This window comes from Ipomoea nil, unplaced genomic scaffold, assembly GCF_001879475.1.
Source record: "Ipomoea nil cultivar Tokyo-kokei standard unplaced genomic scaffold, Asagao_1.1 scaffold0418, whole genome shotgun sequence".
Classification (NCBI taxonomy): domain Eukaryota; kingdom Viridiplantae; phylum Streptophyta; class Magnoliopsida; order Solanales; family Convolvulaceae; genus Ipomoea; species Ipomoea nil.
The window spans coordinates 76,216-214,011 of NW_017616846.1; the positions used below are offsets into that span (position 1 = coordinate 76,216).

General features: G+C 35.7%; 15 protein-coding genes and 1 long non-coding RNA gene across 28 annotated transcripts; 4 read left to right on the top strand and 12 right to left on the bottom strand.

The window, feature by feature from the left end:
- The first annotated feature begins 7,690 nt into the window (after positions 1 to 7,690).
- Positions 7,691 to 21,092, top strand: LOC109172528 (mediator of RNA polymerase II transcription subunit 15a-like). Of its 3 annotated transcripts, XM_019321689.1 has the most exons (12): positions 7,693 to 8,067; positions 8,756 to 8,867; positions 9,002 to 9,122; positions 9,451 to 10,782; positions 11,292 to 11,362; positions 12,493 to 12,567; positions 16,348 to 16,698; positions 17,224 to 17,643; positions 17,717 to 18,052; positions 19,717 to 19,917; positions 20,024 to 20,112; positions 20,600 to 21,092. In XM_019321689.1, exons 1-12 carry the CDS (start codon positions 7,904 to 7,906, stop codon positions 20,805 to 20,807), a joined length of 3,480 nt encoding a protein of 1,159 aa, XP_019177234.1. In that variant the 5' UTR covers positions 7,693 to 7,903; the 3' UTR covers positions 20,808 to 21,092. The 3 variants fall into 3 exon arrangements, with proteins under 3 accessions (XP_019177232.1, XP_019177231.1, XP_019177234.1); XM_019321687.1 differs by having other exon boundaries at positions 7,691 to 8,067; positions 11,301 to 11,362; positions 16,348 to 17,643; XM_019321686.1 differs by having other exon boundaries at positions 7,692 to 8,067; positions 16,348 to 17,643.
- A 2,440-nt stretch (positions 21,093 to 23,532) lies between these two features.
- Positions 23,533 to 24,661, bottom strand: LOC109172533 (nuclear transcription factor Y subunit B-7-like). Its single transcript, XM_019321697.1, has one exon. The coding sequence runs from the start codon at positions 24,357 to 24,359 to the stop codon at positions 23,643 to 23,645; it is 717 nt and encodes a 238-aa protein (XP_019177242.1). The 5' UTR covers positions 24,360 to 24,661; the 3' UTR covers positions 23,533 to 23,642.
- Positions 24,662 to 26,290: 1,629 nt separating this feature from the next.
- Positions 26,291 to 31,186, bottom strand: LOC109172529 (probable methyltransferase PMT26). The gene is made up of 9 exons (XM_019321690.1): positions 30,884 to 31,186; positions 29,061 to 30,143; positions 28,822 to 28,971; positions 28,188 to 28,458; positions 27,945 to 28,055; positions 27,681 to 27,855; positions 27,290 to 27,562; positions 26,918 to 27,112; positions 26,291 to 26,807 (listed from the first exon to the last, which is right to left on the bottom strand). The coding sequence occupies exons 2-9, from the start codon at positions 30,090 to 30,092 to the stop codon at positions 26,579 to 26,581; spliced, it is 2,436 nt and encodes an 811-aa protein (XP_019177235.1). The 5' UTR covers positions 30,093 to 30,143; positions 30,884 to 31,186; the 3' UTR covers positions 26,291 to 26,578.
- Positions 31,187 to 33,548: 2,362 nt separating this feature from the next.
- On the bottom strand, positions 33,549 to 38,636 carry LOC109172530 (probable LRR receptor-like serine/threonine-protein kinase At5g63710). Of its 3 annotated transcripts, none has more exons than XM_019321691.1 (12): positions 38,361 to 38,636; positions 37,080 to 37,211; positions 36,661 to 36,793; positions 36,409 to 36,480; positions 36,188 to 36,331; positions 35,994 to 36,065; positions 35,825 to 35,890; positions 35,464 to 35,534; positions 35,233 to 35,379; positions 34,807 to 35,148; positions 34,321 to 34,715; positions 33,549 to 34,141 (listed from the first exon to the last, which is right to left on the bottom strand). In XM_019321691.1, exons 2-12 carry the CDS (start codon positions 37,207 to 37,209, stop codon positions 33,830 to 33,832), a joined length of 1,884 nt encoding a protein of 627 aa, XP_019177236.1. In that variant the 5' UTR covers positions 37,210 to 37,211; positions 38,361 to 38,636; the 3' UTR covers positions 33,549 to 33,829. The 3 variants fall into 3 exon arrangements, with proteins under 3 accessions (XP_019177236.1, XP_019177237.1, XP_019177238.1); XM_019321692.1 differs by lacking the exon at positions 38,361 to 38,636 and adding an exon at positions 38,277 to 38,349; XM_019321693.1 differs by lacking the exon at positions 38,361 to 38,636 and having other exon boundaries at positions 35,233 to 35,376.
- An 11,728-nt stretch (positions 38,637 to 50,364) lies between these two features.
- LOC109172532 (aspartic proteinase nepenthesin-1) lies at positions 50,365 to 52,228 on the top strand. Its single transcript, XM_019321695.1, has one exon. It carries the CDS (start codon positions 50,669 to 50,671, stop codon positions 52,022 to 52,024), a length of 1,356 nt encoding a protein of 451 aa, XP_019177240.1. The 5' UTR covers positions 50,365 to 50,668; the 3' UTR covers positions 52,025 to 52,228.
- Positions 52,229 to 53,717: 1,489 nt separating this feature from the next.
- Positions 53,718 to 55,528, bottom strand: LOC109172534 (60S ribosomal protein L18a). The gene is made up of 4 exons (XM_019321698.1): positions 55,399 to 55,528; positions 55,180 to 55,295; positions 55,017 to 55,080; positions 53,718 to 54,306 (listed from the first exon to the last, which is right to left on the bottom strand). Exons 1-4 carry the CDS (start codon positions 55,411 to 55,413, stop codon positions 53,965 to 53,967), a joined length of 537 nt encoding a protein of 178 aa, XP_019177243.1. The 5' UTR covers positions 55,414 to 55,528; the 3' UTR covers positions 53,718 to 53,964.
- A 1,993-nt stretch (positions 55,529 to 57,521) lies between these two features.
- Positions 57,522 to 67,696, bottom strand: LOC109172531 (protein disulfide-isomerase-like). Its single transcript, XM_019321694.1, has 12 exons — positions 67,534 to 67,696; positions 61,353 to 61,406; positions 60,271 to 60,301; positions 59,861 to 60,148; positions 59,563 to 59,748; positions 59,339 to 59,464; positions 58,870 to 59,004; positions 58,644 to 58,763; positions 58,364 to 58,481; positions 58,159 to 58,271; positions 57,856 to 58,074; positions 57,522 to 57,653 (listed from the first exon to the last, which is right to left on the bottom strand). The coding sequence occupies exons 1-11, from the start codon at positions 67,659 to 67,661 to the stop codon at positions 57,868 to 57,870; spliced, it is 1,506 nt and encodes a 501-aa protein (XP_019177239.1). The 5' UTR covers positions 67,662 to 67,696; the 3' UTR covers positions 57,522 to 57,653; positions 57,856 to 57,867.
- Positions 67,697 to 69,288: 1,592 nt separating this feature from the next.
- LOC109172724 (histone deacetylase 14) lies at positions 69,289 to 76,969 on the top strand. 3 transcript variants are annotated; one of them, XM_019321960.1, is made up of 10 exons: positions 69,289 to 69,401; positions 69,878 to 70,125; positions 70,243 to 70,317; positions 70,552 to 70,653; positions 70,797 to 70,868; positions 71,355 to 71,411; positions 71,661 to 71,912; positions 72,425 to 72,606; positions 72,925 to 73,236; positions 76,834 to 76,969. In XM_019321960.1, exons 1-9 carry the CDS (start codon positions 69,365 to 69,367, stop codon positions 73,223 to 73,225), a joined length of 1,326 nt encoding a protein of 441 aa, XP_019177505.1. In that variant the 5' UTR covers positions 69,289 to 69,364; the 3' UTR covers positions 73,226 to 73,236; positions 76,834 to 76,969. The 3 variants fall into 3 exon arrangements, with proteins under 3 accessions (XP_019177505.1, XP_019177504.1, XP_019177503.1); XM_019321959.1 differs by lacking the exon at positions 76,834 to 76,969 and adding an exon at positions 73,347 to 74,736; XM_019321958.1 differs by lacking the exon at positions 76,834 to 76,969 and adding an exon at positions 73,536 to 74,736.
- LOC109172467 lies at positions 73,412 to 74,410 on the bottom strand. Its single transcript, XM_019321627.1, has one exon. It carries the CDS (start codon positions 74,408 to 74,410, stop codon positions 73,412 to 73,414), a length of 999 nt encoding a protein of 332 aa, XP_019177172.1.
- On the bottom strand, positions 75,281 to 77,407 carry LOC109172726 (probable gamma-secretase subunit PEN-2). Its single transcript, XM_019321961.1, has 2 exons — positions 77,052 to 77,407; positions 75,281 to 75,681 (listed from the first exon to the last, which is right to left on the bottom strand). The coding sequence occupies exons 1-2, from the start codon at positions 77,311 to 77,313 to the stop codon at positions 75,521 to 75,523; spliced, it is 423 nt and encodes a 140-aa protein (XP_019177506.1). The 5' UTR covers positions 77,314 to 77,407; the 3' UTR covers positions 75,281 to 75,520.
- A 1,448-nt stretch (positions 77,408 to 78,855) lies between these two features.
- Positions 78,856 to 83,250, bottom strand: LOC109172719 (mitogen-activated protein kinase kinase kinase YODA). Of its 2 annotated transcripts, XM_019321951.1 has the most exons (11): positions 82,700 to 83,245; positions 81,808 to 82,119; positions 81,618 to 81,705; positions 81,464 to 81,526; positions 81,174 to 81,334; positions 81,010 to 81,085; positions 80,863 to 80,922; positions 80,667 to 80,774; positions 80,323 to 80,562; positions 79,597 to 79,697; positions 78,856 to 79,478 (listed from the first exon to the last, which is right to left on the bottom strand). In XM_019321951.1, the coding sequence occupies exons 1-11, from the start codon at positions 83,083 to 83,085 to the stop codon at positions 79,211 to 79,213; spliced, it is 1,863 nt and encodes a 620-aa protein (XP_019177496.1). In that variant the 5' UTR covers positions 83,086 to 83,245; the 3' UTR covers positions 78,856 to 79,210. The 2 variants fall into 2 exon arrangements, with proteins under 2 accessions (XP_019177496.1, XP_019177497.1); XM_019321952.1 differs by lacking the exons at positions 78,856 to 79,478; positions 79,597 to 79,697 and adding an exon at positions 80,216 to 80,231 and having other exon boundaries at positions 80,273 to 80,562; positions 82,700 to 83,250.
- A 1,361-nt stretch (positions 83,251 to 84,611) lies between these two features.
- Positions 84,612 to 92,013, top strand: LOC109172539. The gene is made up of 3 exons (XR_002052757.1): positions 84,612 to 84,623; positions 85,860 to 85,876; positions 91,944 to 92,013. It is a non-coding gene; the product is annotated as an uncharacterized LOC109172539 (long non-coding RNA).
- LOC109172538 (BTB/POZ domain-containing protein At2g13690-like) lies at positions 91,957 to 95,410 on the bottom strand. Its single transcript, XM_019321706.1, has 2 exons — positions 94,560 to 95,410; positions 91,957 to 93,110 (listed from the first exon to the last, which is right to left on the bottom strand). Exons 1-2 carry the CDS (start codon positions 95,238 to 95,240, stop codon positions 92,175 to 92,177), a joined length of 1,617 nt encoding a protein of 538 aa, XP_019177251.1. The 5' UTR covers positions 95,241 to 95,410; the 3' UTR covers positions 91,957 to 92,174.
- A 2,089-nt stretch (positions 95,411 to 97,499) lies between these two features.
- Positions 97,500 to 101,355, bottom strand: LOC109172536 (NAC domain-containing protein 82-like). 5 transcript variants are annotated; one of them, XM_019321703.1, is made up of 7 exons: positions 101,251 to 101,355; positions 100,589 to 100,724; positions 100,260 to 100,358; positions 99,814 to 100,076; positions 99,064 to 99,627; positions 98,089 to 98,484; positions 97,500 to 97,971 (listed from the first exon to the last, which is right to left on the bottom strand). In XM_019321703.1, the coding sequence occupies exons 3-7, from the start codon at positions 100,333 to 100,335 to the stop codon at positions 97,711 to 97,713; spliced, it is 1,560 nt and encodes a 519-aa protein (XP_019177248.1). In that variant the 5' UTR covers positions 100,336 to 100,358; positions 100,589 to 100,724; positions 101,251 to 101,355; the 3' UTR covers positions 97,500 to 97,710. The 5 variants fall into 5 exon arrangements, with proteins under 5 accessions (XP_019177248.1, XP_019177247.1, XP_019177249.1 ...); XM_019321702.1 differs by having other exon boundaries at positions 97,500 to 97,794; positions 97,831 to 97,971; positions 100,260 to 100,724; XM_019321704.1 differs by having other exon boundaries at positions 97,500 to 97,790; positions 97,829 to 97,971; positions 100,260 to 100,724.
- Positions 101,356 to 105,064: 3,709 nt separating this feature from the next.
- On the bottom strand, positions 105,065 to 117,753 carry LOC109172535 (phosphatidylinositol 4-kinase beta 1-like). 2 transcript variants are annotated; one of them, XM_019321699.1, is made up of 17 exons: positions 117,561 to 117,753; positions 115,642 to 117,297; positions 114,939 to 115,127; positions 114,801 to 114,849; positions 113,982 to 114,114; positions 113,402 to 113,849; positions 112,540 to 112,617; positions 112,332 to 112,454; positions 110,179 to 110,248; positions 109,626 to 109,723; positions 109,418 to 109,522; positions 107,613 to 107,666; positions 107,230 to 107,373; positions 107,073 to 107,126; positions 106,893 to 106,967; positions 106,101 to 106,184; positions 105,065 to 106,013 (listed from the first exon to the last, which is right to left on the bottom strand). In XM_019321699.1, exons 2-17 carry the CDS (start codon positions 117,223 to 117,225, stop codon positions 105,912 to 105,914), a joined length of 3,390 nt encoding a protein of 1,129 aa, XP_019177244.1. In that variant the 5' UTR covers positions 117,226 to 117,297; positions 117,561 to 117,753; the 3' UTR covers positions 105,065 to 105,911. The 2 variants fall into 2 exon arrangements, with proteins under 2 accessions (XP_019177244.1, XP_019177245.1); XM_019321700.1 differs by lacking the exon at positions 117,561 to 117,753 and adding an exon at positions 117,450 to 117,506.
- A 10,727-nt stretch (positions 117,754 to 128,480) lies between these two features.
- LOC109172468 (probable indole-3-pyruvate monooxygenase YUCCA10) lies at positions 128,481 to 130,793 on the bottom strand. Its single transcript, XM_019321628.1, has 4 exons — positions 130,182 to 130,793; positions 128,970 to 129,203; positions 128,713 to 128,856; positions 128,481 to 128,633 (listed from the first exon to the last, which is right to left on the bottom strand). Exons 1-4 carry the CDS (start codon positions 130,791 to 130,793, stop codon positions 128,481 to 128,483), a joined length of 1,143 nt encoding a protein of 380 aa, XP_019177173.1.
- Between the last annotated feature and the right edge of the window lie 7,003 nt (positions 130,794 to 137,796).

The following is a 137,796-nucleotide window of genomic DNA, read 5'->3' on the forward strand; positions in this document are numbered from 1 at the left end:
TTGATGACGTGACGGTTATCATATTATTTAAAAATGTTTTAAATTTATTTTAATAATTTATATAAAATTAAATTTTTAAAAAAAATAAAAATTGCCCCTTCCCCTTTGTCTCCGCCCGAAGACAAATAACATCTCTTTGTCTTCCTGCTGGAGAAAACGGGACTATTTGTCTCCGGTGGAGACGAAGACTGGGGAGAGGTGGTGGGTTTTCATTTAAAAAAATAATTATTTTATTTAAGATTATTAAAATAAAAGTTAAAAATTTTATTTTTTATTTTGTTAACTGTCACGTCAACAATTATTATTTAAATAGGTTATTGGGATTCAATTGCATGAATTTGTGTTGTTTAGGGATCCTGTTATAAATTTCTTTCTTTCTTTTTTAGTTCTATGACTCGATTACAATTTTGTGTATAGTTCAATGACATATTTGACCATTATTTCTATTATATATTATTATGATCCACGGAGTAATTCAATTTGAAAAAAAAAAAAAAAAAAAAAAAAAACAAACAAGAGCATAAATTTGAAAGAAAAATAAAATAAATTTACGGTATAATAAACCATACAGAACACAATTCAAAAATTAGATACAAGTTAAAAGATCACAAACACAAAACTACACTCAATTCTCAAATATTAAAAAAAAAAATTACATATTTTCAATTTTATCTACAAGGAAGGTTATGTACCAAAATTTAGTGTATGTTTGAAAAATAATATCCAATTAAAAGTATAGAGAAATATATTTGTAAGATAAACAAATAGGATATGAACAAATCTTAGAATTAATGAGAACAATCAATCGTTCACAAAAAGCATGTTAGAGTCCATGATAAGAGAAAAGATTAGAGACTAGCGTGATAGGACAAAAGACAAAATTAAAATGAAATTTGAAAACAAAAAAGGAATTCAATGATGTATAAACACATCTGCCAATCGTGTTTTAATTCTTAACATTTTAGTAGTGAAAAATAAAAAATAGAAATTAATCAAACATTTTTTTTTGTAGCAATTTGACTTTGTCTATCAAATAAAGATGATCACATTAGTAAAAGATTGACGGATTAGTTGTTAACCAAACAAAGCCCTAGTCCATATTTGGAAATTGACATTATGACCAAATTTAGCCACGTTCTAAAATTTGTAATTTTATGTTTAAAAAAATTGTTATTTTAGACCTTACATATATGGAAAATATTAATTGTATTCCTAATTTTTTTTTATTTTTACTTTATTTCACCATTTTTGGACTAACCAAATGATTTGCTCCATTCACATTTTTGAAGATCAAACCCCCAACCTCATACTTAAGGGATGAGGTGCTGAACCACCACGCTAACCATATTAGTTTTGAACCCACAATATAAGAATGTCGTATTCATACTTATCATATCATTGAATATAATTAATGGAGTCGAATTTTGGAATCCCCAACTCCCCATAGTAGAACTCTGCATCTATACATGTGCAAATGTGAGTGATATCTGCCTTAGCTTCTCAAAAAGTTGGTTTGACTAATTTTTTTTTTTTTTTTTTTTGGTCCCACTTAATAATGGAATAAAGGTCATTATTTTTTGAAAATAAAAGGTCATTATTATATTCCATAATGTGATTGAAATAGCTTATTGTATATTAGACAGAAAAAAAAACATTATTTTAAAACATCTATAATTTAGTGTTGGCGCATTATTTTTTTTAAAAAAAAATCAATTCCTATTTTAAAGAATTGTCACGCATGAATGCATGATCTCACATTCTCACTCTCACTATTGAATATTAATTACTCTATTCTTTGACAATGGTAGAAATTATAATATACTAATCTAACCAATAACTCTAGTATGTTATCTTTATCCATATAATTCTTTATCATTTTTAAAAGTATATTTTTTTGTCATACCATAATATTTACAATACAACACTATACTATTTTTTTCTACATCATTACTATTTCAACTTATATTCAAAAACGAATATTATAATATTATTGTTATTAATATTTAAAATTAATATATAAAACTATAAATGTCAAAAAAAATAGGCCACAACAAGTCAAGAGGTGATCGATAATAATGCAAAAAACATGCATAACACTTTTACAAGTCTTTCAATTATTAGGTTGAATTTATCCTGCATTAGTTTTTCACTTTTAAAAATTGGTCATACTTCCACATAACTAAATTTATAATTTTGTTTACTGTTTTATCTACTCTCTCACTTTCAAAATAGACCCCACTTTCACATCACATAAAAACAAAATAAATAGAAGGAAGAAAAAAACAAACATAACAAATTAAACAACAAAAATTAAAAAGTACAAACATGGTTGCAAGCTTGCAACCTATGTCATATATACAATAATAATAATAATAATAATAATAATAATAATAATAAATTTATCTCTCTATCTTAGCTTTGCAGTGGAAGAAAGTGCAAGGATAATTATATCCTTAAGGAATAAGGGTCAAATAGGTCATTGAACTACACACAAAACTGCAATTAGGCCATCAAACTAAAAAAAAAAAAAAAAAAAAAAAAAAAAAAAAAAAAAAAAACTACAATTAAGTCCCTGAACAGCGCAAATTCGAGTAATCAAACCTAAAGTGACCTGTTGACCAAGTAATTAGGTTACCAAATTAATTTTTATTTTTTAAAAATTATTTTAATAAATTTTAAATAAAAAACTTTTAAAAAATAAAAAATTGCCGGCCAGTCAGCCACCCCCTTCACCTTCCATCTCCGTCCGGGAGACAAAGAATGGTGATCGGAAAGGCAACACGAAATTTTATTTGTTGACAATTTCAATTCAGAAAAGCAACACAAAATTCCTCGATCACCTGGATTATTATTACTGCCTCTCTCCCTTTTTATTCATTTCCACTCCAAACTGTACTGTTTATTCACCGTCAACTTCACGTCCCTAACTGGTTCTTGCCCATCTACTAAAACAAAAAACTTCTCTCAAGTGAAGGTGAATGGGTGTCGGGTTCAGGCGCCGGTGCAACCGGCATCATCGGGTGGTGAAGGCGTTGGTGGTGATGGGGATGACAGAGAGTTTGAAGGTGGCAGCAGAAACGGTGGCAAAGACGATGTCAATAGCTTCTCCGACGGGTTTTTCCTTTAAAAATTATTAAAATATTTTTTTAAAATAAAAATCAATTTAGTAACCGCCACGTCATCTTATTACCTGGTCAACAAGTTATTTTAGACCCAGTTGCTTGAATTGGAGTTGTTCAAGGACCCAGATGTAGTTTTTTTGAGTTGAATGACCTAATTGTAGTTTAGTGTGTAGTTTGATGGCCTATTTGACCCTTATTCCTATCCTTAAAAGATGTTAAATACACTTACAGGGCGTTTGGTTGAATGGGGGAATTACGTGAGAAAGGAATTGTAATTCCATGGGAGATGAATTACTGGAAATAAAGTGAAAATTTAAATTTCAGTGTTTGGTTTACATGAATAGAATTACTGAGAATTTCAATTCTAATGTTTGGTATACATGGGATTATGGGAATTGAAATGGAATAAGTAGTATAAAGTCTAAAATGCCCATTGTTGTTGTGGTATTAATTTTAGGTTAAAAATGGAGGGGTAATTTTGCCTCATCACTAGCTTTTTTTCTTCCTAAAATTCCAGGGGGGGACATGTGATTTTAATTCCATGAAAATGTGGGAATTGCAATTCCAATTCCTTCCAACCAAACTAAGGAATTTTATGGCATTTGGAATTAGGTGGGAATTAAGTGGGAAGATAATTTAAATTTCCTCCTACCAAACACCCTGTTATGGTGTGTTTGGTAGGATGGAATTGCAATTTCATTCCTACCAAATTCCATGGTTTGGTTGGAGGGAATTACAATTTCATGCTTTGCTGAATTGCAATTTCATGGTAAACCACCACTTTACCTTCATTATCATTATTATATTACTATTATATAAGAACATTTTAGTATTTATTCACTTATTCCCTCTCAATTCTTCATCAATGTATTCCTTCATACCAAACAATGTAATTTAAATTTTCACTTTATTCTTTTCTCACCGAATTACAATTCCTTTCTTCCCTAATTCCCTCATTCCAACCAAACGTCCTGATAAGACAAAATGCTTAATTAATTAATTTCTGACGAGACAATTGTCATACTAGATTAGAGTAGCCCTAAGAGAGAGATTTTTTTTTCTTGATTTTGGTACGCTACGTATGATTAGGGATGACAATAGGTCGAGAAGGGCTACATCCATCACTCGACTCACCTTATATTTTCTCCACCCACCCCAACCTCCAACTCGCATCGGGTGGACATTTTCAAAATTCACCTCCAACCCACCGGATGCCAGTGCCCACTACGGGTACCCACCACTTATCATCTTATTATTTTTTTCAAAAAATAATATTTAAATTACTTACCCATAATAAAATTATAAAATTATGATATTAAAACATAAAATAATAGAAATATTTAAATATAATAACTAAATTGTTATTTTTAAAAATAAACATAGTAGTTTAGATATAAAAAACAGTAAAAAGATACACAAAGTTATATAAATTTTTATAAATAACTACATACTAGTACTTATTTTACTATTATATATATAAACACACACACATGGTGGGTCGGGTGAGGTTGATAATAGGGCTCGCACCCGACCCGGATCATAAGTGGGCATCTGACCCGGCACCATATTTGACGCGGCACCACATGGAAACCCAACGGACAGAATTCCAACAGGTGTCACCTTTATTGCCATTGAAGCCACCATTGATGAGAGAGAATTAATGGCTTAGCTGCCCATTTATGTCCCATGTTGTTACCGTTAGCACCCTGGTATAAGTAGATGGTCCCCTCAGTTTGGGAGGAGAGGCTGACTATTTTGTACTAAAACACTTGGCAATACAACTATTATCACTCTTTTACATTGCGTTACTCTAATATTATTACTACCGGTAACATTTTTACCGTCAGTGGGTTTTGTACATAGAACCCGAATTCAAACCAACCCACCGCAGGTTTACTTTTTTAAGACCCACCTGACTCCGAGAGTCCCATAAACGATTAATAAATTCTTCTAATGGCAACGCCTTGAGCGTCCCTTTGGAGGATAGTTTGTACCCCATCCGGATGGAGATCAAGAATCATGGTCCCCCATTGTCAATTTGACCCAAGTTGGCAAAAGCATACGCACATCGATTCCCTTCCCGGAGGGTATGCATGAGCTCGCAGGCTTCGAACATATTCATGAACGCTTTAGATTCGCCTATGCTAGGCTAATCTTAAACGACCATAATCCATGCCTAAAAGTCATTAGAAGAGGTAAATCATGAATCGCCCAATAAGTCTCTCAGTTAGTCAGTGTATTTGACTTTGCGCATAAGAGATCCATATCCACACTTCCACCAACTTGGAAAGCCCAATAATCCAAACTCATTGAGGAGCTCTAGTTTTAAGGTGTTTATCATAAGTTTAATCTCCAATTTAAGGAGCCTAAGAGCCAAAACTCCAACTTGGGGAACGCTAACTCCAAGATGTTGTTGGTGGAAGTCGAATCTCTATCTTGCCATTGGAGTAAGTGGCTACCTTGTACACGAATTTTATTTTATTCAGTCCTTATTAATTGGATAACTAGCTAGATGGTAAATTAGTAAGACGAGAAAGAGTTCCAATTAGTTAGTAATCTAAAGTTATTGTCAAATGTCTTAATTTGTACGGAATAATTAGTTATTGTGTCGGACTGTCAGGTACAAACTTAATGCATTTTAAAAATTATACATCAAGTATAAAAGGTATGATGTAAATTAACATAATAATATTTCTAAAAAAACTATATTAAGCACACAAATTATATAAAAAAAAAGTTCAGTTATGAATAACAAATAAGAAATGAGACATGACAAATAGTTAAAATATGGATAAACTTTGTTTTGAGATAAACATTACAAATATCAGTAAATAAAATCCACATTAAATAATTAAACAATAATACAAAATTAAGATATTGGGAGAACATTCTTGCAATATCTTAAAAGGGGCAATTTTGTCAGAGAAGCGCGCTTGCAGAGCTTTATGTCATTGACCGAACTAATTGCGTAGCAAATACTAATACGTAGTATTAATTTCATTAATCATAGTAAAATGATGATAACCACAGTAATTAATGGGAGTTAAAAGGTAATTACTGAGTTCTACACTTCTACTGCCTAAGAGGGCGTTTGGTAATTTACATCAATTAACTGGAAAAGTATTTCTCGTATTTGATGGAAATAATTCTACAAAAAAATTAATTAACATATTTAGTGCTAATCTGAAATATAAAATTTAAATCATAAAAAAAAATAATTAAGATATTTGATTTGTTCACTCTTTTTTAGAAAATTTTAATTTTTAAATATTTAAAATATTATTGTTATATAAAAATATTTTAAAAATCACATGTAAAAAAAAAAACCAGTCTACAACAAGAATATTTAAAATACTAAGCAATATATATGTAAAAACGTGTTAAAAGAGACAAATTTATTCGACAAATAGTGCTATTATATTTCGAATGATAAAAGAGACAAATTCCTCAAAGAAAAAATAAAAGAGACAAATTTCTTATATTTATAAGAGATTTTTAATTTGATACAACAAGAATACGTAATTAAATAATTTTGATAGATTCTTAATCATTTGAAAAAAAAAACGTATCAAATCTCTTCTAAGTGAGATTTACTTTTCTATATCATAGAATTGATTTCTCTTGACCCGAATAAGCAAATAATATATATATATATATATATATATATATATATATATATATATATATATATATATATATATATATATATATATATATATATATAAACGTGTTAAAATAGACAAATTTATTTGACAAATAGTGCTATTATATTTCGAATGATAAAAGAGACAAATTCCCCCAAAGAAAAAATAAAAGAGACAAATTTCTTATATTTATAAGAGATTTTTAATTTGATACAACAAGAATACGTAATTAAATAATTTTGATAGATTCTTAATCATTTGAAAAAAAAAAACGTATCAAATCTCTTCTAAGTGAGATTTACTTTTCTATATCATAGAATTGATTTCCCTTGACCCGAATAAGTAAATAATATATATATATATATATATATATATATATATATATATATATATATATATATATATACATAAATGTGCAATTTAACTATCAATTTAACTTTATAATGAGATAGAATACATGCTTCAATTTGATATCAGAGCTAACTTATATGAATTTGAAGAGTAAAAAATTACAACAAATGTGAAATTATGGTCCGTTTGGAAAACAGGAAAATGACTTCTGGAAAATGTTTTCTGGAAAATGACTCATTTTCCAGAAAACATTTTCATTTCCGATGTTTGATTGCATTTTAGAATACTTGGTGTGTTTAGTTTATTTTCAAAAAAAAAATGAGTAGAATTATATGTTTAAACATTTTGACGGAAATGACTTCTCCAAAATTGTAACAGAAGTTATTTTTCACCAAAATAACTTCATTTTCTCCAATCAACAAAAACCATTTTCCAATGACTAAATTTTTATGTTACATCCAAATACTGAAAACTCAAAAAACATTTTTCAAATTTCCAAAGCATCCTTAAACATTTTCTCCATTCCCCAATTACCACTCCCCAATTACCAAACGCTCTCTAATATAGTAATATTATTATCTTGCCGTAAGTAAACGGTATTTAATGTTCGGTGCCCACATAGAATCTTCTCATCTCTGTTGAATTTCCAGTTCTCTCTCTAAAATTTTTTCTAAAAAATATTTCTTCCAATTCTGGAGTCAGTCTCTTTGACCACTAGTCTGGGAATTTTGGCTTTCATTTATCTATTCGGCTGTAATTGAAGCTGTAGAAGGAAGTTGATATAGCATGGACGGGAATAATTGGAGGGCGGCGCAACCTCTGGCCCAGCCTCAGGGTGGTGACCCCACCGCCATTGCTGCGGCGGCGGCACCGGCTCCCGGAGCTATGGAGACGGGCGATTGGCGGACTCAATTGCAACCGGAGTCCAGGCAGAGGATTGTCAACAAGATGTAAATTTTCCGCACTCTTATAACATTTCTGTGCAAACTTGGCCGTCATACGTTTGCGAATTGGAAGCCAATTCTAGAATTTGAATATTTGAAAACCCTAAATTTGCTGGTTCTCGCTATTCGTAGGCTTCTTCTTAGTATTTTAATGGATGCTATCTGTTTGATGGAACTAGCAGTAAATGCTAAATTTTAGAGTTCGGGGATTGATTTATTTCACTTTTAAGCTGCATACATATATATAAGCCTGATGGAAGTTTACTCTGGTAATTTCAAGATTTTTTTAGGCCGCAAAAAAGTATACAGTCATATTTTACATTGCCATGGCATAGCATGTTCCAAATACTAATTCAGCAAACTACATGTTTGGGCTTTAGGGAGTCCATATTTGTTGTGTTTATTCTTGGCAATCATATACACTATAAAATTTTTTAGAAGCAGTGAAGCACTATATTCTATGCTTATTTGGAAGAGCCCCAAAACTTCAATATTTGGTTCTTGTACTATCATATTTGAGAAGCTATGCACACAAGAAGAATTCTTTTCTTCATTCTAGGTGGGGAAGGGGTGGGTAATATATAATCAGTATTGATCTCTTTGTGATGGATTTTAGATGTATTTCTCTTGTAATGTTGGATGGTATCTTTATCAACTTTTGTCATAACTGATATATGAAATATGATGGCTATAGAATGGAGACTTTAAAGAGACATCTTCCCTTCTCTGGACCAGAGGGACTGCAGGAACTTAAGAAAATTGCAGTGAGGTTTGAGGAAAAAATTTATACTGCTGCAACAAATCAGGTATGCATAATGTTTGTCATTTTAAATTTATAGCCTTTATCTACTCAATTATTTATTTAACTGTCAAAATGTTTACTACTAAGATTATTTATACATGGCATGACTTTTAACCATCAACTTAATTTCTCTTGCAGTCAGATTATTTGCGGAAGATATCCTTGAAGATGTTATCTATGGAGACAAAATCACAAAATCCCATGGCTAACCCTCTGCAGGCTAATGTTGCCAATAGTAGTCAAAATCCCCAAGGAACAGGTAATATAACAGGATTTCATGTTCATTTAATTTGTGACCAAATTAATTGTTCCAATGGAAGTGGTATTGGTTACTCATGCTCAACCATTGGGTAGAGAAGATTACTATTCTTGCAGATGTTATTTTACTATGACAACTCTTGTAGAGAAAGATTCTTGTTTCCTATTTCCGGTTGTTCTTTTAGGACTATAAATTTTTATATCTTACTGGGTTCTAAAGTAGGGTTGCTTTGTTTTATGGCTGCTGTGTTTGTTTCACTATTAAAATTGCTATGAGCCTGAGGCCTCGACTCATATCTCTGGACATGTCTCTTGATGCCTTTCTGTAGGTTCACATCCAATGCAACCCCAAGTTAATAACCAAGTGCAGCAACTTTCTGTTCCTATGGTAACCAATCAATCTCAAGCCCGGCAGCAACTACTTTCCCAAAATATTCAGAACAATATTACATCATCTGGAATGCAGAATTCTGCTAGTCTGATGCCTGCACTTCCTAGCGTTGGCAATTTGACTCAGCCTAACATTCCAAGTGTAGTAAGCCAAAATTCTAATTCACAGAATGTACAAGGAATTCCCAATGTTGCTCAAAATTCAGTAGGAAACAGCATGGGTCATTCGAATATGGTACCCAATTCTCAGAGACAGATGCAAGGGAGGCAACAACAAGTTGTTTCCCAACAGCAACAGCAACAACAACAGTCTCAGACCCCTCATCCACATCTTTACCAACAGCAGCTACGCCATCACATGATGAAACAGAAATTTCAATCTCAAGTGCAGCAGCAACAGGAGCAGCAGCAACAACAGAACCTACTACAACCAACTCAGATCCAATCTTCTCAGCAAGCGGTCATGCAGCCCTCTACCACACAACAAACTTCTCTGTCAAACCTTCAGCAGAATCAACAATCTTCTGTTCAACAACCAAGTCAATCCATGCTCCAGCAACGGTCACAAACGGTCCTCAGGCAGCAGCAGCAACAACAGACTCCTATGATTCATCAACAGCAGGGATCAATGTTGCAACAGCCAATGTTGCAAAGCCAACAGCAACAACCTCAACAGCAGCAACAGCAGCTGATTGGGCAGCAGCAACAGCAGCTAATTGGGCAGCAGCAGAGCATTGCAAATATCCAGCAGAACCAGCTAATTGGCCAGCAAAACAACATCCCTGATGTGCAGCACCAGCAGAATAGGCTGATGGCCCAACAGAATAACTATTCTAGTGTACAACAGCAGCAGTTAATTAATCAGCAAAATAATGTTCCAAGTATACATCAGCAGCAAATGGGCCCTCAAGGTAATGTTGCTGGTCTACAACAGCAACAGCTGGCTGGAAATCAATCTAGTAACTCTGGATTGATAACTAATCAACATATCCAGATGTTACCACAATCAAAGGTTGCAGGTCAACAACAAATGCTTCCAAGTGCTACACTTTTGCCAACTCAAGGTCTTCAATCTCAACCACAACAGCAAATGATGCAACAGAATCAATCACAACCTGGGCCATTGGGTTTGCAGCAGCAAGCAAATCCTTTACAACGAGAAATGCAGCAGAGGCTTCAAACTCCAAGTCCTTTACTTCAACAGCAGAACTTGATTGATCAGCAGAAGCAAAATTTTCAGCCACAAAGGGCTGCTCCAGAAGCATCATCTAGTATGTCTTTATCTATGTTGAGCAGCTTCAAAAGTTTGCATCATGTTACTTTCCTTTTTCCTAATAACATTGTTGCTTTATGCCATTGAATCTGGAGTTGCTTATGTTTTCAAATTGTTTGAAGCATCTTTATGATATCGTCATATCTACCAGCATTTGACAAACTGGACTTGTCCTCGCTGCCCTCCCCTTCCCCCCTCCTGTCCTTGTAGTAAGAAATCGTTTCAGGTTGTTTTAAGGTTAACTTATTGTTATCCTAGTAAGAAACTTATACACTGTTAAGCATCATTTCTAGTACATTTTATAGATGTATAGGTCAAGTTTCCCTGAGTTGCATTGCTCTTAGTGTTTCCGTTTAAAAAATATAAAATTTACCTCTGTGTGTTGTTTATTTGCCATTGTAATGGATTATACTCTCTCTATTTATGTGGCTATATGTTCATTAAATTTTTGTCTATAGCTGGTAAAAGCTTGTTAATTCATATCTACATTTGAAAATTTTAATGTAGCATCTTTAGATTCAACAGCTCAAACTGGAAACGCAAATGTCGCTGATTGGCAGGAAGACGCTTACCAAAAGGTACTGCATCAGTTTAACTTAACATAAGACTTTATGGATCTCAAACTTAAAAATGATTTCTTTCTTTCAACAGAAAAAAGTAGATTTTGCCAAATTGTCTGGTTAAGTGAAAGATATAAATAAGAACCACTTGAAAAGTGAATTCTGAGGTGTTTTTTTAGGTGCTGCATTTCACTTTTTTGTTTGTATTGATTGGGTCATCTGCAGCAATGCAGTCAAGTTTATCTAAATCAAGGACTATTCATGAAGTTTAAGTATGAAATTTGGATAAAATGTTAACATGCGATGGGTTCAGAAACTAAACTATGCTAATAATAAAATCTAATGGTTGTTGTATGTCATGTGTCATTCTCATATGGTTCAGAGGTAACTAAAATGATCTTAGTATCTCATCTTGGCATCTTGGGATAAGATATTATAATTTTGGAGTTGAGATTATCTTATCCCTTGAGGTGGTTGTCACATTTAGTGATTTAGATGAGATTATTGAGTTTATTCTACTTTTGGTCCTCTGACTATAGTTTCATTTCCTCTTTTGGTCCTCAACTTTAATTTGTTCCACTTTTAGTCCAAAATGCCCTTAATACAGCAGGGTAAAGTTTTCACAGAATGATGGCAAATTTTGGATTAAAAGTGGAATGTTTTTTTGAAGTCAAAAGAACTAAAAATCAAATTCAAGGACCCAAATTGAGAATGGCATTATAGTTGAGGACCAAAAGCGGAATAAACTCTGAGATTACCTATTGTCTTTAGTACACTTAATGCTTTTCTATCAAATGTATTTTCCTCTAGTTTTCTCTTGCTCGGCTGATGATTTTAGATTTTGGATAAAGTTGTTTGCTTTTCTTTTTCACAATTTAAATTGGAATGCATACAAGTTAACTGATGAATACTCCCTTGTTTTAGTAAACTCATTTTGGGTTGGCACCTTCAATATTTTAGCCTTTGCATGTTTCTGTGGCATTTTTATTTTTTGTTCTTTGCATTTTAATTTCTTCTTTTGTTTTACTTCTTTACCTCATTTTGGGTCCCTAAGTTGGTCTAGTTGTAATTTAGTATTACATGAACTATCTCTTTTTGTGTTTGTGGACTTATAAACCAAGTAACTTAAGCAATAAGATTTTTTGCAGATCAAGGCCATGAAAGAGACATATTATATGGATCTAAATGAATTGTTCCAGAAGATTGCTGGCAAATTGGCTCAGGTGAGATGCAGGATAAATGAATCTATTCTTTGCATCTGTTCTGACTTCTAAACCTATTTTAGACATTTCTATATAGGTTGTGCCACTATTAAGTTCTGAACAAGTTTTTGCATGATATTCATTCACGGTAATTTATTTGAGCAAAATTTCAAAAACTGGATCATTTGGTTTTAGCTTCTGTACATAACTTATCCCTAAAAGTGAGAAAAAAAGACTGGAGTTAAGGAAACTCGTTCTGGTTTACCTCAATTTCTTTAGCTTTGGCCATTTTAGGGTGCATTTGGAAACCCGGAAAGTGTTTTCCGAGTTTCCAATGTTTGGTAATAGGGGGGAAAATGAGGTCAATGGAAAATGATGCATTAGTCAAAGGAAAATAGGTATGTTTTCGGAGAAAATGACTTCCTTTTTTTTTTTTTTGGGAAGTCATTTTCCAAGAGATGCACATGCAAAAATTTTCGGGCTTAATTTTTTACGGGCTTTTGCATGTCGGCCCACCAAGCCCATGGACTAGGGTTCATGCAACCATAGCCCGCCCCATGCAAGTTGGCGGGCCCCGTGGCCCGGTCCGCGAACTTTTTTTTTTTTTTTTTGAATTCAAAATTTTAAAAAACAAGTAAAGTCTATAAATAATATTATTTTTTTTTTAATTTAAATTTTTTTTAAAAATTTACATTTTTAATTACAACCGTGTAGTTTATATATATATATATATATATATATATATATATATATATATATATATATATATATATATATATATATATATATATATCAAAAGAGTGCTATTCATAGAATGATTTTATCAAAAGTATCAAATAATTAAAATTTTGAAGTATTCAATTCTTTACATTTTCGTGCACATTTTCTAGAAAATGAACCAAACAAACAAAGACAGTTTTCCGTTGTGTAGCCAAACACCGGAAAGGGAAATGTTTTATGGAAAATGACTCATTTTCCAGAAGTCATTTTCCGAGTTTCCAAATGCACCCTTAGGTGAAATCCTATGCACATGACAGAAATAGTCGGTGAAAAAACTGCACTTGGAAATCTTCTTCTACTTCTGGAGATGGAAGATAGTCTCAGTTGTGAGATTGAACTACTTCATGTAGAAACCTGGAGTTCTGTTTCCTTATAAAAGCATAAATAGGCAAACACACGCACAATGACCGTGTGAAGAAAGGTTTGAGTAATATGCAAACATTAAATGAGCAGCTCAAGGAATTTGGTGAATGTTAACATAAGTAACTTTCAGAATGGAAGAATATCTATCTTCTCGTCACAATTAAAACCTAAGTTGTAATGTTCAGTAAGCAGCTCCTTGAATTTTATCATCTTATTAAAAAACAAATCTATAAATGAAATGTATTGAAAAATTCAGGGTCTATTTAGTACAAAAACCTTTTTTCATTTTATATATCTCTAGTTCTCCAAATTCTTCGTTTTCCAATTGGAAAACTAGAAAACATGTTTGTAATAATCTAAGATTGGGCCAAGGTCACTCAATTGGGCTATAGTGCACATGGGCCAAACCACACTATAGGATTGAATCCAATCAATTAGCTAGTTTAATCTATGACCTTATAAACCCATATGTTCTCTCTTATATTTTCAATGTGAGACTCTTAACAATGTTTAAATTCAACTATTTTCCAATTTATATATACAATTTTTTTTTTTTTTTGAAATTTACTTGATTTCATTGTATTGAAATATAAATATTAGTGACAATAGTGTGGGTGCGGTCATGTGTGGGCATCTAGTGGGGTCGGGTGATAATTTAGATATTCAAAATTTCAAGTGATATTTTTTAGATAAGATATTCTAATTGTTTCAAATATGTTTGTGTTAGAATCTAAGATTTGGCCGAGGTCACTTAATTGGGCTATAATGCTCATGGTCCAAATCACACTAAAATATTGAATCTAACCAATTAGCTAGTTTAACTTATGGCCTTATTAAGCCCATATGTTGGTTGTCAATTTTGAATCTAACCGGTTGATCACTTGCAATTGTATTGGTGAGTGGGTGGAAGGAAGCAGTGATTATAAGGGAGGTAGTGGCGGCTGTGGTGGTGGGTAGATATGTCGGTGAGTAGGTAGGTGAAGGTAAGGTGCATAAATAGATGAATTAGGAGTTCATAAGTAATGATAATAGGTGATTCTAAATGAAGTTAACGCAGAAAATTTGAAAATAAATTTAAATGTGTTTCCCAAATTCTTTAGTTATTTTGGAAACTTGGAGAATTCTCTAATTTTCCGTTCTCTATTTTGGAAAATACGTCCAGAAAATTGTAAAATTCTCCATTTACTAAACAGGTCCTCAAAATATTAATTGTAAAAAAAATTTCCAAACAGCTCAAAACATTTCCGTCTAGAATATGAGACCTAGTGTGTCATACTGTCATTTAGGACTGGAGAATTCTATAATTTCCGTTCTCTACTTTGGAAAATAGGTCCAGAAAATTGGAAAGTTCTCCATTTACTAAACAGGGTCAAAATATTAATTGAAAAAAAATCCTAAACAGCTCAAAACAATCTCCACTTTCTAGAATATGAGACCTAGTGTGCCATTTAAGAAGCACGCCGCTTTTACGAAATGTGTTTTCGTGCCCTATTTAACAAGAACGCGCAGCATCTGTGAAAGTACCCTTTGCTTCATTTAGCTCTCCGAGAACTTAACTCTGGACCAGAGGTCTCCTCACAGGCAACTTTCGTTCATTCCTCTCATAAAATCTTCCCAGGTTCTCTTATTTACCCCATTCCTAAACACCGAATAATCGAATCCTCTTGCTTTCTAATTGCACACAAGGATCTACAAGATATCTGTCAATAGGAACAAAAGAGGAGATTTAGGGGAGAGGAGGATAGGAAACGGAACAGAAACCATATAAAGGTGAGAATAGAGGTATGCCTAGAAGATTGCTGTCTTTGCCTTCACTTCCCCACCATTTATTTTTGCTGCCCTCTTTAACACAAGTCACGCTTCTGAAATGTGAAATAGTCTCATTTCCTAAATGAGACATTGGTAGCTTTTAATAGCCAGAAGCTTGGTCTCATGAGTAAATGCATTCACAAAGTTTTGGGAAGTTATTGTTACAATTTTTAAAGTTAACATCAGAATGCCTAGGTGTGTGTGCCCTTAGGCAGAAGGATGAATGGGAAAATCGCCCTTCTATGCAGTCAGTTGACTAGGCGTCCATTGTTATTCTTTTTTTTTTTTTTTTTTTTTGTTTTCATTTTGTTTGTTTCGTTTGTATCTGTTATGTCTAGAGTATTATGTGCTATTGAACATTTATATTTTATGGGAGAAATACTTATCAAGTTTTTTTTAGTTGTGCACCTAGGCGGCCTAGGTGCTAGGCGCCCATCTAGGCGGCCTAGGTGCTAGGCGCCCATCGGTGGTGCCTAGCAACTTTTACGACATTGAATAACATGCTCCGGATTCATAAATATGTGTACCGCAATTTGGAGCTCAATTGAAGTCAACCACATTTGGTTAGCAGTTCTTAAAATTTATTTGTTTTGGATTCATAAATTTGTTTACCACACTTTGGGGAAGATTTAAAATCAACAACATTGTGCCAACTAGTCTTTAAATTTAGTGTATTCTGGAATTTCCTCCTGCACTTTGACTCTTTTAGATTCTGACAAAACAATTTTAGAGAAGAAAGAAAAAGGAATGAGTCACAGACTTAGATGGAGGAAATTATTACTCATTTTTACATTATATGAATGAATTTCCCGTGTCATTTTCTCATAACAGAATTTGTTTCTTTTGCAGCATGATTCTGTTCCTCAGCAACCCAAAAATGAACAAATTGAAAAGCTCAAGATGTTTAAGGTTATGGTAGAACGCCTTCTTCACATGTTGAGGCTTAATAAAAATGAAATTCAACCACAGCACAAGGAAAAAATGGCTTATATTGAGAAGCAGATAGTTTATTTTCTTAATTCCAACAGGACCCGGAAACCTACTTCATCGATGCAGCAAGGGCAACCTCCTCAGCCTCCACAAAATCATGATGGCCAAATTAATCTTCAGATGCAATCTGTAAATGTGCAAGGCACTATGGCAGCAATGCAACAGAATAATTTGACCAACATGCAGCATAATTCTCTGTCTTCTGTATCTGCAGTCTCAAACTCTCAGCAAAACATGTTATCGACAATACAGCCTGGTGCTAGTTTGGATATTGGGCAGGGTAGTTCATTAAATTCACTGCAGCAGGTGTCTACTGGTGCTTTACAACAAAATCCTGGTTCCCAGCAGATGAACATAAACTCATTTTCATCACAAGGTGGAGCAAATTCACTGCAGACTAACCTTCAGCCAAATCCTAATATGCTTCAGCCAAATTCTAATATGCTTCAGCACCAGCATCCTAAGCAACATGAACAGCAAATGTTGCAGAACCCACAACTGAGACAACAGATACAGCAGCGGCAGATGCAGCAGCAAATTTTGCAAAAGCAACAGCTAATGCAACAACAGCAGCAAATAAAGCAACCACAGGCTCCTCTGGCAGCACAGTCAATGTCACAGCTTCACCAAATGGTTGATACAAATGATATAAAGATGAGGCAGCAGATAGGTATTAAACCACCAGGTGTGCTCCAGCAGCCTCAGTCACTTGGCCAGCGTGTTGTATCACATCACCAACAGCTCAAGTCAAGTATCACCTCACCTCAAGTTCATCAGACACTTTCTCCTCAGCTTGCCCAGCATCCTTCACCACAAATTGACCAGCAAAATATGTTGGCATCTCTTACAAGAACAGGAACACCTCTCCCATCTGCAAATTCACCTTTTGCCCCATCTCCTTCAACTCCCTTGCCAGGGGAGTCAGAAAAAGTTAGCATGGGCATTCCATCACTTCTTGGTGCTGGGAATGTAGGGCATCAGCATACAAATGCTGCATCTGCATCAGCTCAATCTCTAGCAATTGATACTCCCGGGATATCAGCATCACCGTTGCTTCCAGAAATTAACAGTCTAGATGGCACACATGCAAATGTACCAACCACCATTTCTGGGAAGTCAAGTGTTGAACAACCTCTGGAACGCTTGGTTAATGCGGTTAGTATAGTTCCACTTTTTATCCTGGGGTGTTTGTTGTTAAATCTTGCTTTAACCTATTTATTTTATTCAGGTAAGAAGAATGTCAGCTAAAGCATTGAGTTCCTCTGTTAGTGATATCAGCTCTGTTGTCAGTATGATGGATAGAATAGCTGGGTCTGCACCTGGAAATGGCTCAAGAGCAGCTGTTGGTGAAGATTTGGTTGCCATGACAAAATGCCGTATGCAGGCAAGAAGTTTCTTGACACAGGATGGACCTACTGGAACAAAGAGAATGAAATGCTATACAACCTCAAATGTAGTGTCATCTAGTGGAAGTGTAAATGATAGTTTTGTACCATGGAATGGCTCTGAAGCATCTGATTTGGAGTCAACAGCAACATCCAGCATAAAAAGACGCAAGATTAAGGTATACTGTCTGTCTAGCGTTCTCTTTCACTTATAAAAGTAGATCATTTATCTTGCTCATTGGTATATACTTTTCTACCTTAAATTAGGTATTCATGGGTGATAATTTTCTTTTAATAGAACAAAGAAACGAAAATTGTTGTATATGGAGGGGATATACTCGATACATGTATGGAGTATTGCAAAATTTGGCTAATCCCATACTAACTAGGAAAGGTTTTGAAAGTAAAGAAGTGTCAAAGAGACTAGAGTGCTTTCCCTTTCTTAAAGAAATGCCATCGAGGAGGTTTCTTCAATCTTCACATTACTCCTATTTGAAGCATGATCACTTATCCCTGAACGCTCTGTTGAAAATTCCCAACCCCTCTTTTTCTTACCTTTCCATTTGGTTGCTGATGGTGCTTTTCAATCTAATATCCTTGGTCTTCTTTTCAAGATTCCACTGGAGGTTCTTTCTTTGACAGCCTTGAGCTTTTCCAGTTGTTCCCATTTTCTTTGTTATGGTCTGCTAATACTTCTGTTTCCACCATCAGTCTTCATACTTTCTCCTCATAAAGATGGTTAGGCTATCCTAATATTATTGTGAAATTCCGCCTCTTATTTGAATTCATACTGTATATTACTTAAACTGCATCTTTGCAATCTACTGGACTACTGTCTACTGGTGCTTACTATCTCTTTCAGTTCTTTTTCTGTTTACTGCTGGTATGATGGTTTTCTTGATCAAATGGGAATTGAACTAGTCAACAGTGTAAAGCACTCTGTTTTTTGGACCGCCTTACACTTTGGATGAAATTGTTTGGCAAAGGCAATCAACATGATCATACTTTGTGCATGATTTTTTCTTTAGCTTTTCTGCTGTATTTTAATGGATAATTAATTCTTGCTGTTAGGATGTTTGTGCAAGTTGTATGAGGCACTACTAATTGCTTCTCAGTTATCATTTGGTTATAATCTTAATGTGTACATATTTTTCTCTTTGATGTTGTATGCCTGAATTTTGTTCTTGTGCAAGTGTTGTAGTTTCCATGTAAATTTCCTGCCAGGCACTACCTTATTGCTTCTCAGTTTCTATTTGGTTATTATTGAAAAATATTGAATTTGAAGTCTGGTGGGTGGCAAGGAGCCACCACCCACAGACAAGGTGGAAATCTGATGATAGGAGAGACAGAGAAGATATGAAACTAGATAGATTGCATGATGAAATAGTTAGAAAAGAGCTAGTATATTTATAGGCTATGAGAGTCTCCACACATTACGACGTGTTACTTAAAGGGATTGGCTCTTTAACTAACTAAATAACTCTTGAATACACAAAATATGATACTAAGGAAATCTGACAACTCTTCAATTTCTAGCACTCCTGCTCAAGTTGGAACATATGCAATATGTCCCACTTGTATAGAAAACACTAAAAGAGCCAATGTATTTAACTATTTATAGGCTATGATGTTATGAGAGTTTGTGTTACATATGAAGCTTGGCTCTTCAACTAACCTAATGACTCTTGCATTAACAATGTGTGATAACTATGGAATCTGGCATCTCTTCATTTTCCAACCATTATAACCTCAATTTGCTCATTTTTCTCTTTGATAATAACATGTGCCTAAATGTTGCCTTTAAGTTACTTACCTAATAAAAATGGTTTCTTTCCCTTTGTAGGTTAACCATGCACTCATTGAAGAGATAAGGGAAATCAATCGACGACTGATTGATACTGTGTTAGAAATCAGCGATGAAGGTGTTGATGCAAGTGTTCTAGCTGCTACAACTGACGGAAGTGGAGGTACCACTGTTAAGTGTTCTTTTAGGGCTGTGTCTCTCAGTCCAAATTTAAAAAAACAGTATGCTTCAGCTCAAATGGTAAGTTTGCCTGCCCCCACAGATCAGGTTGCAATCTTCAATCAACTCTTATTAGTTTCTTCTGATATGTTTTTTCTTTTTTATGGTTTTCTATTTTATTGGGCAGTCACCAATTCAGCCTTTAAGATTGCTTGTTCCTGCAAATTATCCAAATTGCTCTCCAATTATCATGGATAAGTTTCCAGTTGAAGTCAGGTCAGTAGTTATCATCGCTGTCTATAATAATTTGTTTCCTTATCTATGTATGTGTGCTTGTATGTAGTATTTCATGTGCTCCATAATACTCAATATTCATGTATGTTTAGATGGCTCTAAGCCAAGCCGTGCTGTCTTGTGCAGTGTAAATATGTGATTCTCCCTTTTGCCCTTTTGCCCTTTTGGTAGTATTAAACTTTGTGATATTCTTTACAAGGGCTGTTTCAATTATATCATGATAAACAGAAAGTAGGGAGTGGGGGGCTCTTTCACATGAAAACAAATTCAAAGACGAATAACATGGTGATGTTATACATGATAAAAGAAGAAAACCAGAGGGAGAAAATAAAATTTCTGCTAATCGCTTCTTACACTAGAAAACTTATGGTTTTTAAAACTCTCGAGATTTTGATGTGTGATGTGCCTGCATTTTCAAGCGTTATGTTCACCTTCCACTGATTATAATTTTTAATCATCTGTCACACAGTAAAGAGTACGAGGATCTATCAACGAAGGCCAGGTCAAAGTTTTCCGCCTCCCTCCGAAGTCTATCCGAGCCGATGTCACTGAGGGACATTGCGAGAACTTGGGATTCCTGTGCTCGAGCAGTTATTTTGGAGTATGCCCAGAAAAGGGGTGGGGGAAGTTTCAGCTCAAAGTATGGTACCTGGGAAGACTGTATGACTGCAGCATGACCGCTGCTCACCTCACTCACAAATTTTGTTTTTCCTAAAAGTCCCAACACCTTCATCTCATCCTTATGATGAAGTATTTATAGGAATTTTTTATGCTTACTTTGTAAGCTGCAGCTTATCTTCTTTATATTATGAGACATTTAGACACAGGCTCTCAAAGTTTGAACTGTATGTTTGTACTTGTAGCATCCTGTCCTGTGGCGTTGCCCTGTTTAACTTTATTCGGATTTTCTTTGTTGTTTTGAAGGGAACTGTGAGGAAAAAATATATTTATTTATTTTATTAGTCTACCATTCTTTAAATTTGAAACAGAGGTATGTAGGAATGCCTCGTTATTATGCTGGCAGGGGAATCACCGAATCAGATTCCAAATCTTATGGGGGTGTTTGGTTGGTTGTAATTCAAGAAAAGTATATTATTTTGTTGGACGGGATTGTAATTCTCTTATTTTGTTGAATTGCAATTCATGAGCAAATAGAAATTGTTCGTGTTCGTTTGTTAAGATTTTTGGAATATCATGTTCGTTTGTTAAGCGTTTATTAGTGTTCGTTAACGTTTGTGAAAACGTTCATGAACGTTAAATAAACAAACATATGTTCATGTTCATGATTATAATTTGTTCGTGCACAATGAATAATTTTATTATATTTTCCTTTCGAAGCTCCTCTCGGACAGAGTCTACGACTCCTGGAAGGTGCTCCTTACGGATGGAACACAAACTGTACATAATTAGCACGTGTGGTGAGAATTATCAAATGAGTTTACTCACTGTACATAATTAGCACTTGTGGTGAGAATTATCAAATGAGTTTACTCTGGTTAGAGTAGGATCGTAAAAAAAATAAGGTTGCAAAACTCGGCCGCCTAGGCGCTAGGCGGCACCCATCCTTGCTGTTTTGGCCTATAGTTGGGCAAAACTCGGCCAGCCGCCTAGGCGACCTACTCAGCCAAAGTCGGCCAAAATCGGCCAACTCGGCTGAGTCAGCCGATTTCGTCCGAGTTTGACCGATTTCGTCTTTCATTAATTATTAATTTTAATATTATTATGATGTTATGACTTATAAATTATCATTATTTCATTTATTTGGACATGTTATTTGATTGAATGTTGAGAGCAAGCACATTAAAATTGTCAAACTACAAGTCTGTCACTACTTTTTTTAATTTTTTTGGTGCCCGCCTAGGCGCTAGGCGCTGCCCGGACGCCCGATTAGGAAAAAAGACTAGAATGTGTAGAAAGGCCTTCGAAATTCCCAAAATGTGTGCTGACTTTTTTTTATTACAGAAATATGCAAAACTCTATTGCGAGTTGCGTTTTTGAGTGTATAGTTTCCGTATTTTTTTTTTCTTTAAATATTGAAAACGCAACTGGTAGTTACGTTTTTCATATTGAATACGTAAAACGCATCTCCCAGTTGCGTTTTCAGAATACGTATTGAATACGTTTAAACGCAATTGAGAGTTGCGTTTTACGTATTTACAGACAGTGTCACCACAAACGCAGCAGAATGCAAAACAGCACCACCAAATAAAAATATTGCGCACCAAATACAAACACAGTTAAGGCGCTATTCCAGCCCGCCAGAAAAGATGCCAACGTTGACTTTATCGTCGGATTCAACGTCTCCGATATCATATTCGCGCGCCTCAGGATCCTTAAGCTGCTGCTCGCGTACCTCGTAGATTCCGCCAGTACTTCTTCGCCGACCGAAAGCTTTCGATTCCAGTTTCGGTTGGCCAATATTCTAAACTTCGTTTTGCGTTTTACGTATAATACGTAAAACGCAAACGGAAGTTGCGTTTTACGGGATACAGTATGAGCTGTAAAACGCAAGAGGCACTTGCGTTTTACGTATCGTATTCGTAAAACGCAACTGCCTCTTGCGTTTTACAGAAATACAAAAAAAAATGCGAAATACTACAAAAATGCAACTCCGAAAGGAGTTTTGCATATTGTTGTCAAAAAAAAAAAAAATACGACACATTTTGAGAATTTCTCCTCTTTGCCTAGCGCCTACTGCAACTTTAAAAAAAAATAAAAGTAATTCTTTTTTTTTTTTTAAGTATAGGCTTAACGCCTAAACTAAAGTAATAAGTAATATACTTGGTATATTAAAACTAAATAAAATAAAACAAAATAAATTGTATTTAAATTAATTTGTTCGTGAACAATCATGAACACTAAACGAACACTAACGAGCATTATTAAACCACTCCGGAGGCCCAATGAACATTCTACTCCGTACTATTAATATGTCGGGTCGGATGCACAATTCGGGTCGGTATAGGCGCCAACTGCTATCGATTTGAAATGTCTTGAGTTTTCCCTCCCTCCCTCCCATGGAGATTCAGAGCCACTCTTGTTTCTTCAGCTTCAAGCACCAAAGCTCAGTCGCAGAATCATCCTCTGGAACATTCAAATTCTCTGCTGGTAAGTATAATGATTTCCAGTTCGCCGTTCCAAATTGTTTTGCTGATTTTTCATTCGAATCATGCAGCTAGGGCATTATATTCCGTTCCTATTATTGCTCTATCTTATGCACGAATAATCCGCAATATTGCAGATCTTTTCTAACAGTTTTAGCCGTACCTACCTGTGGATTTTCTTTGAAAGCTCAAGGTGGTTTCTTTCGCATGGAGTATTGTGATTTGTGAAGCCTAATTTGGAATTAACGTTTTTTCTGAAACTTCTCTACTGATGCATTTATATTACATAGTGGCTTCAAAAAATGATCTCACTATATACTTACATTATATGTGAAAAGAAAAACAATAAAAAAAAATATATTGGGGAAAGGAAAAATACACCAAAAATTAGAGCAGTAATGTTTATCATTACCAATGCCCCACTGAATCAATATGTTCCTGTGGAGTTAACTGAGATTGAACAGAGTTCTGTGGTGAGAAAGGCAAATTAGGGAACTGTTGGTGAAGAAGATGGTGATGATGATCTGAGGGAGACATGTAGGAAGGTTGATGATGGTGAGAGAGGAGAGTCGCCGGAGAAGGAGAATATACATTAGTAGCGGTGGCGTTGTAAGCCAAGTTGGCGGCGGCGGTGGGCGGCAACAACTGGTCGTGGACGTGGTGTTGCTGCTGCAGCTGCTGCTGCGGTGGTGGTGGCTGTTTTGGAAGGTTAAGCTTCTCTCCTTCAAGCTCCCTGTACTTGTTGAGGTAGAGTTTGAGGGGATTGACGTAGTCCTCGAAGCCGAGGGTGGTGATGGCCCAGAGGATATCGTCGCCGTTAATCGTCTTCCGCTTCTCGCGCTGGCACTTGTCGGAGGCTTCTCCGGTGACGAAGCTGATGAACTCCGACACGCATTCCTGGACGGTCTCCTTGGCTTCCTTGGAGATCTTGCCGTTGCCGGGGATCACCTTTTTCATGATCCTTCCCACGTTGGCGATCGGCAGGAATCTGTCTTGTTCTTTGCTATTGTTATTGTTGTTTGCAGAGTTTGTGGGTTTGGATTCGGGGCTTGCTCGGACGACGGCCAAGTTGGGGATGTTTCCGGTTTTCCGTTCGTCGTTTTCCGCCGTGGTGGTCGTCATCATGGGATGGGCGTGTGTGTAGCTAAGCTTAAGGAGGTGTGGTTGTGGCTTTTAAATGGGAGAAGTTGCAAATGGCACGAGAGGCTTAAAAGGAGGCATGGAAGTGGGAATACCAAAGGCAATTGGAAGAATTCCCATTTCAGACCCTGCCCCCTGGGACTCGCTCTCTATATGTTATTATGTAACCATCATTACATAATTATGTCACTCCTATTTCCACACTTAATACGGTGTATCTAGTTTACAAATAAAATAAAATGTAATGCAAAAATCACAAACACCAAGAATTGGACTCAATTAGACCTCCAAATGAGAACATTAACACATAGTATGAAAATAGAACAAGTGCACAAATTATACCGTGGTCCAAAACGACGTTGTTTGTTTTGTTTTTTTGTTTTTATGTTTTTTTTTTTGGTGAAAATTTCGTTTCCTGTGTCTGCTGTTAACTTTTTTTTTTTAAAAAATCACATGTTTCAAATGTACATAATTGTATAACAAAATACACATAAACTTTTTTGAAAAGATAATACGCATAATCTAACATAATACATAATACACATAAACTCTTAACTCTTAAAAAAAAAACCATTATTTCGAATGTACATCATTATATAATAGAATGTACATAATTGTATAACAAAATACACATAAACTCTGTCGCTTCAACTCCCCACACAACTTAACAAAACGACGTTGTTGGGCAGGATGGGGCGCACAATGCATTGTGCGCCCTGCCGCCCTGGTGCACGATATAACGATTGTCCTAAGGGGACATTTGGTTCAGGTTATATAACATTATAACATACCCAAGGGAATGCAACATTCCAAAAGTTACATTATTATGTTTGGTTCATATTATCTTAGGGAATATAACATTCTCAAGAAATGGAACATTCCCTCTACATAAGATTTTGAAAGGAATGAGATTCCTTTCCCTTTTCTTAGGTTATGTAAGATAATCTTATATATATATATATATATATATATATATATATATATATATATATATATATATATAAAAGATAACCTTAAACCACACATAATTATATTATATATTTCAATTTTAACTAAACACATGAATTGTGTGCCACTTCGACCCTAACTCACCGTGCAGATCACGCTATAATACTGCCGCCGACGCAGGAGAATCAACGAGTTGTGTGCCACTTCGACGCAAGCTATCATCATGCAACGAACAAGGCAACTGTCGGGGCGGTAATACTCAATGGAGAATGCACTTATATCTCGGCCTTCGTTGCTATGCTGCCCGAGTGTTTCTCACCACTCATGGCCAAAGCCGTAGCGTGCAGGGAGGTTCTGTCATGGCTACGAGACCGTGTCGAACAGTCTATAGAGGTGTTCACGGATTGTTTAACGCTACAGCAGTACTTAACATCGACAGCTATCTCAGTGCGTTCGTATAGTGGCTATGCTATTGATAGCTGCATGACTTATATATCTACGTTTAATTACTGTCGTATTAATTTTATTTCTAGATCAGATAATTATTTAGCTCATACCTTAGCAAGTCGCTTCGAATTATGCTACTTCTATGTACTGGGACTCTGTCCCACCTGACACTATTTCAGCTTATTTTGAGTAAAATGCCACACCGGCTCTTAAAAAAAAAAAAAAAAAAAAAAAAAAAAAAAACACATGAATTAATGTTAAAGTAATGATTGCAAGTTTCACCAAGACTATGTAGTCTAGTGGTACCCGGATTGAACTTCTAATTGGAAGGTTGTGAGTTTGAGTCTCAATGGTGGCGGCAAGCAGCAAGTTTCTAATCACTCGAAAAAAAAAAAAGAAAAAAAAAAACATTGAATGATGGCAAAATCGTCAGTCCACTACTATTTCGTGTTTTATTCTTTAGTCACCTTCGCATTGCATTTCGCACTCGCTCAACTAAAATGACAACAAACAATGAGGTGTTGAAGTAGTGCAAGGAAGATGAATTTGATTGTAATGAAGTTCACCATTGTATTCTAATCCAATGGCTCTTTTTACAGGTGAATAATTTGTTGACTACCCCTCATCAGTCGGTGATATATAATGATACAGACAGAAAACAAAACCGTGACAGCTCCGCTTAAGCAACCTAAACCCGATCAATCAAAAGCACTCTAAGGTCGCTAACAAATGATACATTTATCAAATGATATAAAAGAATACCTACTCTTAGGGGGCATCAAATGCGTCCTGAATGGATGAATCTAGCATTAGGCAATAGCATAGGCGAGTGTCTGGACCTCCTTGGGGCGCCACATTGTCTTCTGTACGCAAAGCAAACCTTCATCGCCATTAGAATATGTCATTCGGATGTCATAATGCATAGACTTCAATATGTTTTCCAGTTCAGTTAAAGTCTCCGTGTGGTCACGGACTATGAGCTTCCCTTCGGGTCTCAGAATCCGATCCACCTCCACAACCAACCCCATTAAGTTGCACCTGCAAGTTTTGAAGATGTAAAAATATTAGATCACAGCTCAGAGACAGCAGGGCACCTATAGCAATGTAAAGACTCCATCTAGCAAGGAAAAAGTGTATAAGATACGTACTTTCTTTTGATCTTGGAGAAGAGGTGATCCGCATGGAGAAGATCATAAGATCTAGGGTAAGTGCTGAATGATTCACACCAGTCATGGTACATTCCAAAAAGACCTCTCTCATATATTATAGGAAGTGTATCGGGAGAATCAATTGCAACAATGTTCATAACCCACACTTTCAAATCTTTCAGTGCAGCTGCAAATCTGCAAGGCAGCAATTAAATTTAATATTAAAAAAAAAAAAAGGTGTTTGAGGGAGGGAGACTCAACTAAGAGATCTTTTAGTGAAGAAAATAATATTTACTGGATATAATATACTGCTAAGAAATTCGCACCAAACAAGTAACATAAAATGTAGCAGTTGAAATTGTCTGTGCTTACCCTCCATAGACAGCATTCATGTCCATGACATTCCGCACAGTAGACCAGTTAATTCCCATTCCGTTCAAATATGACTTGGTCACAACTCGTGACCAATGTTTATAATCTGCAGCAAAATCTTCAGGAGCTGGCTTCCCATACACACCTGTCTCGGTACTTAGTAACCAATAAGGTGATTTCTCCAGCCTAGCAGGCCATGATTCTGGCCATTGAGAACCCCTCTCTGATTCAGAAGTTGGAACTTTGTGCATGCAAGCTTGCAAAGGCACATTCCTGAACAAATCATAGATATAACATCATTGTGATGGTAGCCAACTAGCCATAACACTTTGGACACTTTTCCAAAATAAAAAATAAAAGAATAATCCAAATCTCACTAAAAATATAGTACCAGGCTGCATTAGGATCATCAGACTCTTGGCAGAGTGGAGGATCATCTTTTGATCTTTGCTCATAGCACTCATTGGTAGTAGGTTTGCGGAAAAAGGCAACACCTACTCCATTCACTCTATCCTTGTTAACTTGAACCAATTCCCAGCACATTGACTTGGTTAACTTCTTCATTGCTGCCAATAATTCCCAAAATCGTATACGTTTAGTTATTTTTAATTTGACAATGTAACATAGGATCACTAGTAAACAGGTTGTCAGCTACCTTCCCAAATTTCAACATCTTCCTGAAGCTTCTGGTAGACAGGAGTGGCAGACCATACAAAGAAACCACCAGGTCGGAGAAGACGATTCAGCTCAAGGAGAAGCTTACCACCTAGAACGTAGCAACAAATTGTCAACTGTTTCTAGGAAATGGAATAAGAGATTAATGGTGAAGAATACATGTTGACAGAATATGTGTACAAGTTCAAACGTAAAGTGGAATAAATAGAATAAACTCAAATACCTTCAATATGCCAGGGCACCCTACACCTTGCACAGTGGACAACATCAAAAACTCTACCAGGGTAAGGAAGTCTCTTTGTACCCATGACAGCAGATATAGCAGGAATACCCCTTTCAAGTGCAAACTGAACCTGGGCTTCATGTTCATCTTTGGGAGCAAATGACATAGCCAATACATTTCTTTCAAAAAGATAGCCTCCGAAACTTGCAACCCCACAGCCAACATCTAATATAACACGTGTACGTTTTCCCCAGGCAATATCAGGTAGAGACTGCAGAAACAATGCAAACATTCAGGTAAGGATTAAACTTTTGAAAGGACACATCTGGCAATTAAAATTTTAACTATATATCTTTTGGCAACAGCAAAAATGTTTCTTCACTGAGATTCAGAGTCTAGCTTCGGAGAAACATTCCCTTCGCAATCCATTTCATTCTCCAAGAATCAAATTAAATTTGATTTTACTACACCTTTAAACCATACCACTCATGAAATAAAATTATTTTGGTGTTTCCAATGTAAATGACCATTTACCCTTCCCTTATATTTGCCTCTTCAGATAAATCACATAAGATATTAACCGAAAATTAGTATGATTTAATTCTAGAGTAATGAATGATTTCTAGATGCTAACCTGCTGTATAAAATCAATATAGTGAAGAGCACCATGCTTAAACTGGGTCCCACCACCAGGGAAGGTAAGGTATTCACCACTAACTTTAACCCAGTTTTGATGTCCCTTAACCTCTGCAAGCTTGGTGTGTGGAACATTATGGTACCAGATCTGCATCAAGAAAATATTCAAACATTCTAGATAAGCAATAAATACTAAGAGAAAATTGGAAATATGTTTTAGGAAAGTCATTGCATTACCTTTTCCCGACTTGTAGGCCATTCAATTGAGCGTTGATATCCTTCAGGAAGTGGAACAAGGCAAGTTGGAGGATCATCAGGACAGTGTCTCTCCCTGTGCTCATAATGCTTGGTGCTTCTGAGGTGCCTAATTGCATCCAGATTATCAAGGCAAGGGATGTAATCAGGACCAGCAGTGACATTGCAGAGCTTCCAACTGTACCCTTTTTCTGTATCTGAGTCAGAAGACTTTTGAGCTTCCTTTTCATTCTTCGATTCAGTTGCCTGAGTCGGAAATGCCCCATTCTGAGTAGTAGTTTCATTCAAAAGCTCAGACTGAGCCCCTGAAGGAAACACTTCATTTGAAGACTCCTTTTTCTCATCTTTTTTGTCCTCCTTCTCCTCTATGTGACCGTCTTCTTTATCGCCTTCTTTTGTCTCAGCATCCCCTGTGTCAGATTTATTTTCATCCGAGCCTTCTCCATTCTCTCCTTCTCCACCAGACTTGCTTTCAGTTTTCTCCTCCTCTTCAGAATTGTTATCATCAGCCTTCAACCCGCCATTTTCTTTCTTCTCTTCTTCATTGTCCTTCTCACCCTTGGATTCATCTTCAGACTTAGGCTCATCTTTGTTTTCTTCTTCAGATTTCTCTTCTGTCTTTTCTTTTTTGTTTTCTTCTGCAGTTTTCCCTGTCTCTTTATTCTTTTCCTCTGGAGTTGCAATATCCCCTTTAGTTGCATCATCAGGTAGATCCCCAGGAGTATCCTCAAACTGTTTTGCTTTTCCCCCATCAGATGTATTACTTTCATCACTAGCATTGTTGCTTTCATTGCTGCCAGTGTCACTCTCATTGCTCTCATTCACCTGTGTCTTCAAGTCAGTCTTGCTCTCCTGTGAAGAAACCTCTGAATTTTGTACCGGTACAACGGATGATGATGTCATCATCCACACCCCAACCAAGCATACTGCTACAAAAACAATTATAGTCACAGTTGAACAATAATTCGGTGACGCTTTCCTACCATCAACCCTAGAATACTTCCCTAGGGCCATTCTTCTTCCCGGAAAATATAAATCAGCCTTTCAACAATTCCCTAGTTTCACCTGAAGTATAGAATATAATCAGTAAATCAGAAAGATCTTTTCAATCTATTTAAACGAGCAAGTCTGCAACTAAACCAATTAATGTTAAACTGTAATACAAACACCACACACTGACACACACACACACATGTAAGCATCTAGCAGGTCCGGTGACTGCAACTACTTAGAAACAGACATGTTACAAACAGCAGAGAGTATAGTAAAATGATGCAACCAGAACACTGAATCAGCAGCGCATCTCTTTTAGCTTATCAGACACAAAACGCAACTACACAAGCATACCGTTCTGACAAAACATCAGATCAGAATGTGTATCACTCGGATCAAACAAACAACTTAATGATGACGGAAATAAGTTAAAGGATTCCCGCTGGAAACAGCAGCAATGAATAAAAAACGGTCACAAGCAATCTTTCAAGCAGGATTGCCACCACAGCACAGAGCAAAACCCGACAAATGAAGAAATGAGAGAGAAACCAGCCGGATCTGTATTAACCAATCACAGTTGAAACAAAATAAAAGATAAACCACTAGCACAGGACCATCCCCGAGTCCCAACAACAGATCTGAGAAGAAAAACAGCAATCACCTACTACGACTCCACTTCATAACTAAAACTAAAACAAATTAACAAAAACAAAATCATCATTTCAGATTCATCACTCCAACCAAACAAAACGCAAGTTAAACTCAGTTGAAAATTAGAATGGAGATCGAACGCTTCACGAGCTGGTGATTACCTGGCGTGTAACGACTAACGACGGCGGATCTGCAACGCGAGAGAGCTTCAGAATCAGAAAACTGCCGCCATTCCTCAAACTCAGATCATGCTTTTTGCTCACTGTGATACCAGCAAAGAGAAGCAAAGCAGTCCGTCGCTCTTTAAAGGAAGAAGATGAACCCAGCTAGTACTCTAGTAAATAATTATTCCTTTTTATTACTAAATAAATAAATAAATATTTAGACCAGTATGGAGGAGGGAGATAGATCTCCTTGCAATTATTTTATTTTATTTTTAATATATAAATATATTTTAAAAATTATATGAGTGGCGGTGTTGCTTGTAGTTTGAGACAATGAGCTATTTACAGTGCGAAATTACCAAATTTGCTGAAATTATTATTATTATTAGTATTGTTTAGGAGCGGAGATCTACCGCGTAGAAAGATACAAAGAACACGGCAGCAGCGACTACGGTGTGGCGTCGTGCAGATAAACACGGTGCACGTCTGGCGCTGATGGAGGGAAGAATGGACGCATCTTGACTTCCCTTGCCGACAAATCCCATTTAATTATATATTAATAGATCTCTTTTTAGAGTCTTTCTACCGCAACTTTTAGCCGGAGAAATTGGTTTTGTTTGACTTATTAGGATTATTTAATAGAGAAAATCACGTTTTAATTTATTACTCCGTATTTATTTTTGAATTACTCGTTCCGTTTGATTTGACTGGAGATATTTTTAATTCAATTTTTCATCATGTTAATTTAATATTAGTATATAAAATTTATATATTAAAAAACTGCATTAAAAGTATTATTAAATAAACAATAAAATTTATAAATAAGTAAAATAATAAATAGTTTGTTTGACCAATGAATAATAAATCTGACAAGTAAAATGGGACAGAGAGAGTATAAATTTAGTTATTTCTTTTATTTTTATATATTTTTTTGTGCAACAAGAGAAATCTATTATTAGTGTCTAATTATGTGCACGGGATAAACTCGTTCATGTAAATAATTCGTAAATCATAAATTACATCAAGAAGATCCTGATGGGGTTGACCAAGAGAATGTTGACAATATTATTTTTACAAATCTGATTATTAGTAAATTTAGTACATCGACTAATATGAAATTTCAACACAACTATTTGGACAAACATGCTTTTGCAAAAGAACAAGTGACAAGAGTGCCAAGAGAACTTAACGCAATAAATTTTACATAAATTGCTTTAAGCTCGTAAATTTTTTGTCTTTTACACGCAATTGAATGAATATTTATTGTTTTATACATGATACTCGCCCTAAAAAGGGAATAAATCCAATGTGGATCTGGACCAAGAATTCCCTCGGATCTGTTCCAAATTGCCTTTATAAACATGGATTACATTCTTAAAACACAATTGGAAAGTAACTAGAATTAGGTAATAAATTTCATAAAATCGTTTAGACACAGATTTCCATATCTCGTTGGTCCTATCTCCTTTTATACGCCATACCTTCCAACATTGCCATCCTCTAGTCCAAGCTGGGGGCCAGTGGTTCGAGCGGTCTCCCATAGCTCAAAAGTCAAACCGCTCGGGCACTAGTAGCCTAGTACCACTTCTTATATGTTTAACTTCTAATCTATGTTTTATTTTCTCATAAAACTCATGTAAATGCAATTTGACGTCTCCACTCGGTAAGGATTGAATTTACATATTGTTTGACAATTAAATACCAATATTTGTAAAAATGAAGAAAAAAAAAAAACAAATTTACAACTCATAAATAATTGAATAACAAAAAATGTCACTTTTCCAGTTTTCCTACCCATGATAGTGTAAATATAAGGGATAAAGTACAAATAAGCCACTGAAATATTTGGGAAACAGCAATTAAACCATCGAACTCAAATAACCCTCAAATAAGCCATTGAACCCGGAAAAAAGAGCAAATAAGCCATTGGACTTTGAAAAAAAGATCAATTAACATTTTTTACAGGTTAACTCCAGGTTTTTGCTGATTGAATTGCCAAATGTTTATTTTATTTACGTTTATTATTTTTTTTTATTAATATTATCCACTTGGATAGTATTATATTTTAAAATAATTATAATCAAAATAGTTTTGTCTTGTCGAGATTTGACTTGTTTATTTATTATTATTTTTTCACTAGATCTTTTGTTTAAAAAAAATAATAAATAAATAAATAAATTAGATCTAGACAATACAAACTACTTTGATTATAATTACTTTAAAATATATTACTATGTAGATGAATTATAATAATAAAAAATGTAAATAAAATAAACATTTGGCAATACAGTCAACAAAAACCTGAAGTTAACCTGTTAAAAATGTTAATTGCTCTTTTTTTCCGGGTTCAATGGCTTATTTGTGAGTTATTTGAATTCGATGGCTTAATTGCTTTTTCCCAAATAGTTCAGTGACTTATTTGTATTTATCCCTAAATATAATGACGTAAGTCTCTTTCAACTTAGCTAGAGGTTTCGGGTGAGGGAGTGCAATAATCTGACTAATTCAAATCTGTCTCGACTCGGATAGTACCTATAAAATTGCACTCCTTTAACATGGTACACTCCTTACAAGAGTACGTGCTTTTGCGTTGTAATGTAACATTTATTTAAGATAGATCTCTATATGCCGTTGCTAACTGACTTCATTCACCAGGCTTAAATTCAAAAACTTTTGAATGACCAAAACCAACTAATTTACCATCAAATAAATATGTACAATAATGGGCCACTCAATCATGATGAAAAGCAGAGAAGGCAAATGCACGATTGTTTGCTGAGTGCTGTCTCTAAAGTGTATTACATAGCAGAATAATAATAGTCTGTACAATACGGCAAGCAAGCAAGCTCAGTTTCCAGCTAAAAAGTTACAATAATAATCTCAAATGTACAATTTTGTCACCAAGGCCTCAGTTGGATTGGTACTTACAAATCTCTTGGCTCCCTACCTGGCTTGAGACAACTGAATGGCTTCTTGGTCATATGTAGAGTCTTCAGCCCACAGAAACTCGCGTGGCACGAGAGAAAACTCGCGATTCCTAGCCTCCTCGAGCTGTTCCCACTCCGCCCATCTCTCCGCCAGACCCACGCCCTGAAGCATGTTGATGACTTCACTCATTCTTGGACGATCCTCGGGTGTTGTTTGGGTGCAAAGCATCGCGACTTGAAGGACTGTCTCGACTTCTTTTGCATCATACGTTTTCAGGTTCGGATCCATGATGTCCTTCAGCTGTTTCTCTCTCAGTAGTTTCTTCACCTGCAGGAATTACAGGGATCACTCAACTAGACTATAATGCACATCGGCCAAACCACAGTAAAAGATAGAATCATGACTCATAGCCTTATAAACTCATATGTTCTCTCTTATTTTATCAATGTGGGACTCTTAACAATATGGAACTATGGAAGCACGCATGTTATGGAAACACAACTTACGTGATCCAGCAGCAGAACGTCTTCCTCCTCTTCTAGCCGAGAGAAATCAATGGCGCGCTGTCCAGTTACGAGCTCTAGAAGCGTTATGCCATATCCAAATACGTCTGTTTTCTCCGAAGATTTTCCGGTGGACAAGTATTCTGGGGCGATGTGTCCCATGGTTCCGCGAACTTGAGTAGTAATATGTGTCAGCTTTGTGTCGACCAGTTTTGCTAATCCAAAATCACCAAGAACAGGCTCAAAATCATCATCTAGGAGGATGTTTGCCGCCTTTAGATCTCTATGTATAATCTTGGGACTGCAATGCTCGTGTAGGTACTCTAGCCCGCGTGCTGCTCCAAAAGCTATGCGTTTTCTAGTTGGCCAGTCCAGGCCTCTCTCCCCCGGTTTCAGCTCTACTTGCAGTCAACAGACGAAAAAGACGAATCAGTGCAGAGAATCATGGCAATGCAATTAAGGCACAAACTGGATGAATCGAAACGATACCTCTTAAGCGATATGCAACACTCAGGTTCTGCATGAAAGGGTAAACGAGAATCCTCTCGGATGTGGTTGTACAGAAACCGATTAAGCGGAGGAGATTCCGATGAACTGCAACACTTATTAACTGAACTTCCCTTATAAATGCTGCCTCTCCACCAGGACTATGGTAATCCGCCATCCGTTTCACAGCAACCTTTGTGTTGTCCGAGAGAAAACCTTTGTACACTTTACCAAATCCCCCTTGTCCTAGGATGTTACTTTCATTGAAACCCTCGGTTGCAATTAGGATTTCACGCCACGAAAACTTTCTTATTTGTCCAAAGGCAATTTTGCACTCATCTTCACCTAAAAATGTTACCGAACTGTTGGCTAAACAAGGTTCTAAGTAATAAATTTGCATAAAATACCAGTTGGAAGATACAAACATACCTTCCACATCAACAAACACGTCACTTTTGAGTTTATGAAGGCGATTGGATCGGTGTACAAAGATAGCCCCGAGTAAGAGAAGAACAAAAGCGCCACAGCTTGCACCAGTAATAGCAATCTCAAGTTTTGATTTTCCGTGGGAAACTGCTATAACAACCACAACTAAGTCTCGTTTTGTACAACTGTTATTATATCGAGTAGAATGAAAGACATGCACCTATGAACACAGACCTGGGACAGAGGAGCTCGAGATACAAGGTTGCTGGAAATGATTGCCACATCTAAGATGAGTCCTTGAAAAACTGGTGTCACAACACATTAGATAAGAGAACACAATGACTTAATAGTTTAAGCATTAATGTAAAACGAAAGCCAGACAAAAAGAAACACTATCACACTCCTTTGGTCTGGCTCTGATACCAAATTGAAGCATGTGCTCCATCTCAACTAAAAGCTTAAGCTGATAGTGGGATTGCACGTTAATGGCTATATGCTCAACAAGCAAGACTGCAGTAAATCTTGACGATAAATTTGGAGAAGTGGGGATTGAAGTTCAAGGACCATATAAAAGATAGATGAACACTGAAATTACTTGTATATTGGTAGTGAAAACAACTGCACAGGAACACCTCCAGCGAGGTCGTTGGATGAGACATCCCTGCGATCATAAACTTGCAGAGATTAAGAGCATGGAAGAAGAAGAGAAGAATACAAGTTTCCTATCAAATTTTTAACAAAAACTGGTGATTACATAGACTTACAGTTCTTTTAGGCCGGTGATATTTACAAGTGAATTCGGAATAGGTCCGCTTAAGTGGTTTCCTCTCAAAACCCTGTTACAGAGGTTACATTTGCTTCAGTACATGCCAGATTTAACTAAGAAATCCAACGGTAAGAATATTTTGGCCAGGCAACAAAAAACGAAAGTACTGTGCGAGCAAGATAAACGCCTTACAGATGCTTAAGATTTGAAAGCTGACTCAAAGCTGCTGGAACAGAGCCGCTGAATTTATTGTTTCCAAGGTTCAGGTTCTGTAGGCTCAACATGCCACTGAGGTAGTCGGGTATGACACCTGATAGATTATTATCGTGCAAATCCCTGTATAGAACGGGTGCGATTATTTACAATCATACAGTTCTTCCTTCCTCAAGGACATAAAAGAATAGCACACTTACAGGCTTTCCAAATACTTCAATTTGGTTATTGATGGTGAAAGCGTTCCCGAAAATCCATTAGAGGCTAAGCTCCTGCAAATTGAGGCATTACAGATTAATGGGATTAGGATTTCCTTTATGCAATAGAATGTTTAATTTGAACGAACTGGTAATTGAAGCATGTGCTCCATCTCAACTAAAAGCCTAAGCTGATTGTTGGATTGCACATTAATGGTTATATGCTCAACACTGGTAATGTGGAAAGGCACTTACAGGGATGTAACATTTCCATTTTTGCATGTGACATGAGACCAACTGTAACAAGGGCTCACGAAATCATTATTCCAATCAACGACTTTACCATTGGTATCATTAAGAGCCTTGAGGAGATCTATTAGAGCTTCACCTGACATCAGACAAACAAACATAATCGTATTCAAAACTTCTTGCATATCATGGCTGCGAATTCATTCATAAATTCATGGAAACCAAGAAAGACATTGTCTGATGATTTCCGATCCCCAAGTTCAATAACCAAATGGGCACATATTAGCTTTGATTATAATCAGATAGATATGAGGCTTGAAGGACTAAGTTAGCAAAAGGTTGATGTTTTAGAAGAGCTATCCGTACCATTTTATGTAGCTACACAAAGTTCGACAGACATTAATAAAATAAACGAAGCCAGGTACCTTCAACTTTAGGCTTATTGAAGGAATAACAACTCTTTGAGAGAACCAGCAGCATAAGCAAGTGAACTGCTAGTTTCAATAACATGGTATACTCTCGACCACCGGGTGATATACCTTCTCTCATAGGCATTTCTATGCAAAAAGAAATCACCAAAAATAAGAATAGTTAAAGCACATGTTTCCTGTATGTACTATGAATTTCCATACTATATAAACATATGCTTCGCATGCAATGAGATAATTTAATCAATGGCTTTATTAGTATCTGGTAGATACTACTATGTATTTTATGTATAAATCATTACTGCATAGAGTTGTGAATGATACCGATTATGCAATACTTGAGCCTGCGCTTGTAGGATATTGATTATTGGGTATCTGGTTCTAGCTTATCAGCATATAAAGTTGGTAATCACAAGAAGCAAAAAAGCATAAAATAGATCCATGATCTTTAGGTGAATATTAATATATAGTATATAGATAGATGGGTATTTCACAGTAAATCAACTTGGGGGCAACCCCAGCCAAGTTGATCAACTGTTGACTCGATAACCACAAGGTTACAAGTTCAACTCCAAGCGAGAGCGGCCTATTGGCCTTCTTGGTTTGAGATGGTCAACTATGGGTAACCTAGACTGGTTTACCTTATTGTGATCCTTTGCCAGCTAGGGTCACAAGATGGGGTTTATTCAATGCACACCTTCAAGGCTACAGGTTTCCCTCATCACCCAAAAAAGGTAGTTTGGCTTATTTGCCCATTGTATTGCACCATTATCCTCCCATGGGCTAAACTTATGAATAATCATTGAAAAAGTTGTTTCAAAACATTCAATTGCTTAAACTCACATACCAATAAGGGAAGTGTTTACTCAGTGCTCTCAATCATCAAATATGAAGCAATCCTCAAATGTACCAAAAAGTAAAACAAAAAGGGGTCTTGTTTGATCAAAAACCCACTTTGATCCTAACATGATAAATTTTTGTTAAGGTAATTGTTCGAAGTTATATCTCTATCTTACACTTAAAACCACTGCATAAACACCCACTTTGGCAATTGAGAAACTAGACAGTTTAATCATATCACCAGATCCTCCAGAGCTACATATATATAATATATGCATGCATTTCCTCATGAAAATAATCATAAAAACAAAAAGCTAAAAGAGCATGATAATTAAGGGTTCATGCAGTAATAACCATTATCAGACCAAATCCATGCACAAATACAAATACCCACAACACATATACAGAAATAAGAGATATAAAGGGAAGAGAGCTCACCTGGTTTGGGCAAGCTAGCTAGAAGGATGAAGGCTGAAATTGCAATTATGAATTATTAAGAAGCATAATAAAAGGGAATAAAAGGGGGTGTTGTCATGATAATTGACATCAACTTCCACATTCCACATAATAATTTTATTTATATATAAAACAATGTGATCAAATGGCCGGAGGGTTGGGAAAGCTAGGGACCCACAAAGCATTGAGGGGCAAGAAAAGAAAATGGAAGAAAAGGGAATTCTATTCTGAGAAGTGGGAGGGAAGGGCAATGGAGTAGAACTAGAGTGAGTGGAGAATAGGGTCTACTAGGAATTGGAATTGGAATGAATGAATGCTTTGGGGGTGGTGGATGGTGGGGTGAATGAGGAAGATAGAATCCCACTACTGATTACTGACTAATCACTCTATAAATTTCACTTTATGCTGGATGAAAGTTGGTCATTTTTACCACAGTAATTAATTACTGTGTTACTGTGTATGTATTTTATGCAAAATTGTTGGTAAGCACAACGTGATTTTTTTTTTTTAATGGTATGGATTCTTGTGTAAATAATGTTTGTACAATTAAATATATTTTATTTCCTTTCAAAAAATATATATATTTTACTTTTTTTTTTTTACTTCATGTTAATGATTTGTGTTGAAGATCTTGTATTGAATTTATTAGTCTTTTCAATAATTATTGTTTCACATCTTTGTGCCTTCCCGTGCACTTTTTTGAAGATCGTAGGTGTCGAATTTTTTTTTTAAAGAAGAGTTGATCTTGAATGAATAAATGATGACTGATATTTATTCGCATTTTTCACCTATACCTCATTCGCACCTAATCCTAAGCCCACTAGGTATTATCTATATCAATATTGATGGTCATGTTGATAAATCTCAACATTTTATACTTTCAAGCATTGTAGTATCTCTTATTTCACCGGTACGGTTAAATTCTCACTATTTTGCCCTATAAGGGGGTTGAGTTGGTAGAACATCATCCTCGTACTCGGAAAGTCACAAATTTGATTCATGCCAACACCTTTTCAGTTGAGTCCGTCGCACAAGATCTTCCTATTGCAGGTTATATTACTTGTAGAGCATGACTCTTGTACCTAAAGGTCACGAATTCAATTCCTATCAACAACCTCTCGATTGAACCTGACGCACAGGGTCTTCTTAGTTCGATTTATTTCTTATGTATGGTTATTTCCTACTACACAATAATATAGTTTATCCCGTGCACACACTCAGATTGTGACTATATAGTTGGATAATGCATGGGTTGAAAGTAGTTCATTGTTTACAATATTTAATCATATTCATCACAATAATCAATTGTTGCATATGTCATTTTATGCAAAAGTGTTTGTAAGGACAACATTTTAGAGATTTTTTATAGTGTCAACTAACACTAGTGTAAATAATATCTAGTATAAAGCGCACCCTTAAGGTTGGGGTTCAACCTTTGGAAGAATAATATCTAGTACAATTAAATTAATCATATTTAATTGTATTGGGTACTATCAACATTGATACTAATAATATCGATGCAAATAGATCTACCATATTTAGTTACACTATATAGTATTGTCACTAACGTCAATAATCACTATTTATAAAAAAATCCCAACATTTTATACTCTATACATTATATCTCTTATTTTACCAACACAGTTAAAATTCTCAGAGTTTTATAGTTGATGGAATAAATCAATTTATTATACTTTAAAGTTCTGATATGATGACAGTACGTATTGACAATCAATATATTCTTAATTAAGTAATTAGACATGGCAAATAATATTATACACTAATGTTCAAAGTTGTTATAATCATAAACATTATTATGAATAAATGGAACTACTGTTTTCAAAAAAAATGGAACTACTATTTGCCGCATAAATATTATTGCACTCTTGTTGGAATATTATCGAATTATTATAATATGAACACCACTAATTGGATATACATTTATTATTGATTTTGGCCCCTCCATTCAAATTGATTGGATAGTTTGATTTAGTAATTACAATATTCTAATTTTGACTTCAGAGGGAGTTGTTTATTGACCTTTTCGATTTGAATTGATCAGTTATGGATAATTTAGGTGATCTTCCAATCTAAATCTTCGAGCATTCATGTACCTTTTCCTCATACATATTTATAGTGGAATTCGAACCCCCACACTAACGTCTTTAGTCATGATCTTTAAATTAGGTGACGAACCAACTATGCTAAGTCTCGTGACTTTATTTATTTATTTTGAATTAGCAGGAGCTAAGGGGAGACACTCCACACACACACACAAACCTAGCTCTCCACTATTGGAACTTCCCTAATCCAAAGAGACAAATTATTGTGTGGACCACGGTCCAAAACGACATCGTTGAATTTTATGGGTTAGAATAATGTATATTATGAGTTGAAAAAAAAAATGCAAATTTCCTCTAGTATTACACACCCTAAAATTTCTTTTTTTTTTTTAGTGATCGAGTTGTAATTAATAACTTAAATTGAATAAGTTTAATTAATTAAAGTGATATTATATAGTATATTGTATTGATGTATTACGAATCTCGATCATTTCACAGTTTTAGCAAATAGGATGAATATTGCACCCAAAAAGAAAAAAAAAAAAAAACAATAATATATAAAGAACACAAGTAGTGGTAGTCAATCAAGTAACAAAGATTATGTCCAAAAATGAGATTCCCCTAAATCAGTAATCAACTATTCACTGCCCACTTTAATTTGTTGCTTTCTCAGCAATGGAAAAACACTATACTTGAAAAAAGAGGTTCTCTCAGGTTGCTATGTTTTGTGTCATTTTTTGGTTGATTTGTTGTGAATTTTGACCAAATGGGAAGATGCTTAATTGGGCACAATCACAAAGGCAAGAACCTTCTTTAGCATCATGAGTCATGAGCCCAACATGCAATGTGCTAATAAAAAAATCATTTTTTTTTAGTGTATGCATTGTATGTGTTAGAGAAATATATAATGATATGTTTCTATGACATTATTTGAACAGTATCTGTTATGTGGGTTTGTACACCTCTATCCATTATGATTATGATCAGTTCTATGGAGACAGGAAAGCAAGCTTAGTATGGTGAAGAGTAATACAATTGTCTAGACTATATTATCAAATATTGTACACTTAATACACAAATAATGTATTTTTAATATATTAAAAATATACATAATTCAAGAAAAATATATTATTTGAGTACTAAAAGTACATTATTTTGTATAATGTACATTCAGTACACAAATATTATAGTGTACTTTTAGTATATATATTAAAAATGTACTTTTTGTTATGGTTCACATAGCATTGTGTGGATCATTCTTTCAAAAGGTTGAACCCCAACCCTAAGGGCCCCACACCCCGACTCGACAGAGCATTGTGTGGACCATGATTTGCCGTGGAGAGGTAAGAGCATGATTTGTGTTGGGGTTGTAGGATATGGATTGGAGTTCATGATCACACAATCATTACCTGAAAGTGCACTCTAAAAAAAGACCACAATAAGGTAAACCAGCTTAGATTTGTCATAGTTGAGTAACTGAAATTAAAAAAGTTAATAGAGGAATCTGACTTTTTTGAAAGTTACTGGCTCTATTACATTGTAGTATCTGTTCATATACTTTCTCAACCTACTGAAACACAAAGAACCAATAACGCCTCCACTGAGGCTCAAACTCATAATCTTCCAAATGAAAATCCAACCCGGGTACCATTAGACCACATAGTCCTGATACAAGGAATCTGACTTGAAACATTGTGATTATCAAATTAATTGTTGGACCAACTCATCCAATAACTTAACTATATAGCCATATATTAGATGCGCCATTCAAATAATAGAGAATCTGAATATTAGTAACTTAACCTTGTAAACACTCCTTGGTTGATAGAAAGGGGCAGGAGCTAATTTACTATTTTCCCCTAAGAAAAAATGACTGAAATGTGGATAAGGAAAGGCAAGAAGAAAAGCTTATAGTGAGAGAAGTCAAAAAGGAAGCAAATAGCGATCCAGACAAGTTTCTTTGTGGTGTTTGACGTTACCTAAAAGACATTATGGGATATGGCATTGGTACCAAATGTGTGTCACAAGGAACATAAACATTGCCATAGTGGGTATAATTAATTGAAAATTGCTTCTCCTTTTTTCCTTTTCTTTTCTCTGTGCTTTGATGGAATAGTTCCATCAAACTTGTAATGCTTCTTATCCCTTAACAAAAGCATAAATTGACTTCAATTAAAGTGGGCAAAATAGAAAGTCTAAAGAAGCTGTTTTGCCATCAATTACTAGATTATTATATATATAAAAGTGTGAAACTCAAATTTAAATACTCTTCACCGATACTATTCTAAGATTAGTGGAGGAGGTAAATCACATGATGTGTTTTAACTAGTCTAATTCTGTATCATAAAATTGCTAGCAAAGTAAAACTTATGAATTTATTTTGAATTGATTGATTAATTGAATTGAGTCGGTCTACCTTGATAATGTATGCACCAAATTTGGCTAACTCTATATTTTCCCAATAGCCACCTAATGTTAATGAGGGGTGGCTATCGTGTCTGTTTAATATATAGGATTCGATTCAGGATTACTGATTCAATCCTATAAAGCACAATTGATGATATTTTATATTCTTTCATTTCAACATATAAAGGGGTAGTTGCGTTTGACAGGGTTTTAAATAAACAAATAAAATGTGATTTATATTCAAAATTTTTCATCCATTTTTGTGCTTGTAATAATTAAGCAAATGGGATCTACATTAATCTCAAATCATTTTAAAGGATAAATAGAAGAAAAAAAATTAAACATAATGATTTTTAAATTATGAAGTTAGATACTATTATAAGACTGGATGGTTAAAAAGAAAGATAAAAATCAAATAAAATGAGACAAAGAGAGTATTTCTTCATTAAAAATGTTATTTTTTTTCATGAAGTTATCTACTAATACAATCAATTAAATTGTTTATATTTATTAAATATTCATGAATTGATTGGTCTTAAATGATGGAGTTAAAAGAATATTCTACTTTTTAATCAAATAATACAAAAAAAAAAACACTAATTAAATAGTGCTACATTAAAAGGTAATTAAATAATATTTTAATGTAGATATTTTGGTGATTGAGATCCACATCGTTAGATTGTTAGGGTTTAATTAAGTTATATTATTGAACACATTCATGTGGCATTAATTAGTTAATTTTTTTAAGGAGATTAATAGTGAGTTGTTAAACATTATTTATATATTGATGTATAGTATTTACAATTTTAAGAGAACGTTACGATATTATATTTGTTGTATTAAGAATTATAAATAAATAAATAAAAGTAGCAATGTTTTTTTAAGCCAATCTTTTTTTTTTTTTTTATAAAGAAAGGAATACCCTACATATATACACTATTTACTTCAATTAAGGTTCAAACCTTTCACCTCCCACTCAGGGGAGCAACCCGATACCAGTGGATTACAAGCCATTTGGTTTTTAAGCCAATCTTTGATACACTCAAAACATTATGCAAAGAATCATGCATCTAGTATATACTTTTGGATAATAATAGACTAACGGTAAAGACTATTACAATCTCAAATCTCAAAGTATTGAAACATCTGCCTCTGAGATTCAAACTCAGAACCTCCCATATGAAAATCCAACCTTGATGTCATTTGAGCATGAGGTGCTTGGCACACACCCTAACTATATATTTATACTTCAACTTGATAAATTATATGTGGATGAACATACACTTGCAATAAAACAAACTAAAGATAATATAATTACATAACAGAAAATATATGAGTCAAAAGAGAGCAAAGTGCAAATATAAAATGATTCAAAAAGCTAGCTTTATATAGATTTAATATGCCACACATTACTTTACACAATAATACAATTTGTTTGCACAAAATATAAAGTTGATATGTACAAGAGATGTGACAAGGTTTAATTCTTTTCATTTGCATCATATCATTACATACAACATTGCAACTCAAAAACCCTTCTATAGATGAACAATATAAAACAAGAGGAAATTTTGAAATATATTTTAGATGAAAATAAACTATTCAAAAGAAGTGGATGGTTCCCGAGCTCGTAGAAGTGGATTCGCTTGCTTTAGTTCATCTCGTTTCCCAGCCAGCGGCCAAGACACCATGGAAATTTAGAACTGCAGTCTTAGACACACGAGCACTCCTCTCTTCATGGGGCTCCTCAATTCGACATATTTATAGGGAGGCAAATCAAGTTGCAGATGCTCTTGCGGCGACCGGTCTTCACTCCCGCTTTGCGAGTATCTTTGGTACCATTAACTCTTTGCCAGAAAATGCTAAGCTAGCCCTATTGTATGACCTTCCCGGATTTGTGTCTTTTCGGGCTATTGGCCAGCAATAAAATTTACACTTCTATTTAAAAGAAAAAATAAAAAATACGAAGCAAATAAAATGATTCAAAACATAGGAAAACGAAAAGGGGACTCTATGAATTCTCATTATATTATTGTCTCAGTTAAATATTAAGCATATACTAGTGCAAGTTGTGCTCCTTCCTTTGAAATTTCCGATCGAAGGCTAATTTGAAATTGGTAATTTTGCAAGTTATCTGTATATATCGGATCTTCGAGAATGTTGACGTTAGCATGTGCGTGTGCGATTGAATTAAAAGCTGTTTTATTGCTTCAATCGAGTAAGCAACAATCGAAATTGAAGCAAATTAAAGTTAGAATATGTTGTCGTATTGGCAGTATGTATGTGGTTGGTTGAACAAACCACCACCACTGCCTTCACTTTTTCTAGTTTTCTTTGCTTGTAGGTAAGAGGTGATGTTGGATGGGGGTCATAGATTTGCAATCATTTACTAAAGTATTTGGATAATATCAACCTCTTCTTAGTCTTGATGTGAATTAGAAATCTCTAGAACTATTCGCACGGGTTTAGCTCAATGGTTTAGTGGACACTATTTAGGAGAAAAGACCAAAGTTCAAATTTCGGTGTTGGCAGTGTGAGACTGCAGTCTGTGAAAACGTGTTTGTTGCGTGATAATGAGTCCCCAGCCTTTATCAAATCTTTTTCTTTTTTGGATGGCGAGGGAAAAGACCACAAAGAAGTAAACCAGCCTAGATTATTCATAGCGGCTCAAACCAAGGGGACAAGAATTCGAAGTGTGAATCTCTTGTCTTCTTGACTGGGTTTACGCGATTTTTTTTTTTTTTTAAATTTTGATCATGGAATGTTGTCCACTAGTGTTCCTACTTTGAAGGTTGGGCCTCATATCTCATCCATCCACTGATGTATAGTGGATCTTGTTAAGGAATTGGAACTTCATATACACTTTTGTGTAGGTGCTTGAAATGATTAAGGCCCTGTTTGGTAAAATGGCTGTTAGCTGATAGCTGTTAGTTGTTAGCTGATTGTGTTAATTAAAGGATATAAATAGTTGATAATATTAGCTGATTGTAGAAAAGTGTTTGGTAAGTTAGTTGTTAGCTGTTTGGTATAATTTCTTTTCTCAAAAAGCTAATTGAAAAAGTTGTTTGGGGTAGCTTTTTCAATTTTAGTCTTTTGGAGTTGCAAATAGCTAATTAACCAAACAGTTATATTGATATTTTAACTAAATCAAACAATTAATAGTGGTCAAATAAGCCAAAATTGGTCTATAGGCCAATTTTTTTACCAAACAGGGCCTAAATCATTATTTGTGTTGCTTTCCTATGATTACATTTATTACAAGCTATATAAGATCAGTGAATACAAAACATTATATTCTTTGTGGTTGGTTTATAAGTCTCTGGGATGCAGAGGTCTCACATTTGATTCCTAGTTGGAAGTTGGAACATTCTTTCATGCCTTAATTTGCTTACACAATGATGCAAGGTTCAAGGTTGGACTTGAAAAATGTTATTTTCTTGGACTTTTTTTTTTATCTCTATTCTATTACCTAGGGGACTTTAATGTGCTAAATATTGGCAAAAAAAAAAAAAAATCAAATCATTTATTGTGGTTAATTACATGGTGACTATCCTGCAAGGACCATAAATCATTCCACTAATCAAACTATCATCCCTGCATTATCTCTTCATGCCTACATTATATCATCAATGGTCAAGACAATAGGAACATCTTCACTTAGTTTCAGCTCATTCGGGCCATTGTGTTAATTTTCTTATCAAATTTATTTAGCTCATTTGGGCCATTGGGTTAATTTTCTTATCATTTTTTTACAATGTAGTACATGTTTTATACTTTCTTAATTTTTTCAGTCCAGAGAATCAATGCCTACACTATCGGAACTTGATCCTATGAATAACTATTTGGAATGGTAATTATACAATAAAATAATTATTAATATTTGTATCATCGAATCACTCTAAATATTACTGTATATTCCAACAATTAGGATTCTTAAGGTTGAATTTGGGCCCTATTAGGTCCCTTAATTTGGAATCTTCGGTTTCCAGTCAAGATGAGTGTGAAAAGGATGGGCTCTTAAAATTTTATTAAATTCACACTGTGAAACTATGTATGGCATGAATTAAACAGTTGATGTTTGCTTGAAAATGATAAAATTCAGTCCAAGTCAAAATATGGTTAAGAGTCAAATTAAGTCCCCTCTGCGGCTCTGCCTCTATGTATAGGACTTACAAAATGGGTAATACTTTTCAGCCTTATATATAATTATATTAGAGAATTCCGAAACTTCGAACTCTCTCTCGTATAGAAAAATCAATATGGTCAGCACTTTGTCCCTTAATTAGACTGATTCGATATAAATGTAGATTAGTCTGAGTATGGTGCAGTTTTAAAGGTGTCTCCTACAGTTAGGGCCTGGTGAGAACACCTCATGGCTTGACAAAAAAAAAAAAAACAAAAAACAAAAAATAAAAACAAAAACAAAAACAAAAAGTTCTACAGGACTCCCAAATTCTACTCCATCAATTATACTTCTTGATGTGACAAGCATGTATATGCCATTTTCATCTTGTGGATCCAGAAAAAGTTGTCTACATCCAAGATTTGTGAGAGGAAGTAAAAATTGAGAGTATAAATAGTATTTTCCATATAATGATCACTTCTTATTACTCACCCAATGATTTTTTATTTTTATTTTTTGTTACTGGCCTGGACCACACCATAAGTTAATAAAAAATTTACGTAGTGATTAATAGAGAGTGACTTATATAGGGATGTTTAGCACGATTCTTACAAAATATAGGAGACTTTTATATAATATATATAATATACGGATTATTTTATCAATCTTGGTCTAATTCAATCATACTTTTATTTATTGGTAACAATAATTAGTCATTAAATTAAGGAATATGGATCAAATACATCATCAAGTTGTTTTGAAAATGCAATTAGACGTACTATTAAATTAAAAATATAAATCAAATACATATAAATAAAGTGTAATTTGACTCAGTTTACCTTTTATCGTGGGTAAACAAAAGACATAAACTCATAATTTTGTTGTTGAGTTGGACATCCCTTATTAATATTATTATTTCAAAGAAACTTTTTTTTTTTGGTATAATTATATATGAATAATGAGAATATCATCAAAATAGTGATACATACAAACCTGTGGTGAGGGTGGATCACTTATGATTAAAGGGAAGTTAAAACTTGATTGTGCAATCCAATATATTTGGTATTGAATTGCAGCCACCTAAACAGATTCTGTTTGATTTCCAATAAGTTTAATTTAGACATCTTTAATTTATCTTGCAATAAACATGAACGTGCTATATCTATATGTCTACTCACTGTTTTCTTCATTTAGCATCATAACCGGCCTATTTTAAGCTAGATTGATCAAATTTTGGGTATCTCTTTGTCCAACTGAAAATACTAATAACAATTAATCTAACCGTATTAATTAATAACATTAGGATGTTCATTTTGCATCAGACATGCTTTCATATGTGTACAACTTGCAAAACACAAAGTATAACTTTATAAAATGCGTAATATTATAAAAATTTCAAAACAATTTAAATTCATCCACCATATTATTTTGTTTATGATTGTGAAAGTGCTATATCTATATATATCTTCAAGTCTTGGGAAGCTAGCAATAATTGTTCCCAAATAGTAAAAGGAAAGGTGTCATATCATATGCATGTGTACAAGTCGCAGGCAACTTTCTTTCATCGGAATGAATATAATGGCCTAATGGGAGTGATTGAGTAAAGAGGATGGCTATTGGCCTATTGTCAGCTTTGCAATCTTAGACAAAGCAAAGTATGAGAATTTTTATTTTTTAAAAAAAAATTAAAATTAAAATTAAAATTATTAATCATTTCATTTCGAGGAAATATGGAAAAACCAGACATGCTTTTTGGAGGTCGTACGTTTGGTATATTACATTTGCTTGCGTGGGTGGAACCAAGAAATCAACTCTTCTGGAAATGGGTTTGATGTTTTTAGGTTACCCTCCTCGGAGAGACATATGTTATGCTAGCTTCTCCATAAACTAACACTGCCTATATGGCTATATATTATATTCCTAAACTTTTTAAGGCACAAAATATCATTAATAATGTTGACATAATGTGATATATATAAAATTGTCAAAGTTTAGTAAATGACAAACTTCAGTATAAAGCATTGTAATAAGATCGACATTTTATCTATATAAAGTAGTTGAAATTTAAGAGAAAAATGGTTTTTTTTCAAAGTTATATATCTATTTCCTTTTCATACCAATTCATGTAATGATAGTTCAATATATTTGTGGGGGACAACCCTAGCCTACTTGGTCAGATAATTAGTTTGATAATTACAAAATTCTAAGTTTGAGGTTTTCTTATTTTGAACTGGTCAACTATGGACAATCTAGGGTGATTTATCTCATTGTAGTCTTTTGTCTGATAAGGTCACAAAGAACGAACCTTCAAATAGCGAATATGGACTTATTTATTATAAACATTGTCGAGATTAGTCAATAAATTATTAAACAAAAGAATTCTAACTAGCCTTGAAGACTAAGAACAACTAACATAATAATGTTTATGCACTAATGTTTCATTATCACAATTCACACCAAACCTCAAATAATCCTAGTATATACCATCAAACACACTCTATGTACATCAATTCAAGGATTGCGTGGATCACAAACCAAACATGTCTTTGTTCTTTTTCATCCTTCCAATCTTCCATCATCATTAGTAGATGAGTTAGACCACCAACCTCTTCTCATCTTAACTTCTATTATGTATCTAATTTATTTCTCTTTTTTGTTTTTTGTTTTTTGTTTTTTGTTTTTTTTTTTGGTTATTACCCATTATAATAACATAATCCAAGGACACAAGGACAAATCCAAGGTAAATACAATGTTGATAGTCTTACGTTTTTCGTGTGATTGGGTCTAGACTATAGTTGAGATTCCTCAACCATCTTGTTGAAGCAAATGGAATATTTTTAATGGTTTAACTTAGATAACGTAACATTGCTTGATTTAAATTTTAATTTTGGTGTCAAATTTTGTATATTTTTATGTGATTTTATTTGATAACTACATAAATTTAGTAGTTTGCAAATAATCCATGGACGTGCATGAAAGACTACGACATTTGTAACTGATGACACCTTACCATTTGATATATATAAACTATTTGACACAATAATATTTTCTTTAATTTATTTGGAAACACTATTGAGAATAAAATGTTTAAAGTTTGATCAAAATGGTAAGAAAACTCGGAGTAAAGTGCACTTTGGGTGAAGCTCACCATGTGACGACCCTAATCAGCAAAGGACCACAATGATTTAAATCATTCTAGATTGTCCATAACTTACCGACTCAATCCAAAAAAATCAATAAACAGCTCCCATAGGAGAACACATACAATTGCGTAGGTGGTAAAAGTGGAAAAATAACATTATTCGAAATTAAATTCTACTAATAGTTTTGAAGATGAGCCCTTGTTTTCTCCAACAACCTTCCATATGACTCACAAAGATGACATATCACCTTCCTTTGACGTTTAGATGAACTTGATAATTGAAATGCCTAATTAGCTACGTACTATATACTATATAGTATATACCATTTTCTCTCCTCTTTATATATTCCTATTTCATCTCATTCTTCTAAGTCGTTCGCCTTCCATTTATTCCGTTCGATCCGATCAGATCCATCTTTTTTTCAGAGAAGTTTTGTCTTTCTTCAGACCATTTCTTCCCCTAAACGCTATATATAGAGACGAAAGTTGCTGAGTCTGATATAATTTGGTGACGATTGAGTTGTGTTAGAGGATTGGGATAAAGGAAAAAAAAATAATGGGGTTTTCATTTCCGTTAAAGTTCTTGATCGTCATTGTTTCCGTTTCGATCTTGTTAGTGTTGCCGGTGAATTCCACGTCCAGGAATAATGGGATCAAACGGAGTAGAGGGTTTCAGGTGAGTCTCCGGCACGTGGACTCCGGCGGGAACTTCACGAAACTCGAGCGTTTGCAGCGTGCCATGAAGCGCGGGAGGCACAGGCTCAACAGGCTGAGTGTGTTGGCGGCGGTGGGGCCGTTGGCGGAGGACGCCGACGTGAAGTCCCAGATACACTCCGGCTCCGGCGAGTTTTTAATGGAGCTGTCCATCGGGACTCCGCCGTCGCCGTTCGAGGCTATTCTGGACACCGGAAGCGACTTGGTTTGGACGCAGTGTAAGCCTTGCCGGCAGTGTTTCACACAGAAATCGCCGATTTTCGACCCGAAGAAATCGTCTTCCTTCTCCAAACTCCCCTGCGGCCACAAGCTCTGCGCGGCGCTGCCGATGTCGTCGTGCGACGAAGGCTGCGAGTACACGTACGCCTACGGCGATTATTCCACGACTCAGGGAACTATGGGGTCGGAAACGTTCACGTTCGACGATAAAGTTTCAATCCCAAACGTCGCGTTCGGTTGCGGCGACGATAATGAAGGGACCGGATTCAGTCAAGGCGCCGGCCTCGTCGGCCTCGGCCGGGGACCATTATCGCTGGTCTCTCAGCTCACCGAGCCAAAATTCTCCTATTGCTTAACCGCCATCGGCGGCGGCGACGGCATCGACGACACCAGCGCAAAGAGCACGCTCCTAATGGGATCTCTCGCGGGAATCAAACCCGGGAAATCCGGAAAGGTTGTTACAACCGCTTTGGCGAAAAACCCGTTACAGCCCTCCTTCTACTACATCACCCTCAAAGGAATCACCGTCGGCGGCACGCGCCTCCCGATCCCGGAGTCTTCCTTCAACCTCGCCTCCGACGGGAGCGGCGGGATGATAATCGACTCCGGCACCACCATCACGTACCTGGAGGGGAAAGCATTCGAGGCGGTGAAGAAGGAGTTCGTTAAGCAAATGGATCTCCCGGCGGACACTTCCGGATCAACGGGGCTGGAGCTGTGCTTCACGCTCCCGGCCGACGCCGATGACATCACCGTCCCGAAAATGATCTTCCACTTCGACGGCGAAGACGCGGATCTAGACCTCCCCGGCGAGAACTACATAATCGCCGACAAGAGCTCCGGGATGGCGTGCTTGGCCATGGGAAGCTCCGGTTCAATGTCCATATTTGGCAACGTGCAACAGCAGAATATGCTGGTGGTTCATGATCTTACCAAGGAGACTCTCTCTTTTGTACCAACACAATGTGATCAATTGTGATGATTCACAATAACTTGCAACTCGATCATGGTGTCATGCATATATATGTTGGGAGATTTTAAAAATCTCGACCTAAATTATCAGGTTATACTTTGTGGTTTGTTAAATTATTGTACTTTATATTTAAAGTACAATATTTGAGACACAAAATATAACTCACTGGTGCAAGTTAAAATGCAGCAATCGCATTTTAAAAAGTTTGTTATATACATATTGCATTTGATTGTATTTCTCTCAATTTGGAATTTGCATTGGATACTTACATAATGAGGGATGGTATTGTTATGGCAATTATATTCTTTGGGTGTGTATACTTAGTTGTGTGTGTTTTTAAAGCATTCTTTCCAAAAGGTTGAACCCCAACCTAAAGGCCCCACATCCCGACTCAACAAAACATCTGGGAGGATGTAAATCATGGTAACTCAATTGAACATGAACTACACATTTGCTTACTGCGCACAAAGAGCACCCTCACTTTGAGAGGTTGTTCCCACATTGTGGCTGGTGAGACTCTATCTCTGACCATTCTTTTCAACTTTCACCTCTATGACCAGTTGATTATTTATGGTTTGAAAATGGTTGTTATATATCGGCACCAACAACCCAAGGGTATGCACATGGTATAATGAAAGTTCTAAGCCAAACACCTTATGTTCAGATAATATCTATGTGCTTCCCTGTGACTTCCCTTGAAAGAAGGTTACAAGATCGAATCACGGTGGTGAGGTATTGACTCTTTAATTTACAACAAATAAAGAAAATATAAAATAGATACTACATGATATCATCTCACGGGATCCTGCCTCCAAGAAGCCAAACACTCTCTAGTTTAGTTCTCTAAGTAGTTTTTGGAACGAGCTAAGCTAAGTTTGCAGTGGGCGGCCGGAAAGATCTCTGCCCGACAAAACTCGACTCGATCACATGATAATTATCGCGATGCTGTTGGCGTGTTGTCTGTGGTGGGTCTATTGCGCAATGCAAAATAGGCAGGCAGGGTGGGATCAGAGAGACAGAAAAAGCTTCAGCAGAAGGAAAGAGAAAGTTAGAGAGAGAAGAATCTTAGCTTAATTGAAGAATGGAGATGACAAGACGACGGAGGAGAGAAATAGGCAGCCACTGAATGCCCAATCCAGACTTTGGTTAAGCTAGTGCGGAATGCAGATATCAACGTATAGTAGTATGCAAAAAAAAAAAAAAAAACATTAGCTGCACAGAAGAATTTTAGTGTCCATTCTTGCTTAATGCTTGAATAGTGATATGATGGAGCCTGATGCTTGATCGAATTGAATAACAATGCTGACCAAGATTCATGTAATTCTTATAATTTTAATACCCAAAGTTGTCCAGACTTTGGTGACCTATAGTCCCAGACTTTTGTGTTTCTCAATTTCAACTTTGGATACAAAGCTCATTTTCCTATCATGATGATAAAAGAGAGGAATATAGAAAAACTCATGGATGATGTGGAGTACCATAAATTCAGTTATCAAATAAAATTAAAATTTCAGAAAATTCTCAATGTTTTAGTACCTAATAATTGAAACCTCAATTATGGCACTCAAATTTCTACAGCAATTCTCAGGGATAACCTGTTGCATTGTGAAAAACCAATCAGCTGATAAATGATACTTGCTGTATGACAAGAGTGCAAGACAAGCTCGCAAGCATATATGACAATAATAAATAAGACTCATTTTAGAACTCAAGAAAATATAATTCTCAAAATATGAAGCATAAGCAATTCATAGTTGTGATTATCAAACACATGTAGAAAGTAGCTAAATATAGGTACCTTCATAGTAAAACTAGAAAATTTGATCAAAATAATGATAGAAGTTAATCTCCCTTTTTCTTCTCCAGATAACAATCTTTCACTTAAACAGGTCTAAAATTGCAGAACAAGGAAACTGGTAATGAGACACAGTATTAGACCAAACAAGTTACACAAAGATGTTGGGCCTAGATGCCTTGTATGTGGTCTTGAGCTTCCTGGATGGTGGCCTCACCTTCTTGAACACCAACGGGAACTTGATCTTGGAGTTGTGGAATTGCTTGGTGCTCTCCCTCTTGCAGAGTTTTGCTGGGATGGTGGCTGTCTTGATGATTTGGATGCAGTGGTGGCGCACCCTGTGACGAGAAGCCATCTCAGTGTACATCTGTTCAACAGCGCCATTCAAGGTTGTGTCACGGAACTCCTTGTACATATTGTGATACCCGGTTCTGCTCTGGTACCTCAACCATATCCCGTAATTCTTAACCTTGGTAGGGCACTTCTCAAATATCTAGAGATACCCAAACCAAAAACATTTCAATTTCAATAACAATAATTTGACTGGATATTGAAATACTAATTCTTAAAAATTAGATACATTGAAAGAAAGCACGGGATACTTGAATAGTTGAATGCATCTAATGCATGAGACATATATGCATTCAGAAAAAAGGCTGTTTTAAGAACTTCATTCATGCAACTGAATTGGATATAAAGTATGAAACTAGAAATTAGACTACCATAATAGAAACACTTGCACAAGGGGGGAGTCTGGGGAACTCATCAACAGTCAAACCATTTAGCATTCGACATTGTTATGAATTTACTCCATAAAGAAAAGGCCAAATTAAAATCTTCCTCCATGAGTCCATGACAATGAACAAAGAACAATAACAAAAATGTAGTAAACAAAATGAAAGTCTAATTGAATAATAGGAGCAACTAGTAAAGCATATATCCAGAGAATGATCCTATAATTCCTAGTCATTTATAAAGGAAACACATAGAAATGATAATAGCCAACAATTATTGAAGCCATGGGACATTTTTGCTTATTAATGAGATACTAAACCACACTATTGCAAGAACAACTACTTAGATCAGATGTATGAGACTTAGTTCATACATGATCTACAAATAACAAAGGTAGCAACTTTAAGCATATATAATCAATTAAACCAAAACCATTTAATAAATTGATCAGCTCAGAAATTCAAATACCTCATTGATAGCGAGGACCTGGCCATTGCTTTTCTTAACTTTCTTCAGCTTCCTCAAAAAATACCTTTTCACACCAAAAAAACAGACGATATAAAACCATTCGAATACTGCTATACCGCGTACAGATATATGTGTCTAAACCGATAGAAGAAGAGAGCATTACCAGAACTTGGACTTGGCACGGACCTCATTGGTTGCCCAGAGCTTCATGCGGTAGATCTTGGGGTGCTCATCGGTCTCCGACGGGAGCGCTCTTCCGACAACCTGGTACTGATGGAACTGCACCGGCAAACACAACCCCTCAAATTATTGTTGCTCAGACATACGTGTATGAATCTTCTTCGGTCGAATTGAAAGTAGATAGAGAATAGATAGTACTTACTCTGTAGGTCACCATTTTCGCAACGACGGAGCCGTCTTCCTGAGATCCTCTCTCCCTCCCTCTCTCTCTCTCTCTCTGTGCAGCTAAGCTAGGTCGTCGTTAATGATAGATAGACGAGGGGGTTTTGTAAATGGCCACTCTACGAAAACCCTAATTCTCTGGGCCTTAGCAGGCCGTTGATGTTTAATCCAAGTTCCGTTGAAGATGGTTAGAAAGTTTTCAGATTTGGCCCAATAAAATTGGGCCTTAATGCAATAATAACCTTCTCTACAAATTCAATAGTTATGCCATGGACCCGGGTCCATCTTGAGTTAAAATACACAATTTATATATTGAATATTCACAATTTACAAAACGGAATGTTTACAATTTGATATACCAAAAGTTCACAATGTATATATTGTGCAATCATTATTGTGTGGACCATGGTCCACACAAGTTGTATGGACCATAGTCCACACAAGTTGTATGGACCATATTTTGTATACTGTAAAATAATGTACATTCAGTACAAATATAATGTACATTCAATACAAAAATAATATATATTTAGTATATTAAAAATGTATTTTTTGTTATGGTCCACATAACATTGTGTAGACCATGGTCCATACAATAATTTGCCCATATTGTGGGCCCAGGTCAATATAATAATTTGCCCTACAAATTAGACTAGTGTCGATGGCAAATTATTGTGTGGACCATGGTCCACATAGTGTTTTATGTACTATAAAAATAGGTATATTTTTAATATACTAAAAGTACATTATTCATTTATGGTTTTTGGGTTTTCGGGCCCAATGAGGTCCAACACAACCTTTAGCTGGTGGATTCACCTTTCGCAAAAGTGATCGTGGGAGAGTAGTCGAATAACTAGGAAGTGTGTCTCTTATTCTCTAGGCCTCGACCCCCCCCCCCCCCCCCCCCCCGTTACAAGTGTGGAGGGGCCTTTATATAGTAGGCTCCTCCCCAGCCGAATTGAAGCACATTAAACATCGCCTTCAAGGCTAATTACACTATAAGACCGTTCGGTCGCCGTTACTGAGTCGGCCAACGGCTCTTTGGCCCTCCAACGGCCCGTTTGATCGAGTCCTCTTGAATGCCGCATTGAGTGCTCCCTCAACGGCTCTTAGACCGACTTGAACGCCTCTTACTGGCTCCTGGGCCGAGTCTCCTTTCGCACTTGGGCCTGGCCCGACTCCTGGACTCGGCCCAAGCCACCATCGGGCTTCTTCTTTTCTAACCCTTATCTCCTGTCTTGGGCTCCTTCTCTCTTGGGCCCTTCTTCTTGGGCCGGGGTCCTCACCCCATCATTCATGTTTTTTTTTTTTTTAAAGTACATTATTCATGTATTGAATGTACATTATACAAAATAATATACTTTTCTTGATATAATACACTTTTAATATACTAAAAGTACATTATTTGATAGTATGATTCACGCAATAATAATTGAGTGTCGACGAATTGAAAAAATTTGTGGTCAAACAAAAAGAATTAGACTTGTGTTGCTGCAAAATAATATTAAAAAGATGAGGCATTCTCAAAATTAATTAACAACTTTGAAATTATATTCAATTATAAAGTTCATATGTTAGAAATTAGAATGGTCATTGGCCTCAGACTAAACGGGAAACCAACTCCCAACTCTGCAGAGGACCCGGAAAGTATGCAAGTTTGAGAGAGAACGATGGGATTGGTTTTGGGGTGTAAATAATAAAGTTAAATGTAGGAGTGAAATGCTTGGGTAGAGGTTTGAGTAAGAGAATTGTTTAGGCATAGGTTTGAGAAAGGGAATTGGTTAGGCATAGTTTGAGCAAAAGGAAAAAATTTGGGTAAATGTTTTCTTTAAGGGAATTGCTTTGGTTAAAGGTTTCTCCTAAAGAAAAAAGGAGGACTAAAATTTTAAACAAGGAAAATTACTTACAAGAGAAGAATTGCATTTAATGTTGCATTAAATGTTTTGCAATTCTTTGAACAGATACTACAATGCAATGTAGTCAATAACATTTTTTTTTTTAAAAAAAATCTCATATATTAATTTAAATAAATTGCGTCTTATGATTTATGATATTGTTGGAGTTATAATATTTGAGTTATACATGGTGCTAAGATTGCAAATCCTCCAAAAACCTTATAGTAAATTACACAATATGTTGTTTTTAACTCCAAACTATTACAAATGAAAAACAAAAAATAACTTGAACGAATCCTCCCATCAGTCCCATGCTATTGTAAAAACTAAAGACTCAAACCTGCACATAAAAATTAGAATAAAAAGTGAATTAATTTCCTCACCAGATGATCCAAATAATAGCTTAGTTGTTATTTACTTTAAAGAAATTAAAACAAAACTTTGTCGAATCGATTTAAGGTAGGAATGAATTTACAACGATGAAATTAAATACCAAAATAAAACATTTATAAAACCATGCTTTAAGAGAAACACCTAATTACCTCCTCCTCAGATCAGAGCTCATCCTTGGCTGGTTCTTTTGATGCAGCAGAGTCTGTATTGCTACGTATATCCCTATTTTCCTGGATAAAGTCAATAAAGTCCTCTTTTGATCTATCCCCTTCATATTTGACCAAGTTACCACTTGCAGATACGAAGTATAGGGTTGGGAACCCTTCAACTTCAAATCTATTACTCGTGATATCATTTGCAGTTGCATCCTAGGAATATGACAAATGGAAATAACAAATTTAGCTTCCACATTCTGTAACAATCACTTAGATGCAACAACACAATTTTCTTACCATTTTTGCAATCGTGACATCGGGGTCGTTCTCGAATGAAACTGCAACTTCATCCAAGATTGGAGCCAGTTTCTTACAGTGGCCACACCAGGGTGCATAGAATTCTATCAGAACTGTAACAGAACAAAACATATAAGTCTTTTCTGATCCTTACTAAAGGCAACAAAGCATATCCTCGAACTGAACTAGTAGTCTAGATACACACCATTCTTCCCCGAGTTAAACACGAAATCTTCCAGGTTATCAGCAACAACCACCTTAACTGGTTCATTGTTGACTTCGGGAATAGGCTCGGATTTTATATATGGCTTCAATTTCCCCTCCTGCAACCATATTTCAAGAAAAATATATCTACAGACATGGAAGCTGATTGTATAAGCAAAGTCAACTAAAAGTCTAAACTGATAGTTAGACTATACTATACACTTATATTTTATATTATATTAAGCTCGAGCACCAAGCAATAGAATCACGAGAGCATTTACCTTGTAGTCCTTAACCCAAGATGCAATATCATCGGGTTTCACATTTGGCTTCAAATAATTTTTTCCATCAGTGGACTGTATTAAGATTACAGGTGCTTGATCCGCTTTCAGTCCAAAGTGCTACAATCCAGATCAAATAATAATCTTTAGCAAATCACAACAGCTGATAAGTAGCATACTAGCTAGATTAGTTTTTAGTAGAAAAATTAGAAAAAGAATGAACAACCGTAAGGACACCAGCAGCGGCCTCTGTATCTCCCAAAAGAAATCTTATTTCCTTTCTCTCATAACCTGATGCAACCTCATGGTATTTTGATTTGAAAGCATCAAAGTCACGGCTGAAGTTTACAAACAACAGAGCCTACAGATAAAAATATATCTCATTAAAATTAAAATTTCAACAGTTTTCAAGGGTGACCAATCATCATAGAGCTCCATAAAGCTTTTGAGCGATTGAGCATCTTGTATGCAGGTAAAGCTCTAAAATTCAAAAGAAAGAGCAAGGAAAACATATATTAAACTGACAGGACTAAGCTATGAAGAAAACATATATTAAATTGACAGGGCTGAGCTAGAAAACATACAGATCAAAACAATAGAGATATATGAGCAATACATCTAAGAAGTTACATTTACAAATACAGGCTCACATAAGGGAGCATTTCCAAGATAATAGAGTTTAGTAATCCAAGTACCTTAGTGTCGGGACTGTAGATCAACTTTTTAACAAAACGAATATTTTCTTCATTTTTGTCATAAATAGTCACAGTAGGGATACTAGCTTCTTCAATGAATTTCTCCAATTGATCAACATGGAAGTCCTGCAACGATGTCACGATATTGCAACGGTTAGCAACAAAAACAAACCAAAAAAGGATAATCATGTGGATCAATCCTAAAAAACAATAGTATATAATACCTGGAAGTCTGCAAACAGCTCATCAAATGGCTTAAGTAGCCGGAGTGTTGGCTTGTCAACTGGTCCACCGTGTGGGAGGAGTTTGCCATCAAGGGTGTGACCAAAATCATAGTCACCTCGTAGTTTTTCAGCTAGAATTGAGAAGTTCTGGAAACTTTCCCCAGAGAATACTGGAAACACACCAACCTAGAAGTAGAATACACAATTCAGATCAGCGAACTCTTGAGTGGAAACTATGAAAGAAACTCCATCGCTTTAATTAAGGATGCAAGACAGAAGTGTCAACTACAGAACTTACAACAAAGAGTCTTTTCTCATCTATAAGCTTTGCAGAATCTTCCCTTGACTTGATTTCAGCTGACGAGGGACCAGTTTGTTTTTTCAAATAAGTAACTATACCATCTGCCTCACGAGGACCTTTGTATTCTTGAATAGCATTTCCTCCACTGCGTAAGATCTTAATGGTTGGGAAACCCTGGATCTTAAATTTGGTAGCAATTTCGCTGTTTACTTTATCACTCACATCAATTTTTGCAAGTGTTATGGGAGGGTCATGACTGCTCAACAAGGAGGCTGCTTTTTCATACTACATGCAAAATATAAATAATAAGTTTGTTTTACATTTGAAAGACAGGATAAGCTAAAGAAGTAACGAAAGCAAAGATTAAGTCCTCTTCTCTTTATGGACTGAGTTAACACAATAATCACCTCTGGAGCAAGTCTCTGGCAGTGTCCACACCTATTACAAGAGCAGGGTATCATATCTTTAGACAAGGAAAAGAAACACAGAGATTATTTTCTAATAACTCTGTGGAGTAATATCCAGAGAGGCACTAAACAAATTTTGGCAATCCATACATTATACATAAACCTTAAGGTTTAGGCAAGTTTTATCAAACAAACACAAACATATATGTAAATATACTCCACATAGTAATCAACTACCAGTCACTCTGTAACATTGCTTACATTCATGTTATTATGGCTTAATCAATTAACTTTCAGGAAATGCCTATATAATATTGAGCATGTATTCAATATTGTTACTTGTGTGGGCAGGCTTTTAAGTTTGAGCTCATATAGAATTGATAGGAACATGCGAAACATCAAGCAAAAAATATTTGGTTTTAATGAGTAAATTTAGTAGCTAGGTGTATGGGATTTAATCAACATGATATTGATTTAAAAGAATGGGATTTAAAATTATATTTTTACTATGATCAATCTCCCAAGTTATCATATTTTCATAATCATCAATAGAAAGTATATAATCAAAATTAAATATGTTAGTTACATAACCTTTTTTTTTTAAAAAATTTGTACTTAATTATGGTACGCAACTACGCATATAGAATGAAGTAAATGCCACATTAAATTTAGTAACCGCCACTGTTTTTACGTTTAGAATCACCTTGATGCAATGCCCGCCATATCTCTCATGAGATAGATACACACAAAGATCGACATACACTGATACACGAGTATCTATACGTACACGCACATTTCATTTTACATATAAACTGATCTCCAATATTTTTATTTACTATGAAAAACAAAAAATCAGTCTATGATTCAGACGTCAAATCAAAACGACCTGAACCCCCCATCCCATTATACCAATAAAATCCAATTTCTTAACACAAACAAAGAACAAGCGAGCAGAGATCGATCAAAATCAAGTCAAAAGGAAAAACAAATAGCATCGATTCTAGAGAAATAAAAATCAAAGATGCAAAGCCAGAGCAATGACTGTAAGTAAAGGTGTATGGAAGATATATATATATATATACCAGGGAGCATAGAATTCGACGACGATGAATTTGTGCTTAGACACAGTTTCGGTGTGTTGGGGACATTTAAAGAGTAGGTTTTGTCCCACATTGCTTATCTACCTTTCTATCTCCCACTATTTAAATTACCACTTATTTTAAAAAGCTTGAAGTATTATGAAGAGGGAACAAGGGGAGATCCCGCGCTGCCCGCACGGTGTGGTGGGGTCAAATTTTGGTCCGCACTTTTATTTTAACTCCTAATTTTAAGGAATTTTGACCACCTTGTCCGCACACCATGCACTGAGAAGTGAACATGTGATAGACAATGTGTGGAGTTCCTTCCCTTGCTCTCCCTCTTTGTAGGAAGTTTTTGGCTTGTAATGGAGGAGTGGTTTCATACAACTAGTATATAAACCCACTGTTTCATTACATCAAAGATGAACTGAACCTTCATGTTACCTGAGATATTTCGGAACCACATGTTCCAAGCGATTCTGTGTTTCCTGTCGAAAGCAGCGATATCCTGGTCGCAAATGCTTTTAAGGAAGTGTATAACATACACGACACAGATATAATCCAAATAATACACACTACATCCATCAGTGTTCGAAATTAACTTGTTCAAAGCAGAAGCAGTTTTGTTCGAATTAGTAGCAGAGCTTGCGTCATCCACCATCAATTGAGTCCAGTAGCTTTTGGTTGGCTTTCCCACGTCACAAACAAAGCATCATTGCATCATCATTGCATCATCATTGCATCATCATTTGTGTCCAGTGACTTTGATTGCTTTTCGCACATCACAAGCGAATCAAGAAGTGCAGCAACGTTTCAGTCCACTGGTTTGGCTGGCAATCGCACATCACTAACGACACAACAGTTAAAAGCGCTTGTTCAGGTATGTCGCAATCCACGAACAACAACTCTGATGTTGCTCCCATTGAAACTCTCACGGGGGGTTTAAACTACAAGAGATGGGCTGGTAAGGTATTGATGCTTCTGGAGTCCAAAGATGTGGACTATGTACTTTTAGAAGATCCAGAGAAGCCTGCTGAGGTTACTGTGCAGTCCACTGAGAAAACTGTTACAACCACGGAAACGCAGGCCACTTCAGCAGACTCAACTGCTGCAAAGTCGACTCCAGTGCAGTCGTCCACGACCCTACAAGCGTCTCGTACAAAATACGAGAAGGACAACAAAACTGCACGCGCATTAATTCTCCAACGGGTGAGTAATCCTCTTTTTGATATGTTTTCAGTGCATAAATCTGCAAAACTGATCTGGGGGATGATGAAAGAAAAATATGGCGTTGATGACGTTGGAAGACGAAAGTATGCGGTAAATCGCTGGCTACACTTCAGAATGACGGATGCCAAGCCGATTACAGAACAGGTACACGACTTTGAAAACTTGGTGGCTGATATGACATCAGAAGGGGCTTTGGTTAATGATGCATTTTTGACCGACGCTTTGGTTGATAAGCTACCTGACTCATGGCTGGACTTCAAGAACAAGTCGAAACATGAGCTCAAGAATCACACCCTGCAGCAGCTAATCCACACTATTAATATAGAGGAAGAAAATCGCCTGGTTCAAAAATCTGGTAATTTTTCTGACAATATTAATGCTAATGTAGTTGAAATGGGTGGAAGTTCTAACAGGTCAAAGCCTGGGGAAGGTTCCAGAAACCAAAAGAAAGGCTCAAAACCAAACAATAATAACCGTGTCAAAAACGGTAAAATTCAGAAAAAAGGGAAGAACAACCCAGAATGTTACGTTTGTGGAAAACGTGGGCACAAAGCCAAATACTGCTATCATAGGAAAGGCTCAACAAACCAAACTGGTCAAAAGCCAAGTAATGAAGGACAACAACACCAAGCTAACATGGTGGAAAATCCAGAAGGTACCGAAATGGTAGCAGCTGTAATAACTGAAGCAAACATGGTAGGAGATCCAGATGAGTGGGTTGTGGACACGGGAGCATCTCGTCATTTCTGCAACAACAAGGATCTGTTCAAGGTACTCGAGATCAACACCGGAGATGAACAAGTCTTTATGGGGAACTCCAGTATCGCTAAGGTAAGTGGTAGAGGGAAAATTGAGTTAATGCTTTATTCTGGAAAGCTTCTGTTATTGCAAAATGTGCTATATGTCCCTTCCCTGCGTAGAAACCTTATTTCCGGAGGCCTATTGAATAAGGCTGGAATAAAAATGGTTTTCGAGTCTGACCGTTTGGTTCTGACTCACTGTGGGAAATACCTGGGAAAGGGATATTTTCGTGCTGGCCTTTTTGTGTTAGATGCTTCTGTAGCTAAAAATCAAGTTGCTAGAGTAGGCTCTACTAAATGTGATTTCATTTCAGACAATGTTGCCAATAATAAAGCTTCTTCTTCTGCTTATATAGTTGTTTCTTTAAATCTTTGGCATGATAGATTAGGACACGTTGGCACCAAATGTTTAAACAGGCTAAAAAGCATGAATTTGTTGCCAAAATTGTCAAGTGAAGCATGCACACAATGTGAAATTTGCGTTGAATCAAAATTTGCTAGAAGTTCATTCTCAACAGTATGTAACAGAAAAACATCAATTTTAGAACTGATTCACTCGGATTTAGCCGATTTCAAAACCACTGAAAGTAAAGGTGGAAAACGTTACTACATTACGTTCATTGATGATTTTTCGCGTTTCACAAAACTTTATCTATTAAGATCAAAAGACGAAGCTGAACAGAAATTTGTGGTTTTTAAAAATGAAGTAGAAAACCAATTAGACAAAAAGATAAAAAGGCTTCGTTCTGATAGAGGGGGAGAATATGAATCAAATTCTCTTAAAACACTATGTGAAAGTTCTGGCATTATACATGAAGTTACTGCACCGTACACTCCCCAACAAAATGGCATTGCTGAGAGAAAAAACCGAACTCTCAAAGAGATGATTAATGCAATGCTAATCAGTTCAGGTGCTCCGGACTCTTTGTGGGGGGAAGCTGCTATAACAGCAAACCACATTCTAAATAGAGTACCGCACAAAGGGTTTGATAAAACACCCTATGAACTTTGGAAGGGGCATGCCCCAAACCTTAGTTACCTAAGAGTATGGGGCTGCTTAGCAAAAGTAGGACTACCGTCCTTCAAAAGGCCCAACTTGGGACCTAAAACGACGGATGCCATCTTTGTTGGGTATGCTGAGAACAGTGCTGCATATAGATTCATGTACTTAGAAAATCGTACAATGTGTGAAGCTAGAGATGCTATTTTCTTTGAATCTGTTTTTCCTATGAAAACACCTTATCCCTCATCTGATGTTAGCCTTCAACAGAATTCTACGGACTCTTTTCCGAGTTTCTCAAACACTACTGAGGAACCAAGAAGGAGTAAAAGAACTAGAATAGAGAAAAATTTTGGTTCTGAGTTCATAACATACTTAACAGAATTGAAAGACATAAATGAGATTTGTGATCAGTTCATATGTCAATTGGTCCTAGAGGAAGAACCAAAAACCTTTCAAGAAGCTATGCGCTCAGTAGATTCCACATTATGGAAAGAGGCTGTCAAAAATGAATTAGACTCCATACAGTCTAATCACACTTGGGAGTTAGTGAATCTACCAAGAGGTTGCAAACCTATCGGTTGCAAATGGATCTTTAAAAGGAAATTGAGACCAGATGGCCCAATTGAAAGGTTTAAAGCCAGACTAGTGGCAAAAGGCTACACACAGAAATTCGGTGAGGACTATTTCTTTACTTACTCACCGGTAACTAAAATAGCAACTATTCGTGTTCTATTTGCTTTGGCATCTCTACACAGGTTGTTGGTTCACCAGATGGATGTGAAAACTGCGTTTCTCAATGGTGAACTCGAAGAAGAAATTTATATGGAACAACCTCCCGGATGCGTAGATCCTGGTCAAGAGGGGAAAGTATGCAGACTCAAGAGATCTCTGTATGGCTTGAAACAAGCCCCCAAGTAGTGGTATGAAAAATTTCATAAAACCTTATTAGACCTGGGTTATACTACTAACCGGTCAGATGCCTGCTTATATACTAAAGAGAGCAAGTCTAGCATTGTGATCATATGTCTCTATGTAGATGACATGTTAATCTTTAGTCCTAACATTGAGACTATAAAAGACACGAAAAGGAATCTATGTGAAAAGTTTGACATGAAAGATCTAGGGGAGGCAGATGTGATACTTGGGATAAAAGTCACAAAAACCAAGGAGGGTTACCTCTTATCTCAAGGTCATTATACGGAGAAACTTCTAAAGAAGTTTGGGAGTTATGATGTAACTCCAGCCAAGACCCCCTACGATCCCAGTGTAAAATTGTCAAAAAACATAGAGAATAGTGTGTCGCAAGAAGAGTATGCAAAAATAATCGGTAGTCTGATGTTCCTCATGAACTACACTAGACCCGACATTGCATACACAGTAAATAAACTCAGTCGCTATACCCACAACCCGAGTAACTTACATTGGGATGCACTAAAACGGGTACTGAGATACCTAAGAGGCACAGTAGACTGGGGTCTAGACTATAAAGGGTCTCCAGCTGTGTTAGAGGGGTATTGCGATGCGAACTGGGTAAATGGTGGCGATGATGCAAGCTCAACAAGTGGATATGTATTCACTATGTGTGGAGCCGCTGTCTCATGGAAGTCATCAAAACAATCGTGCATTGCCAGATCAACGATGGAAGCTGAATTTATAGCTTTAGATCTGGCAAGCCAGGAAGCAGAGTGGCTGAGAAACCTACTGGCAGACGTGCCACTGTGGGGGTGTCCGGCACCTGCAGTTCCAATACACTGTGACTCACAAACTGCCATCTGTGTTGCGCAAAACAGTGTCTATAATGGCAAAAGAAGACACATACGAGTCAGACATGAGTCTGTGAGGCAGTTAATGTTGAATGGGGTAATCACAATGGAATTTGTGAGATCTGAAAAGAATATAGCAGACCCCTTCACGAAAGGTTTAAATCGTAAGACCGTCCTTGATACGTCAAGGGAAATGGGTTTGAAACCCAATGTGGTAAGAAATTCGTGATGCACCACATATGATGGGCATATGAGATCACGGAAAGACTTACAAAGCTGGGAAAAAACCAGTGACAAATCTGTAGCCTGTTACAGGTAGTCTATGCAGAGATAGACTTGACAGATTAAAATGTCTACATGTAGAAATAGACGAGACAGGGACTGGTACAAAGTTAATGAGTGCAACTAAGTTCAAATCTCGACTGACCGATGAGTTCAAGATCTTATTCACTCTCGGGAAAAGAGTTACTTGGCTCCACTACATGTCAGTTCAAGTCTTATACACTGATATGGAAATTAACTCGGATGTACACTCAGGTTGGTACGGTGTTGAATTACCACTTTAAATGTGTGGGGGATTGTTGGGGACATTTAAAGAGTAGGTTTTGTCCCACATTGCTTATCTACCTTTCTATCTCCCACTATTTAAATTACCACTTATTTTAAAAAGCTTGAAGTATTATGAAGAGGGAACAAGGGGAGATCCCGCGCTGCCCGCACGGTGTGGTGGGGTCAAATTTTGGTCCGCACTTTTATTTTAACTCCTAATTTTAAGGAATTTTGACCACCTTGTCCGCACACCATGCACTGAGAAGTGAACATGTGATAGACAATGTGTGGAGTTCCTTCCCTTGCTCTCCCTCTTTGTAGGAAGTTTTTGGCTTGTAATGGAGGAGTGGTTTCATACAACTAGTATATAAACCCACTGTTTCATTACATCAAAGATGAACTGAACCTTCATGTTACCTGAGATATTTCGGAACCACATGTTCCAAGCGATTCTGTGTTTCCTGTCGAAAGCAGCGATATCCTGGTCGCAAATGCTTTTAAGGAAGTGTATAACATACACGACACAGATATAATCCAAATAATACACACTACATCCATCAGTGTTCGAAATTAACTTGTTCAAAGCAGAAGCAGTTTTGTTCGAATTAGTAGCAGAGCTTGCGTCATCCACCATCAATTGAGTCCAGTAGCTTTTGGTTGGCTTTCCCACGTCACAAACAAAGCATCATTGCATCATCATTGCATCATCATTGCATCATCATTTGTGTCCAGTGACTTTGATTGCTTTTCGCACATCACAAGCGAATCAAGAAGTGCAGCAACGTTTCAGTCCACTGGTTTGGCTGGCAATCGCACATCACTAACGACACAACACGGTGAAGTTCGTGTGGTCCAACGTCAAGACGTGCTCCTTCTGTTCGTCCTCCCCCTGAGCGCTCGCTGCGGATACGGCGAGGAGAAGAAATGTTAGAATTACGGAAATGCCACTGAAAGCGCTCATCGCCATGGTCAAACAGTCAAGGTTTTTTTTGTCTGAAAACGAACACGGGACAGGAGCGAGAGAAATGCATGCAACGAAATCTCCATATATATAGGGTCGTGGAGATGGTGGCCACGTTGGTTTCTACAGACACGTGTCTGGATACGAGTGGTGGGTGCAGTGTGGAAATAGAAGCGGGTAAAAGGAAATATTTGGAGCATAATTTTTTTTACGCTTTCATTGAATTTATTATTTATTACTATATACTCGATAGTCTATACTTGCAAATTAGGAAAACATTACGAATGCAATGTCCCCTCATTCAAATCATTTATACGTTACATGTCAATTTGTCATTCTTAGGGATTTGTTTGTACGTTTTGTGTTGACTGTAATAACGTTATCGGAGTATATTTAGAAATTAATATTTCATATTGTTATATTTATAGTATAATATTTTAAGCGTGTCTCTCCTCATTATTATATATAGTTAGTTTTTATACTTGTAGTAATGGTTACAATATTAATTGACACAACGGCCTCCAAATAAGTGCAACAGCTTTTCCTCACTAAGTGTCGCGACTCCTTACTAATTGATGTGCGCTCCTATTCATACATTCTGCTTCTTTATGGGTCGAATGCCCTAATAAGTGTGTTGAACTCTACCTTAATTAAGTGCACCATTCCACCTCCTATTTACTCTTCACCATTACTAATTGATATGATTGTCTTTTGACTCATTCATGTTAAACTTCGGTCTAATCCAATACCACGCTCATTTATTCTGTCACTAGCCCATACTCTCGAGCTGCAAGCACAATAGAGTCATCTAGCTTAGGGAGTAAAAAGTGTTGGACTCACAAAACATCCCGTCATAGCCCCTACTCCCAAGCAAGATCGATCGGATCGAACTGGCCTCGACGCTAGTCCGATGATGGTCTTAGACGTTGTTTTTGTTTTTGTGAGAGACGCTTATGACATGAGGGAGGACTATGTAGCCTTGCCACTAGGACTGCTTACCCTACTACTTAGTCATTATAAATATGGCTTATTTTTCCATAACACAAGATCGGACGAACGCAACCATGGCTGCCTCAACTTTCTTCTAATTTTTTTAAAACTACTTCTTTATATATATATATATATATATATATATATATATATATATATATATATATATTAATTTTTAAAAATAATAATTTTAAAACAGTCATATATAATTTGACATTATGACATCATATTAAGAGAAACATGTAAGTAATTTGTAAAAATGTTATTTGCATAGTTTTTGAATTTTTAATGGTCGAATTGCCAACTTTTTTGTTCGATGGTTCAATTGCACAATGTGTACAAGTTTAGTGGCACATTTGCTACAATAACATATATTGTCAAATGAACGTGTAGTGTAATTAAAATAATACTTTAACATTAAACTAGTATGTGTAAAAAATGAAACTAGTGTGTCAAATGAAATTGTAATAAAATTAAAATAATACTTTAATATTACTCTAATGAAATTAGTGTGTGTAAAAAATAAAATCAAAAAACAAAACAATATTGTTAAATGAGCCCTAAAATATAATTAGAATGATAATTACGACCACACTACTTACAATTTGCCCCATGACCCGATATGGGCCATTTTCACAGCAGAAAATATCTAAGCAATTATCTACTCAAAAGAGTTCGCTGCGTATATAGACAACAGCGTCGAAAACGAGCTCGCAGTTATGGAGCTCCACGTTATATGTTCTGCTTCGTCTGCTTGTACAGACTAATCTCTCCCTCTCTTTAGCTCTCAATCAGTCTCACTCTGCTTGTGTGTTTGTGTTTATATATGTTTGTATTACATTTTATTTTCCTGTTTATTTATCATGTGGTGGACAGTTATGGATATGTAAGTTTGGTATATATCGATTATCTGCGGCTTTTTCTGTTTTCGTTGTCAAAACCTGGTTGCTGAAATGTTTGAATTTATTGTTTGATTCAAATTACAGAGCAAGGGAGCATTTGCAGTAGAATTTATACACCTATGTTAGCATTTTAATTCATTATTCACTTATCCGATGAAGAGTCCTTTTCATTTGTTAGTGTTTTGATTTCGATTTCGTAGTTTTTCCTAATGATGTTGAAGTTAAGAAGACAAGTGGAGAACTTGTTTAATTGGTATAGCCGGGTGTTCAATAATCTTGTATGACAAATCAAATGCAAAACTTATTTGGCCTGTTAATTTCTTTTGCCAGGTAATGTGCTTTCTTGGGTACATCGTCGTGTTTACCTTTGGGAGAAAAACTATAGATATAGGTCTGGTATTAGGAACATAAGTATCCTACTGAATGCCAAACTGGAAAAAGGATATACCTTAGGGAGTGTGAGAGGCCGCATTAATTGTTTGAATAAACCGGAGAGTGATGGCAGCTCTCCACCCCAAACTATTGGAAGCGGTGCAAAGGTGATTTATGCTGCTGCTCCTGCCTTGGGTCACAATAAGGTATAACATGAAGACCAGAATCCCAGAATTGAAACGAACTAATATTTACCTTCCCCTAGAATCTAGGTATATGATATTAAAATGTTTCTCAATCTAGATCCAAATCTATTTGATCAGGAATCGCATCCAGAATGCAACTCCAGAGTTCCTGCAATTCTGAATGCTCTGGAGAAGATGGAGTTGACTTCAAAGGTATGATACAAATGATGAAGTTTTATTTCTGACTCTCAAATATTGTGTCTATTTGCTTTTTCATTTCCTATTTGTGCTTGCTTTTCTCTTAAAATTATGCACTCTTCAAAATTTGTATCCATGTCTTAAAAACAGATGCTCCTTGTTTGGTTTGATGTCTATGCAAATGCATGTTTAATATCAAGTATTACTTTTTAAGGTTTCATGTAATCAAACTACTACATTGTGCTTCAGCACCGAGGTTCTGATATCATTGAACTGCAAACATTTAGACCTGCTACAATAGATGACATAACAAGTGTTCATGCCAAAGCCTATGTCTCAGGCCTTGAGAAGGTAACTTTTATCCACCATTGGTATTTATCATTTCAACTATGAATCATAAGCTCTTTGTCAATTCTTAGTTTACCATGCTAGATATGGCATTATGGCCTCTACTACCTTTACTCTCAATTTTCTCATTTATATATATTTTTCAGGCTATGGATCAAGCTTCAGAGGAAGGTCTAATTTTTATTGATGGATCTGGACCAACTTATGCCACTTCAACAGTAACAATTTGCTTATTTTATATATATATCTATATATCTCCATTTTCCTAATTATAACATGTGGCATCCCCTCTTAGTGTATGGTGGCATGCTAATACTTGTGCTTATAATCTTATATATACACTTGCTTTTGCGGGTGGGGTAGAGGTTTAGATTATAAGTTATTCTTCGTATTTTTAAATAATGGATGCATTTAACAAATTCATTGATAATTGATCTAGCAGCTGGTTGCTTCTACATGGACTCTCTTTCTCTCTAAATGATCCATATGATAAAACTTCACATAGGCTGTCAGCTTATCAGAACTCCTTCTACCAAACCTACTAAATCAAGAGCAACTTCGATTGAGTTATTTATGAATAAGTGAATGGTTGAATTAACTCTTTTTTTTTTTTTTTTTTTTTTTTTTTTTTTCCTTTGCTGTTATTTCTAGCAATATTGTCAAATAAAGTATTATCTTACTTTTTCTCTTTGATTCGGATGCAGACATTCCAAGAGTCCTTAATGGCAGCTGGAGCTGGTATTTCTGTGCTTGATTCAGTGGTAATGTCTAAATATAAGATGGCGATGTTACTTGCCTTACTGATGAATGCTCACTCCTTTCCTATTTTAAGCTGCTCAAAGGACTATTTAAAGTGATTGGAAGCTCTGTTACTTAGTTGTTTCTAATTTTAGGATGCTTTTGTATGGTTTGATTTTTAGCATGGAGTAATTTGTAACTCCTACCTCTTTCAATATTTTGATGGCACAATCCTCCAGGAACTTTTTTCATAACCTCCTCTGAAATTTCAGGTAGCTGCATCGAGAGTCAGTCAGGACCCTCCCATCGGTTTTGCACTCATACGGCCCCCAGGGCATCATGCTATTCCCAAGGGGGCCATGGGATTTTGCGTGTTTGGAAATATTGCCATTGCAGCACGCTATGCTCAGCGTGTGCATGGGCTCAAGCGTGTTTTTATCATTGACTTCGATGTTCATCATGGAAATGGAACCAATGATGCCTTCTATGAGGATCCAGATGTATTTTTTCTTTCAACTCACCAGGTAAGTAACAACTAACAAACAAACATTTTTGTAACTTACCTACCTCTAAATCTTTATAGTTAAACATCCAAAAGCATTTTTCTCTAATTTGCTGCCTCTTTGGATCTCATGCTTTCCTCATTGCTTTAAATTCATTTACAATTATATGTCCCACTCCCCAAGGTCAGTCTGCAACCTTTTCCCTCTCTCACTTTTGTTTGAGTCTGATTTTGCTCTGTATATTTTATTTTCATGTATAGGTAACACAAGAAACAGTTGAAACTCATCCAGCTTGAAAATTGAAATTGTGGAAGGAAATCAAATGATTCACAGTTTCTAAACCATAGAAATTCATTCAGTTTTTCGAATAAAGTTTTACTTGTTGAACCTCAGGTTTCTTAAACATTTAGACATACCCAGGGAGTCATCCTATGATTCACAAATTCTAAACAGGCTCAAACAGAGATGTAATTGAACTTTGTGGTTCCCTATGGATTTACTAAATTATCCACTTCCTTTTTATTGGTATATAGGATGGAAGTTACCCTGGTACAGGAAAGATAGAGCAGATTGGTGCTGGGCAAGGTGAAGGATCAACATTAAATCTACCTTTACCGGGAGGATCGGGTGATACAGCCATGCGAAAGGTGTTTGATGATGTTATTGCACCATGTGCACAAAGGTTCAAACCAGACATAATCCTTGTCTCAGCAGGGTAATGCTCTTCCCTGTTAAACTATACATTATTATTATTATTATGCCTATCTGCAAAGAGACTGACTCATGAAAACTGTGGATTATGATCTTCATATTTTGTTGATTTTTTTTTTTGAACTGTCATTAAGCTAATATATATATATATATATATATATATATATATATATATATATATATATATATATATATATATATATATATATATATATATATATATTTCTTGTCTTTTAAGCAAAAACTGGTTATTCACAATAGTAGAATAATTTTATAATAATAATAATAATACTAATACTAATCATATATATGTTACATACAGATATGATGCACACATGTTGGATCCCCTAGCCCATCTGCAATTTACAACAGGAACATATTACATGCTCGCTTCCAACATTAAGCAACTTGCGAAAGATCTGTGTGGGGGACGTTGCGTTTTTTTCTTGGAAGGAGGATACAATCTCGACTCTCTTTCCCATTCGGTGGCAGACTCATTTCGTGCTTTTCTTGGGGAACCAAGCTTGGCTACAATGTTGGATGATCTTTCTTTCTTATATGAAGAACCATCTACCAAAATAAAGCAAGCAATAGAGAAAATCAAGCACATACATTCTCTCTGAACAGAGTTCAGGTTAGATTGTATAACACTATACTACTACTCTCCTCCATTAATCATATATTTCTGCAAATATTTTATATATCTATATCTATATAATATATATATCCTCCTTATATATGAAGGTACATGAGTAATTTCTTTGACATTTGACTAAAATAGCAAGAAAGAGCCACAGAGAAATTGCATGTTAAACATCAAATGCCTCAAGTTGTACATCCTTAGACTTCAAAGGAACATATTCTCCATCGTAATCTTCTAGATGATCTGCCAATGAGGACTTGTCAATATTCTCATGGTGATATGACTTGCAGATGAGGTAGATGATAGTCTGGATGGTGAGTCCATAGAGCATCAAAATTGCCAACAACAACACAAACAAAATTGCATACCATACACTCCCTGTAAATCCACCTCCATAGCCAAGCACCACAAAGTACTCAAACCCTGTCTGAATTCCAATGAAAATCGTGTTCAAAAGCAGGAAAATGAGGGCGGATATACCCAGTTTACCCTTGATGAGGCCCTTGCTCTTGATGATGGCGTCCAGGCCATGCACATCTTCAAGCACAGACACCACACTGGCCAGATGATATATAACCGTGATATACACAAACCCGGCCATGTACATTAGCATTAGAAGTACAGCACCAAACAATCCAAATCCTCTAGGCCCCATCATTATGAGCCAGAGAATTAGAATGGTAATAGTGAGGATGTTGTAAGCAAAAAGAATGAGAAAACTCCAGAGGAAAGTTACCATGAGGCGTTTCCAGACCTTAGGGACAACAGACATGATCTTCTTGAAGGAAATTTCCTTGGAGGTGTAGATGCAGGCAATGGTGTAGACAACCGCGGAGGTGGAGAGGAGGGCAAGGACGAGGAAGAAGATGAAGTAGGCTATCTTGAAGAACCAGAAGGCGGTCCATTCAGAGGTAAGGACATCAGAGATCTTGTCGTACGTCTGGGTGCCCTCTTGGATCCTGTCCAGAATATATTCATCACGGAGGATGTCGGTGAAGATGATATCAGAGATCTCAATATGTGCTAGGTAAATGAAGGAGAGAGGGATGATCATGACCACTGTTATCTGAAAGAAAATCTTCTTCATTGCTGAAACCACGCCCAATGATTCTTTGAATATGTCCAAGAACCCAAGAAACTGAATCTCGTCTTGTTCCTTGTCCATTATGAGTAATCTCAGATATCAGATGAACGAACAAAGGAATAATCAAGAAAGATAAAAAAAAAAGGTTTTTTCTTTCTCGATAATCTATTTCTATTGAGGAAGGAAGATGAAATGATCTATCTATAATTGGTTAGGTCATATGCAAAAGCTGGATTTGGAATTTATTTATTTATTTTAGAATTATGGGATGGGATGGTGTAAAATGGGGTGATTCGATGCGGCAAAGCCGAAAATTTTAGCCCCAAGAAACAAATGGAAAATCATGAGCAGACAAAGATGTGTTAGTTACAAAGGTGACATCAGGTTCATCTTATTCTTTAGTCTAATTGAACTCTTTACCGCCGCGTATTGAGGAACACAAGTGCCATTCATGCAAATTAGGCTGAATTTCATACCTAATCCACTTTCCACCTTCACCATTGTCCATTTCTATAAAGCATCCAATATTCAACTCCAATATTATTAATATTTTTATCTCCCATCACATTACAACTCCAAAACATCATCATCATAGTATATAACAACAACGTTTATTAATTTTATTTTATGTAAAACTATTTCATATAAGACATGATTAGTGGTAGATATTTTTCGAGATTGGAAAAAGAAAGGTAGATTTCCCTTTATTTTTACTTAGGGTGTGTTTGGAAACCCGAAAAATAATTTTGAAGTCAACAGAAAATGCAACCAAACACGAAAAATGAAAATATTTTATGAAAAATGACACATTTTCTAGAAGTTATTTTTCTGGTTTCCAAACACACCCTTAATTACATTATTTCCTCACTTGAGGGAATGGGATCCAGAGAGGTTGAAATCACAATCATCCTCCCATAATTATTTGCTTTCTTTGTTCTTAGTAGAGAACAATGAGTATAATGATAAACTATTTATAGCAAAACACAAGAGAATGAGAATTCATCTGAAGCTTAAACAAAAACTGAGGCAAGTGGGTAGGGATCATGATTCATGAATACAGCCGATGAACACAATTTTCCCATGTTGAAAAAAGCAAAATTAAGCAGATGCCAAAACAACTAAACAGTTATAGTCTCGATCTGGGAAAGTAAGCGAGACTCCAATCACGTAGTTTAGACGCAAGTGCAGTATTTACATCCAGCCCGTCAATCCATATTTTTCAGCGACATTGTACATTACCAGCTCATTCCAAACATTCCCGAATAGATGCTCTCCTCCGACAGCAAAGGTAATAGCCCATGAACCAAGAATAGCGGTGAACACTGTGAATCCGATAGCTGATCCAACTACATCTGGAGAAGGAAGATTCGAAATCAACATATGAAACAACAAAAATGTAAATTACTAGACGATTCTATTCCTTTCTTTAAATACAAGAAACGTTTATCAGTAAGCAGCACAAACACAGAAAGTGTAATTGCAGAAATTCCTAAATAGCGAAAACAGTTCTAAACTATCCCTGAGTCAGCACTTTGCACGCACTTCAAAATATTGGGCAAACACTCCAAACAGGATAGCTTTACAAGAGGGTAATAATCAAAAGCAGAGGACAAATAAGCGTTTCAGTGCCTCTAGTAATCCTAATGCTAATACTTGGGCATAGTCATAACTCATTTCTGAAGCATTGTGGAGACAAGATCTATCTTTGAATATCAAACTAGTTTATTCCCTGATGTATATAAGATCCTTGATATCTTGGCACTTTGTTCAGCTTACTAGGAATTCATGCCTGTAGGCCAGTAAAGGATGCTCATCTTGCATGTTCCCCATCAAAATTTCAGACTTTTGATACCATCTTATAAGCTAGAATTCTGAGAATGGCTCGATGTGCACAACTTGGTAACTATTTCATAACATGATAATGTGGAATGAGGAAATTCATTGTTATGTGCATCACTAAACAAGCCTTCCTCTGATTCGTGCCAAGTGCTAACAGCCTAACAGAAATGCACATCGAAAATCTGAAATACAGATTCTTATGTTATACATCCAAAACAGGAGCTATAAGGGGCCACCCCAGCCAAGTTGGTCAGGCTACAGGCTTGGTAACCACATATGGTTCCAAGCTCGACTCCCAGTGGGAGTGACCTATTAGCTGTTTTGGTCCAAAGCTAGTTTACCTCCTTGTGGTTCTTTGCCAGCTATGGTCACAATGACGGGTTTACCCAATGCTCACTCTCGGGTAATGGCTGCGGGTTTCCTGTCACCCAAAAAGCAGTTCTCAACTTCCACCACTTAGTTTCCTCAATCTATACCTTCTTACAGTCATAGTAATCCAGTTATCAATATTTCTATGGGTTTGTAATTTTGTATTTCACATGGTGAAACCCCTTAAAATCCTCCATATCAATATTCAATACCTCATATGCATCATACAATGTATACCAGTCCCAGATTATTGGCACTGATAACTAACTAAATTTCATTATTTTGCTCATTTGAAGGATCAAATGACCCATTGCTATCCAGGATTGAACAGCAGGAGAAGCACTTGTTCAGTTACTCACAAATCTCCCCCACAATATGAACAATTAAAAATTGAAAAATCAGAAAGCATGCTTCAGAGATTGATCGAAAAAATTCTTCAAATTTCTAAATTATATGCATACGAATGAGTACACCAACAAAATTAGAGATTACTGTATGGTTTCCGGGAACTCACAGCGACGGAGATCTGGATTGAAGTGAGAAGTGGGGCGGCGAAGGACAGGCCAGAAGTAGAAGCAATTGACGGCCCAAAGCCATGGGAGTAGCAAAAATCCGAACTTGAAGAACCTACGGGCGTATCCAATTGAGTCCTGCTCCGACAGCCCCAGCGGGCCGTCAACGGTAGGCCAGTCGACTCTCAGCGGAGACCCGCGGTGGCTGCCGGAGGAGTCGCCAGCGGTGGTGGCGCTAGAAACAGTATGATCCTGGGTTTCCATCCTCTGTGGGCTGCACGCCTCAAACCCCAAATTACTCTTTTATCCCCGTAGAAAATTTCTCCTCTTTTTGTTTTCAGTTCATTTCACTTTTTTTTTTTTTTTTTTTTCGAAATAGTCTGCCAGTATATGAGACTATGGACTAATTTTAATATATTTAGCATTTTACGATTATTAAATATCTTAAAATATTACTCCGTATAATATATATAAAATTATACAAATCGATAATAGTAGTTGACTAGTTTCTAATAAAACTTTTAAAAAATGTGTTGATCAGTTATTTGGGAGAAGATTGTCCATTATTTTAACTTTTTTGTTTATATATATATATATATATATATATAATTTTAAAAATTTGATCCTTCTCTTTTTTTTCCATCCGAACTCATTAATTAATATCCTCAAATGTAACAATTTTACTTTTTCTTTATATACTTAAAATGATTTAGTTTATGTCAAGGACGTTATGGTCTAGTGGCACGAAATGACTCTCCTATTAGGGAGGTCATGGGTTTGAGCACATTACATTGTAACAAAGTCTATAGTACTAACAAAAATGATTTAATTTATTGGTGTATTAATTATTTCTATTATTTCATCTTTTTATAATGATAGATTGTCCATTATTTTAACTTTTTTGTTTATATATATAATTTTAAAAATTTGATCCTTCTCTTTTCTTTTCCATCCGAGCTCATTAATTAATATCCTTAAATGTAATAATTTGACTTTTTTATATACTTAAAATGATTTAGTTTATGCCAAGGATTTTGTGGTCTAGTGACACGAAGTGTATCACCTATTTGGGAGGTCATGGGTTTGAACCCACTACATTGTAACATAGTCCGTAGTACTAAAAAAAATTATTTAATTTATTGTTGGTGTATTAATTATTTCTATTATTTCATCTCTTTATAATTGTATAATATTTTCTCATTAGACATTTATTTCTTTACACAATACGTGATATTTGACTAGTCTAATTTAAAATATCTAAAAATATTTTATCCTTCTATATTTGAGAAGATGAAACTACCACCATTAGGGAAAAAAAGTCATCGGAAAAGCCACAAAACGAATAGTCGAAGCCTCAAAACGAATAATCGAGTAAGTGGAGTATGACTCTCGTACTAGAATGTCATGAGTTTCAATCTCTCGATCGAACCCTTCGCACCAAGTTACTACACATGAGCAAAGAATTAACTGATGGGAAAATTTGTAATTAGACAAAAGACCATAAAAAAAAAAAAAAAAAAAGATTATTGCGAAATAGAATACACAAAAAAATCACCGGAGAAGAAGAGTATTACCAAACAGAACACAAAGAAATTTAATTAGAAGTCTCTTGTTTAATCCTTCTTGAATTCTACTAATAAAAAGGGATCCGAGGTTGTTTGGTTGGCATGCTCTTTTCAGTCAAACCAAACGCCTACCAAGGCAAAGACCATACATAATTTGAAGAAAAACCAAGAACCGGTCGTCCGACATTCCAACGGCGGCGGGTAGCCGCCACAGAATGAGTGATAATGTCGTGCACAACAGAACACACAAAATTTAGGTATCAAATGCGTATGACAACCTGAATCTGGATTACAGGAAATGTTTTTCCAAGTCTGTATATATCGCTATATATGCATGACTTGTGGCTTGTGAGTACACCAAATCTCACCCACTCCTACTACATTTACCAACTCCCAAGATTACACATTTTATTTACATTTAGCAACAAAAAAGATGTGATCTTTACAGATTACAGCCACCGGGACCGGGGAACGAATGCCGCATGATCACCCAAAAAACGAATTCCCATTTTTCTTGAATTTCTTCACCGGCTAGCAGTTCATCTCCCTCGGAGAAGGGCAAAACCCATTGCATGCTCGTGTTTCTGGGGTCGTGTCTAAAGAATGGGTCTTGTTTTCGAGGATCTACCCGCTGTTTGGCCTCGATATTGAGCCATCTCGAGCCATGGATCTAGCGTGCTTCTGGTATTCGGCCTTGCTGTTGTTAGCGTTGAGTAGTCGTTCACATTGTACCCGCTTTGGCCCATGAGGGGATACGATGGGTGTTGTGGGGAGAGATAGCAGCTTCTGCGTGCAGGCTCGTACTGTCTTAGAGGGCTCGAACAGGGAGATACCGGCAACGAAGTTATGGTTCTTGCGCTTTCCCTGTAGGTTACGAGAACGTGAGAATAACGTTTATGTTTCAGAGACGATATGATTGTAGGACTAACTATAGTCTATAGACAGTAGTAAAACCGAAGTTTCTTTTTATCATTTCCAGTACCTCGAGCTGATCATGGGTCTAGATATAGTAACGGGTTTTGTAGAATTGTCTGCCTCGAGAGACCCCATATAACCCCGGCAGGGGTGTAGATCCAGAGCTGGCTGTTAAAACAAAAAGCAAACGCCACAAAAAACATCTCAGAAGGCTAAAGTCTTGAAGGTAATGATAAAGCAACGAAGATTTTGTTCAAACAGAGCTTATTTAGGAGCTTATAGCTTATTTTAAGTTACTAATAAGCTATAAGCTCTGTTTGGTAATGTTTCCAAAATAAGCTCCTAGCTTAAAATAAGAGCTTATTTTGTCTTTTTACATTTATCAGCTTATCAAAAAGCTAATTTTACCAAACACTTTCAAGCATAACAGCTAGCTTAACAGCTCTTCAGTTTTCAGCTCCTAGCTTATAGCTTTTCAGCTTTCAGCTCCTTTTAAGCTTTCAGTTACCTTTTCAGCTAGGTTTGCCAAACAGCCTATGTTTAAATCACATTTCCTAATTGTTATCGGAAAGCAAATAAGTACTTGAAATTTTGCAAATATTCAAGATAATAATAATCACCCCCGACTATTAGGTCATGGGATTTAGGCATTGAAATTTGAAACTACTCTAAAGTACGGATAAAATTGCATAAATCTTCCTTCTCGAGTCTAACCTTTACAATCCCCCACACATATGTGAAACTATAAACACTTTGGTAGAAATGAAATGATGTCCCAAGATAAGACAATTACCGGGGTACGGCTTCCATCAAAGGAGGAAGGATTTGGTTCCTTAATAATAATGTTAGCGTGGGCAACTTTTGCCGTCTTTTGGTCTTTAGTAAAAGGATGTTCGAGAAGCTGTGCCGCTGTAGGTCGTGCAGACGGGTCCCGCTGCAAACATAGCCTTATAAAATTTTTGGCATCGTTAGATAGGTGATCGGGTATTTCAGGCATATCTTTGCTGTTTCCAATTTTAAATATGGCGGCAACCTGCCATTTACAAGAAAACCGACAGAATTTGGCATAAATTCTCCGATGCTGGCCAGCAAAATACGAGTATATCGGTCCGAATGAATTTCAAATATCTATCTTACCCCTTCGTATTGGCTCCAAGGTGGTTTAGATGTTGCCATTTCAAGAATCGTACATCCTAAGCTCCATATATCTACTGCAAGGCTGTAGCCATTTGTATTCATAACTACCTGAAAGTAGATACAGTTAAGTTGTCGGTCCAAAATTCAAAACGGAACTTACGAAAACAAATTAAGTTCAAAGGCTTGGTAGGTATACCTCGGGTGCCATCCAATAGGGGCTTCCTTTGAAAGATAGCATTGACGAGGCCGAGTTAATCTGGTAGGAAATAAATCAAGTATTATAAGAATCGAATCGAGACAACCGATGACATTGGGACCCACACAAAGCTTAGCTGATACCTACATGTTTAGCCATGCCAAAATCTGCAACCTTGATTTCACCATTGGGGCCGACCAAAATATTTGCTCCTTTGATATCCCTGTAGAAAAGCACCGCCTTTTAAAAAACCCGTGATTTGGAAGACTAGTTTTGACTTGCTGAACATGACTTCATTGACAAATAATTACCTATGCACCGTATTTCTTGCGTGTAAGTACGCAAGGCCAGATAGAATTTGCCTGGCATAATTTTGGATAACGGGCTCCTTGAACGGACCATATTCTTGCAACAACTTATGGATAGATCCCCCCGACACAAACTCCAAGTAAACTGAGAGCGTTTCGTCGCCCTAAAGAAAACAAATTACCAAAAGGTGCTATGTGACAACTTTCTATTCATCGGGTTTGATTATCATACAACAAGACAAGTGAACGTGCAAATTTCAACAGTCAACTCTCGGGGTAATTGCGGGGCATACCAGTTCACTTCCATAGTATTGAACAATGTTTGGGTGTGAAAATTGACTGAGCAAGCTGATTTCCTGTAGACAAGAGTTAATATGTCAGAAACACAAAAAAACGTGTGTAAAAGGTAATAAGACTTCAAAATGATACACAAGAAATAGGGAAAACCTGGTTTAATTGTTTGAGGCATTCTCTGGATGTCTGATCATCTGCAACGACTTTGACTTCTTTTATCGCACACATTTGCCCATTCTCACTGTAAATATTGATAACGCATTAATTGCTATTATTACATTCCAGAAAAGTATCAAAATCGAGTAAAAGTGCTATCATGAAATGAAGACAAAAGGATCATCACCTGTTAAATCCGAGATAGACATGGCCAAACGTGCCTCGGCCCAGAAGCTTTCCCCTCTTCCATTTTGACAAATTACCACTCAAGCTTTCAGTGACACAAGTTCTTGGATTTGGCAGAGCGGGAGGGCTGGTCGGAGAGCTAGGTGGAAGAGGCAACCGATGACACTCACTCTTGGCATCATCCAACTTCCCCGTTGGAGAATCCAAACTACCACCCACAAATCGAGGATGTAGAGGTGACGGTGTGGTAGTAGGTGCTCTCGATCTAACAGGGCTTCGAGATAGCGGGCTCATCCTGTTGTCCCCAGCTCCTCTGCCACAAAACACGAGTTTTCTCACTACTAAGGTTTTAGACTAGTTGCAGTCCAGCATAGAAGCAAGCAACCATTACTCACAACAGATTCATGCTACTTACTGTGAACACTTTAGTTTTATCTACAACTCAATCCAGAAATTCATGGAAATTTCAAGATAATCCTCCAAACAGGACAAGAAGTCAAGAACTGAACTAGTATACACACATAGAAGTGGGCAACTAAAATCAAGGAAAAATAAAAACTTTTAGCACCTAAAAATAAAACCTTTTAGCACCTGAAATCACAATCAAGAAAAAAGTTCACCCAACAGAGCTGATGAAATTACTAATTGCTAGGAAATCGATAGGCAAGATGAAAAAGCTGTGGCATCAAACCAGACCAAACCAAACCTCTCTCCAATCTTGTAAGTTAAAAAGAAGAAATAAGAAAGAAAATAAGATAAAATCCTAGGTGATTATAACGTTTCAATTCTGGTCATACCAAGTCAACCACCATGAATTATCACCAAATTAACCACAAAATAGGGAAACCCTGTTCAAAGATCGAAGCTTTATCAACAATCAAACAAAACCCAACCTGAAAGAAGACGGTTGAGCATGATCGGGGTGGGGATGATCATCATAGGAGCCAGTAGAGCTAACGCTGGATCCCGACTCCGACCCAGATCCCAATCCAATCCCATGTTCATTCGACGGCGTCGGCAGTGGAAGCGGTTTATCAGACGAAGCCGAATCGAAACCCGAGAACCCCGAAGACCCTCTACCACTAGAGAATTCTCTGCTACTTCTGGGCGAATTCCTCGCTATAACTGTTCCGAACGACTCATCGAAGCTCTTGGGCCTGTCGCTCCTATCAACGGCGGCGGCGGCTCTCCGGCTTTCATTCTTGACGCTGGCCGGAGAATTGGGCTGTGGGTCTTTGGAGCTACTCTTGGTGGATTTCCTTCCCCACCAAGCGGGCATTTTTTATGAACTAACTGAGAGAAGAATGAGTGAAAAACTTATCAGTTTCTGAGAGAGAGAGAGGAGGAGGAGGAGAAATTTTATATTATGAACGGAAATGAGGTAAAGGGGGATGTACCAGAAGGACCTGAAGACGAAGAAGTGAAGAAGAAAAGTTCAAGAAGAAAACAACCCAACCCAACCCAACCCAAGGTAGAGATAGACGACAAGTACGTATAGAGAGAGAAAGAGAGAGAGAGGGGCCAAGGCGAAAGCCAATGGCAAGTGCACAGTGAGGAACAGCTCATCTAGTTGGGGACGGCAGGCGGTGGTTGGATTAAACCGGGATGGTGACGTGGCGGCTATCGTTTTCTTTGTAACGGAGCCTTAATTATACATATATATTACTCCCTATTAATAAATTGCCAAATAGGGAGTATTATAAGGTAAGGGCATATGATCGAGCCTTGATCGTTAAAATGTGAAAGTATATGGATAAGGGTATATGATCGAGTCTTGATTTTCAGAGTGTGAAAGTTACATCAGATATACTATTTTGTCAGGTTGAGGTGTGGGACTTTGGAGACAAGAGAGTTTTACCTTTTGCGGGCATGAGTATTAAAAATGTTAAGGTGTCAACCATTACCATAACGATGTGTATCGAATATAATAAAAGAGGTAAGAGTTAATTTGATTTACTAGTGAACAAAGTGAACACTTTATAAATTTTTTCGACCCAACAGAATATGTGAGGGAGTAGTGGCTCAACTACTCAACATTTCTTCTCTCAAATATTCAACCAGGTGAGTTAAGCCCGTGTGGGCTATTATCTTGTATATTTATAAAAACTAACTATAGTACTACTCCTTGGTATTATCTTCACCTCCAAGTTCAATCTAGTAATATTGTCTTCACATCTTTAGTAAACAACATTATATGATATATATATTGTTATATTAAATATATAAGAATTGGAGAGGTAAAATGATATATATTAAATAAAGAACTGACAATACGTCATTTTGCTTTTCTTTTAAGATTGTGCAGTCTTAAACAAACACTAAATGAAGATGTTCGTAAATCATGTATTAAACAAACAATAAACAAGCATGTTTATGAACATTATTAAACGAAAACTAATGAATGCGTTTACGAGCTCTTAACAAACGAGCATACAAATGTTCAAACTATTTGTACATACATGCAAAATGACTTTCTCAAAAACCTGATCGAAAATACTGCTTTGAATATCTTTTTGAATTTAGTCTTTTGGAGCAATAAGCTGTTACAGAAAAAACTAATTAATCAAACACTTATATTAGTTTTTTAACTAAGTCAAACAGCTAATAATGGTAAAAAAAAAAAAAAAAAAAAAAAAAACTAATCAGGTAGCTCATGTGCTTGCACGGGCGACTGTTCCTGGGTTGGTGTTTGGGACCCTGTTCGGCCGAGATGTATATCGAATTTGATGATGAATTAATATGATGCTTTAAAACAGCTAATAGTAGTCAAATAAGCCAAAATTGACTGATAAGCTAACTATGTTACCAAACAAGAACGTAGTCATTGTATATATTAAGTAAACTTTATTTTTGTAAAACAAATTACATTAAGAAGACTTTATGCGACAAACTTAACATAGAATGTGTTGACAATAATCAAACGCCTAATTTTCTGATACGAAATTCATGATGAACTCATTTAGCCACTCATTTGACTAGTGTTTTCTCGTGATTTACATCTTCTGTCGGAATATTAAGGCTCAGCAGCAAAGTCATTAGTCATCCCAAGAATTATAATTCCATATCACATGTCCACATGCAATTGACACTTTAATTTCTTCAACTTAAATTTATATGCCCTTTAAAAAAGAAAAAAAATTATTTGCCCTTTAAATTTTAAAAAGAAATGAAGATACTCGTGTGTGTCAGTGTGTGTACATGTTGAAATAAAGATTCAGAGACATTGACAAAAATACAAGGTGTTACGTTGGATTGAAACTAACCTGAATCAGGTGGGAAATAAATTTTGGCTGTATTTTTATTTATTTATTTATTTTTGCGATGAACTTGACAACAACAAAAAGAAGAAGATATAATGTTGACAAAATTTAAATTTGTAATTTTCAAGTATAAGAATTATATTCCATTCATTTAATCAATTCTTTAAAATATTATTGAAAGTAAAAGGGTGTCAAATAATACGAGATATGATATATATTTTATATTATGTATATTTTGCAATTTTGTCCTTAATTGCTATTAATGTATGAAAAATGGTGTTTTCTAAAGTCTATAAATTCTTATAGAGTGAGATTTATGTGAGACTGTTTCATGAATTTTAATCCGTAATCTGTGAGACATGTCGAATCTAGGATAATTGCTTGTTACTTATCATAGAAATTAAATCATAATACTTATTATAAAAAAAATTAATACAAAATTAAAATAGATAAATTGTTACTTAATTATAATATATATTGTAATATTTATTTATATGTGAAGTTGTGATATTATTTAGGGTAAAATGGTTGTTACTAATGATAAATATTGTAATATTTATAACTGAAATTGTACGTGATACTTACAAATTAAAGTGCAATTCTTTTTTTTTTTGAAGTGCAATTCATTTATAACTGAAATTGTAAGTGATACTTACAAATTAAATTAAAGTGCAATTCTAATGTAAATATTGTAATGCTTATATGTGAAATATTAGTTATGAAAGGAATTGCAATACTTATTGTAGAAAATTTAATTCCAATTTGAATTAAAAATGATCATTACTTATGATAGATATGTAATACTTATATGTGAAATTGTGATATTATTTAGGGTAAAATTGATTGTTATTAATAATAAATATTATAATACTTATAAAAGAAATTGCGATACTTACACATTCAATTGTCTATAATATGACCCACCTCATGGATCATCTCACACAAATTTTTGTCATTTTTAAAAGCCATTAAGTCAACTATGTATTATGTATATCTTCACTAGTACAATATAATGGTCCAGACATATGTATAGTAGAATGTATACCTATAACGAATATGAGTGGCAGCCAAACGAATCAACTAGTTCAATGACATGCCTATTCATTAATTATAGTGTGTTACATTATGAATTTAGAAAAATATTTAAGTCTTGTCAATAAATTCAATGAATGAAATTAAAGAGTAATATAGCTAATGTACAAATTAGCTTATATATAAGTTAATATTTGGTATCCCCACCCCACTCCACCCCCTTCCCCACAAAGTAAGGCTTAATATATACTTTGTTTTGCCCTGAAATGTAGAAGCCACGTTTGGCACTAGCTTAGCAGGGCAATCTAACAATGAGGAGAATATGTAGAACTAGTGACCCCGATTAGTATGAGTGGTCGATTACCTGATCTCAAGTCATGATTGGAAGCAATATGGTGACACAGTAAGGCGTTGATTGATTGAAATACTATTCATGCAATTCACGATTTACCTTCTCCAGTGACTATATGGGCAAGGAATCGGGCTCCCCTCAAACATCATCATTAGGGTTGGGCACCTTTTGCTCAAATTAATAAGGCAAGCATTAACTGTGCTCGCCTCCTCCAGTGACTATAGGAGCGAGGACCTAGAGATTAGAATTAGTTTGGCATAACATGGGAAGCCTATCTTAGCTTATTGCATTGATGAGTTAATATTGATCAAACTTTATATTAATTTAATTTCGAACAAATCCTGTCAAATTGTTATTGTCATTTACATTTAAATGTGTTGCACTTTATTGAAAAATAAATAGTACTTAGATTTAATATTATTGTATTTATCTATTTAACATGATAATACATTAAGATCCATATATATATATATATATATATATATATATATATATATATATATATATATATATTTGATCGATTTAATTAGTTTCAGACATGATTGAAACATCAAATCAAAATAAACTTGAGATTAATTAGTTTTTGTCACGGTATAAAAGATAATACAAATAACACAGTGAAACTAATTTTATTAGCATGAGGTCTAACCAACGACGACTTCAACATGAAAATTTCTTAAACTTAATTATAACTTACAAATTAAACTACATGTTATATATACACACACACATTTATATATAAAAGCTAGTCGTGCAAGTTTCAGCATCAACCTTTCAATTCACACACACACACATGCACTATCACTCGGAATATGTTACCTACCTATATTTTCAACTATTATGTTTTTATGATTCAACAGTGACGATAATATATAGCATGAGTAATAATGTAATATTTGACAATTTTACCAAGACCTTGTTAAACACACATATGACCTATATATATCACTCACAAATCGACACTTTCTGATGTGTCAGTTATATATTTGGGTAATTATTGCATGATGTGATATTTTGTCATATAGGAAGTGACTATTTTTCTTAAATAGAAGAAGTATTCATTATTATTTTTTTATTAAAAAATTATCTTTAGTTAGAGCAATTTTAGAGGTTAGAATAGGCAAAAATGCACGCAATATTTTTTTAAAAAAAAAAAACATGTAAGTGGTCATTTTGAAATATTATTTTGAGTCAGGTCTACAATCAAATTAAGCCAAGTCAAGATGGATTTGAATTCCCTTTGTGAGGAGATGAATTTTGTATATTTATATATTCAAAACAAATAATAAGTAAATGAAAAATTCACTACTGAAAATTCTGAAATTTTCGACCACCTGAAAGTGATCTTAAATCGAGTCAAAAGTCTTGTTCCGACCACTTTTGGCATCCGAAAAAACTCTTGTTGCTATTTCCGACCACTTTTTACTTTCAACTTAATTTAAGATCACTTTCAGGTGGTCGAAAATTCAATAATTTCTAGTAGTGATTAATTCTCAAATGTACTCATAACATTAAGAAAAAGATAGCTCAGAAAGTCCTTCAAGTTACCTTTGTTCCTATATTGAAAAAAATATACCGAGTATTTTTCAGAGTAGTATAAATATATTTTTACTTTTAAAAGCTGTAAAATATATTTTCAATTTTTTCCCATCTACTGTCGATTCATAAAACGATTGATATGACCAGGGATCGAGTCTCACCAGCGGTAGTGTGGGAGCTACCTCTCAAAGTGAGGGGGGTTTCTTGTGCGCAGTGAGCAAAGGTCTAGCCTCTGTGGTTCATGTTCAGTTATGTTACCATGATTTACGTCCTCCCAAATGCTCTGTTGGGTGGGTTGGGGTTCAACTTTTGGAAGAATAAAACGGTTGATATTTAAAAAAAATATTTAGCATTTTCTAAATTTTTAGAATATATACGTGTGAAAAATGCAGAAATAGTGACATGGATATCTACAAAACTTTGTGGTATAGTTAGTAATGGACAAAAATGTATAAAAGCTACGTGAACGGATGATGCCTAGGCCGCCGGGCAGGTAGAAATCTACACAACCACCAAACTATTAAATAATAATAATATAAAATCATTTAATATTAAAAATTCTAAGATTAAAATTTGAAAATTTGGAATTTTTAATTTGTATTTTTTAATTTATTTTGGAATCTAACAACAAATTTCATTTTTAAACAAAAAATAAAAATAAAAATGTATTGTAATGATAGCGACCGGTGGATCCTCCAGAAAACTAAATGATTAGTATGGATGCAAATATAAGAGATAGATAGTAATTAATTAATTTAATACAAGTGTCAACCAAATTAAATAAAAGTTATTATTTGATGCATAATTTTTTTTAAAGGATTGAATTATTAGCCCTATTAGATCTTACTTGAAAAGCATTCCTAATAATACACTTTATCACTGTATTTATTATATTTAAATTCAAAATTTTACTTAAAATGATAACAGAACACATTCCACTTAAATCATGAGGCATTAGTAATCAAATAAAATTTATATATATATATATATATATATATATATATATATATATATATATATATATATATACACACACATACATACACGAGATGTGAATGAAATAGCACGATTGCACGAATCCCGTTTAATTTACTTAATCAAATGTCTATCTGACACGAACATAATAGATAGATGATGGGATGGTAATAACAAAAAGAATTGTTTATAGTATTAAGACATATCAACCAACTTAATCAATCATAGGTGAAGAGGACCATGGCTCATACATACATAAGGATGATATATATGCATAGACCAAAAATCAATAATTATTTTTGAATTCTATAGCTTTTGTCATTATGCATTCAAATCTCACAAAAAATTTATATTGTATAGTGCATCTTTATAAAGGTTGTCTTTTTTTCTTTTTTTCTTTTTGGGTGGGGGGGGGGGGGGGGGGGGTTATAGGTTATTAGATGTTGTAATTGGTTATAATGGATATACAACTCATCAATTGTAATAGAAATATTTACTACTCGATTGGTCACATATATAGGTGAAATTTGTCACAAGAGGTTAAGAATTGAATCTCATTGTATGAGCAGCCTCTCAAATGAGGGGGGGGGGGGGGGGGGGGGGACTATTTGTGTGCAAGTGAGCAAAAAAATCTTGTATATATTGATCAGTTGAGTATTGTAGGGATGCCTGGGGTAGACGATTCCATCTTTTTGTAACAAAAAATATTTACTAAGCTACTTATTTAATTTTAAAATATAATTTGTTGTATATTCACCCTTTTAAAAGAAAAAAAAAACAATATAATGAAATGTATTACTTTTGTGTTTTTATTGATATGGATAAATTTAATGCTTACTTCAGCTCAAAGTCAATAAAATTTATGTTTTAAATTTAAATTTATTACATAGTTAGTCTAATTATAATTCACATTTCCAAACATTAATATTATAGTAATTGAAGTATATACATGTTTTGTCTTTGTTGATTATTGACTCAGGCACCTGTAAAAAGAGCTTAGATTGAGCTTTTAATCTAATAACAACAATAATTAAAATGCAATAAAAACAGAAAATATAGATGTCATTGTAGTTATATTATCTTTGTGACAATAATACATACCCAAAGATTTTAATTACTAAACATGAATTTTTACAGAGTTTCATTATTTCCAATCTAGATTGCTTGCTTAAAAAAATACAATGAAATTGAATTCCTATTTATATGGAGAGAAAGTCTTATATACTTTTCACAACCAATAATAATGAAGAAGGAAGAATTTTATTTGGTGCAAACTCTACCCGTACTATTGAAAGGGGCATGCATGCATTATATGGCAAATTATGCTGTGAGCACGTGTAAGGTGGGCACGGTTCTATATCCATAATTTTTATAATGTAGATTTATAATTTATATATTGTAGATTCATAATTTCTATATTGTAGATTCATAAAATTTATACTTTAGATTCCAATTGTTGAATTCTGTTTTCACAAATCAGAGAACTATATGTTCATAATTTGATAACTATACAGTTTAGAAATTATAAATTTACAGGCTTACAGTGCAGAAATTATGAATTTGCAATACAAATATTATGAATCTGCAGTATAGAAATTATGAATCTACTGTATTTAAATTATGAATCTATGATTTAGAAATTATGAATCTAAAGTATAAAGTTTATGAATCTACAGTATAGAAATTATGAATATGAAATCGTGGACGTTGTGTCGTTGTCCTTGTTAATCTTGGACGTTGATATTGGCAAAACCAATAGCTCTCATCTTACCCACATTCGCACCTTAGCACACCATTCACATTTAAGCATTTGATCTGTATTATATATATATATATATATATATATATATATATATATATATATATATATATATATATAAGTTGATGTTCTAGAAACATTCTGGTCTAGAAGTAAGGAGGGAAGGATGGTTCTAAGTTGAAACGTCGCTGCTTAGTGCATACCTTTTCAAACATTGTTTTTCTGGGGTGCTGTGCTTTGATATTATAAAATAAAATAAAATGGTGAAGTCAGTTTCCACGTGATTTTACGTACATACATATATACTACATGTTTTCTGCACTTCTGATCTATGCTGACTATAGAATCAACTTGGGGAGGAAATTAATTAGGAAAACTTCAAATTTTGTGACAACATCATATGTAGTGTTTAGCCCCCGACAATACCATTTTATTTTTCAGCAGACAGATGTATTGACGGTTTCTTTCATACCGTGTGCGCTTTTCCGGATATTGTAAAATATTTAACAAAAATCATAGTCAATATTTTCACCGACCCGATGTGTAATCATTAGTTGTAAAACTTTTAAGTTAGTTGTGATTACAAGGACCAAAATAAAGTTATTGTTTATCTTGTAAGTTTCTTTACTCGGTATAATTGGATTTAAGTGTGCCATGCTTATAGTGTAACCCTGAGGTCCAATGTCCCTATGGCTTATCGTGTTGTTTTTGAATTGTAGATTTGTAAATAGTGTTTTTTTTTATGATAAAAAATAAAAATAAAAATTAAAGCCACAATTATTATATTGGATTTAATACATTCATTATATAGACTCATCATCCATGAAAAAATGTAATAGTGCTTGATGGATTTGCTAGAAATAAATTTCTCAAAAGTTTGAGTTCTTAAAATTTGAGAGAAACAAAGTTTTACCATAATTCCTTGAAATTTTAAAATTTTAGAATTTAAAGTTGAGATTCCATGCAATTGTGTTAAACATATCATATATAGACTCTCTTTTGGTATTTTAAATTTCATGCAATTGTGTTAAACATATCATCATATATAAATAATATACGGGTAGTTACCCAGCCGTTACCTTTCTATCTCACAGCCACTACCATTTGAAAGTACACATTAGATAAAACCTGTCTTGAGATTCTAATCGGCAAAGAACTATAAGGAGATAAATCAGCATAAGTTGTTCATAATTTGTCAGTTCAAACCAAATGGGGAATAGTAGCCATGGCCTATGCACAGGAACAGGAATTGCAGTTATGGCATCAAAATGTTATTCTAACATGGAACTACTTTCTAGATGAGAGAGTGCATTGAATCTGGGTGAAATAGCATTGCCACCCTGAGTTGATTTACATTATTCACCACCAACATATCTATCACATATGTTCCAGATTCAATTGACTACAAGATTATAGTAAAATCAAATGGGGAATAGTAGGCAGGCAGAGTTTTACCTAGATTCAGCAGCATGAGTCTCGGAGCCTTTAAGGAATGATCTCCTCCACCAAATCTGGAAGGCTTTGCTGAGGTTGGGGCAATCTGTACCGTTCTTGGAGAAGCACCTGAACCAATCCATAAACAGCATGTATTGTTCCTTTAAAGGAAGAGTTAGGAGAACTACACCCATGGCTTCCTCCAAAACCTTCACATCTAGGCCCTTTCTGCACCTTCGTAACCAACTGAAATCCGATACCATTGGTCTGAACCACGCTTGAAGAAGCCCCGACCTTGCTTCTGAGCGACAATGCACTTTTCTAGTGCCCATTGCAATGAACAGCATTGCCGACACTCGGCTCAGCTCATACCTAAGCATAGGAGAAGCACGCTCATGCATGCTCAGTAACTCAGCTTGATCTGTCCACATGTCAACCAAATCCTCTGCCATTTGGTGCTCCAGCAAAATGTCTAGCAGCCAATTGATGTTGTCAACCTGATATGATATTCTCTCGATTAATGGCTTTTCTTTTGCTTTTTCAGCCAAGTTTGCACATGGATTAGGGGTAGTGGCCTCCTCAAACAGAGAAATCAGTGAGCCAAGGCAAGCTCTGCAAACACCAAAGATGTCCTCTTTGTTTAATTCACCGCACTTTTCATACACAGAGCTTTTGCACAGGAGACCTTTGACTAAATACTTGAGCTCGTTTCTGACATTCGCATCATTACAGGTGGTTATAGACGAAACAATATTCTTAGTCAAAGTTTGAGAATTTGATGAGTTGTCTTCAGTATACAGCCTGCCCAAGATGTCTCTGGTGGTTACATCATCAAACTTGACCCTACCAAATAAGCTCCTCAGTTTCTCCTCTTCCTCTTCAGTCCAAGGCATGGCTTCTATGTACTTTAAACATGACAAAATTCCCCTCACAAATTTAATGCCAGCTGAAACCTAATGATTAAAAGCAAAGGTCAATATTTTGTGTTTAACAATTAATGACAGTATGGCACTGACACACTGCAAGAGAAAGTGGTACGAAATGGTACTGAAAAGCCAGATAATCTATCATGGGATGTCATATAACACCCCCCACCCCCCACCCCCCCTCCCGCCAGGTAAGCCATACATAAAACTTGACAAGTAATCTATTATGAAAACTTTTACAGCTGATGATCATAAAAAGAAATTTACCAAAAGCATATAGCTTAACATCCCTAATCCCCCCTTCTTAGGCATACAAAAAGAAGTAAAGGAGAATCCTTAATTGGGAATATGTTTGCATCAAAGCAACACAGTGATGAAATTTCCATTACCATGTTATCATCTGGTGTTTGGACTCTAGAGATATCTAAATTGCAAGAATTGGAAGTACGGTAACAAGAAGGTTCGAATTCCTCTCAATTTCAGTGACGCTAATCTGATATAGTAACAATAGACTAACCAGACATTTTACATTAGTTTACAAACAGGGGAAATCACAATGCAGAAATCAGGGTTAAAGGATTACAGACTCCAAGAAGATCAAGGAAGTGTTTCACTAACAAGGATAGATATGAAAGGTGCCGCTGATCTGGTAAAATCTGAGTTTGAAGGAATTTAAAAAAAAAAAAAAAAAAAAAAAGCTAGAATATAAATGGATAATTTCAAAGGACAATTAATTAGTTAGTTCAATCAATAGTTCCTTAAATGGGAATGAGTTCAATTTTACCATGCAGAGTTGATATGAGCCACCAATATCCCCATGCTTCAAAATCAGAGCTTTGCAAAAAAATTTGTTTCCTTGTACAAGTAAGCAGTTTTCAGAAAGAGACCTCTAGACTTCTAATAAGAGTTCACTTAATTTCAATACTCGATATTTAAAAATAATAATAATAATAAATAAATAAATAAATAAAAAGTTAAAGAAGAACACTATATTGTTCCCACTGCCAGAATAATACAATCACTATATGTTGACACTCCTAAAACCAAGATAAAAAAAAAAAAAAAACAAATTGGTACAATCCCAACTAAGTTGATCAAACTGTTGACTTGGTATTACAAGTTCGATTCCTAGAGGGATCGGCCCATTGGCCTTCTTGGTATCCTATGAACAACAGAGGCTGGTTTACTTTCTTGTGCTTGGAAACAGGGTTCACTAGTGCACACTCTCGGATAGTGGATGCGAGCTTCTCATCACCCAAAAGATAAAAAGCAAGCTTAGGGCAAGGAACTAAAAGCATTTTCTGTACTTCATGCAATTGATAACTAATGTATACTTGAACCGACTAATGAAATGAAAATTTCATGCCTGCAAACATGAATGCCAATGCACTCTTTTTCCTAAACAATAAGAATGAGGGAAATCCACAAAAATGAACAATATAATGCGGAGTAGTAATTAAACCTCCAAATGATTACCTCCAGCACATCAATGGCGCGGCAAACCCCCATTCTGAGGAGTGCTCTAGGGATATCTTCCTCGAACATAAGCTCAATTGTCTGACGGAAAACGCCCAAATTATCCACATCCGGGACCTCAATCCGGCACAAACCCCTAGACTTTTTCCGATAATCCGCAATCAAGTCGGCAAATACCAAGCTATTAGCAGCGAGAGCCTCGGCGGAGAGCTCCAGCACCAAGGCACCCCCATTACTCCCCTTGAGACTCAACCTCGCGTCGAAGATTCCCTCGGGACCGCACTCCTCCTCCGTCACGGCGCTAGCATTAGAGCCCTCGCGGCGGAGCGGCGAGGGCGACGCAGGAAGCTCAGCAGCGGAGCGGGAGGAATGCAGGTGGAGCGGCAGAGGATTGGGGGGAGCTAGGGTTTCGTCGATAGGAGACACCCGGCCCGGGGAAAGGATCCGGCGAGTAGTCCGAGTAACAAGAGTGTTAGTGTTGGATTTGCAAGAGAGAGGGGAGGCGGGGAAGGAATGGGAAATGGAAGATGGGGATTTGGTCTTCTGAGAAAAAGCAGCTGAAGTAGTAGTGGGATTGTCGGGGCTGTGAGGCGGCTCGGCGAAGCAGCACCAGGAGCGGCGGGGCTTGGGCGGCGGCGGGTCACGGCGGCGGTTGGGTTTGAGGCGCGTGGAGTGAGACATTTGTACAAAGAAGCTAAAGCTATGGCGAAAGAGACAACAAACGGAAGAAAGAAGAGAGAGCGAGGAGGAAGAAGAGGGAGAAACGTTAAGCAATTAGCAGAGAATTATATACTGAAAAATTGGCAGTTATCAGTTGATAGGAAGCACGTGAAAAGATGGGCTAAGGAAACAAAGGTATAATGGGCGAAGAATAATATAACTAAGAATGCCAATTAGCTGGATATTACTATATTTAGTATATTAAAAAGAAGGGAAGATTGCATTTTTAGTCATTCAGTTATATTCGTGCTACAAATTTAGTCTCTGAGTTATATGCGTCACCATTGTTAACCTCTAAATTATGTATGACGTGACGATTTTAATCCATCGAGGTCTATTTCTACCACCAATTTGTAATTTAATAAAGTGGCTGATTTGGTCATTAAAGGACTAAATCGTCACTTTGTGCATAACTTAGGAGTTAAAATGGTTACGCATATAACTAAGGGACTAAGTCTGTACCACGGATATAACTAGAGGAACACGCTTAATTACTAAATTGAAACATGTGCTTCATCCTAACTAAAAGTCTAAACTGATAGTTGGATTGCACATTAATGACTATATGCTCAAATGAGATAAGTCCAACACCTCCCATCACATTTCTATCATGTCATCCATTTCCATCTACTCTCCCTCTTTTTTGTCATATTGCCAACATTACAAGCCAAGCAATCCTTCAATTTATCTTTAAGTTCCTTTCTTTGACAGAGCCTTTTTTTTTTAATCTTAAATATCATTTAATTAGTTTTATTATATGTTACCTCATTTATTTTTTTCACATATCAATCTGATAAAGAGAGCTCTCAATCTAATATTGATGTTTGGTCAAAGTGCCTTGATCTCCAAAAACTTTGTAGGGCTGTCATCACATTGTGCATGTAGTGAATTGGTAGAGAGTATATGATGATATTTCCTGAATTCTAGAAAAATATTTTCAAAAGATTTTAAAAGGATAATAATTAATTATTAATTATTGTTAATAATAACAAATTACATAAAAGACTTTGTTTGGCAATAAGCGATTAGCGGATAGCAGATAGCAGATTGGTATCAACTGTTTTAACTACAAATTATATTAACGATTTAAAAAATATACGGAGTATTTGATAAAATCAACAACGATATAATACAATCCAAAGGAGAGGCAAATTGAATGTTTGTATTTATGTTTTGTCCCTCAACGCCCCTCAGTATTATACTCTCCAATCAATGTTGTCCCATGCATATTGAATGGAGCCTCTAGTTTCCTCAATAAATGAGGAGACTTGAAGTAAAGAAAATATAGTTCAAATTTATTTTTTAGTTATTAAGGGTATTTTGGAAAAATACATCTTTTTTTTCCGTAAAACACTAAACCCTAAGGGGGCGTTTTGTTCACAAAATGTTAGATTCATGTGTTTAATTTAAAACTAAGATATGTAAATAAGACAACGATAATAAGATAAATTGATTAAAAAATACAAAATTCAAAATTAATAATAAGACAAGGGAATGTGAGATTACATAATAAATTGAATTGTATCTCACGTTACCTAATAAATTATGGTATCTCACATTCCCTTACATAACGTGAACCAAACATGAGAATCTTATACTACCAAGCAAATATAAACCAAACACCCCTAAATGTCGTTCGCATTGATGATACTAAAATTTATGATTAAAAATTTATGAAGCAAATTCAAAATTTTAAAAGATTTTAAAACTTTATAGAATTTTCTTCCTTAACCAGAAGACTAATAAACAAATTAAATTAATCCATTGCCCACACTAAAATATAAATATAAATATAAATTTTCTAAAATCTAAATATATCAAATTTATAAAAATAGTTTACATTATTATTATTATTATTATTATTATTATTATACAATAATATAAATATCTAAAGTCTAGCAAGAAAATAAAAATATCTCTAAGAAATTTCCAACAAAGTCAGAACCCCAAGGACAGAAGTAACAGAAAAAATAGAAAACCATTTGAAACATTTTGTTGGGGTATAATGACCAGCACTGGAGCTAACATGAAGATAAAATATTTCATAATACCAACAAAATGTTACAAAATCCAAAATCAACTGAACCATCCAAAAGACAAAGAAAAGCAAAAGAAAATAGTCCTAACTCCTGAGATATTGCAAACTCTAATATATGGGATTGACTACTCCAAGAAAACATGCCTCTAGATGCCAGTAAACCAAACATGAGAAATGAGAACTGAGAACACTGTATAAAAGAGCATTCAAAAAAAATTTATTGTTAAAATCCAACAATCCAGTGCAACAAAAATTAAAAGGGATACACCATGTCCATAGAATAAAAAGTTTTATTTCCCAAACTTAGAAAATCATACTAGTCTACAACAGCAGAGTGTAGACCAATAAATTTGGCAATTGTTTAGTTCCACAGCTAGAACTGTAGGCAATTCTTCAACCTCTATGCTGGTCTCGATCAGCAGCAGGTGATGTGATCATCCCGTGTTCATGCATCATGGTATCAAAACCATAATCGAATCCCTGACTTGCATTAAACTCGATACCAGATACCTGCATGGCATTGTATCCCTGACTTGCATTAAACTCGATACCAGATACCTGCATGGCATTGTATCCCTGACTTGCATTAAACTCCATACCAGTTACCGGCATGGTATTGTATCCCTGACTTGCATTAAAGCCGATACCAGTTACCTGCATAGCGAATTAGCAACGCATCAAATCAATAATATGCTAAAAACACACAATTAAATAGTATTGACAATCCACCAGAGCCATTAATAGTATAGGCACGCCATTAAAATAACTCACTTGTTGGGTATAATGTTGAGGAAGCACTTGGAGTTGGCTTTGAGTTGGAATGAACTGATTACCCCCAGAAAAATTGCCTCCATAATTGAAATGCTCCATTCTAAGGAAAGAGGCATTCGATGAATATAAGTTCTCTTCCACTAATGGGTCAGCTTCACTGGTTCGAGTACAGTGATCTACTGGTATTACAAGATCATTGAGCTCCAAAAAGGGAGCATCATCTTGTGGGAATAGCAAATTAGGAGGGTGGTCACCAACCAGACTTCCAGAGGGATAAGATCTGCCTCCACTCAGGTCTGCAAAGTTATCACGGCCACCAAACGCAGTGTATACATCATTTCCATCCATGCACGGCATCATGTCCACGTTCAAACCTTGATTGCAACAGTTAACATTCTGTACACAGATGCAATGGATAAGTGTTTGAGGAAAAATAAATGAATTACCAGTGAAATCACCTACATTTTCACAGAAACGTCTAACACATTGAAACAATTCTACAATTTTAATGCCAATACAGATTTACATTGACAGCCCATATAAAAGAAGGCCTTTTAAAAATCAGTCAAAGGATAATTTATTTAAATTTCTGCTGCAATGAAAAATTAAAATGTACCTAAAGTCATGGCATAAATTTCAAGTAGATATTGTTCAACAATTCTAAGAATTACACCAAAAACATTTATACACACACCTAGTGAGCATGATGATTGATGAGATAAACAATGTTGTTATACAAGTCAAATTAGCCAACATAGATCTAGCTGAGGTCCTACCAATAAAAGAGAGATTTGTTATCAAAATGCTCAACTATGCTGGCCTTCTAGGACATTAAGAAAAGGAAAAACCAAGCTATATATGCTAACCCCTAACCTTCATCAACCAAAAAAAAACTCATCAAATCTTCTTTGGCCTATGAAATTTCAATTTGATACTAAACAAGAATGAGAATATAGCACAGCATGAAATACAAACCTCATTATTCTCAATTGGGAGTAAGTCAGTATCTTCCAGAAATGAGGCAAAGAACTGACTGATATCATCATCATCTGGTGGCACCTCACTAGAATGAGGCACAGCTAAAGATGGACCTGGATTGGCCAAAGACCGACTGCAAGTGTTCCCTGGGTCAATAGTACCCGTAAAAACTGAGCAGTTTTGGTTATTTGGCCGCACCTCATCTGCATGAAGCCTGGATAAAGATGGACCTGGTTCATTTGAAGGCTGACGAGATGAACATCCTGGGTCAATCATGTCAGCCACATACGTGCAGTTTTGGTTAATAGGATCCGGCAGTTTGGCAGGTGGAATGGCAGATGAACCTGGTTCAGATGAAGGCTGACGAGATGAACACTCTGGGTCAATCATGCCGGTCACAGACGAGCAATTTTGGTTACTAGGATGCATAGGAATGGCAAATGGAATATCACAATTTTCACAATCTTCCCAGTCTTCCTCATTGAATGGTGCACCATATTGTGCACCATTTTTTGGGCCTGGTCCACTCTTCTTGAATACTTTACATAACACATATGAATCCTGCAGAGTAGAGAGACAATAATTACTAAAGATACAAATTTATAATGTGGCACATCCCCTTGAAACAAAATCCACAGCTAAGCAAATCAAACAGCAATCTGAAAAGGTTTACAGGAATAAATAAAAACACCTCATACCATCTTAGTTATCTGATTTAGAATAGTAAAGAATAGCAGAGACAGTCACCTGAAGAGTTTCTTCGTCCTCAATTCTATATTCATGTATAACCCAATCAGTTCTTTTCCCCTTTGGTGCATGGCCTTCATGGAAAACCAAGGTTTTAACCATTCCAACCGTCCGCTCATTGTAAACTACAGGTCTATCCCTTCCAGTAGTTTTCCAGTACCCAGTTTCAGTTGCTCGATTCATTCTACCACCACTATTATACTTCCTCTCCCTCGGACAGAAGAAATACCACTCAAGATCTTTACTTTTCAAAGATGATTTATCTAAAACAAAGAAACAACATTAAAAAATAAAATCAAATCAATTAAAATCAGAGTGTTTCAAACATTTACAATCAAATAAGAACAGACAAAAATGTATCTCTCTCCACACCAAAGATGGGATACTTTCAGTTAGAATAGATAAATAAAAAATACAAACAATGCTTATAAAGACATCAAAATTACCTGGAAGATCCCACGGGGAGAACCTGTAAATGTTGATCTCTGATATAGCTTCAAAAAAATGAAGTTTCTTTCCCATGATCTTCCTCTTGAGATAGTACACTATAATTTCAACATCAGTTGGATGAAAGCGGAATCCAGGAGGAAGGAATGTCCTCCCCATGTAAACTTATGACTAAAGACCTACAGCTAATTAGCTAAATCAACTAAAAGAATTTCCCCGATCAGTATTGAGCAATACTAATCACAGCTGGAGACTTAAAGGTTGACCAAAAAACAAACAATAGACAGAGTAAACTAGGAAAAGAGCACAAGACCCAAACTCCCCTCACCTTGTTGCAAAGATCGCAATTGTCAAGTCCAATGTCGAAACAGGATCTTCCCAGCACACCACAACCTTCCCCGATTCATGAAAAAGAAATCACCCCAGAAGAAAGACAGATGTATCTTGAAGGAACCAAAAGACATCTGGCACAGAACATACCAACATCAGTATCCAATAGCACATTAGCACTAGACAACAAAACTTCTTCATAGCATCCAATAAAACAGAACTCAGGAAAAGTATTAAAACAAAGCAAATGAAACCACAAAATTGACAAAACAAGCATCACAAATTAGACCCAAACATTATCAACTCTCCAGTTCATTTAAACACTAACGAAATCATTCATGCGTTAACAACACAAAAACACAATTTTTTAAATAATTACGCGTGAAATATATCTAGTCTAGTATAAAAGCAGGACCCTTTATGAAACACAGGAAAAAGATACCGCATTCGAAGCCGGAAGTGCAAGCAAACAAGAAAATAAGCAATCTGGAATGAGAATTTATGAAGGTACAAATATAGAAACACAAAGCCTATGGGAACGTAGGATAATAATAACCATCGTCGCCGGCGAAAAGTCGTAGAAGGTGGAACCGATGAGTACGAAATAAAGCCAATATATATATATCAAAGAAACATTATAATCAGATACAAGAAACTCACCGGAATGGGGGTGAAATTGTGCGGGGAGGGCGGAGAGCTCCGAGAGGGTGACGGAAGGCGGAGGAGTGAGGAGTAAAGCGAAGCAAAGCGTATGGAAAGTGAGGGGCTTGGATGGGTGTAGGGTTTTATATATACAGATAGAGGGTTTTAGTGGAGGCTTCAGGCTTGACTAATTGACTTGACTGAGCTGGGCCAGCTGGCGAAGCTTCCCTCCTAAGTTGCAAATTTGCTAATTTCATATGCAATTAATAGAGTTAATTCCAGCAATGGTCCTCCGATTATATTAATTTTTCAAAATTAGTCTTTGACTTTTAATTTGGACACTTTAGGTCTCTTGACTTTCAATTTCTTTTCAATTGAGGTCCTTTCGTCAGAATACGGTTAATTGAATTTTAAATGAAGGGGTAAACTCATCATTTCACCTGCATATGTATTATTCTTAGTATTTTTTCATTGTATACGCGATATATATGAAGATAATCTTAGTCGAAACCCTAAAATGTTCCTCGCCGTTCCCCATTTGCTGACTACTCGTGTGTGCGTTCCTCTATTATTGAGATGTTTACAAGGTATAACAGCGAAATACGAAGGGAGAAATACGAAGAATAATACATAGGTAGGTGAAAGGACGAGTTTACCCTTTCATTTAAAGTCTAATGAACCGTATTCTAACAAAAGGACCTCAATTAGAAAGAAATTGAAAGTCAATGGACCTAAAGTGTCCAAATTAAAAGTCGGGGATTAATTTTGAAAAATCACTATAGTCGGAGGACCATTGCTGGAATTAACTCCAATTAATAATACTAACAAAAATTACTATGGACATATACTTACATTATACTAGTAATAACATCAATAGTACTAAAAAAAAAAAAAACAAACAAAAATTATTCTCACGAAAAAGAACAAAAATTTTGTTGCAAAAAATATATATAATTTTTCTTCTATTTACTTTACTCTCTCCTCACTCCGCATTGTTCTTGACATACAATTACGGTAGAATTATTCAGAAAAATTGAGCTAAAGAATGCCAACTTTTAACAAATTTAAATTTTTCTTTTAATGCTTAATTACATATATATATATATATATATATATATATATATATATATATATATATATATATATATATATATATATATATATATATATATATATATATATAATTTAACAACATACTTTTTATTATATAATATATTGAATTAACTTGTTATGAGATTAGTTAATTTACAAATAATTAATTGACATATTCTTTTTGTGAAAATTAAAGGATAATGTTAAAAGGGAAAACAATTTAAAAACATAACTCAAGTTAATGCTATTTTAATAACTTTTTAATTTAATAAATAATACAGTGTGCTTAATTACTAATTTTTGTTTATCAACCCCAACGCCATCTAAGCCCTCCATGCAGCGACCGAGTCGCCGGAATAGTCTCCAAAGACGAAGATGCGATCCGAGAATCGGAAATCGTAGGTGACCACCGATCTACCATCTGATCATTCGAGGAATAGAGGCGGGGGCTACAGAATTGGATTCCAGGGGATTTGCCACGGTGGTGGTTCGTTCGACGGAATTGTTTTCAAAGGTTGAAGCGACCGGAAATCAGACTGCGGCGATGATCCGGAGATGGTTGCGGCGGCGGAACTGGTTCCTGGCGATGACACTGCTGCCTTCTCCTCCGATTGCCATCTACGGCGCGACTTGGAGTCGCGAGCGGTGGGCGGAGTCGCTCACATCCAATCTACGACAGTTAGATGCCACCATCGCGACAAGCAACGATAGATCGGCCAAAAACAAACAAAATCTGTGATTTCCGATCCATCATGTATTTCTTCGTTCGTTGGAACACGGGATGAATCTAACTCAGGCCAATAACGCTTAAGATGTAGAGCAAAGCGCTGATAACGTGTTATAAGAATATGAGAATAGAGAGATAAGGACAGAAGGCCAGAGAGATTTCTCATTCATCGTTAGAATTCTTATACAAAGGTATCACCCAATATAAGGTAATAACAATACATATAAAAGATAGTCACCTATCAATTACAACTTCTACCATATATATAATAATGGTCATATTAATATTTACAACAATTACTAATTTTTGTTTATCATTTATTATAAGTTCAATAGAAAATTGTATTATATCACACACTCACACACATACATCTAGACACATGTATGTGTGTATCTCAACGTCTGCAAGCACCTCTAACAGAAAGTTTTGAAGGATCTTTCATTAATTTAGAAATAGAACATGCACGTGTTTGAGGAGAGGGAATAAAAGATATTTTTCTGTTAAAATGAAGTGCCCAACGAATTATGAAAAGCACACGCTTGCTCAGCACTTCAAAGTGACCACTCTTATTCTTATTTAGTTTTATTTTAAATTCTATTTGGAGAAAAAATAAAAAAAAAAACATCAACATCATTAGAATTGCTCTAAAAAATAATACTCCATAATATATTTGCTTCGCATATGAGGGATCTTCTTTTCGGGTGTCCCCTCCTCTTGATTACAAATTTCCGTTTATCATTTATTATAAGTTGAATAGAAAATCGTATTATACCCCATACTCACACATATACATCTAAACACATGTAATTTGTTCATATTAATCGTTTGGATGTCATTATATTATGATCAATTGCTTTGGTTTTTGTATGCTTAAAACCTTTATTCCCATTATAAGATCATACATAACCAAACATTGGTAATAATTCCAATTTCACCCTACTACCAACACATACAAAATACTTTCACAGAAACTCGTTCCATTACCAAATATTTGATTCCCATTCCAATTCTGATTTCCATGTATGAACCGAACACACTATTTTATTCCTCACCAACAAAGACCATTTTAAAGTTTTGCATGTTAATCAATAGAGTTAATTCCACTGTAGGTCCCTTGTCTTTGGTGGCGATTCTAAATTTAGTCAGAGACTATCGTTTTTGTCATTTAACATCACAGACTTTCATTTTTTTTTTTTACACTTTTGGTCCTTCTAATGATTTTTCTGGTGAGACCCTATTTTTAACGAGGGTATTTTTGTCTCTTCATGTTTTTTTAGCCTTTTTCACCGGTTCAATCTAAAAAAAAAAAATGGTTAAACTTTCTTCAATATTCTGGGTCTTGGCATGACAGAACTAATTGTCTAGTTTTGCAGAATTGAATTGATCTTCCCAATTTTATACCCACTCTGTATTTAATTGCAGAATTGCACATACTATTGAAAAGGCTTTTACGTACAGAAACCAGACAGAGAAGACAAAGGGTCAAGAAAATCCTCGACGTGCCATTCGGGAAGGGTCTGAGTCAAGTACTCTATGCTACTAGTAGCGGAAAGGGAACCCTCTTGACTCATAGGTTCGGGTGCTATCATGTTCAAGTTTGGCCAGAGATGTGACCAGAAGCCGGAGAGTTGTTGATCTCTGGCGTACGATGATGATGATGATGATTTGTGTCATAGCTGACAACATTCGACGTGGAACATTCAACCGGCAAAAAAAAAATATGAAGAGACAAAAATACCCTTACTAAAAATAGGGTCTCACCGAAAAATTCATCGAAAAGATCAAAAGTGTCCAAAAATAAAAATCTGGAATGTTGAACGACAAAAACGATAGTCTGCGACTAAATTTGAAATCGCCACCAAAGACGACAAGGGACGTGAAATTAACTCTAATCAATACAACAACAAAATTATATAATTCACAATTTCGAACCATTGAAGTCAATGAACCAAAATCTGTCACCACGTAAATTTTACTATACTTATTTCGTATACAGGCAGACGAAAAACGATATAAAGTAGTAAGACCGAGTTCACACTCGTTAACAAGATTCATGTGCCAACTCCAACCTAACATCATTTCGCACAATATGGAAGTGGGCAACTTTGAATTTAAACTACACAAAGTGGTATTCATCGAAAAACACGAAAATGTAGCCCAAAAAAAGAATATTATACACAATACAAGTCTGTTATTTCAAGCGCTTGTTAGAAGCACATCAAAGAGAACTCCGCTTGAGGACCCACAGGAATTGAAAACCAAGATTACAAGCTGTATTCCTATGCTGCTGCTTTTAACACGAGAAAAAAAAAAAAAAAAAAAAAAAAAAAAAAAAAAAACCCCCAAAACTCGAGGATACGAAAATGTACAAACTTAGGTCTTCACCATACCAGAAAACTATAGCAAATTCGTAACTCAATCAGGAAGGTCCCGACAGCTGTCTTGTCTCCATTTCAGTTCACTCTGTACAGTATCACCCCAAATCTGGGTGCAATGAATTGAATCCTTAAATTGGAAGTAAAGATCCTTCCTTCGGAATTTCTCTCTCATCCTTCTGCACAATGATGGGAAACGGAGCAATGCAGAAAACAAAATGAAGTTCCCGATGTGGAGTGCTTCCCCTACATGGCTATGGCTATGCTGCTCCATGCGTGATTTTTACCAATACAATTACAAAATTCCAAAAGCTCATCAGCAATCCTTCTAAACTCCTCCAACCAAATCACTGAGAATCACAGCATTTGGAATTCTTTCCCTACTGCAAATCCCCAACATGGAGGAGGAGGAAACAAGCTGATAGCCTCTTTCTGGGTTTCACAATCAGCAAAACCAAAACGCACCTATTCTCTCAACTTTGACCTCATAATATCCCATTTAACACTCTCTGGTAATAATCGTACTGTCGAGTCCTCCATGCATCCAAGCTACTACTAATCAAAGAAAGCACCAAGGACACACATTGCTGGAGACACCAATATAATAATCTATTGTGAGCAGAATGGACAAGGGATGATCAATAAATGCATGATATGTAGGAATCAAACCTAACCTCTTCTGTTAAACTAAGATGAAATCTTTTCCTCAAGTTCTGTATTGTTCTTGGACCACCCTTGAAACAAGGGAAACCAGAATCCTAAAATAAAACCAGCGGAGTAGTAACATCAGAAAAACAACGAATAACTCATCTTGTCGAGGTTCAGCAACACATGAGAGCTAAGGCTTGATTGAGTGTAGCTCAAAGATGTATCTATACATAATATTAACCTTTCCCCCATGCATAATTTATAGTTAAGAGTAGATTATGCAAGTATTACTTATGTTTGATTTGTGTTGGACTAAGGTGAAGTCAAATTCAGTTACATTCACGTTATTATGGTAAATGATGAAATGACCAAATATCATGCCACTCACAATTTCAACCGACAAGAAAGTCCTTGCCAACAGGGAGATAAGAGCACTTAATCACACAAACTATATTGGTCCCCCAGAATGCATTCCTTCCCCCCACACCCCTTTATGTGTAAACCAAAAAAATGCAAACTGCCAATTATACCCTCCTCTATCATTTGATCTGAAATATGTTTAGCCCAGGTTGCCAATACCCTTCTCTATCAAATTTCCCTAATAAAGATCAATTCATCAAATGAAAACATTAGTCCTGATATGAGGTACTTAACAAATTCCCCTAACCTATTAAATGAAAGCCTTTGTCTTGATACATCCATCAGAAAGTGAATAAAAACTTTTTCTGTACATGGGCTCCAAAGACTTGCATTATAAAATGATATCACATTCCAAAAAATTTATAACAGAATGTGTAAAACGAATCTCTTAGTATTACCTGCAACATCTCAACAAGAAGAATGATACGTTCAGCATGCTTACGACATGTCAAGAAACCTTGGATACATAGAACCTGAAGACACATGTCAAAAAATACACAGAACGACGAATTTAGTTAACTGACAGGGAAATTATTAAGTTTCATATCATAGAACAAAATTTGAAGAAAAAAAATTACCTTGAAATAGTCAAAGAACTCGCTTGGAACTCCCTCAGCATCAGAATCCATGACCTGGCGCACCACCATAGATATTCATGAAATAATTCATGAGGTATTGGGGATAGTATGTCACAACATCATACAAAAACTCCAAATCTACAAAATAATGCCAAACCTCTAGAAGTTCACGAGTTAGCTTAAATGGAGCACTCTCAAAATTTACACCCCCAGGTGAATTGGACAGCATAAAACCAAAATCAATGTGTATGATATGACCTTCTTCATCCAACAGGAGATTCCCATTATGCCTATCTTTTATCTAGAGGAAATAACAAGATCAGTAAAGAATAATGCAACACCTATTTAACTCATGGCGTATTCAAACACAAATAATTTTGCAAACAAGCTCTCCATCCACATCAAATCAAATTGATAAAAGCAGCCTAGAGATATAGCCAGTACTTGAACAAGATATATTTATTCACTTAATACATCAAATTGAAGAAAGAACTGATTCAGTTACATATACTTGAGAGAGAAAGAGTGATGTGATTTTACCTGCAGAAGGTAGCAAACCAGAGAATATCCTGCCATGCTTTCAACAAAGTTTCTCTGCATAAGAAATTGCAATGCAGAAATGGAAAGGTTCAATTTAGAATTAGGAATCCAGTGTCCCTGCCTTCTTTCGTTACAGAAGTTACTAAAAGAACAATAAAATTCTCTGCCTTCTGGCATGGAGAAATAAAGTAACTACCATAAAGTACAAAATTTTGTAAAGCATAAAGTTTTCACTCAAACCACCTTAAAATAATAACTAAGGTGCCGTTTTGGTTGGGAACTTTTGTATCCCACTATCAGATTTGATACCCATTACCGTAAAACTCATTACCCTTCTCTCCCCCTACTTTTGAACAATGGAATCAAAAATGAAGAAGAAAAAAGAAAAAAATAAAAAGGTCATTGTACATGCATTCAATATGGAACTTTAATATATATACACATATATGATATATGTATGTGTATGTGTGTATTATATGTTTTTATATTTAATTTTATTAATTAATTATTTATTTATTTATTTTGATTCCAATTCCTATTTTCTACCAAACAAAGAGACTTCTTCTACTTAAACCCATTACATTTACCAAGTATTTGATTCCAATTACGATTCCGATTCCAATGTTTAAACCAAATGCCCCCTAAACCATTTCACAATCTTGCAAAATGGTCAATAGACCTATTCCTAGTCTATTATTGTTTCTAAGATGTAAACTCTTATATTTTTGGATCTTGACACACTCAGCTTTCCTTTATTCCTTCTTTAATATGAGCCAATTGTTATTTTTGAAACCAAACCATTTCCAAGATCCTTTAATATCAAGAACTCATAGCTAGTGGAGTCTCAAAATTATTTTACAAGACTGGTAAGTGGAATGCAATAATGCAAGTTTAATGAAGTCCCATGGAGATTTGAAAAAAGAAGGCAATCTTTAAAGGTGATAATTTGAAGGAGGTTAGTAATTTTCTTATCAATCCAGTTGTCCCATGTACTTAAAGAGCAACAGAAACTAGCATCTAAACTTCAATGCTGATTCTCTCAGCTTCTTGTACTTGTTATGGGTGGCATCTTCTATGTTGCCCGGTACCCCATGATAATAAAATTCTATATTTGACTATTGAGGTTGGTCTTGATCAAAGAGCAAGATTTAAAGTTGATGTTGAATAATATTCACTCAAAATAATATACATAACAATAGTTTAGATACAAAAGAAAAGTGTTTACACAGAATACTCTGACTTCTTTCCAAAACAAGGAGAAATGAATTTAGTATGGGCGTGTATATATATATATATATATATATAAATATATATATATATATATATATATATATATATATATATATATATATATTAAATCACATTGAAATAATAGAATAAAAGGCAATGTGCTGTTGGTGGGTGACCTCTATTTCTTTTGGTTTTAGAAATATTTCTTTTTGGTGAATTGGTTTTAGCAATATATCAATGTGTGGGTGTGTGCGAACCTACAAAGGAAGTGGTAGTTTCTCATATTATAAATATGTTCCAGCAGAAGCAAATCTGGAATTAACAAGAGTTCTATCACAGTAATGCTGATGTTGTACTCTTTGATTAAGTATTAATTACTTCTATTCTCATTCAAGTAACATTTAAAACATATTTGGTGAGAATATTACATTCCTGTTTAGGGGAAAGCAAATTTTACCACACTGTTAGACCAATGTCGTTATAGGAGTGCATAAACATGTACATTGATAAAGAATCTAAGTCAAGCATAAGCAAATGTTAAAAGCAGTTATCAATTGCAACTTAAGAGCCATTACCTGGGCAAGCTTAAAAGTTGGAGAATTTTCTTGATACTTGGCAACAAAAAAATCTCGTAGACTTGTTACATTAGAAAACCTATTTTTTATAGAATGAATTGAGGCCTGGAAAACAGTTAAAATGACATCAACGAGTAATATACAGAACAGATAATAAAAGCATTTTAAGTGTATTAATAATAATAATAGTCATAATAATACTAATTACCGTATCTGGTATAGTTTCAATTAGTGCTGTGTAAGATGATGTAACAAGGACTTCATATGGCCGCAACCAAAGAGGAAGACCAGCTTCCTGGAATATATCTGACATTTGTAATTTTTAAAAATATGTAAAACAATGATCAACAGTCTTCTAATGAAGTATGAATGGAAGATAAAAATGTGAATTCGTACCAGATCAACCTTTTAATACTAGGTAACAAATTAAAGTAAAATGTGAAATAAACGAACAGATAAAGGAAAATATGGCAGAAGAAAAATTCTTAAGCCTCCTCTTGAAGTACTAAATAAGAAGGCTTTGACTAATTAAACTAATACTTTTAACAATTTAATAACAACCTGGACAAATAATATAAAGGCTGTTTTGATCCCATAATGTGTTCCAAATATACTAAGGAAGAGAGCCTATATTCAACAGTTAATAGATACATAAATTCACCAGACAATCCAATAAATAACAAAGGTAGGTGATAATGAAAACCTAACGAAAAGTAAAGATCACTAAAAGAAAAATGCAACGAGCTCATTCAGATGCCTACCATAAAAGTGGGAAATAAGTTGAACAGCAAGATGCTCCTGTCTACAGTCATCACCGCTCTTTACAATGACCTATGTCAAAGAAAAAATGGGAAAAAAAATGTTACCTGCTAGATGCAATAGATAGGGCATACTGATTTAATAACTAGAAAAACTAAGGAAATGAGTAAATAAAGTGATGCAATCAAGCAATTCCTTTAGGAGTAAAGAAAAATTAAAGAGGCAACATATACCAGGAATTCCCTGAAAAAGTATGAACAGGGGCATAAGACCAAACCTCTTCAGAAGAAAAGGAGAGAATGGCTACCTACCCACCACCCCAAAAAGAAAAAATAAAAAAAAAAAAATCCAAGGAAAACAATGAAAGTTGTCAAAATCGCACAAAGCTTAAGTAGTCACCACCATAAATCCAGAAGACCTATCATTAGAACTATGTGTCATCTCCTTAACAATGGACAAGTGGGTTCTGGATGTCTGATGTTCTCATGAATTTCCTTCAGAAATCAGGGAGCACAAGATTTCTATAACAAACTATGAACTATTATTACTAATAATAAACCAAGAATCAGTGTTGCAAAAATCGCGCCTAGGCGCTAGGAGGCCGCCGCGAGGAATGGCCTCGGCGGCCTCCTCCGCGGCCGGCCGGTTCGGCGGTTCTGCGATTTTATTTTTTTATTTTTTTATTTTTTTTGAAAATGTCGGAAAAGTTTCGGAAGGCATAACTTTTGACTCGGTTGTCCACTAATTTCTCAAAAAATGCTTCTTTAGCTCTTAATTTTAGTTTTTTATGTATTTAGACGGTTTAAACAATCTTTTGAACAACTTTACAACCACTTTTGTAAATAGTTTCTAAGAAATAACTATGAAAACCTTATGTTTTAGTACTAAATTTTGAAAATTTTTAATTTTAAAAATTTTTTTATATTAAAAAAATAAAAATAAAATAAAAATAAAAAATCGGCGCCTAGGGGGCGCCTAACGTTTTTTGCAACATTGCCAAGAATGATAACAATAAATTCTTTCTAATACCAGGTATTGCTGATTAAATGTAAACTTCTAGCTCTCCTGTATCTCGTATCAGAATTGGTACCACCATCCTCCATCTATTGTCCCCCAAAGAATCCTGCCAGAGGTACTATTGCTTGTAACAAAGTGTCTGAACCATCTTCTACAAAGTGTATCTAGTACTTCCCCAACTTAGAGAACTTCGTTTTCTGTAAGACTTCAATTCCCTATTAATGTCTCTTGGAAGCTTATGGCTCTTAGATAGAAAAATCATTGTATCCCACTATTCCCTCACTACCACAATTATGACCACATCCTCTGAAGCACTAAATCAGATGCATAACAAAGTTCGAGACCTGGCACCTAGAAGGCTAGAAAGACTCTAAGGTTCTATATCTGGTGCCACTATGCAATTCAGGTAAATACATAGGAAGCCAGGCTACCCATAAATAACACAGCACTGCATTAACCATAATTGTATCAAAGTGCTGCAAAGCCTTAAAACCTAGCCCAAGAGGTGCCAAAAACTAAGAAAAAACAAAGTAGATGTCTAAGGTTCTATATCTGATGCATGAAACACTTAGTGGTTCAGGTAAATATGTTACACTGCCCATCGATTAGAGTATTAGACAGCACCACATTAACAATTATCATATTAAAGACGAGGCAAGGCCGAAAAACCAAGACGCCAAAACTTAAAGAAAAATAGTCGACGGTCAAATCTAGGCCATATTGTAAAAACAATACATTTTGCCACCACATTACTAGTTGTGTTGCTCTATAAGTTTCCAAGCATGCAGTATTGCAGTATACAGTTTTTACTAACCTATTGAGTCAACATAAAGCCTAATTGTTTCCTCCATCCAAAACAGAATCTTTAACCAATGAAAGTAATAAAGCAAACAGACTACTTTATGGTACATCATTTTGTCAATAGGTTTGAAAATAATTAGAGCAAGTGAGCAACAATTGTAAGGTTGGACTTTCTTAGCAATTTTATTCTTCCACCATTTTTTTAAAAACCTTTTGGCAGAGGGTGGAGAAGAGGTGATGGTATGAAGCTATATTGACTCCAAGAGAAAGGCAGAACCCCTGTTTTTAGTAAATTAATACTTTCAAAACATATGAGCTTATAACATTTTAAACTTACAGATCGCAAGTCCCAGCCAGGTAGTGTCCCATATACAGAGGCTTTGCGTATTCTCTCCTTCTTTACCTCCCAAAGTTCACCAGATAGTGCATCACACGAATTGGGAAGACCACCATTAGGAACCTGTTTTTAGATCAGCTCATTACATACAAAACTTGAATCTATTCTATTCACCTTTACAAAAGACAAATACTCAGCAAGTCTTTACCTTTGGCTGTGCATCAGAATCCTGACCAGCTCCTTTCAGAGGGAGTCCAGGAGGTGTTTCTCCTTTTAATGCAGCTGCCTGTAATAGGAAATATTCTTAAAGTTCATCACATGGAAGCAAGTTACATATGTTGAAATTTGTGAGCACTAAAAGGCTACATATCCTTCAGAGAGAAATATCTAAAGTATTTAAAAAAAAAAATAAAAAAAAATAAAAAAAAAAAAAAGAGAGAGATTGGGAAAAGGGTCAAATAAGCCCCTAAACTTTATCTAAAAAGTCAATTAGGTCCCTAAACTTTTAAAAAGTACAATTACACCCTTTAACCTGTTAAATTGAGGCAATGAAGTCCAAGAACCGGTAAATGACCTGCTATTACAGATCATTTCAGTTCCGGCAAAAATCCGGCGACTATAATCTTACTTGAGTATTACAGGTTTACAACAATCATTACATAAAGGTTCAACTATTCACAAGTTACAACTAGCAGGATGGTAAAAACTCCAAGAGAAATCAAGTTATGAAAACCAATGAAGATGTGAAAAGGCACTTATGACTTTGTTTAAAGCACAATTCAAATACGCATTTTGAATTTATATATACAAATGTAAATTCTAGTTAAAAGAAGCCAAATACTTCTGCAGTGCCAAATGCACACCAATTCACCAAACACAGTTGACAGTTCTATAATGAGACCTAACAAATTAGTTTAAGGAAGGGCTTCATTGTCAACATTGAATAGAATAAAGCACATGTAAATACATGACTGATTTTTTGTTATATATATATATATATATATATATATATATTAGAGAGGGAGGGGGGAAGTCCAGACAAATGCAAGAAAAGCAGATCAGAAGGTTACCTTAACTTCCTCAATAGCTACAGTACTTGGAACACGGCGATGCTCCTTCCGACGCGGTGGTTCCTGATCCACTATATCATCCATACTAACTCCAGGCTCTGATGTCAAAGTGACCCTCACCCATTCCAAACCACAGTCATCCATTGACTTTGATGCATGTGGTCCAATCTCTTTGTTTTGCTTATAAAAATCAGTCATACAGTCTGATTGCATCTCCAAAGAAAGATTAACACGAACAAATTTTACTTTAGCATCCCAAAACTGAGTCATCGCTTGGTCAATTGCTTGGGAAGTAGATCTTGACATCCTATCATAACCACTGTGGTACATATCCTGTCCATTCCACACAGGACAAGCCCAAGGAGGTGGCTTTTGTAAGAAAACATCTCCATTTGCCAGGGGAATCCCTCCCTTTGAAAGCTTTTGCATGTTTGGAGCATCTTTCAAACTGCTTGTTACACAACAAAAATAAAGAAAATATAGGTCAAAATTGGAATGCACACAAATGGAACCTATTAACATAATTAAATATCAATGTCCATGCTTCCTTCAAATGGTTAATGGTATTTCAACTGCTTACCTAGGTGTTTCACACTTTAATACTTCAACACAGATCAAATAAGGAGCTTTTTCCCTAGAATTCAGGAGAACAGCTTCATCTTCAGGTATATGAACAACACGATACATTCCCTTTCCCATTGGGAAACACACGCCTGCGACATAATCAAAGAAAACTAGAATGAGAGAATAAAACAGAAAGTTGCAAATGGTAAGTGATAAGTCCAAGATGCTATTGCAAGTATATAAATGACAGTAGAAAACAAGGAAACCTTAAAACAATGAGAAAAAATCAGTAACAAGCAAATTCCAGATGACTTCTCAGGTACCACAGAATATAACTAGGTAAGTTCAATTTCAACATGATGACGACGATGATGATGATGATAATAATAATAATAATAATCTAAAGAACAGACCCTTGCACAAGGCACCCAAATTATGCAGCATCTTTGATACACAACATTGTTTTCAGTGTTCAGATAGGCTGTGTTACATCCTGAACCCCGTAACAGTCAATGGGTAAGGTCATGATTACCAGTTTACCACACACCAAATGTCCAAACCATTCATCATAAATAAAATAAATAATAAATACGGAGCAAATAAAAACCCTACAGTGAAGGGGGCAAAAAGTAAAAAGAATACAAGTCAAGGAAAATAGTCCACTTAAATTTTGATCCATTTTCCCCCATTCAAATTTATAACAAAATATAGAAGTTGAAGAAACTAAGAGATAACATAATTAAAGCAGCAGTATATCCTGAATAAGAAAGACAAATACTTTGGAGCTATTTGATAAATAAATCAAAGATTTTAGACCAATCAGAAGAATTAATACCTCCACTATTTTGAGCAGTAGCTACATGTGCATTGATCTCGCCAAGTGACTAGAATTACAAAGGCAACAAGTTTGGTAAGTGATACTGTTCATGAAAATACATACTAAAGGAAATTTCAACAAAGCAGGTGGAACTACCTCACGTAGAGCACTTTTACGATCTTCAATGGGAAAAACATCTACCAAGCCATAAGAAGTATCACATAATGATTGCACAAATTCAAGGGATTCATGGTACGCCCCTTTCCTGATTTGTGACACACCATTATTTGGAAGTGGAGGTTTAGAAGTTGGCTTATCATGCTGCTTTGGTGAGCCAGGACGTTTCTGCCAAATGGAAAAGGAGTCACAATGATATGATAAGTTACCATTTTACTATTTATCGACCAATAGCTCATGTGTAAACATATAATAGGAAATAGAAGATTTACAAAAATGTCCTTCCTGAAGTATAGAACTAACTGACACATTCTTCATCAAACAACTTTACTGTTGCTAATCAAAGATCTAACTATCAAGGTAATAATAATAAAAATACACACCATAGATGAACAATACCAATGCAAGTGATTAATGAGAACAAACCCATCTTACATACTGTTTCTCTTGATTTTAAAATTTCATTTCCTTTCTCAATCATCCCCACCTTAGATAAAGCATACGAAAGGAAGATAGGCTAAAACCTTTAACAATGCACAACAAAAGGACATGTATCCCACCCTGATTTTAATTATTTTTATTTTGTTATTTCTTATTCTTTGAACAAAGTATTTCATCTATGAACACAAAGGAACAGTAGAAACTGTATATGGAATTTTTCAAGATAGAAAATTTTACCTACCTCTTTGTTCCTTTTTGATCCAAAAAGCTCCGAGTCTTCTACTGATCGGTCACGATCTTTAAACAGCTTACGAAAAAAATTCTCAGTTCCAGGACTGCTCTCATGCAAATTTCCACTGATATTGTTTTCATTAGCTGTTGAAAGTTTGGAATCCTCAGGATGCACGCGAAACAAACGTCGGAACAATGAAAAATCAGAAGGCTCTTCATCCTCACCATTCACATGGTCGTCCCTTCCATCCTCATAAATCTTGTCAGTCCCCTCTTTCTTGTCCTCAAATTTCTCCTTAAAGAACTTTTTGAAGAAACCATCTTTATCATCATCTTCAGAAACCTTCTTTGCTTTTTCCACATATTCATTTTTCTCACTTCCATCCTTCTTGTCCTCAGATCTCTCCTTAAAAATTTTCCGGAAAAACCCTTCATTTTCATCATCTTCAACAGATTTTGCACTTCCTTTGTCATCCACATCATTTTTGCTATCACGAAATATACGTTTAAAGAATCCATCAGAGCTTGTGGTAACCTCCTCCTCATCATCCTTACTACTACTCAAAAGCCTCCGAAAGAAGCCATCCTTTTCAGACTCCTCTTCATCCTTCTCCACAGATTTTCTAGCATCTTCATCTCTACTGCTACTCAAAAGTCTCTTAAAAAAACCATCCTTCTCTGAATCATCTTCATCTTTGCCTGTCAATTTCTTACCATCCTCATCCCGACTATCTCTTAGTAGCCTCTTAAAAAAACTGTCCTTCTCAGATTCCTCATCATCTCTATCTACTGATGCTTTCCTACTGTCCTCATCCCTACTATCCCTCAAAAGCCTCTTGAAAAAACTATCCTTATCCGCGCTGTCATCTTCCTTTTCTGCTGATTTCCTAAAGAGCAATGCATCTCGTACTTTCGGACCTGGGATCAGCTTCTTGAATATCTTGTTCTCCTCTGGAGTTGATATTTTACTTCCACCATTGTCATCCTGCTGTGAAAGGCTTACTGAATTGGGTGAAAATGTCATCGATCGCTGTAACGCTGGCGGAGAAGAAGTCAATGATAACAGCCTCTGCTTGGAAGACAGTAATCTATTAAGCATCTGGTTCTTCCCCACGGGGCTTGATGTGGAATTTTGAGGCTTTATCAAGGGTGCCCACTCCCCCATCAAAGTAGCAGCAATCTGGCACTTCTCCTGAATCCTACTGATCCCCTCATTATCATCTATGTCCTCCAACTCCGCCATCAAGAACCAGTGCACTTTCAGCGCAATCTTAAGCGACTTGGTGCACATGTCGATCACAAACTTGTCCAGTGAGGGGCTGGGCTTATGCACCATCATGTAGCAAATCTGGAACATGTAGCTCTCAATGCCTGAGATTGGCAGCGTATACATCCTGTTGCAGAGATAATCCCGAACACCGGCATGGTCATGCTTGTAGAGGTAGCTCACAGCGATCCACTCACAGAAGAACGCGGAATCAAAGAAGCGGATGAGCCACCCGCTCTCCCCGATGCTCTCACTAGTAGGAATCGTCCGAGTAATCTCCCGAGGCTCAGCTGTCTCTCCTCGCGTCAAACCCAATAGCCTCGCCATTGTCACACCACCATCCTCTTCACAAAACCCTAAACCTAATACTAGTTTCCTCTCATTCACAACTTCCTCCCTCCGGAATGCACATTCACATACAAGTAAAGTAACAATTTCAGCAAAATAAAAATGAAAAATGAAACCCTAGCAGGTTTCCAACACTGAGAAACCCCTCAACACACTAAATCAATAGAATTGCATCGAAAACAGTAGACAGAATAGAAGGCAACTTGATAAATCTCTGTAATCAGAATTTTCTCAAGATGATTCTCTCGGAAAAAATGGTGATTCGCCAGCAGATAAACCTTGAATTTTTAGGTGGAAATGAGAGATCGAAGTACCGGATCGGCGAAACGAATGAAGAAGGCGAGAGTATACGTCAAGGCAGGCAGGTACGACGTCGTACTCTTCTGACGGACTGGTCGTCTGCGAAAGGCAAGAGAGGTGGGCTGATCGGAGGCGTATTATAAGATTCGACGCGTGTAAGAAAAATATGCAGGTGCTAACTTGCGCCGAGGTAACACTGGGGTTTCGTCACATGTAGTGAAGACTGAGAGAGGTACGTGATTGACGGAAAGATGCACTCAAAATTCAAATCTTTCAAATTTGAATTATTTTTTGAGAAAAAAAAAAAAAAAAAAAAAACAACAACAACAACTCATAAAATTTTATTTTTTTTTATTATACCAAATTCTATACCATATGTTTAATTTCTAATATTTAGGGCGTTAGTTTTTTATTTAATTTTGCATCAAATGATATAAGATTTGTACCAATGAATCAATAAAGTGTCATTCCTAGGTTATAGTGGTATTGTTTAATCATTATTGGTGGAGATTTTGGTGTGATTTTTAAGGAATTTTTGTAGGTGTGATTAGGAAATAGAAAAGAGAGAAAATACAAATGGAGAAAAAAAAAACAAAACAAAAGTTAATTTAAAAAAAAAAATCCAAATAGAGAAGTAAGGTATTAACGTGCCCAACTGGCTGGGTGCAGGTTAGGCTTCACGCAGCTTATGATGCAATTCTTTGTTTCAACAGCTGGGCTCCACCGATTGACAAAATCTCTAAAATACATAAGAGCATCCACATAGAGGTGAAATGGGAGTTAATGTCAGGTCAGTTAACTTGTGTGGGTTAATAGCAAATGTGGGGTGGGGTTATTTTAGAAAAGAATTATCCAGCAAAGATCAAAATAATGTCAGGAAAAAAAAAACAAAACAAAAAAAAAAAAAAAAAAAAAAAAAACAACAACACATGTTGTGCGCGTTCACACACAGTCAATGACCACAAGGGAGCGTGCACTGCACGCGCCGTGTGACACGTCAGGCGCGCTTGACGCTTCATTTTTTGTTATTATTTTTTTTAAAAAAAAATCAGTTTTGTTCCTTTTTTTTCTTTCTTTTTTTCTCTCCCCTCTCATCTTCTCTTTCCTAATCACTCTTACAATATCCCCTTAATATTCCCAACTGATAATGATGCTAAAGCAACCTCAATAGTGAGGTATTTTTGTTGGATTTTGTCATAGCCATGTAGGAGAGAGAGAGTGTAGATGAAAGAGAAAAATGGAAGAAAAAAAAAACAAAAAAAAAAAAAAAAAACCTGACATGAAAAATTAAAAAATAAAATAAAATAAAAACAACCCTTTCACGTGCCTGCAACTTCTTTTGCTTTTTTTTTTTATCTCTGCAAGTGGGACCAGTAAGAACCCTTATTTGCAGGAGTAAGAACCCCTAAAAAAAAACTCACCTTCACATTTGTGAAAAGCCAAGCACCACGTTTTTTACTATTCAAAAATCTCCTTTTTGGAATGCCCTAACCAACTCTTCCACTCTCTCTCTCTCTTGTTTCTCTTTCATCCAATGTGGTATTTTTTTCTCAAATACCACGAACAATCCCCCATTGGGGATGCTCTTAGGTGGTTTGATAAGCTGGTAGTATTAACAGTTTGTAAAGAAATGTTTAATAAAATTAGTTGTTAAATTTAGATAATATTATTTAGGGGCCTTGTTGCCCTCTGACACAACTATTATTCAATTGGTCGTGAAGATTACGTGAGTTTGTCAATCGGACGTGTCCACTAGCGTTGTTATTGGGGTTCATGTTGCGGGAATCATGGGAGTTGCCTGATCCAGATCGTACCATTGTTCAAAGATTGATGATGAGGAAGAAGGACGTATGTGATAGTTTGCTTGAGAGTTAATATTTACCTCTCAATGAAAGCACTAATGATGGTAAGAATGTAACCGAGAAGTATTTGTACGTAAGTAAATAGATACAAGTTGTATTGCTAATATTTTGATTATAAGTTTTATGTATACTATAGTTTCATTACAACACGTACAGCTACAGTATCATTTCGATATAACTATAGTTTCATTGGACAATATACACTCAAACATCTGAAATGTAATTGTTATTCAGTTTCATTTTATATACATTATAGTTTCATTACAACACAACTACAATATCATTTCGATATAACTACGTACAACTTCATTAGACAATATACACTCAAATATGTGAAACTGTTATTCAGTTTCATTTTATATACGCTACATTTTTATTTCAACACAGCTACAGTTTTATTTCAATTCAATTACAATTTCGTTTGATAATATAAAAACAATATGTGAGATGGTTTCATTTTAGATACACTATAGTTTCATTTTATAATTAACACACACAAAATATGGACTCCGTTAAGATGTAACGACAACTGTTTATTTACTTAAAGAAACGACACCGTTTTTAAATCATCGTCCACAGTATAACGTTGGCTATCACATCCATCACTCTATAGTCCCTAAAGCTCTTGACCAATCTCCCATTGGTGCCGGGCGGCTAGTTGATTTAGGTGGCGTAACTTGTACTTTGTTAGGCTAACAATAATGAGTTATCGGGTTAGTTAATTATAAGTTATAACCCTCATCAAAGTGTTTGGAGAGTAATTGAAGTGATTGACCAATTAAACCAAAACTTGAGAATGCATCACATCCATCACTCTATAGTCCCTAAAGCTCTTAACCAATCTCCCATTGGTGCTGGGCGACTAGTTGATTTAGGTGGCGTAACTTGTACTTTGCTAGGCTAACAATAATGAGTTATCGGGTTAGTTAATTATAAGTTATACCCCCCATCAAAGTGCTTGGAGAGTAATTGAAGTGATTGACCAATTAAACCAAAACTTGAGAGTGCAATATTTGGATGAAGGTAGAAATTTATGTCAGATCAGACCGTCTCATGGATCATCATTTATGAGACGGGTCAGATAAAGATTAATGTAATACTTATCTAAAAACATAATAAGTGTGAATGAAAGTTATACCCCTGATTTATGTCCATTTTTTCTGTTAAGTTTTTTATACATTATGCTATAAAGGTTGTACATTAAAATATTTTGGACAAACATACCCTTACCGTTATAACTTCTGTTATCTTTTTCACTGTTGTTACTATGCACATGCATCCACCATATATTTTCTTATCTTCTTCATTAATAATAATATATAAACATTATATATTTGAGTTATATGTTAATTATTACATAAAATAGAATAATTTAAATATCTAAAATCTAAATAAATTTAAAATTTTAATATAATGTATTAATATTGGGCACCTATTTTTTTGCCCATCGTGCATAAAAAAATACTAGTTATACTAACAAATGGCAAATTATGATGTGCATCTGTATGCACCGTGCATGGTGCATACGGATGCAAAAACGACGTCGTTTTGCATCAAAACGCGCGTTCTAATTAAAAAAAAATCAGTTTCGATTCACAGCAACAGCATTATGTTATTCATTTTTTAGTTCATTCATTCTGGATTTTTAGTTATGAAATTCTGGATGTGTAGTTATGAAGTTATGGATGTGTAGTTATGCAATTCTGGATTTATAGTTATGAAGTTATGAATGTGTAGTTATGCAATTCTGGATTTATAGTTATGAAGTTATGGATGTGTAGTTATGCAATTCTGGATGTATAGTTATGAAGTTATGGATGTGTAGTTATGCAATTATGGATTTATAGTTATGAAATTATGGATGTGTAGTTATACAATTATGTTTTTTTTTTTTTTTTTTTTGAAAGTTAGACGTCAAAACGACGTCATTTTTGCATCCGTATGCACCATGCATGGTGTATATGGATGCACAGCATAACGATCCCTTACAAATGTAATAATAAATCAGAGTTAATTGCACTTTTGGTCCTGTGACTATTGTGGTCTTGTTAATTTGAGTACATGACTTTTAAACCTAACAATTTAGTACCACGACTATACAATTTTTAACACATTTAGTCCACCCGACCAAATCACCGGCCAAATGTTGCCGGAAAAATATAAACAATTTTTAATTATTTAATCATAGGGGCAAAATTGGTCATTTCATGCACTTCTTCCTTCTCATCCCTTCTTCTTCGTTCTTCTTCTTCCTTCTTGCCGCCACAACCAAAAAAAGAAAGGAAATTGCACCATCACCGCCATCGATCAGATATATATTATTGAGATGGAGGCGGGAAAGTTTGGTTGATCGAGGAAGCAGTAAAGTTAAGAAACTAGCTAGTCTGGTGGTGTTTAATTATATTATTTGTATTGTTCTGTACTCCCAAGAAATTAAACATTTTTTACCATAAAATTATATGTTGGAAAAATATTCGCAAACCTTTGCTGAAAATCAACCATCGTACGCCGCCTTTGGTCGCAAACCTCCCAAGTAAATTTAGTTTACTGTTTCCGTCTAAGCTCTTGAATACCAGCTAGTTATGGTGTGTATTTGTGTTTATGGTTTTAGATGAATAGGAAAAGGGACAGCTTGAATTGGTAATCGGAAAAGGAATTGATCTAAAATTCCAATTAGAGAAAAAGAAATGGTTAATGCCAATCAGGAATTCTTGATTAGGAATTTCTACCAATAACCCAGATTAGGAGTTGTTCATTGCTAAACTTTTAGTGTTGTAGCATGTATAGTGTAATTTAGTTAGAAATTTCTGGCTAAGAAGTCTGCTTTGATTGTCTTTGAAGAATGATTTGTAAAAGCAAATGAAAAGAAGTTTAGTCTGGTACTTGTTAATTTCAATGGAGAAGAGGGAAATTTTCCGGCATATAACTCCAAGTAACCCAGGCCAGGAGCTTTCTTCTAACAATCATCCCAGAATGCAATAATAAACCAACCTCCAGACACCTTCTAACAATCATCCCAGAGCCCAGACCAGGCACTACTTCCGCAAGGTGTTCAAGGCCTATATGCGGCTGTGGAAGTTCTAGCTAGAGAACCGGGGCAAGCTCCGACAATGGAGAATAGAATTTTTCTTTAAAAAAAAAAAACTTAGAAAGACCATTTTACCCTCATTAAAAAACAATTCAAATGCAATTACGTTTTCCGGCGAAAATTAGCCAGCGATTTGACCGGCAGGACCAAATGTGTTAAAAATTTCATAGTTACGGGACTAAATTGATACTTTTAAAAGTCAAGTACTCAAATTAAAAACACCCCAATAGTCACAGGACCAAAAGTGCAATTAACTCTAATAAATCATGAATAAAATATTTGTTATTTATATGTAAAAATATAATATACTCTGTAATACTATTGAAATGAAAATGTAATGCTTTTATATTTTGATGTAGAAAATATTAATATATTTGTCATCAAAAGTATTTGATTGCCTAATGTCGTCGCTCTCTCTAAACTCTTATCCACACAACTGAAAATTCAAAAATATTAGACTAATTATATTAGAGTAATGCTACCTAGGGTTTCTCTAGGTTTTTCGGTCGCTCTTTCGACTTTTCTCTACGGAGCAATTCCGACGGACGGGAACAACAACCGAGATCTAACCCTTGCATGTGTGATGGCTTCGACGTCGGATGAGCCGGAGGTGGCAGGACTGACGGCCAGGTGGGCCGATATGGTGCTGGCGGAAGAGGCGACGGCATTTATGCCGGACGAGGGGGCTGGTGCCGAGGAGGGGACCGGCGAGGTGGAGGAGTGTTGGGGGGTGGTGGGAAGGTTCTTGACACGGAAGCTAGTCAGGTTGGAATTTATGAGTCAGGTTTTGGCATCTGTGTGGCAACCGGTGAGCGGAGTTGAGGCAACGGAGGTAGAACCTGGTCGGTTCCTGTTTGTTTTTCATCATGTAACGGACATGGAACGAGTTCTGAACGAGGGTCCCTGGTCTTTTGATAACAGCACGCTCGTGTGTAAACAGGTCCCTGACGGAGTTATACCGGTTGATGTAGTGTTGGATACAGTGGATTTATGGGTCCAATTGCATGGACTGCCGAAAGGATATTCGTCTAGTCGGACTTTGGAACAAATTGGAAATTTATTGGGAACGTTTGTGAAATATGATGATCGCTTCGACAATGCCCCGTGGAAGATGTATCACCGTATTAGGGTTTCGCTGCCTGTTGACAAGCCCTTGAAAAAACGAATGAATTTTATTAAACGAGATAAGACGAGTTGCTGGGTCAGTTTCAAGTACGAACGCCTTCATACCTATTGCTATTTCTGCGGGATGCTAGGGCATTCGTATCAGTTTTGTCGTGGGGCAAGGGACTCGAAGATGCCGGTGGAGGAGTATTTGTATGGCCCGGAGCTACGGGCAGGAGGGAGCCGTGGCCCTAGGCCAGTGGGGGGCAGCTGGCTTTTGCCAACGGGCCGGCAGACCGTGGGGCGGAAACCGCAGGTGGATCGGGCGGAGGAGGGGCGGTCTTCGGGAGGTGTGAACCGGACCGAGGGGGTGGTTGAGGGGGAGGTGGTGGCGGTTGCCAAACGGCGCCGGGGGGAGGTGGATGGTGAGGGACGGAGGTGCGACGGAGGAGATATTGTCATGGCCGAAATTCCAAAAAACTTGCAGTTGGCGGGTTCTGGTTCCCAGACCCGCCCGGATTAATGAGTACTTTAAGTTGGAACTGCCGTGGCTTGGGTAATCCACGGACAGTTCGGGAGATTGTGGACATGGTGTCCCGGAAGCAACCCGACTTTGTATTTCTAATGGAGACTAAAGTGGCACGCGATCATGCAGAACGATTACGTGTTAAGATTGGCTATGAAGGACTGTTTTATGTTGATAGTGATGGGTTAAGTGGTGGTATAGTATTACTGTAGAAAAAGAATAGTACGACCCGACTAATCAGTTACTCAACGAACTATGTTGATGTTGGGGTAACTATTGCTGGCTTTCCTGAATGGCGAATGACGGGTTATTATGGGTTTTCTGAACGAACAAGACGCGCTGAGTCATGGGATCTTTTGAGAACACTCTCGGGCAGGTTGAATATCCCGTGGGTTGTTATTGGTGATTTCAATGATTTGTTATATCAGAATGAGAAGAGAGGGGGAAATCCGCATCCGAATAGCCTCTTACGCGGTTTTGGGGAAGCTATTGAGGACTGTGGGTTTGCTCAGTTGCCTATGGTTGGTTATCCGTACACATGGGAAAAGGGGAAGGGAACAGTCAACTGGATGGAGGAGAGGCTCGATAAAGTTCTAGTGACGGATGAGTGGCGGAGTATGGTGATGGGGGCTAAAGTGATGAACCTGAGAACCCGGAAATCTGATCACTCGGCTCTCTTTCTGGGGATTCAAGACTCCGCTGGGGGTGTTGGGCCTCGTAAGAGGGGTTTTCGTTTTGAGATGGCCTGGTTGCACGATGAGGGGTGCAGGAATGTGGTGGAGCGGTCCTGGCAGGAGGGGAGGGGCCAGGGATTACAGAACTGTATTCAGTACTGTGGGACCCGGTTAACACGATGGGGTGGAGACCGGTATCATAAGTACGGAAAACGGATCAATGAACTGACAAGAGAGCAGCAGCGACTGAGGGGGCGTACTGACCCGGCCTCCCTTGCTGAGTTCCAGCGCCTAGAACAGCTGTTAAGCTGTACTGAAGCTCAGGAGGATGCCTACTGGAGGCAGAGAGCCAAGCAACACTGGCTTAAGGAGGCAGATGCTAATACGAAGTTTTTCCACAGGTATGCCTCTCACCGAAAAAAAGAAGAATACTATTTCTAGATTGATGAATGATAATGTGGATTGGGTTGAGGGGGATCCTATGAAAAATATTATTCTGCAGTATTATAATCGTATTTTCTGTGCTGGAGTCCCGGGAACTGGGGAGGAATTTTTTGAGGGAATTGTCCCGCGAGTCACGCAGGCACATAATGAGGCTTTGTTACGTCCGTTTGAACTTGATGAGGTTAAGTGTGCATTATTTGCGATGTTCCCGGACAAGGCAACAGGCCCGGATGGAATGAATCCAGGCTTTTATCAACATTTTTGGGATGTGGTTGGGGGTGATGTGGCCAGTTTTATAATAAATTGTGTTGAGTCCTGTGATTTCCCACCTAGGTTGACTGAGACTGATATTGTTTTAATCCCAAAGAAGAAAACCCCTGAGTATGTCACTGACTTACGGCCTATAGCCCTCAGTAATGTGGTCTATAGAATTATGGCAAAAATGTTGGCTAACAGAATGAAGCCGTTAATGGAAGGAGTAATATCTGAGTCACAAAGCACATTTATCCCGGATAGGCTAATAACGGATAATATATTATTAGCTGCAGAGGTGGGGCATTTTCTGAATAGGAAACAATGTGGAGCGGGGGGATGGAGTGCCCTTAAATTAGACATGGCAAAGGCATATGATCGGGTCGAATGGTCCTTCTTACGAAAGATGATGTTGGCCCTGGGTTTTCATGCTGGTTGGGTGGAGTTGATTATGAAGTGTGTAACCTATGTCTCATATAATATTCAGGTGAATGGTTTAAGGTGTGATCCTATTATACCCACTCGTGGAATAAGGCAAGGGGATCCATTGTCCCCATATCTATTTATTATTTGTGCAGAGGGTCTATCTTTGATGTTACAGCAGGCACATAATGTGGGATCAATACATGGACACCCCTCTTTTATTGGAAGACATAAGAGAGCTGTTTTTGCGTATGTGGAGGATAAAATCCGACAAAGGATTGGGTCATGGAATAAAAAACTGCTATCACAGGCGGGGAAAGAAATTCTTTTGAAAACTGTAGCACAATCTATGCCTACGTTTTCAATGAGCGTTTTTTTGTTACCTGTATCAGTGTGTACGGCAATAGAAAGGACAATGAATCGTTATTGGTGGGATTCTGGAACTGACAGGCGAATACATTGGAAGGCATGGGACAAGTTATGTATCCCAAAGAATATGGTGGGCTGGGGTTTAAAGATTTGCGTGCTTTTAATCTAGCAATGCTAGGAAAGCAGGCGTGGCGAATGTTGACTAAGCCTGACTCTCTGGTGACACGTGTGTATAAGGCCCGGTACTTTCCGAAAGGATCTTTTTTTGATGCACAAGTGGGAAATAATCCCAGTTTCTGCTGGCCGAGCATCATGGCAGCAAAGAGTATTATTTGTGGTGGGGTCAGGCGCAGAATAGGTAATGGGGAGTCTACATTTATATGGACCCACCCTTGGCTACGGAATGACCATGACCCAATGATACAAACAGAAATGCCAGTACAGTTGCAAGATGCCAAGGTGGCAGGTTTGATAGATCAGCAAACTGGTGTTTGGGATCCCTCGATCTTAACTGACTTATTTCAACCCAATGATGTGGCAGAAATTATGAAAATACCCATCTCCCCGGAGTATGAAGATACCTGGTACTGGTATGGGGACCCAAGAGGAGAGTACTCTGTTAAAAGTGGATATAAGCAAATAATGGGAAATTATCAGCAGACTAATGGGGTTTTTACAAAATGGTTATCCCGATGGAAATTAAAGATCCCCCAAAATGGAGAATGTTTCTATGGAGAGCCATTAGTGATATATTGCTTACTACTACAAATTTGCTTATAAAGAGGGTGGATGTGGATCCACGATGTGCCATGTGTGGATTATCTCAAGAAGACACAATGCATGCTATGGTGTTGTGTGATTTTGCACGGAACATTTGGGATAAATCTAACCTTACAATTCCAAATATAATCACAAATATTTTTTACGTTTGGTTTGATGAACTTCTAAATGTTCTAGACTCTGATGGGATATTCTATGCAGTAGCAATACTTTACAATATTTGGAGAGCAAGGAACAGGGCCGTATGGGAAGCAACATTACCACGACCGGAGGTGGTGCTCAAGGCCGCCGCTGCTGCCAAGCACGCGTGGACACGGGCGCACCCACAGCCCACGGCCCGAGCCACCACGCCGCTGCCTGTGCCGGACCCGCTGCAAGGAAATGCCGAGCTCAATGCGCCGATTATGCCTGTTGCCGAGCCGCCTGGACCACCAAGGCGAGTATGCCGAGTGGACGGAGGGTATATGCAAGAGACAGGACAAGCTGCTATGGGGGTAGTCTTACTAGACCCGGACGGGGGATATGTCTCGGCGTACAGTGGACCACTACAAGGATGCTCCTCTCCACTTATGGCTGAGGCACTCGCATGTAAGGAAGCTCTATCATGGTTGAAGGATCGGGGAGAGCAGAATGTTGACGTTTATACGGACTGCCTAACACTACATCGTTATCTTATTGCACCAACCGTTGTGCTGCGCACATATCTAGGCTATGCCATTGACACCTGCAGGCTTATTGCATCTTCGTTGCAGTCTTGTTCGTTTCATTTTATTCCTAGATTAGAGAACCATCTAGCTCATGCTTTAGCTACTACGGCTTATTAGCAAACCACAGCTATGTATTGGGATCTTCTCCCACCGGATGTTATTTCGGCCTACTTTTAATGAAGCATCATATAATTTTCAAAAATATTAGAGTAATGAAGTATCGGTGCTCCAATTACAATTGATCCAAATAAAATTTGACTATTCCAAATAGCTCACCCGAATACATCATAGGTCAACATATTTGAGTGCAAAACCCTAAACTGGAAAACAATAACAACACAAAAATCAATTTCCGATCCCTACATTATCGCATCTTCAAAGTCCCCGATCCATATGCAATTAAGGCCAGGTGACATTTCCATTAATATAAACCTAACAAAAGTAATCAATCAAACTAACAATAAAAACATGTATAACTTGGCTCAGATCAACATTCATATATATCTACTTCGCCCTCTTAAAATCTTTGAGGGTTCAGTTAGATATATCGAATAGCTAACCGGCCATATATGGTTGATACAATACTAATACAGATTATATGATCCGCAGAAACAAAACAGCTAGCTAATCTTATTAATACTACTATTAGCTAGCTTAGCTATATAATTAGCTAGCAACTGCTTATTAATACTATATATATATGTGCTACATGCCCAGCTTTCTGATAGTCATCTCAATGTCACTGGCTATGACTTCTGCATCCATCTTTATTCCCAGTATCCCTTTCTTCGTAAACCCTGCCATGTATAAACCCTTCTCTTCACCTTTCCACATTGCATTCCCGTTCCCATTCTTGCCCTCCACCTGGATATAAAAACACCCAAATTGAAGCTCGTTCTGCCTCGAAAATCTTTTATTTCTCCTCAATTATATTAACCTGATCGAAAAATTTCATTACCTTGAGCCATTTAGCGGCCGAGCTCTTGTACCCGGTTGCAAACACTATTGCATCAAAGTTTTGCTCGCGCCCATCCTTGAACACCACACTTCGCTCCTTAATCTCATGAATCGCGGGTACTACCTGAATTAACAAAACCACACAACCGGAAACCCTAATTAACGTTCAGCAAATAAGAGAGAAACATATGAGTAACGTTTATAAGATTATGTGTTAGACTGACAAATTCATTATACCTTGATTTCTCCGATCTTGATCTTGTGGATGGTCCCAACGTCGATGACCGGAGATCTACCGGTTGACGCTTTCAGGTAGAATGCACCTTCCGGCGGCGATCGCAACCCGTACTTGGACAAATCGCCATATTTGAGCTTGGCGCACCAGGAAATAGCCATGTCCACCATATAAAGTGGCAGATAGTTCAGTAATGTCATTCCGGCACGTATCATATCTCTGGTAAAAACATGAACCTGTACCGTACGTGCGAACACAAATCACGATTAACGTTGACTCTCTAGATTTTTGGTAATGATTAATAATTAATGTTATGTTGTTTCAGTTATAGTAACGTACAACGGTTGGCTATAAGACAAAACATAATTAATAAACCCAATCATTAGTACCTCTAGACTCTAGTTACGGCTTACCGTATTCAAAGTATAATTGACGGTTACGGTTGAGATTAGATACATTCTAAAATGAAATTGCGTGCTAGGGTTTTGACTTTTCAGCCTTGGGCACAAGTTAAGTAAATGACATCGAATACGAAAATACTTAATACACTCCTATTTTAAACTCTCAATTTGTACTCATTCTCATATGCTTTTGATGTAAACATTTGTCTGTAGATCCACATGATGAAAATAATCTGATTTGTCACATCAGAGAGTATAAATAAAGGAATAGAATTTCAGAAGTCTATGTAGTAGAACTCTATAAAATATTACCCCTTTGCACTTAATACAATCCAAAAAGTTTTCAAACAAGTTTTAGATTTATACCCGGTACCATTCGATCGACACTTTAGATTTTTTTATTTTTTATTTTCACTCATACACACTCAGAAAATCTACCAAGTAGTATATATATATATATATATATATATATATATATATATATAGTGGCGATGAATATATCCATAGTACGAGTACAACCCTAAATATTGTTTAGATTGTACCAGAAGGCTGGATCTGTCAGTTATTTATTTATTTTTATTTTTTTTTGGAAAGGGAAACATTAAAGCTTCATTAACTAATATAGAAACCAACACGTTATAAATAAAGGAAGGAGGGTGATCAAATCACTCCATGCAACCAGCCAGAGAAAGGGACTCTGATCCCTAGCGAACAAATGAGCGGTCTGATTCTAGGAGATAAACACATTAGAAAAATGCATGGTTAAATCATATATGAAAATGAAAATAATAAATGTATATAGTGTTACTATACCGGGCTTCTAACAACAATAGATGCATGGCTTCCATAGTTGGAGAGATCATAAGCAATTTCCATGCCGGAGTTCCCACATCCGACCACCAGCACCTCCTTCCCTTCATACTTCTTCCCGGTCTTATACCCACAGGAGTGAACAATCTCCCCTGCGAACACCTCCCTCCCGGGAATCTCCGGGACAATCCCCTCCGCATTATCGCCGCTAGCGACCACCAAAAACGGCGCCTTATACTCCTCCACCTCCTCGCCGCCGTGGCGGCGAGCCAGCACGCGCCACTTCCCCTCCGCCTCGTCGAAACGCGCCGACTCCACGCAGCGTCGGTACCTAGGGCTAATCCCGAAGCGGAGAGCGTACTCGTCCAAGTAGCGGACGAAGGAGTCCCGGGGAATGTAGGTAGGGCTCGCGGCGGAATGCGGCATGTAGGGCAACCCGCAGAACTCCTTGGCGAGGTGGAGATGGAGGCGATCGTACGATCGGTTCCTCCACAGAGACGCCAGGCATTCCTCTTTCTCCAGAACTATGTTCGGAATCGAGAGCTTTTTCAAGCACGCCGACGTCGCCAGCCCCGCCGGTCCGGCTCCGACGATGATCACCGCCGTTTCCGCCATAGCAACACTAATTAAGAAATTAAGAAATGGGAATATAATATTAGAGTTTTGAGTATGATACTTGTGAATGAATGAATACTACTAGCCTATACTACTCCTTTATATAGAGCTTGGTTCGGGTCGGGCATTAAAATCACAAAAAATTGACCACGTTTCACATTGTAAAAGTGAATCTCAATATGGATACTTTATTTTAATTATAAAAACATATATTCATTTTTAGTTATGGGTTAAATGCTTAAATGTAATACTTTATATGAGAATTCTGGTAAGGTAACGTAATTCAGTTTTATTTTTACGTAATCGATGCATTCAAATTTAATAAGTACAATGTATATAAAAAACGTATCTATAAGATTATGTAATTTGTCATCTCTACCTACCTCTGAAATTGGTAAATGATTTCTAAAAATTTAAGATACTATACGTGATTTAGTACATGCATCGTATTAGATTATATTAATTAACGTTTCTAAAAATTTATGGTACTATATATCTGATTTAGTTCATGCATCGTATTAGATTATATATTAATTAACGTAAAATTGAAACATTATATATTTTTCACCTCCATTAAAGTTCAATCTTTTGACCTCCCACATGGGAAAGATCGCTATATGTCATTTAAGCACAAGGTGGTTGACAAATTGAAACGATATATAATTAGCTATTTCATAAATTCCCATTTCATCTTCTCTTCAAACATTTTACTCCAATTCTTCTTCATTTTTTAAATACCACTTCGATTTTCACTTTCATATAATAAAACTAACATGTTCAAGTTGGATCCATTAGGGGAGTAGATCTTGAATTCCATTTGAGTTGATCAATTTTAAAATAAATTTTAAACTATTTAAAATTAATTATTATTTTTTTTAAATAAAAGGGAGTGGATTAATCATTAAGATTAGAAGAAAGAACGTCAACAATGAAATTTATTTAACTCTTAAAATTTTGCACATTATAAGTACTATATATGACTTATATCCAGAATTGTGATTCAAAATTATTTAAAAAGTATCCTTAAAAGGGTGGTTAGAAATATATTATATTGACCGTTCAAATTAAAAGGGATTGAAATATGCAATTCAATGTTTTTATACAAAATAAGTAAAAAAGAAAAATTACTTTATTTATTATACAAAGAAAGAAAACTCTTTATTTTTCAGAAAACTTCTTAATTGACTGATCTTATCATGAGTTAATAAATAACGTATATAATAATAAAATATAAAGCGTATCAAATGAAATAATGGCACACCATTTAGTGATTAATGGGGAGTACTCTACGTAGGTCCAACTGGGTGTGAAACAAATCAAATATTTAAAATTCAATTCCTGATTCGAATTCGACTATTTAGATTTGAATTTGAATAATTCGAATATATATTTAGATTTGTTTCGAATTATAATACGAATTAATGTTCGATTTGATTATATTCGTGTGTATGTTGAACGCATCTTAAGTATTAATATGGCGCACCTTAAGTATACAAACCACCACGCACCTTAAGCACACAAACAAAACATCTTAAGAATATAAATCACTCACATTAAGTACATAAATCACGCACCTTAAGCACAGAACAAAGCACATTAAGCACAAAACCCAGACACTTCAGATTTTAAAATGGCCCACATTAAGTATTAACTCACGCACATTAAGCACAAAACTCACGTACCTTAAGCTACTTTAGGTGTTTGGGTTTAGACTTAATGTGCGTGAGTTTTGTGGTTAATATGTGTGTGGTTTGTGTTTAAGGTGCGCGTGGTTTGTGGTTAAAGTGCGTTAGGTTTGTGCATAAGGTGCGTGAGGTTAGTGATTAATGTCAATAGTTGTTGAAACTTAATTAGGTGCATGAGGTTTGCGCTTTATAAGGTGCGTGGGGTTTGCGCTTAATGTGCGTGGTGTTTGTGCTTAATGTGCGTGAGGTTAGTGATTAATGTCAGTAGTTATTGAAATTTAAGGTGTGTGAGTTAATATTTAAAGTGCGCCAGTTTAATGCTTAATGTGCGTGAGGTTAGTGATTAATGTCAGTAGTTATTGAAATTTAAGGTGTGTGAGTTAATATTTAAAGTGCGTCAGTTTAATGCTTAATGTGCGTGAGGTTAGTGATTAATGTCAGTACTTATTGAAATTTAAGGTGTGTGAGTTAATATTTAAAGTGCGTCACTTTAATGCTTAATGTGCGTGAGGTTTGTGCTTAATGTGCGTGGATTTTATGCTTAATGTGCGTGAATTTGTGCTTAATGTGAGCCATTTTAAAATCTTAAGTGCGTGAATTTTGTGTTTAATGTGGTTTGTTTTGTGCTTAAGGTGCGTGATTTATGTACCTATTGTGAGTAATTTGCATTGTGTTCTTAATGTGCTTTGTTTGCGTGCTTAAGGTGCGTAGTGATTTGTATACTTAAGGTGTGTCATGTTAATGTTTAAGAGCCATCCAACCGCACGGGAAGCATCATTCGCATCTGAACCCTTCTCTCTCTCTCTCTCTCTCTCTCTTTATATATATATATATATATATATATATAAGATTATGTAAATCTAATCTAGCTAATTGGTTGAGAAAATTTTAAAATTTTAATTTTAATTAATTAATACTTCTTTCCTAAATTATTATATAAAAAAAAAACTTAAATTTATTTTTATATGTTTGGTTGTACGAATAAAAATATATCATGAATTTATTTTATTTATCAACTGAACCAAATTACTACTATGCTTATATCGAGTCTCAAACCCATCACCTTTCACATAGAGGAGTAATTTGATACCATTAGACCAAAAGGTCCTTGGTAGTTTTGGTTATTTAATCCTAGTATTTGTGGTTAAAGTTTGGACGGTTAAAGCTTTGTGTTGAATTCTATTTTATGACAAAATACTTTGCACATTTTCAATATATATATATATATATATATATATATATATATATATATATATATATATATATATATATATATATATATATATATATATATATATATAAAAGATTCCTTAGTTTTAACTTGATACATATTTTAGATTTTTTAACTTTTTTTTTTATATACCTTTGTTAGAGTTGAAAGTTGATGTAGTTATTTATCATAATTATTAGGTATATTTATTATTTCAAACATACAAGTTAGCTCATTCAATACCTAATTATCACTGTGTTATTCAATTGGAACAAACAAAATTGATGCTAATTTAACTTGTGCGTACTATATATCGTAACAATTGTTAATGGCTAGCTGCTTAGAAAAATTTACATAATCTTGAAAATTTCTAATGATGGGTTCAAGTTTTCATACTTAATGAATATGACAAAAAAATATTCAATACTGTCAAGTATTAATTAAAAGGTTATTGTATAGGCAAAAATAATGTAATACGGACAAATTAACTTTTGTTATGTATTGATTGAACGCATCATAATATGATTAAGGACAAAATTATTCACACTACTACTTTCACCTTACACTCATTTACATGCATTAATATTCAAGTGGGTTAGTAGACCTAAAATTTTTTCATTTCAATAATAAATAACTATTATACTTTGACATATAGTATATAGTATCGTTATGAGTGAACACTATTATAAATTTTCAGTGGGATTCGAATTTCACCATGTCGTTGAAAATAAGACTAAACGTTGATTGATCGACCACTTAAATTATTTACTATGTTTAGTTATAGTTATTTAATTTCGCGTACTATTTGTGGCTAAAATGTGGGGCGTGGCGCTCGGGTTGTGGCCATGGGTGTGTTAGGCAGTGGGACTGTGGGAGGGTTGGTGGTGTGGGACACGTGGTTGGTGGAGACTGATTTGCATGGATGTCATACACGTGGACAGTGCATGTGAGGCGTGTGGCAATATAAAAGGAGGGATGATGGTCTACTTAAGACACGACATTTTAAACATAAAGACCCTTTATGGTTGGTTGGTCTGAGCTCCTACTATAAGCCCTTAGGCCATCGTTCGATTCTTAAATAGTGTTATCTCTAGCTAGCCTACAATATTGGGTTGGTAGCTTGCGACTTGTATAGCCTACAATATTGGGTTGGTAGCTTGCGACTTGTTTTCTTTTCCCTGAGCCCCATGCCTCTGTCCGGTGTGAATTGTTACTTTGTATATACCTAATTTATGATGGACTCAGTCCCATTAAAACCATCCATCTTCATTCTGGTAATTAGTGTAATTTACTCTCCGTTGGCAAATGGCTACGTACAATTACATGAGGAATAATGGTGAACAATCATCCTCTCAAAAAAAAATGGTGAATAATCACAATAATCATAATAAACCATCACAACAACTCTTAAATAACAGAGACTAAATTGTGCACAATTAATAACAGTATAAAATATTTATTACAAATTATAAAATTAAAACTCCCTCATTAGATTTATTGGTAATATTTGAATGAATACCTAACTTTTTAAACTTTATTAAATTCGAACCTCAGGATTTATGCCACTTAAATAAGGTCAGAGTTGAACGTTAGGTATATAAATATATTTATTACTTCACCATATAAGTTAACGCATTCAATATCTAATCATCATTATGTTATAATATTCCATTGGAACAACCACAAGTTATGCTAACGTAACATATGCGTACATACTACGATGTAAGTGGTTTGTTATTTATACAATTTTCTATAACCTTAAAAAGTTGTCTATGTTTTTATTATTTAACTAGTTAAATATTGGATACGGTGATGTGATCATATTGACAACAATACTTCAATTAAGTATTGATTCAGCGCATCATATTATGATTATGACAAAACTATAGTTATATTATCGCTATTTTTACTATACATTTGATTTTTATTTTTTTATCTTTTATTACTATACACTTGATTGCATTCATTAATACTAAAATATTTTAAGTGGGCCACATCTAAAAATATTTTTTTTTTCTTTTTTTTTCAATAAGAAATAGTTGTTATACTTTGACTTGGTTCTCAAAATCAACACGAGTAAACACAACATATTTCAAATGTTAAGTGTGAATAAATATTTATTATTATAAAATTATTCTTTTAATTAAAAATAAAAACTTTCAACATTTATCGTTTCCTCATAAGTAATATATATAACTATTGACCATATATATATATATATATATATATATATATATATATATATATATATATATATATATATGGAAATGATTTAATAATAGTAGACCAAAATGTTAAAAAAAAATAAAATTGACCAACATTTATCATTGACTCATAAATGATATATATACGCTCATCATACACCCATATACATAGATTATTGTTATTCGGGAGAAGAAGATTATTGTTATTCAAAACGGTTAAAAAATATACTTATTGATCAAATATGAAAATGACTTAATAATAGAAATTAAAATATAATTTTTATTTCTTTTTGCAATATTATTAGTTTTCCTGTGCTTATTGACCAAGCTAGAGTCGATGGATTTTGGTGGTTGGTTAAATTACCTAAAATATTAGCCGTTATTATTTCATTTAATCATACGTTTTTCCGATGTAGTGGAGCCATTGGAATTCTAATTTACGTTACAAATATCGTACTAAAATAAATATTTTTTTGACTTGAGTTGATGGATTTTCAAACATGACAACCATTTTAATCGGTTATTGATTGTAATTTCGATTGGAGTTAAAAAATAATAATAATAATAATAATAATTGCAAGATTATTAGGTAATTTTTAAATTTGGTTTTTAATTATTATTTTTGTCACAATTGATGCATAAATTTAATTCCTGTTGCACTTGATCATTTTAATCAAATTTTCAATAAGAAATAATTGTAGTTTTTAAATTCATACATTTATTTTTAAAATTATTTGGGTGTTAATTGGATATTCATAACTGTATACAAAATTTGAATCATATTTAAATTACATGTCATTTTTTTAATTAAGAAAAACACAATCATTATATGTTTAGATAATGGCCCTGTTTGATAAAAAATTGGCCTAAAGGTCAATTTTAGCTTATTTGGCCATTATTAATTGTTTGATTTAGTTAAAATATCAATATAAATGTTTGGTTAATTAGTTTTTTGCAACTCCAAAAGGCTAAAATTCAAAAAGCTACTCCAAGCAACTTTTTCAATTAGTCTTTTGAGAAAATAAATTATACCAAACAGCTATCAGCAAATAGCTAATTTACCAAACACTGTTCTACAATCAGCTAATGTTATCAACTATTTATACCCTTTAATTAACACAATCAGCTAACAACCATTTTACTAAACAGGACCAATATAAATATATGTATCTTAGAGCAAAGTTTACACTAGAAAATAAAAAGACATAATTGATTACAAAACAATTCTACAATTTATTTGTTGATTTTGATGGGCTCGGGTCATAGCACAAGGCTGATGGTGTGCCTTGGGATTTGGGCTAAGTAGTTTGGAATCATTATTCTATAGACTATGCTCTATACAATGGCGAATTATGCTACGAGCATGTGCCTCATTCCATACTCATAATTTTTATATTATATATTCATAATTTTTATATTGTAAATTCATAATTATTATTGAACTCTGTTTTCACAAATCCCTTTCAGATACGGACTATAAAGTCTTGGTGAATGAATTAAGCTACACCTCTTTTAACCGATCCCCTCTTGGAACCATTATTCCTTCATGTATAGAGCTTATAGCTTCATTATACTCTTTTGCATGTAATTACATTAGAAATTTAGAAGGTTAACGAATCAGAGTGCCACACGTTGCTAGGGTGGCTGGCTCTCATACTGACCCTCTATATTGGAATCTTATCTCTTTTGACTGTATTCGACTTTTATTTTGTATACTATCAAATAATGTACATTCAATGCATAAATAATGTACTTTTAGTATACTAATAATGTACATTGTATTCGTAAAAATATATTATTTGCGTACTGAAAGTGCATTATTTTTGTATACTATTAAATAATGTACATATAGTATACAAATAGTATACTTTTAATATATTAAAAAATACACTTTGTATTCATTA

Bases quoted from the DNA above. Each gene is read 5' to 3' on its own strand.
- LOC109172533 (XM_019321697.1), bottom strand. From the start codon at position 24,359: ATGATGACGACCACCACGGCGGAAAACGACGAACGGAAAACCGGAAAC.
- LOC109172532 (XM_019321695.1), top strand. From the start codon at position 50,669: ATGGGGTTTTCATTTCCGTTAAAGTTCTTGATCGTCATTGTTTCCGTT.
- LOC109172726 (XM_019321961.1), bottom strand. From the start codon at position 77,313: ATGGAAACCCAGGATCATACTGTTTCTAGCGCCACCACCGCTGGCGAC. The intron at 75,682-77,051 runs GTGAGTTCCCGG...TTCCTTCTCCAG, and splicing joins CAATCCAGATCTCCGTCGCT to ATGTAGTTGGATCAGCTATC.
- LOC109172529 (XM_019321690.1), bottom strand. From the start codon at position 30,092: ATGGCCCTAGGGAAGTATTCTAGGGTTGATGGTAGGAAAGCGTCACCG. The intron at 28,459-28,821 runs GTTAGCATCTAG...TTGTTTCTGCAG, and splicing joins ATATTGATTTTATACAGCAG to TCTCTACCTGATATTGCCTG. The intron at 27,856-27,944 runs GTAGCTGACAAC...AATTATTGGCAG, and splicing joins AGATGTTGAAATTTGGGAAG to CAATGAAGAAGTTAACCAAG.
- LOC109172535 (XM_019321699.1), bottom strand. From the start codon at position 117,225: ATGGCGAGGCTATTGGGTTTGACGCGAGGAGAGACAGCTGAGCCTCGG. The intron at 114,850-114,938 runs GTAGTTCCACCT...TTGTAATTCTAG, and splicing joins GTAAAAGTGCTCTACGTGAG to TCACTTGGCGAGATCAATGC. The intron at 107,667-109,417 runs GTAATGGCTCTT...TTTCTTATGCAG, and splicing joins CAACTTTTAAGCTTGCCCAG to AGAAACTTTGTTGAAAGCAT.
- LOC109172724 (XM_019321960.1), top strand. From the start codon at position 69,365: ATGGAGCTCCACGTTATATGTTCTGCTTCGTCTGCTT. The intron at 69,402-69,877 runs GTACAGACTAAT...TTCTTTTGCCAG, and splicing joins ATGTTCTGCTTCGTCTGCTT to GTAATGTGCTTTCTTGGGTA. The intron at 71,913-72,424 runs GTAAGTAACAAC...ATTGGTATATAG, and splicing joins TTTTTCTTTCAACTCACCAG to GATGGAAGTTACCCTGGTAC.
- LOC109172530 (XM_019321691.1), bottom strand. From the start codon at position 37,209: ATGCCTATGAGAGAAGGTATATCACCCGGTGGTCGAGAGTATACCATG. The intron at 36,794-37,079 runs GTACCTGGCTTC...GTCTGATGTCAG, and splicing joins CAATAAGCCTAAAGTTGAAG to GTGAAGCTCTAATAGATCTC. The intron at 36,332-36,408 runs GTAAGTGTGCTA...CGTTCTATACAG, and splicing joins TTGAAGTATTTGGAAAGCCT to GGATTTGCACGATAATAATC.
- LOC109172467 (XM_019321627.1), bottom strand. From the start codon at position 74,410: ATGGACAAGGAACAAGACGAGATTCAGTTTCTTGGGTTCTTGGACATA.
- LOC109172534 (XM_019321698.1), bottom strand. The intron at 55,081-55,179 runs GTAATGCTCTCT...TGGTGTGAAAAG, and splicing joins CGTGCCAAGTCCAAGTTCTG to GTATTTTTTGAGGAAGCTGA. The intron at 54,307-55,016 runs GTATTTGAATTT...GGGTATCTCTAG, and splicing joins AGGTCCTCGCTATCAATGAG to ATATTTGAGAAGTGCCCTAC.
- LOC109172536 (XM_019321701.1), bottom strand. From the start codon at position 100,419: ATGGGGAGGACATTCCTTCCTCCTGGATTCCGCTTTCATCCAACTGAT. The intron at 99,628-99,813 runs GTGACTGTCTCT...TCTACTCTGCAG, and splicing joins AGGACGAAGAAACTCTTCAG to GATTCATATGTGTTATGTAA. The intron at 97,972-98,088 runs GTGAGTTATTTT...TTCGCTATGCAG, and splicing joins CTCAACATTATACCCAACAA to GTAACTGGTATCGGCTTTAA.
- LOC109172468 (XM_019321628.1), bottom strand. From the start codon at position 130,793: ATGGCGGAAACGGCGGTGATCATCGTCGGAGCCGGACCGGCGGGGCTG. The intron at 129,204-130,181 runs GTATAGTAACAC...CGTACGGTACAG, and splicing joins CTATTGTTGTTAGAAGCCCG to GTTCATGTTTTTACCAGAGA. The intron at 128,634-128,712 runs GTTAATATAATT...ATCCAGGTGGAG, and splicing joins TAATGAAATTTTTCGATCAG to GGCAAGAATGGGAACGGGAA.
- LOC109172531 (XM_019321694.1), bottom strand. From the start codon at position 67,661: ATGGCGATGAGCGCTTTCAGTGGCATTTCCGTAATTCTAACATTTCTT. The intron at 59,465-59,562 runs GTATTATATACT...ACATCGTTGCAG, and splicing joins AGCTGTTTGCAGACTTCCAG to GACTTCCATGTTGATCAATT. The intron at 58,764-58,869 runs GTTGTTCATTCT...TCTGGATTGTAG, and splicing joins CCGCTGCTGGTGTCCTTACG to CACTTTGGACTGAAAGCGGA.
- LOC109172719 (XM_019321951.1), bottom strand. From the start codon at position 83,085: ATGCCCGCTTGGTGGGGAAGGAAATCCACCAAGAGTAGCTCCAAAGAC. The intron at 81,706-81,807 runs GTGATGATCCTT...CAATATTTACAG, and splicing joins GTCTATCTCGGATTTAACAG to TGAGAATGGGCAAATGTGTG. The intron at 81,086-81,173 runs GTAATTATTTGT...GCTTTTCTACAG, and splicing joins GCAAGAAATACGGTGCATAG to GGATATCAAAGGAGCAAATA.
- LOC109172538 (XM_019321706.1), bottom strand. From the start codon at position 95,240: ATGTCTCACTCCACGCGCCTCAAACCCAACCGCCGCCGTGACCCGCCG. The intron at 93,111-94,559 runs GTAATCATTTGG...TTTAATCATTAG, and splicing joins GCGCCATTGATGTGCTGGAG to GTTTCAGCTGGCATTAAATT.
- LOC109172528 (XM_019321686.1), top strand. From the start codon at position 7,904: ATGGACGGGAATAATTGGAGGGCGGCGCAACCTCTGGCCCAGCCTCAG. The intron at 8,068-8,755 runs GTAAATTTTCCG...TGATGGCTATAG, and splicing joins CAGAGGATTGTCAACAAGAT to AATGGAGACTTTAAAGAGAC. The intron at 9,123-9,450 runs GTAATATAACAG...GCCTTTCTGTAG, and splicing joins TCAAAATCCCCAAGGAACAG to GTTCACATCCAATGCAACCC.